This window comes from Trachurus trachurus (genome assembly GCF_905171665.1).
Source record: "Trachurus trachurus genome assembly, chromosome: 14".
Lineage (NCBI taxonomy): Eukaryota > Metazoa > Chordata > Actinopteri > Carangiformes > Carangidae > Trachurus > Trachurus trachurus.
In genome coordinates, this window is record NC_139903.1 from 23205000 (window position 1) to 23324729 (window position 119730).

The following is a 119730-nucleotide window of genomic DNA, read 5'->3' on the forward strand; positions in this document are numbered from 1 at the left end:
AGCAGTCAAGTTCAGGAGACAAGCAGAGTGAGAAAAAGTTGGAAACACCTCTGACATGTGAACACACTTGGGGGCGAGGTGAGTAACCACAGTTTTCTCTATCCACAGTGATTAGTGCCACAGCAACTTCCTCACCTCTCTTACACACACACACATGCACAGAAAACCACTGTTTAAATAACATGCATGTTCTACACACACACACACACACACACACTGACTGGGTTGTGCTGTTAATGTGCGACAGTGATGTGGAGCATCATTACAGAGAGACAAAGCAAACTATTTCTGTTCTGCAAAAACAAAACAGGATTCAACGCTTTGTAGCATTCTGTTCGGAGACAAAGTATAAACAAGCTGTATAATTATGGGCTCATTTTGAGACAAACAACCAACATCTGTATGTTTGTGTGTCTGTATGCAAGAGTGTGTGTGCGTGTGCATGTGTGTTTGCAAACACAATTACATTCTCCATCAGGAATGAGATGAGAGAAATAGAATGAAAGATACTATGTCTTACTTGGCAGATGACAAATAAATGACAGCACACACACACATTGATACACACACCTATACATATGTGTGTTTGTGTTTGTGTGCGTGTGTGTGAGTATGTGTAAAAAAAAAAAAAAATTCAGGCACAAAGACACACACTCCAAGCAAATTTGTTTGAAAAGTGACAGAAGTCTCACACTGTCATTACACAGCTCTCGGCTGTCATTTTAGTCTTTCTCATCAGTACATCACACAGACAAAAAATGTGTTCACACATACACACACGAAGACTTCTACCACACCAAGCTAACAAGTGCGTGAAATCACTGTAACACAAACAGCGAATGCAGTGAGTTGCAAACCCTCTTGTGTTTCTACAAAACAAACTGCCTTTTTTAGTTCTGATGAAGCTGCAACAGTGAGTGCTAATGAATACAAACACAGATATGATGGATACAAGGATGTATGTTCATATGGGGTAATATTAGCATCAAAAAGTGACAGTTCTACTCTCTCAAGGGAGCAAAACACCACCAGCATAAATAAGATGTGGTTTCACTGTAAATACCATATAGCGTTCAACACTCTGATATGTCAGAAGTGTTTACCTCCACAAAGAAATATTGATGATCATTTTCTGTTGAAAGTCCATCAACATTTCAAAACTAATAAGTGATTTCACTTTTTTTGTCAACAAATAGGCTATCTTAATTTGAATTTCAAGTTCAATTTACTGAGCTCACATTAAATAGACATGTGTTTATGGATTAATCAGAGCGTTTACTGTCGTCAGCCAGTGTCAACAGAGATGATTAAAACCATGGCAAGCTCAGCTCAAGTGTGCATTCTCTAAAACTATGATTTTAACATTTCTTTACCACATCTGCCCTCAGTGTTGCAACAAAATTAAATTTTCCCACTGAATCATAATAAAGATTGATCTTTTGTTGGCTCAAATGTTCCTTTTTTGTTATTCTGAAATAATTAGGCCCTCTTTCTGAATACAGAGTGGTGCTGAAAGAAAAGAGTCAGGAGATTGACTCATGTTTCTAATAAAAAAGCTCACTGCTGCTCTTTTTCCCTGACATGACAAAGATGATGTAAAACAGAGACCACTGTTGTTCCTGAACCCTGCTCCAATGGGTTTCAAATGTGAAGTTTCCACATGTATTTACAAATGTACCCCCCACCCCCTTTTAAGTCTATCTGTCTTTTATGAGGTTTTCAGCAACTGTAAAGATCATGTAGATTTGCCATAAACTACACACAAGTCATAGTGTTTAAATGCTGTCTTTACATCATTGGAGTATTTTTAGTTGTCTGAAGGAGGTGATGGACAGAGCCATACTGCCCCCTGTTGTGTCAGACAGATCATGGCATCGTGTATCTTTAATCACTGAGCAACGCTCAAGCGGCAAGATATTTGATCAGATCTTGTCTCAGATAAAGATGAAGTAAAAACATACCTTTGATGTCCCGGCCAGGTGAGATCAGCCCAGTATGTGAAGAAGACACATGACTTTGACTTCTGGGAGACCTGCTGAGATGCAGCAAGTATTCAGATCCTTATTATGTAAAAGAGCTGAAACATAATTAATATGAAGATTACAAATAAATAAAAATGATATATGAGTAAAAGTTCTTAAAGAACAAAAAGAAAAAACATGAATTCTGTAGTAAAGGTGGCTCCTGATGTGACCGATGCATTAGTATTTATTTGGTAGTTAGACAGGAAGAACCATTATGTAAACAGTATTGCTACAGTGGTTGGTTAGGGTGGAGCTATTTTCTTTTTAACTATTTCATAAACAACAGGCTTAGCTCCTGAGAGAACAAACAAATAAGAAGGAAAAACGACTTTTCTTAATTCTTTGAAATCAAATTTGGATAAAACTTTACTTTTTGGGCCTAAAACAGTGACTTCACTGAATTGATCTGAGAGGTTAAGATGAGATTTACTAACAACTTTTATACTGCTCATCTGAGCTGTGTTAAAATGTTCATGAGCCACATTTAGGAAGAGCATAAATATACACACACACATAGTTGCAGTTGTGTGTGCTTTCACTGGCCAGAGGTATTTTCCTTTAAGAGGTTAAGAAGTGAGTCTCCCACTTTTAAAAGCAGGATTGGACTGTGTGACCCCACATTTCTCAAGTTTTTCCTCCTCTCTCCCTCAGTCTGTTTCTGTTGCATGTATCCAAACTTGGCTGGCTGCAGTCACTTCCTTCTGTAGTGGTAGAGAGAGCTTCACAGACATGGGTAGAGTGAGAGGGAGGGAGAGATGGATGAACACATAGAGAAGAAGAAGACAAAGTAGAGATAAAAAATAGTAACATGTGACGGATGACCGACAAAAACATGGATTCAGACAAAGACGTTGATGGCTTGTGGAGAGAAAAATAGAGGGCAGAAGGAGAGAGATGGGTGAGAAGAGATGGAGCTGGCAGTGAAACTGAGTGAGAGGTTGAAAGAGGATATGAAAAAGTAGAGGAAAGGTTCATCTCTCTCTCTCTTTCCCTCTTCCTCTCAATCCCTTTTTCTCCGTCTTTCTCTCGTTGGCCGGTTGACAACTCAGTAGGAGTCAGACTACCATCTGTCTGACTGAGAGGAGTGAACGGCCCTCCACCTACTTCTCTTCGTCTTCTTCGCTCTCCTCCTTATCGCCCTCCATTTCTTCTCCTCTCCCTGCCCTGCCTCCTCCTCCTCCTCCTCATGAAACTCTCCCTCTCCTCTCTGACAGCATGAGAGAGAAAGAAAACCAGACAGAACCAATTGACAGACAGGATGCTAATACGCTAATATGCTAATCCTGCTTTACACTCGTATGTTGTTTGAAAGTGTATGTGTGCGTGCATGCATATGTGCGTGCATGTGTGTGTGTGTGTGTGTGTGTGTGTGTGTGTGTGTGTGTGTGTGTGTGTGTGTGTGTGTGTGTGTGTGTGTGTGTGTGTGTGTGTGTGTGTGGCAAGGCCTAGCCCCTGGGTAATAAAACAATACAAAGAGAGCTTTAGGCCTGCTGGGCCCGCAACAGCACTTGAATACCAAATCAGCCAGAAGAGATCACTGGGGGAAAGGTGTAGTGTGTGTGCGCACTAGTGCATGTGCATGCGTGCATGTGTGTATGTGTATGTGTGTGTGTGTGTGTGTGTCTGTGTGTGTCTATGTGTGTGTGTGTGTAGCCTTGTTTTTCCAGTGGTGACCGTTGTTCAGTAACTCCTGCTTCTAAAAGTAGGAGAGCAACTTCGCAACAGCTCTGGGCACAGATGGATGAACTTCTGAAAAAGAGAGGAAGAGTGATGATGGGGGTGCATGAAAAGCAAACAAGAACAGGAATTTATAAAAAGATACAGAGTATACAGGGCAATAGAGAGGATTGTACAGTTAAAATGCTATTTCTACTGGTTTCACTTCTCTGTTTGCACACACACACACGGATGCACATTCACATATAAACACACCCATCGCCGCCCATTCTCTCTCTCCCTCTCTCTTTCTCTCTCTCTCTCTATCTCACCCTTGTCTGTCAGCCAGCCCTTGCCTTAATGGACCATACACACAATTACTACTGATTAATCTACCACTTAACACTGTGACCCCACTCAGGCAACACACTCACACACCCATGCACACACACATAGCACGAACGCACACCACTTAACATTCTGGCCCTGCCCTGGTATCACTGGCTTCTCAGGTACCCAGCATGCTCCAGGGCAGCCCCGCTGAGACCACTGCTGCCTGAAGAGGAGCGTAAATGTGTGCATGTGTGTGCGTGTGTGTATGTGTGAAAGAAAGAAAGAGATGAGAGGACATGCCAGTGCCAGCCCCCCCACACCCCCCGCCCGCCCTCAGGGACTGCCACCCAGTCCACATCCTCAGGGAGCCTCGACACTTTAGGAGTGGCACTAGAGTGGGGCAGCACCGCAGCTGAGGGGCCCAGAGGGGGGGGGGGGGGGGGGGGGGGGGGGGGTTGATTGGGGAGCAGTGGGGGCAGATGGCAGATCATCATCAGAGGCTAAATGGGAGGATGGAAAGGTGGATAAAAGATTGAACGAATGGGTGGTTGGTAAAAGCTGTCAATCAAACTGAGCCTGCATGAAACCCAACACATCACTTCTTATGACACTTGTTTGTCGGTTGTTTCCTTTAAAGGGATAGTTCAACATTTTGGCAAATAGGTTTGTTACCTTTAATTGTCAGTGCAAGCTATTTTTAGAACGGCGGAGTAGAGCCGCGAGCTGCTCAGAGCTACACTACGGAGGCTAATGGGATTTCTTGGTTTCCCTCATCAAACTCAGCAAATACACAATCCAACAACTCCAAAATGCTCTCGTGGACAAATTGTGACCTGCACATTCACCACGCTATGAGATAATAACGGAACGTTACAGGATGGAGTTGTTTTAGAGGCAAATGCAGAGACTGCCTGCCGATGGAAACGTGCATCAGTGGTTTTGCATGAATTTACCTCTAAAACAACTCTCGTAACCGTTATTATCTCATAGCGTGGTGAATGTGCAGGTAACTTTTCCATGAGAGGGTTTTGTAGTTTGACACTCGAAAAACTTTACAGTAAAATGTCATTATAATTCTTCCTCTACAAAAACGTATTGCTGCAAATCCACAGTGAAGAAGGATCCATTTTGGCCTTAAACATCAGTAATTCTCAACCCAACTGAACAGAGCAACTCCTCCAGTAAACTCATATTATAACTTTTATAACATTGATGTGAAGGAGCACTAAACTGTTTTGGACACTGGTGGCTCAACACCTAAACATGCTGTCTGTTGGTTTTTCTAAATTACCAAACAAATCAGACATGCTATTATTTTGAATTAAATTTTTTTGGGCAGCTCATGCTTGAAAAAAAAACTCATTCAGGCATTTTGCTGAGCTTTTATTATAGAGATCGCTCATTTTTGTAGAGAGATGTGAGAGCAGTCAGTGTGTTTAGAATGAACTCAGAGCTGTGGGATGTGGGAGCAACTGAGGGAGATAAATGATCTAAAGGGAGAGAGGGATTTTTAGACATTTTATAGATAAAAGATTTGAATGTGGCACAAAGGTATTAGTGAGGGAATAAGAGAACAAGATCTGTAAGGACCACGAGGGAGAGTGAGGGATGGGGTGACAGCAAAAGATTGAGGGAGAGTTTGAAACAAAGAGACAAATGAGAGGGGAAACTTACTGCAAAGCTTACTAATTATTTCCAGGGCATTGATGTGAAAACACCACGGGCCTGATGTTCTCATGATGCAGACATGAACATGCATATCAAGCACCTTGATAGTGTGACAGTTCAAAAGAACGCACAAGGTTCATAGTGAACGCTTCAAAGTTCACAGAAACTGAGGAAATTGGGAGTTGATTCATCGTTATAGAAACAATGTACGAGCAGAGAATACACACTGCGTTTCCAGGCACTGACTAAAGAAAGAAATCAAGGTCTTAGTCCATGATGACAGAAAGATCAACACCTGAAAGGACACTGGTGAAAAGACTGACTTTACACTAGTTTATACTTTTGTGTCAAACTCCATTTTACTCCATTTTCATTCATTTCAAATCCACTGAATGTCATTTGTATAGAGTTATTTTATACATATCTCACGGCACTTTACGTCTGCGTCGGGCAGACCTTTCCTGCATGTCATTCCCCCTCTCTCTGCCTCCCCCTTTCCTGTCTATCTCACTGTGCTATCAAATAAAGGCAAAAAAAGCCAAAAAAAAAAAAAAAAAAAAAGGGCTACAGCTGGGGCCAACAATAATGTAACCTTGTCCAGCAGAAACACCATCCAGAGCCTACTGCTATTTTACAGCAACTAAGGAGACATTTGCAAAGAACATGCAGATAATTGCAAGATGCTAATACAAAACATATTTTACAAAATGTTGACTGACAGCATATTTCATTTGTTTTCTTACAATATTCACTCAAATGAATCATTTTCATGATTATATATATGGGCAGCAACAGTGCTAATTTAAGCTGACTTTGGGCCTAGAAATATAGAAGTGATTTGTTTACTTTGCTAAGATTTAACTCAAAGCACCAATGTGGCCCATCTTACACAAGTGCAGTGTTTTACATCGCTAAATGAAGTTCCTGCTCCCAACAAGTATCGCAATAATCCATTGAGCAATTACATTAACATAACTGTGAGATGTAACTTACAGATAAACATGTAAACATAAGACACGTGCAGTTTAATAAGGGCCTCATTAAAATCTTAGCTTCTTACTTACACCATGGCACGTAGATAAAATATGAAGGCTGAGTAAAACTCATGAGGAGTTACAACATTTTACATTAAATTATGTGTGCATTTGCCTGCCTGTGTGCAGTCCACTAATGAGATATTGACTCCATGGTGACTGACTGTGGTACATTGTTTATCCCGCTTATTTATTTATGAACATTTGATGTGCGCGTTCAGCTGAGTTTCCTACAAACACACACGGTGAATGAGTGCGAGAGACAGAGAGATCAATATGCGACATTAACACAGGACCGTCTTTAATGTTATTTTCATTTGGAAAACACAGATCCACTGTTTATTTCCATTTCCACAACCCCTCATTCTCTTATGATTGATGCCAGCAGTGCTCCTTACCTCTATAGCTGCCCCCCTCCTTCCCCATCCACACACACACACACATACACACACATCACACCCCACCCGGCCCTCTCTTTTCTCTTTTCTCTGTCTCTCTCTCTCTCTCTGGCTGTGTCAGCAGCAGCACCAGCAGTACTTGGGTCTTTGTGTCTCCTTCATATCATCTTGTTAAAAATTAAAGTGATTCTACTTCCCTCCATCGTTCTCTCTCTCTCTCTAATGCTAATCTGTTCCCTGTTGGACCAGTATGCAGATGAGACGCAAATACAGCGGAGCCTGATGAATAGTGATGAGGCTACAACGCATACATACTCATGTACACACACACACACACACACACCTGAGCAGCCTTGGTATGCCCTGTGGTTTACCTGCCTGTCTGTCAATCAAACCAGTGACCGAGTGAAGGAAGGTTTGAGTTTGTCTGTGAACGTATCTTTAGTATCATTCCTAAAACTGTGAAATGAAAGTAAAATTATGAGCCAAAAAAAGTGAAATGTTTAATCTTATTTTTAAAAACTGTGTTATTTGGTTTATAATAGTGTGTATAATATTATCCAAAAAAGGTGTTGCTAGTGTTGTTTAACTCTTAAATTTAGTCTGAATGTCTTTATTTGTCTTTAAATGGTGTTGTTGTTGCATATAAATGGTTACAATGTGCCTAATAGTCAGTTTTTAATAAAATCTGTGGAACCTTATTATTGTGTTTTCCCTCTAAACATTTCCTCTCTCTCTCAATATCTTCAACAGAGGAGGAGGGAATTCCCCTTTGCCACTGTTAGATGTATGGTTTCCTGGTGAATGACCCGGGTCGGCATCTATTACACTGAAAGACTGAGAAATGCATACAGGAGCCAACATGTGACGGGATCTGGACCAATGGTAGTAGTAATATAATGTTTATTCAAAACCAGCATTATCTGCTGAAGTGGGGCTCCCACAGTACAGTGAGGCAGAATATACACTGTGACAGTCAGCCAAACATAAACATATTAGATGTATACATGTGCAGGCCAGAGAGTTGATGAAGTGAAGCAGCAGCAAGTTGGTGGTAACAGTCACGTCTTCCTTTTGAGTGAATTATTGAGTGTCCGCCAGTGACCTAATGTGCTACAGCATGTCAGCTATGTGCTGTTGAACAAATGAACATACTTGAAACACATGGATCATGTTGGTGCACACAAAGTTACGGCTAATATTTTAACTATTTATAACTTAATAACAAATATGATCTACGGAAGCTCAGAAAGGTCACACTCATTTTTTATTCCGTTCACCCCTGGGAAAATTGTCTTCTTATCTCTTATTATACTTGTGTGGAGTTAGAATGATATTCACAGATGTGACCTTCCTGGTTCAATACCTCATAACCAAAGCGTATTAACATAAATGACACCTCTCTCAGCTAAAGGAGCCGTGCTCTGAGTTGAAGGAATAACACTGATCTTTATGTGCTTGAGTCGAGTGCTCAGGGACCGTCTAAAAAGTGCAATACCACTAGTTAAAGCAGAAGTAAGCGATCCGGTCGTTTTGGCTAATGCTGCGTTCCAGGCAGGCTTTTGAAATTGTAAATTACAGCTTCAAGTCACGACTTACGACTTTGTAGCGTTCCAGGCAACCCACTCGTGTTTTTCCGACCTGTTTTACCTGTGAAAGTCACTATAACGGCCACTCGTAACTTCCGACCCATGAACTCGTGAAATCGAACTGGTACGACTTCACAGGTCGGAAATACACGAGTTACGGGTTGCCTTGAACGCACCATAACGTCTTGTCAGTTAGCAGCCCCCGCCCTCGTCGTGGATCTATTGGTCCTCGTCCCCACGTCACCACATTCACGCGCATCCCTTGGCTGCACACACAGCCCTTCATGCAGTTCTCTCTCCTCATTGGATAAAACTTGTAGGATACAAGAAAAGTTTTCTCCTCGGCAGAGACCCGTGTTTCGGTCCAAACACTCTATGTAAGTGATTGCTGTCGGAAGATATAACTATTTAAAGCAGATATCAGTGGAATGTTTTTGTTAATATAAGTCCTAAATAGTCCTATTTTCCGTCAGCAATCACTTACATGAAGTATTTCAGCCTAAACACGAGTCTCTCCGTCACTCTGCTCTGCTGTAACCCGAGGAGAAAATTTTCCTTGTGGGATACAAGTGTTATCCAATGAGGAGAGAGAACGGCATGAAGGGCTGTGTGTGCAGCCAAGGGATGCGCGTGAATGTGGTGACGTAGCACGAGGACCAATTGATGCCTGACAAGGGCGGGGGCTGCTAACTCATGGTGCGTTCAAAGAAACTCGTACTTTGTGTTTTTCCTTCCTGTGAAGTCATACCAGTTCGATCTGGTACGAGTTCACGGGTCGGAAGTTACGAGTGGCCGTTATAGGGAACTTTCACAGACAACAGGATGGTAAAAACACGAGCTACGGGTTACCTGGAACGCTACCAAGTCGTAGTTGTGACTTGAAGCTGTAACTTACGGTTTCAAAAGCCTGCCTTGAACGCAGCATTAGCCGAAACGGCCGTGAAGCTGATATCTGCTTTAAGACTTATAATAACACAAAAATATCGCTTACTTCTGCTTTAATATCCATCACTTTACCCTCATGCGCTGCAGTGTCACAAATATCATGTTACATATTAATTGTCTGGTGCTACATGTCTTGATTTGGAAAAATTTAGTTATACATAATTTTGGAAAATTCTTATTAAGAATATTATTCGAAAACTTCACTTTAATTCACTGGAGATTTACCGTAATCTCACATATCAGTGAGTTCCTGCTCTGTATACTATCTTTACTTTTATATTGTATGTTCCACTATGGTTCCCCTTGGTGGAAGTTTTCTATCACTGCTAAAATGTACCAAAATTCATTCAATCTAATTTGTGCATTTATATTTTATTGATGATAATGTAGTGGGTTTCATATTCAAATGGTGGAAAACAAGATGAATGTGGTAAGAGCTGCAGCCTCTTCTCCAGCTATACATTAAAAAAAAGAGTGAGACAGTGAGACAATGAGGATGAGAGTTGACTAACAGCGGTATGTATGCCACCTATAGTTCTCTTGACTGTTACGGCATTCCTCTAATTCTTTCCGTATATAAGCGCAAACTGAGAGCACATATAAATACACACACACACACAGCTGCAGAGTGGGCTGTTTCCTGTATACCGTTCTCAGTGTGTCCACATTACTGTTCCATCTGCACAGGCATTTCCTGTCCGACCTTGAAATCAGGCCTTCTCCCACCAGCAGCTTCACACACATGTACACTTTTCTCTATTTCCCCATATGCTCTGTGCATTTTTTAAGAAAATATGTCCTCTCTACATAACATGCACACATGTAATCACCGACTCACCCACAGTCCAAACACACAACGCCCCCATAGTTCACTTTAATACTGACAAATGTCCAAATTAAAAAACGGACTTGGCAAAAACAATCACCAGTGAAAGATAAACACGTAAATGCCTCAAACCTTTAATTACAGTTATGAAAAATTAACTCCTATGGGAGAAAAGCATGGCATTGTTTTCATGACCAGAAGCTAAAATACAGCACAACACAAACTTTACAAGCACCTCGAGTTACTTTAATCTGCCACTTTCACACTGGGGAGCCGTGATGTCATCAATCAGTAACCCAGCGTTCGAGCGGCGTCCAGCCCTCCCCAAAACCCACCACATGTGTTTCTATTCAGGAGGAAAGTTATGGCAGAAAAGGTTAGGTCACAGATAGTTTACAATAATATTATTCATGTAAAGGAAAGTGGAAACGATCCCTGCATGTGACTTCACTCTATTTACACAAGCATGCCCTCAATACATTGATATCGCCAGCCAGTAAAACTCACCATGAACTGGATTTCATGAGCTGATGGAGAGGAACCAAGCCAAAGTCTGACAATTAGCAAAGATTTAAAATAACAACCGAGGGCCCGAGGCGTAGTGTTAAAGCAGAGGAGACATAATGAGAGTCAGAGTTATGATTCCAACTCACAGGAGAAACAGAGACACTGTTGTAGTGCTCAGATATCCAGCGCCAAGTGGTTACAGCTCTTGGATTAGCTCTCTGCTTGTATTTAATACTGACTTGATGAGGAAAATATTAATTAAAATATGGCCCATTAAATCTGTGGACTCGGCATTTTGTAAATGAATGCTGTTGGCCACGTTTTAAGACTAGGGGCAAGAAAAACTAATGAACTGGCCCAAAGGTGAACTAGAAAGACCATTTTCACATTACTAAAACTTGTTGTGTCCAAGTGACTGTGGATGTATTATACATGTGCAGATTATGTGACTTGTATTAATCACATTATAGGGACAAATCCGCATGATATAGAGTTAAAATTTGTTTTTTGTTTTTCTGGGTTCAGGTTAAGTTCTCCAAGGGATTCGTGCAACGCTACGTCCTCCGGAGTGACAACAGACAGTTTTTGTGTTGTGCTGGTTCTGTGTAAAAAGCATACAAAGGCATACATCCGACAAACAGGATACAGCAGCAGTCTTCCCATGGGAGACTGCAGCACACAGCAAGAGAGAAAGAGAGAAGCGGTCATGACTCTAAACAACATTCACATGGCTGAAATAAACGGTCGACACCATGCGCACATCCAAAAAGAGTTGACATTTCCTCACTTCTTAATTGTGCCGACATAGTTCATCCCCATGTAGAGATACTTTTATAAGGTTTATCTGGTCTTATAATGAGAAGAACTTTGTACCTGTCCTTAGACCTCATGATCAATATTAAACGTATTAAGACTGAATCACATGACTACTTATATGAAAAGCTAAGAGTAATCACCCAATGCTGCACAGCTAATTTGCAAAAGCTGGATACGAACTCTGGACAATATGTCAGTGTTTTGTTTAATGAGGTTCTACTTAAATGTGTATGTTTGCATTGGAAACAAAGCGCTCAATCAATACCACGCTCTGCAGTGATGTTGGAATAAGTTATAGCTTTGAAAACCAAGTAGAGAATGAGAGCACGCTCCCCTCCAGGAGAGCACCCCAAGAGACCAAAAGCAACAATGAGAATGACGAAACTAAAGCTGCCTCGCTCATGTAGCTGAGGATGGCACCGGGAGCATTAGGCCTCATCGCTCATCCCATCTTTGTGCAACTCCCAAAGACTCAGCTCTGTCACTGTGAAGCTACCGTTGGCCTCTCCAGCTGGCTAGAGCTCGGTTTAAACATGGAAGACACCAGTAAACCCATAAACACACTCCTGTTTCCATAAAGGATCAATCTTATGTCATTTTCCCAGGAGACTGCAGCATCTGCAGCAAATCAGCCTGGCTTCGCCCTCACCTCTCCCACTCACTTCCCCTGCTCTTCCTCCAATTTTCCCTCTATGCATTTTTCTGTTATTAGGGAGACAGAGTGAAAGTGGCCAAAACTTCCTTTCTGTGTATCCCTGGAACGCACACACACGCCCTGGCTTCTAGTGCATATCTGCTGTCATGTGCAGGTGCTGTTCTTCAGCCTGTCCTGCCTCATCAGTCACGGCTGCAACAAGGATCCAAACGGAAAGGAAAATGAATCGCTACGTACATTTCCCATGCTCCCTTCTCATTCAGTTGCATCACAAGGTGGTCTTATTGTAGTCTATATACGGGACCTGCTGTTTACAGATGTGTGTCCTTGAGATGTCTTTGTCCGCACTGATGCCAAATACACAGGTGTTGCGTTGCCTGCTCATAAACGGTTAATTGAATCTGCCCATTAAAAAAAACAGATGCTTTTGTGTTTGTTGCAGAGAAACAGTAAAAGTGTGTTATTTATGTGTGCGTGGGAAAGACAGAGCTGCGGATGAGTAACTTGACTGGTCAGCAGTCGTAGGCTACTGGCAGAACCACCATTTACATTATATGTGCTGACTTTTCGGTCACCCCCACTGTTCAAGTTCCTAGTTCACACACAGTGGAAGTCCCCCCCGCCTCCTCCCTTCATCCCACTCTCACAGCCTCACCCCTTGCTTTGTGCATGCTGTTAATGGACCGGACCTGTCTATGCAGGGACACGTCTACTCGCTGGAATTTCCCATGGCTGATCATCATCTATCGTCACGGACACCTTCCACCCCCGACATCTCGCCCACTCTCCATCCCAGCGCAACAAAGAGGGAAAACAAATCAAACATTTCACAGTTTCCCATTATTCTCTCCGTTTGTCAACATGTGGTTCCAATCAGCAGAGTGTGTGTGTGTGAGGGAGAGAGGGAGAGAGGGAGAGAGAGAGAGAGGGAGAGACACCATGTGAATGTCTTTATTTTCCATACATTTTCTACTTGGATACAAAGCTCTTTGTCCACACTCTTTCTCCATCTCTTTGGCTCCTCCTTCCTCTCACGCCCTCTCCATCTTCCATCTCTCTCTTTCTTTCTCCCTCTCTCTTTCTCTCTCCTTCCCCCTCTATTTTAGTCTTGCTTTTCTTGGCTGCTAGTCAGACCTCAGACAGACCTAGAGGTCTTTTTCCCAAGCGATCTCCAGGGTGGACTCCAGGGAACAGAGAGTGCATACACACACACACACACACACACACACACACACACACACACACACACACACACACACACACACACACACACACACACACACACACACACACACACACACACACACACACACAGACCCTCCCCTCACATGCTCTGTCCATTTCCTTCTCTGTTTCTGCTCTTATCCCATATCTTTCTCTGTCTGCACCTCCTTGTTGACTCATACAATATTGCTGCATTACTTCTAAACTATGTTGCAGTCACAGTTTATTGGAAAACTGAGAACACAGTGTTCAAAATCAAGTATTGTGTTCTTGGCTCAGCTGAACTGCCTGTACCACATACACCCATTTACACATTGCATGCTTTGTGGGTGTTTTAAGACTTTATTTATCCAGGTTAGTACCACTGGGATTAGGGGTCTCATTTACAAGGAAGAGCTGGTCAAGACTGCAGCACATTCAGCTACAACCAGAGCCACTGCAAATATAAACACACCCAGGAGGTTGATTGCGCACTACATCTTCTGATTGAGTGAAATACTGAATATTGGTTAACACAATCTGCAAGGCCTGTAGAAAGGGTTGTTTCTAATCTGTGTTTTTGCATTTGCTTTGCATCAAAATTGTCTTAAATTGATTTGAAAAGGCAGTAATCTGGGAGAAGCTCTCTATTCATTCAATTCAAGCAGCAACACCTCAACAGATGAGAGAAATCCCTGCATTCCTATTTTACTGAAACATAGGCTATATATACATATCATTAATAATTAATTTACCATAATCACATTAAAATTTGGACTACAATTTTCATAAAATACACATTTATATGTAGGTTCATAGACAGGGCTGATTTCAACTACTTAGTATACAGGCTAGTTTGATGTAGGATTATTCTCATCTTTTTTAATTATACTTAAATAATAATTCAATATTGTGAAGAAGAAGAATAAAATAGCATAAAATATCACTATTTAAATAGGTACCTCAAGATTGTACTTAAGAGTGCAGTTCTTTAGTAAATGTACAGTTACTTTGTAAGTAATATTCAGGAAGTGTATCTCTAAAACAAGTAATGGTGAATTTACTGTTCAAACGACCAAAACAGCAGAAAAGGGCAACACAACATGTTTATATTTTGGTTTCAAAAAGGCTTCAGCCCTCTGGTCCTAATGTGACATAACTATGAGATCTACTGGATGTGAGAGTACGATTCACCAACCGATAATGGGAACAGCAGGATTACAGTGCTATCTAGTGGTGATAACACACTCTACATGGGTTTTATGAGCAGGTCACTAGCTGGGAGTTGTTGGTGTTTGTGTAAAAGACAAACAGTGTGTGTGTGTGTTTGTATGTGATAAGAAAACTGCTGTCATTACGAAATGTTTGTATTGTCTGTTTTGACGTGATGTTTTGAAAATGACACAGTGGTGGAAGAAGCAGTGAACGCCTTTCTGTAGATCAATGTGAAACCTCCACAATAATTTAATGTATAATAAGGAAAACAACAATCTAACCAGGATTAAAACGCGCACAAATACTGAGGCTGTTATTTGAAATATTTGCACATGGATGTATTAGAGCATTTTTCATATATTTTACTGTGCTTTATTGATGTATTTATATTAAAGTATTATCATACTTCTTTGTTTTTTATCTTTGATCTATGTTTCCTTTTATGGTGTCATGGGGTGAGGGTTAGGGATAGGGTCAACTGTTTTTGCATAAAAACAAACTTGTGTATTGAAAAACTTACTTGATTCTGATTCAACCACACAATAAGTGTGCACTAAAAAAAAAAAGCAGCAGGATTCATGAAAATGGTAGAAATAAATCTACTGACTGGATTTAGTACTTAACAACTTTGTACTGTATGTGGGCAACAGAGCAACACTTCCTGCAGCAAAAAGGTTCTGGGTTCAGTTCTCAGACCTGGGACCTTTCTAGGTGTCATCATGTTCTCCTTGGTTCTCTCCAAGTTCTCCAGCCTCCTTCCACTGACTCCCTCAATGTGGTGGGTTTCGGGCGGCACGGTGGCACAGTGGTTAGCACTGTTGCCTCACAGCAAGAAGGTCCTGGGTTCGAATCCCGGGCCGCCCAGGGCCTTTCTGTGTGGAGTTTGCATGTTCTCCCCGTGTCTGCGTGGGTTTCCTCCGGGTGCTCCGGTTTCCCCCACCACTAAAAAAACATGTCGGCTAGGTTAATCCTCCAGTCAGTGCCCCTGACCAAAAGGCACTGGCTCATAATCTGGAGTTGGTCCCCGGGCGCTGCACCGCGGCTGCCCACTGCTCCTCAGGGATGGGTTAAATGCAGAGAAAGAATTTCACTGTACTAGCTGTATATGTGACTAATAAAGTACCTTTACCTTACCTTCCTCACGATTCAGGATCACATCTTTCAACCATTGTTTGGGAGGTGCAGTTAAAGGTTGAATGAAATCTTCACTCGGGACCTCAGACCAATACACATTCATTCAAACACTTGCAGTGCTGCTGATGTATTACCACTGGAGGGAGGTATTTCTCAAATGTATGAGCTTTATCAGCTGCAGTGATATTTAAACTCTTTGTTGTCAGTTAGTATAGCCTATTTTCAAGATACAGGTCGATATGAAATTATTATTTTTATTTCACTTTACTTCTCATTATTATGATTGTAAATTGAGCCCTAAATGTTTCCTTTCAATGTAAAGATTTTCAGTAATTTTAAACACTTCATCAAAATCCCATATGTGATTTAAATGTTTCCTGAATGTTTTCATATTCTGGACAATCAACACCAGATTTCTTCCTCCAGCTCATTATGTCTCTATGTCATATCCCTCTGAATTAAACCATACATGTAACTATTCCTCTCAATACAGCCTTCATCATTCAGGTGCATGTAAACTGTTTTCTTAAACTTTGACACTCTGGAAACATTTTTTATTGTGTTAGGGTGAAAGTGAAGAAACATCTTCAGTTAACACAAAATAAATATCTGAAAACTTTGCTGTGACTTGTATGTATTTTTGCTATTTCAAAATAAGTGACAATTTTTTAAATATTCATTTATATTTGTATTATTATATTGTTATATATAATATGTATAGTTATATTTATATATCTTAATATTTTATTATATTATTTATATTAGATAGTGGAAGGTGGGAGTTGAGGGGGGGCTTCTTATTCCTCTATTCTTCCATTCTCCTTCTTTGTCTTCATCTTCTTCTCCCTTTCTTTTCTCTTATTCTTTTCTTTCAGCCCTCTCCCTCCTCCAAACATCAACATGTCAAAAGTTCCTAACATGTGATACTGGTCAACCCTAAAGAAATCTGCATACTGGACACTTGGTGTTGAAGATTTCTTTTTTAATCATGTGTAAAATGTAGTAAAATATATAATAATTATGCATTTAACAAGAGAAAGGGAATCTTTTGTCTCAATAATGGGATTATTTATTATTCTTTTAGATAGTTGATCAACAATCTGACCGAAATGAGCACTGAAATGGTGGTTGGCATGTTTTTAAAGTAATTTTGGATTTTGATTACATGTATATTTTATATGGGTGTTCTTGATGTGTTTGTACCAACAGTTGGGCAAATTTTACCATGAGCAGTTCTCCATTTTCTTGTGAATTGATCACCTTCTGTGAACCTTTGTTTCAGGAGCTTCCTGTTATCTGTTCAGAAATATGAAAAGTGAAAAAACTTCAAAAGCCTGATTGCAAAAAAAAAAAAAAAAAAAAAGTTTAGACAATAACAATATGACTTCAACATTAGAGAGAAAGCAAAAATCAGAGTGAATTATTGTTATTTAAAATAAATGTAATAAGAACAGACGCTGAAAATTTTCAACAATTCAATTCCAACACAGACTTGGTGTCAATTATGTTTCTCAGTTCAATTATATTTGATACAATACAGAAATAAACTGATGCGCTGAAATAAAGGGAAACCTCTGTATTTAAGGAACAGCCATATTGTGAAGTGCAGGGCGAATCCCGATGTACACCAAAATGATGAAAATAGAACAGACAAAAATCTGATTTTCTTTTTTTTTTTTCTATTTTTCTACAGTACAAAACAGCTCAAGTTCCTCCATCCCTCATCAACACAGACTTGCTGCAGTTCACCTTCAAGCACGATTGTCCTGATTGGTTGCCATGGAGACCAAAAGACGTGCATGCCAGTGTCTACGCTGCTGCCTCCTCCTCCTCCTCATCGTCACTTCCTGCCAGGCTGCTGTCTGTAGAGTCCACATCCTGCTCCTGTGGCTGGTGCTGTGAGGACTGTGGTTCTGTTTCCGGCTGCTGTTTGGCCTCCGTGGCGTTGGAGGTCTCTGTGGGTGCTGCGGCGGCGCCCGTCTCTGCCGGTTTGGCCGCGCTGTCGTTCTGCTGAGTTTTTTCGCCTGTGTCCAGGAAAGTCGACCAACCCTTGAGTCGCTCCTCTCGCTCTCGCGCAGTCTCCTCCACCTGTGCAGAAAGAAATCACATGACTCCTGAAAAATCTAGCCGCTTAAATATCGAACAAACTATACATCTGTTTCCACAGACTGAGTATTACTCCTAGAGATCGACGGTGCACTGATGTTCATTAGTAGGATCCACTGAGAGTTTTCAAATCTCCAAATATCTATGACACTTGCAGTTGGTTTACCTGGTAGTCTGTTGTTCCATCCCAAAGCTGAGCGGCGAGCTGCCTTCCTCCGAACCAGCGACCGTTAAATGACGAGATACATGCGTCGGCCTGCTCGGGCTCCTTGAATGCGATGGACGCCACACCGTCTGGATGTCTCTGCAGCACAAACATCAGCACATACCAACTCTTTATAAATGTCACAGATGGATAGAAAAGTACAGATTGGTTCTATTTGGACTTTGAAACACAACTACTGACATTAAACTCACATCAAAGAGGATGACCTTCTTGACCTCTCCGAACTTCTCACACTCTGTCCGCAGATCTTCACGATACTCATTCAACACCAGCGGGTCCTCCTGGGAAAAGCAAAATAGATCAATACTCACAATGGACAAATGTGTGTGTGTCTGTGTGTGTTCATGTATGTGGATGTGTGTTGCTCTCTGCACCTCAAAATCACTGGGATGGAACATGTTTCTAATGATGACAACTTTCTCATGCCTCTTCCTCACTTCTCCTTTCTTCTCCGGTCTCCAGTCCAACTGCCTACAGACACAAAGACACAGAGAGACAAGACAGAAATGATCCACCGTGTGTTTCTCTTAATCAAGTTCAGCATTGTTGGAAGAAGGAGGTTAAGTAAAAAATAAAAAATAAAAAGTAAGAAGCAGAAGTTTTACTTCTGTTGCTGCTGCAGTTTCTTCCTGTAGTCTTTGTTCTTCTTCTTTTTCTTACTGGCGTCATACTGGCCCTTTAGTTCAAACCGTGCTGCTTCCACATGGAGTCTGTAACCTCTGACCTCTGACTCGTCAATCAGGCGCATAGCCAATGCCACCGACTCCTTCTGCAGAAAATAATATGATAACGAAAGTAACGTTTTAGCTGTGTGTCTGTTCTCGACAACGTTTCCACAAATATTTTATATATTATATGTTACATAAACTTCATATCAAACCAGAGGGTAAAGTGACCTTGAGGTAGCAGCAGAGGCCATCCCCCTTCAGGTTCCCTTCTTTGTCCTTGTACAGTTTCACCTTGTACTCTTCTGTGATGGGGTCACGCATCACGATGCCACACTTGGACATCAGTTCGGCAAACTCTTCACTACTGATGTCAGGGGGCAGACCTGGGGAGAGACCAGAAGAGAAAAAGTTAGCAACTCTTTGAACAGCTGTCTCATTGAGAATTAAAAGAATGTAAGCGATACCAACCTGACACATATACGTTTGTGTTTTTGGTGTCATCAATATCAAACCATCCTACATGCACAGAAAAGAAGGAAAATACTTTTATCAAAGGATGCATTTCACAATATGTTAAATATACACGTATACATCTGATGTGTAAACAGAAACAGACACTGTTTTTAGAGCTTTAGCGTTATGGATGTCATGCTACCTGGATCTGCTTTCCTCTTCTCTCCTTTCTGCTTTGCGTCTTTAACCAGAGCCTCTTGGGAGGCATCTGCTGCTTTTTGACTTTCTGAAGGCTTGCTGTCTGGTTTGGGTGCTGCAGGGCTGGCGCTGCTCTCCGCTGCATTGTTTGCATCTGGCTTCCCTTCCTGAGTGAAACCATAGTTGGCCTGGTATGCTGCGATGAAGTCCTCTGTTATCTAAGAAAATAATACAAGTCAACTTAACATTAACACTATAGAATAGTAATAGAAATTGTAACTTTTTAGAATAAATTAATTCCACAAAAACTTCACTAATTAGTATAAACATTGTCCATACAATTAACAGAACCAGGTGTTGTTGTTTTCTAACTGTGCTGTTGTTGTATTGGTATGTTGGTGTCTGTAGTTTGTTCTGTTTGGTTGCTGTGGTCTGGTGTGAAATAAACAGTGAAAAAAAAAAAAAAAATGACATTCTCTTTCATTTAGTGTATTTGCATCGCCCATGATGCAGCTGGTATAATGGAGACATCTTCAACAATTTTGAATTTATTGTTGCTTTGGCTATATGCTCTGGTCATTACACAGTGAACCTCACTGGCTTCTGAGCAAAATGTAAACTCAACATGAAAGAGAAGGGCTGTAGAACACCACCATTACCACTGGACAATAAGGACTTTGAGAAAATTATAACTGTCTAATGATGTATTTAAGTTGCACTTTGACACTGTAATTGTTGCTTTATGATAACAACAGACATGACGACAGACAGTCTTTACTTGCTGTAGTGCACTGCAGTGACAAGGTCAAATCAAATATATGAATATTCATGTCACTATGCTGAAAAGCAATTTCCCTTTACTCTTAGGGTCTAAATCTCTTGCATGGTACTGTTGTGCTAAAGACAGAATAACAAAAGAAGAAGGATCAAAATCCCAGAGATTTAGGAATTCAAATAACATATGTGATGTAATTAAAGAAATCCGAGTGGTAAAGAGAGGAGGTCATACTTTAGGGAACCAGGCCTTCTTTTCAGGGTCCCAGTCGTAAACAGTCCCGTCCTCTGGGTCAGTGTAGGTGAAGGGGTCAGAGCCATCCTCCTTTCTCTGGCCGTAGAGCTCCTGCATACGCAGCTGCTCCGTGAACTCCCTGTTAGCTTTAGTGTCATCACTCATCTGCAACGAGAATGTGACATTATTATTTAATTACCCAGGTCGGCTAACCTCACTTTTCAGCATGCACAGAACAGTTATACCTTCAATAAATGTTGTATATTTCTTTAGTGTAACACAAGAAGTGTTTATTTCAAATCCTGAGCTAACATTTCCTACCTAATATTTCAGAAATTGTTGCAGTGTAAAGCTTTATAATATGTGTGCACTGACTTGTTTCCTATGATCATAAATTAGAATAAAGAGCTGTAGTCTCTCTTTTCTCTGCATTTCTAGACAAGGTGAACATCTCTAATGAACAAATTGAACTGAAAAAACTGAGTGTAATTCAACAATGTGGCCTGTGGCCAAAGCAATAGTAAACACACATGCTACATAGCTTGTTAGCATTACCTTGTAGAAGAATCGTGTTGGCAAACAGAGGTCAGCGAGGGCTAAAGAGACAGATTAGCTCCGTCTGAAGCGCTAAACACGGAACACAAAGCTCTGTTTTAGAGTTTTAAAAACATATACACACTTCACAGTTAGCGTTGTTTCACAGCCTGCCTCTGTTTCACCACCAGTCCGCTACGACACTTGAATGAAGTACTTCCGGTGACACATTCAGAGCGCGCATGCGTGATGAGAACATGTGCACTCGATTTGTAGTACAGCTTCTACCGTTTCACCCGGGCCGGGGCCGGAGAGCCAAAACGACCACTCCGCCCGCCGTTTGTCAGGCGGAGGCCGAATCGACCGCACCCCGAGGCAGCGCAAAGTAAACGTCCTAGCCGAGCCGAGCTAGCTCTCATGTAGCCCGCAGCGTCCAGCCGCAGATCTCCGGGCTGCCATGGCGGAGGGAACCGGGAGTGTTAACGCGGGCGCCGCCAACCTTCCTCCGGGCGACCCGCAGCTGATCGGTATGATCGTGGAGCATCTGAAGAACCGGGGGCTTTTTGACGAGTTCCGGCGGGACTGTCTAGCCGACGTTGATACGAAGGTGGGCAGCTAACTTTAGCTAGACTCCGAGCTAATGCTAGCCAATGTTGACATGTTGTTTACCGTTACCTGTTGTAATGAATTGGGAAGCATGTATACATTTAGTTGTGCTCCTTTCTCTTGCTATGCACTTCAGGTAACGAAAAATGCAAACATGCAGTTAGCTAATGCGCGCTATTACAGTGTTATTACTGTAGGACAGGTTGTGTTGATGCAGTTTCCCTTGCTGTCCCTGTCCCTGCTGCAGCCTGCCTACCAGAACCTGCGACAGAAAGTGGACAACTTTGTCACGTCGCAGCTGAGCACACAAGACTGGAACCCGTCCATCAACAAGAACCAGATGAGGAACGGACTCAGGCAAAGTGTTGTTCAGTGAGTGCTGCATTTAGACTTTGACTTGATTACATTTCACTGTATAGTGGGAACAGTTTCTGATCAGTAGTTAAAGTTAAAGTTATACAATGTTACATTGTCATAGGGTTCATGACTGTCAAGCCAAATAACTACTTTGTTGTTGTTGTTAAGTGTAACTCCTGTTTGTCTTGTATTTTTTAGATCAGGCATGTTGGAGTCTGGTGTGGACAGGATCATCACACAGGTCGTGGACCCAAAAATGAACCACACTTTCCGGCCGCACATAGAGACTGCTATCCATGACTTCCTGTCAGGCGACAGGAGAGAGGAGAGCGTCTTATGCTCTAACTCTGCACCACCTGAGCAGATAGACGCTCAGGAGGCCCCGTGTCCCTCTGGACCCAAAACCCCCTGATGTCTGTTTTTAAAAGTCAACAACAAGGATGATTAGAAATACAGCAAAGAAATCTGTATTTTCTCTTTTGCTGCAGGCACACAGGCTCATCAGCTCAATGTTGTTTGGCTATGTTAGCCTTTGGAAAGGTGCAGCATCACACAAGAAGAGGAGGTTGTTATTGCAAGGCCTAGAGTGAGGAGTTGTACACCATTCAAGCATCAGGTGTTGTCTGTGCTGCTCGAGGATACAGCCGAGGAGATGCACGGCCACTGCACTGCATGGCACAAATCTGGATTAATACTTTTGAATCTTTTGATCACTGGCTTTTTTTTTATATGGGATACATTGGATTTTCATTTTGGAGCTTTGTATATCATGTAATGCTGATTTTCCCCTCAGGGCGCTCATGTACATGAAGACATTTGCCGACATTTCCCACTAACAACGTGTGGAATACCTACATTTTAACCTCTGCCTACTCGGATTCAGACTGATGAAATTAGTGCACTGTTTGATTTACAATCAGGAGAACTGGACAAACAAGATCCTGCAATATATTTTGTTGAGCATCATTTTTCATCTTGTTGTGATTGTATCAGTATGTAGTATTGTTATTCATCACATCTTCTTGACTAAAAACGATTGACAATATGTTTCACTCCTGTCTTACTTTTGCTTATTCCACCGTTTGCATTTAGGATTGCAGTAATCTTGTGTGTTGTGAAAGAAAGCATGGCCCGTCGTCACTACACAGCACCACTAGGTGGGGCAGTTGTTCTCACATGTGGGCCTTTTTTAAGCAGAATCCGAAAGAGACCAAACTCTTAGCTCCAGCACTTGCAGTGGTTTTGTTGTCACTGCCTCTTGCGTACAGTACATGACATATGTGTATATACGAAACAGGCCTACAGTAACACTATACAGCGATGTAAACGACCTGAAATAAATGAACAAACTCAAGGATGGCTGTTATGTCAGAAGGCTGGAAGTACACTCAACCATCAGCTCTACAGAGATGTGCATAATGATGTTTTAAATATATTCCAGGAGCGTCGTATAGCTCACTGGGTTGAGTGGCCAGTGAGTGGCAAAAGTATATAGGCTATATATATTTGTACTATTTCAAATATGTGCATCATATGCTTCAAGGGTGTTGTGTGTAGAAAGTAATAGACTTTTAGCAGCCATATGTAAATCCCCCGTGTCTGAGTGTCTGAGATGTTTAGAACTGTTTATAAATTCCTTAAGGACCAGTTTGTAGAGACGCCGTGTCCAAGTCTGACTGTCTGTGTGTGCGTCATCACACATTGCGTAACTTTATCGATTCACTACTTGTTTTGGCAGAAGACTGATCCATAGTATGTGTTTTGTGTGTGTGTGTCTGGAAGTCTAATGCTCTTTGTTTTTGTGTACTTGTGTGTCAGAAGTCATAGTCATCCATGAAGTCACAGTAGTGAGTGTTGCATCAGACGATTAGAACAAATTGAACTGATGGATAGATATATTCATTTATAATTATTTCCAGGTTTGTCTATTTTCAGAATTAAAAATGTAATAGTTTAATTCATTATTTTGTAAATTATAATTTTAAGATTTGTTTAAGTTGACCAGGAAGATTTTTTTTTAAAAGCAGCAGCACCATGCTTAATAACCGTGTACATGACACTTGCTAACTTTCTATTTCACACCTGTGTTTGTGTAGCAGACGTCACTCTGACTGACTCACTGGTTAAAAAGCAGATTTTCATACGTATTAAATTACACTGTCTATCATTGCACTGGAGGTAAAAACCTTAGCCTTTACTAACGTCGCAAATCTGCAACATTTTAAACCAGCAACATTGTCCTTGAGATTGTTCCAAGTTTTACATCTTGCCGTACGGCGGACTGAGCACGTAGGAGCAAAACAGTGAAAGAGATCACATGTAAGAGTTTATCAACCCAAATGTGACAACAATACTTCCTCCTCGATCAATTCTCACAGAGCAGATACTTGTGAATCTGATCTATATTCACACGCACGTAGAGAGACAGACATGCAGAATGTTGTTTACAACCAGATCACGTAAGAGTGCAGGGGGTCCTGCATGTGTGCTGTTTGCACAGTCGTGTCTATGTGCATTAGTGTGCCATTTTGGGCATGTGAGTCTTGTGTTTGAGTGTTTGTGTGTATGTTCTGTGTCGGGGTGAAGGGTCAATGTGTGGGTGGTCATCAGGGGTTGTGTTAGGGAAGCTATGGGATGTTGTTTTGAAGCGGGATGAAACAGAACGGAGCGGGAAAGGTTGCGAAAAGAAAAAAAGTCCTCGAACCAACGTCCAAACATTCAAACATTAGCCCTTGTAAGAGTGTGTCATCCCCGACTGGGCCCCTGTACTGACACACACACACACACACCCTGTCTTTCTACCTTGACCTCCCTCTGCAACATACACACACTTCTCAACCATGTCCACCACAGGCCTCGTGGATGCAGGGTAGATAAACTACAAGGAGGCAGAGTGACAGAGTGAGAGGAATGAGGTGGTTGTTTGGCTCACATGGAGATGCCAATGTCCTGGTGTCACATCACATGACTGTGACCTGTCCCTTTCTGCGTGTCAAGGGCCAGAGGTCATGGTTGTTATGAATCAAAACATACAACCAACAACTAGACTGCAACATCTGAACGCACTGTGATGAAGAAAACAGACTTCAAACTCACTTTCAAGCTGAATCTATAACCAGTGGGTGCCATAGTGATGCAAAACTGACACAGGCTCATGTAATACATCTCAGAGTTCAAATTACACCCAATTGGAAACAAATATCAAGCATTAAAACTGTAGAAATTATGAAAAAATAACCAATAAAAGAGACATATCATAAGGAATTGGGAATCAATAGTATTCCCATTGCCTGTACTTAAAATTCAAATTAAACCATCACAATCGGGACCTTTCAACCAGGCTTCACCATTTCAATTGGTGAGGTCAGATTAAAGTTCATGTCAGGGTTAGAGTAGGGGTTGGATTTATACAGCTAACTGTGATAGTTAGGAGTAGATTCTGTAAGTGAACCATCATGTTGGTGACGGTCCTCACAACGAGTAAATAAAGACGATGCTTTTTATAAAACGAAAAGAGTAAAATTTGAAGTAGCCATGTGTTGTGGATTTTTAGGTTATTTACAGGCCAATAGGTGTTTCAAGTGTTTGTGTCAGGTAGCCTAATCATTGATTTATTAACACATGCTCATGTTTGCTCACTTTTGCTGTTACTGATCTTGATAGGTTATAAGTTTATAAGTCATGGTCAGACGAGTGAGGACTAGTCAGACGGATGCCTTGTAAAAGGATGAAGCCCCTTGGATAAGAGGCGAAACGTCTTCCTAGACAAATACAAGTTCAGTTGCCTTCAATTCAATTTGTTGCCCAGAGATAAGTTTATAAGTCATAAATACAGGATCAAATCTGCAGCTATATAGGCTTTAAACAGGCTGGTAAACGGATTTTGGTCCAGATTTGTCTCAGTCTCACTCTCTCTATAGGCCCAGCAGATGGTTGCATGGTCTTCAGAGGATGAATCCTAATGCCTTCCTGTCTTGTTCCTCTATGCGCCACCATGAGGTTAATGTGTTCAACAATCTTATATGAAGATTGTTAAGACATTTTCATACAAAAACGTCTTAACAATCTTCATATATTAACATTAAATTTAGCCCACACATTCATATTGCCCAGAGGATGAACTGTGGTAACATTTTGGTGTAAAGTCTAATTTAAGCAGCATAATTGGGTTTCAAAAATACATTCATCTCTAGCCTACTATGATGCTCCAATAGCCGGCTGGAAAAAACAACAACATAGCCTACCGCCAAAAGTGTCAGCTCATATGAGTGGTCAAAGCAGTTTTTTTTTTTTTCTGGCAACCCATTTTTTTCTCCTGTCAGGAACTTTTATCTAATTAATAAAACATTAATAAGTGGTTTCCTAATTAGCTTTAGCTATGTTAGAAAGTGGTGGCACCACCGGATATTTTGTATAAGCACCACATGCTATTTATATAGAAAGTACATTAGACGGACACGATGTGAAAAAAGTAGCTAGGTTTAGAGGAATGCAGCGCTCGAACAATTCAGCAAACCTGAGCCTCTTCACATATACTGCCGCTCTCTCTTTCAGTCCCGGTGCTTCTGATACGTTCCTCGCTGCACGTCTCCCTGCCAAGAAGGCAGCTGCTAACCCTCAAAGACACACACACACACACACACACACACACGGCTGGCTGGCTGGCGAGTTAATTGAGTGTGGATGTCTTGAGTGGTTGACCTTCACGTACCCCCGCAGGCTCCGGAGGAACAGGAAGACCTTATAAGAACATTTTATTTAACTTTTTTTGGGACACTTAATAAATATATCGGATTTATTTTCTTGGCTACTTCTCTCCTCGCGCCTCTGTCCTCCATTGCTGGATAAATATAACCCATCTAACACAGGAGGACGAGTATGAAGCTGGACATCAGTCGGTGGGTTTCTCTCAGCCGTGGTCGCTTCTCGTTTTCTCTCATCAATGATAAACTTTTAGCTCCGGTCTGCCGCGCGCTCGCGAGGCTGCGCCGTGATTGGTGGAGACACGAGCTCCCTTCACTCACCTCGTCGTGAACGCGCGCCTCCCGTCCAGCTTTATATCAGAGCCCTTCATGCCGCGGTCATGCTGTGTACTGCGACCCTCTCTCTCTGCAAGGCCACACTCCCACCACCACCACCGCCGCCGCCGCCGCCGCCGCTGCAGCCTGCAAGCCGAACAGAGAAGCACCGAGCCCCGGGTAGCGTCGTCAGACATGCCGGTGAACTTGTCCGCGCTGGTCTTTGTGCTCTTCCTGCTGCTGGCCTGTCAACAGGTGCTGACCGTGGATCCGCATGATGTCCAGGAGAAGCAGGCGAGCCAGGCCAAGAGACGGCTCTCTCCGCAGAGCACAGGTGAGCTGGAGGGGACAACACTGTCCAGATGTTTCACTCTTTATTGATGAGCGGGTCGCTGTGCTGTGATATAGAGCTGCAATTGGTTACTTTTCTTCTATAAGAAATTACAGAAAAGGCATATGTGCAAAGAGCTGATGCATACCAGGATCTCTCACAGTGAGTCTGAAAGTGTTGCTCCACACTGAAAAGTCTAAAGACTGGTTTGTTTTGTGTAGGAACTGGATTATCCTTAATGAGAAACACGTTGTCTCTTGTTTATGATGCTGGATCTGACAGAAGAGAAGCTGCATTATAGCTCAATGTCAAAACACATAGCCTATGTCAATCGGCTGGATTATTGATAGGCTATTAATAGTTATAAATATCAGTGTTGACAGTTGCATAGGTTTGCAGTAAAGACAGGTGACCCATTTGTGTCCTGCACATGGGGACTCCTTCATTGCCTTATATTGTGTGCAGCCAGTCAGTCAGTCAGTTTAAACTGTGCGTCGGGCTGTGCCGTTCCGGGTCGTGCCGGGCAGCAGAGCGCGCCTCTCTTGTTTGCTCTCCTGCTCGGTTGGTGGCTTGTAATTCAATGCGCAGCTCCGGCGGCGCGATCCTGTCCAAGCACATTCCCTCCGTACCAGCAGGGCGGTGCATGACGGCAACCTCCGGCCTGGAGCTGACCTGCAGCAGGCTGCAACCACATCAAGAGGCGACAAAACCCACAACAAGGCGAACAGCAGCACAATAACAGTGTGCTGGTTAAACATTAGCCTAACCTAAAAAAAAAGAAAAAAGAAAAAGAAGAAAGAAAAAAAAGCTCCCAACAAGTGAACAGAATGTCCTCAGACGGAGAGGGAGGAAATATTTTTCATGTAACATTTGTGAAGATTATTGATTATTATATGAACTTTAACTGTGACCAGGAGCAGAATAAACTGTCCATCACTGATGCTGGACAGTCTCAGAGTCTCAGCTCATCCACCACAGTGCAGACTGTGTGTGAACTACTTGACCTGCTGCTACCACAGAAAAAAAAGAATGTACCCAAAATAAAAAGGTTACTGTTCTCCAACCCTTTGATTACAGCCATAACCCTGCTGCTTTCTTTTATGGGGAACACACTCTGGAGACAATTCTGTGTCAACAACTTTCATCTGATATGTGTGTGTAATATCCTGGAAAGCTTGGCACAGATTTAAAGTGTATTCTGTCACAGTGGTGTGAAGGCTGAGTCAGGTACAGACAGTGTGTAAGGTTAAACCTCTCTGAAAGCAAAACTGAAATCAACAGGACGCCCTGTACAAGAACATCAAACTCACAGCTACTTAAATAACCAAAAAAAAAAAAAAAATCCAAAATAAACACTGACTGGCTTCTCCCTGTTACACTGTGGCTCATCCTGATGTGTGCTGCAGTTCACAGCTCTCTTGTCTCTCTCTACCTCCGTCCCTCTCAGTGGAGATCCAGAGCTGCCTGGTGAGTTCAGGGGACGTCGGCTGTGGGATGTTTCAGTGTTTCAACAACAACTCCTGTGACATCCAAGGGTTGCACCACATCTGTCTCACCCTGCTGCACAACGCCGGACGCTTCGACTCGCAGGTATGGATGGACCAGCATGAGAGTATGACCTCATTTCACACACTTAAAACACATTTCATTTAATCCCTTCAGTCATTAGAGTCATTTGCGAGGAATGTTTGTCATATAAGGAGCAGTGTATAGTTATGCATGGCACTAGTTGCAGAACAATCTGAGAGGGGAGCTGAAATGAGAGAGGGAACAGCTTGTCTACTTTACTAGAATAGAAGTGCAGGAGGGAGAGATGCAGGTCGAGCGTCTCCAGCACCAACAGGCACAGTGTGATGTTCAGTACATATATACCATACACTTCTATACACTAATAAACAATAGTGCAATGCAGTGACATCTATTAATGAAATGCAATAGGAGGCACAAGTCACCATGGCAACATTACTGATGCTCGAAGTTACAGCGCGCTAATGCCCATCCCAGCTCGTTTATTCTCTAGTAATACAAACTGTACATATGACCTGTTGGTGTGTAATGGGGATTGTGACAAACCCATAGAGAATTATCATCCGTCTCCGCTGCTCCGCTCAGCTTTTTATTCTCTTTTTAGCTTAACTCCTCCCTCATCAGCCTCATTAAGGACTAGTTAACACAGGGGGGTCATCTCACAAGTAGGCCACTGGAGCAGATGCTGTCATGCTGTTACAGCTTGAACCAGGTCAGAGCTCCTGAAACACAAGAACTTTATTGGACCGGCAAGTTTTCGACTTGTGCTCATCCGGTCAGGGTAATGATAAAACACATCTCAGGTGGTATTTAAATAAGAGAGGTGTAACAAAAAAAAAAAAGAAAAAGGGCCATGTTACTGTAAATGGCTATGGCCTTAATTCAAAGGTGTGTTGGGGCGTTGGTCATGTGGCTTCAAGGCAATCGTTGTCACAGGCTGGTGGGGAATGTCCAGTAGGGGACATGTCATGGACTCCACCATGTTTTGTACAAAGTGCAGCTAAAGAGTTGTTCAAAACAAGATTTAAACTTAAAAAAGCTTGCAGATTTAACAGTTCCCTAAATTAGTACCCTGTAAACACAAATATATTATGAGACTATAGGCCTCTGCCTCCGCCTCCTACACAGGAGCACGGAGCCACACAGAGACATCTAATTGGTTGTTTTCTGTATCGCTTTGTAGTTGTTTTTCTCTCTTTTTAGTGGTTTTGTGCGTCTCTTCCTACACTGTAGACAGAGACATAATAGTGGGCAGAGTTACACTCAAGGCCAAATTTGACATTTTGAATGCTGCTTTGCTAAATGCCGACTATAAACTGCTGTTCTTCTCCTCCTCTTCCTCCCAGGGCAAGTCATTTGTGAAGGATGCGTTGCGGTGCATGGCGCTGGGCCTTCGACAGCGCTTCAGCTGCGTGAGCCGCCGGTGCTCAGCGGTCAAAGAGATGGTGTTCTCGCTCCAGAGAGAGTGCTACTCCAAACACCAGCTGTGCCTGGCTCTACGGGACCACATGGACACCATGGGCAATCTGGTCCAGTTCCACCTGATGTTTCCCCCGGGGTGAGAGAGACACACTGATGCAGCACTGACCTATAGTTCAGCAGTGGTAAACACTTTAACCAGTCTTATGGGGGCTAATGTTAGCAGTGGTGTTACTGCTGTAACAACTGTTCATTCAGTTTTCTTACCAGGAGACATGTTTATTATGGTGGTGCCATGAACATTTTTCAAAGATATTTTGACATGTGACTGTTCATAATGGTTGATTTACATGTAGTTGCTTCAGTTTCAGGCCCATAATAATTACTGTAAGCTCCACTTGCAAATATAATGAAGAGGTTTAATTAATAGCAAAGTCCTTCTAGGCAATATAGAACGTTTCTGTTAATAGTCAAAAATAGCCAGGCACTATTAAAACTATTGTAGTAGAAAGGGTGACAACATTAATGAAAGCTGGGTTAATATCAAAAAAATTAAATATAGCAGTTCAGCATTTGGAAATATGTGGTTTGAATTGAATTGAATTTTATTTTCGAGCAAATGTGTCTAAAATGAAAAAATAAAAATAATATATATAAGCAAATCATAATGTGCGCATGTTTAAAAAAGGAGTAGGAAGAAGTATGCAAAATTCCCACCCCTTTCTACTCATCATGTTTACTACATAAATAGCCATATCAATATGGCTATTTATGTATCTATGAATCTATGAAAGTGTGGCCCTTCACAGCCGAGTTAGACCGCTAACCAACAGACGGTTTACACTGTGTCACCTACTGTTGTAGTGATATGGCCCCGGTCACCTAGCAATCATGACAACATATAGCTAAGTGTGTGTGTGTGTGTGTGTGTCCCGTACCAGACCGTATGTGGAGCTGGTGAACTTCCTGTTGAAGTGTGGAGACGAGGTCAGGTCGTGGGTGGGCCGGCGGTTGCGCGGGCAGTGCGAGCAGCACTGGGGGGCGCTGTGCAGGAGCTTCACCAGCAGCTGTCCTCTCAACCAGTCGGACGCTCCGCAGCAGACCACCACTCCAACTCCGCCCACCGTGCCCTGGCCTTTCACCGTGCAGCAACCCACCAGGGCGGCCGAGGCAGGCGGCAGGAGCGGGCCCAACCTGATCGACAATGCAACTGAATCTGGTCTCTCAGTGTCTGAGAAAACCAATCTTACCGCGTCATAGAGCCACGGGCGAGTGACGCAGCTGTGCAGGCAAAGGTGCAGGCAGGGTACACAAAGATACAAAGATGGTGCACTTATTACTATAATACTAGCAGTAGAATGAGTAGAAGTAGTGGTAGTAGTAGTCCTAATAGTTTTTCTAGAGTATCCAGTGTAGAGTTGCTGGTTAAAGCGATGCAACATAACTTATTTAATCTGTTGGGTATTTTGTGCTATTAATATTTTTCTTTACATTTGACTTTGTACACGGATGAAAAACCAATTATCTACCTCACTTCAACATCACAGTAAACACCACAGTGGCTGTATCCTGCAGCGACGGGCATGGACACACACAAGTAAACACTACAGGGAATTTGTTTCTAGCTCAAGTGCAGCTGATGGCTGAAAGTCAGTATTCTACCTATTTAAGTCTGTTTTTGTATTTATGAGCATTGTTATTTTATGCAGCACGTGGTTGGCACACTATCAGACAGTCAGGGTGCGGTCTGCAGGAAGGGAAGCACTCTCCGGTTGTGACGTGTGATGAATATGTATTTTTGATGTTCTACTTGAACGATCACATTTCATACAGACCCCAGGCTTCAAGCTATATTTTGTAAGTTTTTATTTAAATGAATGGAAAAATACATTTGTAAGCAATTTTTGATTGAAATTAAATAAACTACAATGATGTCACTGAACAGAGACATGTGTGTTAATTAAGTCAGTCCTGACCTGTTAAACCGTTTCTCAGACAAATTCTCTACTGGTGACATAATGTGAGATATTCTGCCATCTACTGGCAGGTCTGTGCTAATGCTGCACGTCGACATATAGCATGTTAGAAATATATTCAGCTTTGCTTAAACAAACAAGACTTTTTGTTTAACATTCACACAGTCACTGAGTCAAGTTGTAGCAGACGTGATTCACTTAAAGAGCAAGAGTTCAGAGTGAGTGACCTGGACGTCTGACTGGAGGGAAGAATCACATCGAGGCACAGGGTAAACGCATCGACAACTGTAACAACAGTGAAACAGCCACCCAAAGCAGACACACACACACACACACAGAGACTGTAGTTTGACAAAAAAGTAAACAAGGTTATTGCATACAACAGCTTTGACCCTGGTTAGTCCTGGATGCCAGTTGAAGGGCCGGTCAGAGGCCCATGAGTGTGAAAATAGGCAGGATGTTAATTTCTCTCGAGGCTCATTTTTTTTTCTTATGTCACTGTGAGTAGAGACCGTCTCAAAGTGTGAGCCTCGTCCCAAACTGTGCAGACTGTGAGACATACATTCATAGTGAGTATCGAAATTCTTGCTTAAAGGGATAGTATAATATTTTGGCAAACTCGCCTATTGCCATAATCCCTATAGTCATAGCAGTAGATTGATTACCTTTAATTATCGGCGCATGTTGTTTTGAGATCCGCGGGGCAGAGACGCCAGCTGCTCAATACTCCAAAGCTCAAACTCCTGTCCTTAAAAACTTATCGAATACACGATCCAACAACTCCCAACAAAACGCTCTCGCAGAGAAGTTGTGACCTGCACATTCACCACACTATGAAATAATCATGTATCATCAATCATGTAACATTACAACGCACAAAGCAAATACTCTGAACTACTTCTACTCCGCCCAGCAGCCATATCTGGAATGTAGTTCCGGCTTTGCATTCGCCTCGAAATCAACTCTGTCTCGAAATGTTACATCATTATTTTATAGCGTGGTGAATGTGCAGGTCACAACTTCTCCACAAGATCGTTCTGGAGTTGTTGGATCGTGTATTTGATGAGGAACAGGGGACCAGTACCGTTCACCTCCATTGTGTTCACTGAGCAGCTCACGTCTCTGCCCCGCTGATCTCAAAACAACATGCACCAATAATTTAACTCCTATGACTATAGGGATTATGGCAATAGGCGAATTTGCCAAAATGTTGAACTATCCCTTTAATGTAAACAAACACCAAACCGAGCTTGTTTGAAGTGTGCTAAGGCTTTAATCCCACTGCTGTTGTTGCGTGAAAACCTCTTAATGCCAGTTTTAGCCCTTATGCTCATTCTATTCAAGTTGATCTTATAGAAGTTACTCACTATAATTTGCTCAATCTAAAAAAATGAGGCTTCTAAAATAAGGTAAACGCTGTTTCTCTATGTGCAGCAGTCCAGTCTCCATGTAGTCCATATGTAAAGATGTTACCTGCTGAAACATCTTGTGGTAACAGATGGAATACATTCTCCAGGTCATCGGGTGTGCGACTGAGCCGGTTGTCTAGATGAAGGGGAAGAGACGTTTCTTCAGGATGTAGAGGACGGTGGCGAGGAAAAGGGCCAGAGCCAGGAAGATGAGCAGCTTGTCCGTCAGCTCCCGCCGGTTGTACTTCAGGATCAGTTTCCTGCCCAGGTGGATGGTTCCTGTCATGTTCTTAAACTCCTCGTTGGTTTCCTGCACCGTCCTGGAGGAAGTGGCTGTGGTGAAGGAGAGGGGGAGGAGGGGGAGGAGGGGGAGAAAGTGGGGAAAGATCGGAGATTGCGGCATAAAAGAACAAGAGAAACTTGAATTTCTAAGGAAAAAGGTTCAATTTAACTTCTGCGCACTCAAATACAGCGCTGCTTGAAAGTTTGTGAATCCTCCAAACATGGTGCCTGTGATTGTGGCCAAATTATTCAATTTTGGACTCATCTGTCCAGAGAATGGACGTCCAGAAGGTTTGTCCAAGTGCTCTCTGGCAAAGTTTAAACGGATAACTTTGTTCTTTCTTGAGAACAGAGTCTTCCCTCTAGCAACTCTCCCATGAATAATACCATGTCTATTCATTTCTCATCTGATTGTAGACACATGTACAAGTATCCCAGATGCTGCTTAGAGAGGTCTGCTACTCTCTGGAGGCGATGGGTGGGTTGGCCTTTACCGAATTATTACTTCTTTCTTCTGCTTCTTGGTGAAAGTTTTGATGGCCGTCCACCTCTGTGCAGAATTGCGGTGATTGTGGTGACTGGTACGACAGCTGTTTGGTTGGTTTCCTCTCTCTTTTAATCAGTGCTGCTCAAAACCTTTCCAAAGGATGTCTTATTTGATTCGTCTGCTTAACCGATTACTTAAGCAACCACATGTGTTTCACCCGAATCTATTACCTACTTGATTTTACCACTGAAGCTGGGGCTCACTAACTTTTGCACATAACATTAACCTGACATTTCATATATAAAAACTGGTGATGATAAAATAACAAAATCATGGTAAAACAATAGAATAATCTAAACTGCTCAAGGGGTTCACAAACTTTCAAGCAGCACTCACTGTATACAACCACATGGATAGAAAGTAAAGTATTGTGTTTTTTACCCAGTGTGCCGATGGTGTCCTCGCTCTGCATCACCTGCTCAGACATCATCCTGCTGATGGACATCAGACTCTCTGTGATGTTGCTGCTGGTTTCCACTAGACTTTCTTTAGTTGCCTTCCTGAGATAAACACACACACACACACACACAAAGCAGGGCTGCTGTTTGTCTGTTTGTTTTACAATCCGGCAGACCAGCAGTAATACGACATGACAGTGGGGCTCTGGTTGTAAGCCAGCCCAAAGCCGACTGCCTCCGTGACAGGCTTATACTCCCTGTTTACACCCAAAATGTGGGAACTGCTGTTCAAATATTGCACTTTACAATGGCATGAAGCTGATTGAATCAATATTTCATCACGACAACAGAGTCTCGGCGGAGCTGCACTTGCCTCTGTCTGGTGCTCTGGTTTTCTCCTCCACACAGCAGCATGTCCTTCTCCATGTCGTCTATGGCCAGTTTACAAGCCAGGTTCGCTTTCCTCCACGCAGTCTGGTTACTGCAATCAACAGAAACCAACTTTGAAAACTTTCTTCATCTCGTGTTGGTCGGTTGTCTGGTGACTTTCTAACAATCCCAGGCCAACAACTGTTTCTTTGCTTTACCACTTGTATTTATCTGCCTCTCAAAGTCTCATCAGCTCCACATTTGGATGTACAGTAGATTTGTTGTTTCATTATAAGATGAGGAAACCTTTCGTGTAAAGAGTTGATGTCGATGAGGAACTGGAATTTCAGTTTGCCAAGAAAAATCTATTTACAAAGTGAAATAATGTTAGTAACATCAAAGGGGAAATGAAGATGGCTGCTGTGTGGTTTTAAACACCTTAACATTTGCCTTCGCTGGCTCTCTGTCTCAGCCTGAATGTCCTGTCTGTCCGTCTCTCTGTCCTGCTCTCTGGCCATCTGCTCCATATCCTGACAAAAACAACAACAACACCACGCCACATCAGGTAAAACTGTTTGGATTTTAAACAATAGATGTGACAGAGCATACATATGTGATGAGGCTGACCTGTATTCGGAGTCTGAGCTTGATGAACTTCTCTTTGACCTTTGAGTTGAGCTCCCTGAGAGAAGACTGAGGGCCAGGGCAATCCATGATGTCCTGCAGGACACGCATACAGGCAGCACACAAACACACACAATGTGAAATGTTGCATGACAAAATAAGGTTGGGAATACACATTACATATATATTGAACAAGGGGCTGTTTAACCATTATCCAAATGAAAAATCAAAATACTGTAAATTTTAGACAAACATATTTGGAAATCTCATTCGAGTTTTTTTTATAACGTTACATCATTTCTGTTAAAAATTGAACACCCAAATACTCGTCAATTCAAATAGTAAACGTAATGTTTTTTTTTACGGTAATTTTCCTCACTTATCATCATCGCAGTGCCACTGAAGTAAGTTGTGTAGATCATATCCGATGATCCCATTTTATATTAAACCTTAGAGCTGAAACTCTTCCTGTCTGACCAGTGTGTTTTCTGTTCCTTGTTCTGCTCATTAAGGCGCAGCTAAAAACAAACAAAAAACCGCCCAAGACACCGAGAGGTCAAACTGTACGGTGTGTTTCCCCACACACAGAGACGGAGACTATTAACTGTTAGCAGTAACTGGACGAAACAGTCAAAGATGGTTTTAACCAGCACGTCGCTGAAGGCCATTTTCCTGTTCACAAGCCCAGTTAGGTTCAGTTAGCGTTAGCTTGACGAACAGCTCTTCACGATCAAACCGATACCAACAAGAACAAAACATAAAACATCCCTCACAGACGACACGTTTCCAACTCTTACCTGAATGAGGGCCTTGATTTCTAGGTCATATTTAATAATTTCTTGTCCACAAATTCGGACGTGGACGTCCATAGAAGACGCCATGTTTGTTTTTGTACGGCAGCCTAGACGCCCAAAAGACGAGCTGCGGAAGGCGAAGCAACAAAGCTATTGAAATTCCCTCTTGGACGTACGTACGACAGGAAAATACTGAACATGTGACTTAAAATTATTTCATTTCAACATAGCTTTACACATTTTCTGATCACACTGTTTAAATATTGTTTTTACCCCAGAGTTTATTGGGGAAAATGGGAACAATTTAGTGTAATGCCTAAGAATGGGAATAATAAGAATACTTGTTTGTTGTCTTGTGGAACTGAAGGTTGCCTTCAATTTGTGGTAAATTTGACATTTAGTACTTTAGTACCAAACCCCGTTTCAATAATTTATTATGGAATTCAAAATACAATGTGGCCGTAACAGAAGATCACATAATACCTTAAAACTACAACTTTGACTGGCAGACATGATCTTTTCCAATGGTGGTAAATTTGGTAGTTCATGTCTCTCCCACATACATCAACCTGGTGCTGTAAATGCTCGATACTATGGCACCAGATTACACTGTATTGAATCATATTTCTTTCTGTTTGAGTAACAGCTAAAAACTCAAGTGCCCAGATGCTACAGGAAATTACAAATTTGTTTTAAAAAATTAAATTACTAAATAGAGTTGGAGTTCATTCTTAATCCTAAAGCGAAATTCTGATTTATGACATACTATGAAAATTAAATGAAACCATTGGTACAACTCAGTATACACTTGAATCTTCATTTCAGTAATGTAGAACCCACCTGCGCACAGTTAATCACACAAGGACACACAAGGGTCAGGATGGGGTGCTAATGGTTTTATTATTTTGATATTAAAATCAATAAACATAATCAGACTATTGTGGTTACAAGCAAAGCTGCGGTACCAACTCCTGGCTGATACAACAGAGAAAGAATTAAAAAAAAAAAAAAAGAAAGAAACAGAGAAAGAAAGAAAAAAGAAAGAGAGGCACAAAAACACAACAGAGATTCAGGGCAGGTGTCCGCAGGATGTGGATGAGCCAGAGACAAAAACTGTCAGAAGCTCTCAGAGAATGAGCCGTTACAGTACAAACCAAAACAAAAAACAAACATTTTTTTTTTACATTTTCATGCCTGTGCATAAAACCACCCAATGTGCCTCAAAGAAAAAAAATACAATGTAAAAGAAAAAAAAAAGAAAAAGTTAGTTAAACAAAAGTATAAACCCAGCACGACATTTATTACACAACATAAATATAACAACTGTCAAGATATTGTATTTGAACAGGCATATATGTGAACTACAAATATAGACGTCATTGCTAAAGAGAGGATCAAGTTAGTTTCAGCAGGATACACTTTTCTGCAGGTTTTGCTTCTTTATGAAATTATAATCACCAAGAGATCTATTATAGAGCACTTAGCAATGGAGTACAGCCTTCCTACTGAGACTGGTGAGAGGAACACACACAGAACTAAGTACAGAAAGATCCCATGCTGTTGATCTAGTCAAATAAGTTACCATACAAGACCAGAAGCATCATCATAACAATGGCATGTAGCTGTGGAGCTCAGGATGACAGATACCTCGCACATCCTCTACATGTTGGACTTGTATGGATTCCTATAAAATCTTCTTACTGTCTGTCGTTATTATCAAAAGTGAAAAAAAGAAAAAGAAACTGATGTTTTTAGGATAAACATTATATTTTTGATAAACGTCCCTCGCCTCATGCATTTTGGCAAGTCTGGAAGATGTAAATCATTGCAGTGTTGGATGATGAATTGGATGTGTGTGTAAATATAGAAAGAGGGGTTTTGTTTTTATTATCGAGGGTGGGTTGCTGTCGTTTGCTTTAATCAGATCAGTCTGCAGAAGAGGAAAAGAAACCCCTCCACATTATTCATTGCAGAGGAGGGTAAGGGGTCTCTGCCCACCAGCCTTAAGAGACCCTAATCTCAGAGAGCTCCCTGACGAGACAACTGCAAACCAAAGCCCTTCTGAAAAACAAAACCAAAAGTAAAAACTTTTTTTAAAAAAGCACCCAGAAGGGGTGAAAACATCTCTGGTGCAGTGGTGAAGTTTTTTTCCCCAGAAAACTTGATCAAATTATCATGATCAGATTTTCAAATTTCCCCGCCAGAGTTAGAGAGAGCGAGGAGAGCCAACTCCTCACCAGAGCTCTGAGGCTGTGGAGCAGCTGAACCTCGGCCGAGTCCAGACGACACAAGAGCTTCTGTTGCTCGACTCCTTGAGCCGGGTTCTTAGGGTTCTACTGGGATCAAACCTCTGGCCACAGAACACTTAATGAGGTTCACAGACTACAAGCACTCAGTCACAGTGAAGCCAGAATAAATCTGTTATTATAATGACTTTTACATTACTCTGATGGTTACTATTAAATGTTGTTTATGTTAAACTTTCAGCGTATTGATCTTAGATCAGTTTGCACTAAACCAACACTGTGTTGTCTCTGCACTTTTATTTTTGTATTGATTAAACCAGATAAAACATTTTAATTGCCCGGCTTTAGATTTCCTGTTATTATGTTTGTACAAAGACAGGCTTGCTGTTTCAGCTTGTTTCCAGTGTTTATGCTAAGCTAAGCTAAATGGCTGTTGACGGGAGCTTCAGATGTACTGAACACAACAAAAGTTAAACAATCTTGTCATAATTCTGGCAAGAATATACAGCAATCTAAAATGCAAACATCTTTTAAGTCCATATTAAAAGCTACATTATTTAACATGCAAGTCTTTCATTTTAATTTTGTGTTACATAATTTCACTAATTAAAATGAAAATTTATCAGAATTTTTGTATGTCTTGAAAATTTCAGTATTTATAAATAAAGACATATTTTAACTAATTTAGGGCTGCAGTTTTTTCATTCTTGATACATTTTCAGATCAACTGCCCAATTATTTTGTCAAAGTCAATAACGGTAACACTGCACAAATAGTGAAAGGTGTCCAATTCCTCAAAGCCTAGGTTGACGTCTTCACACTAGTTGAGCTAGATATGGCTGACCAATGGCCCCAAACCTGACACTAAAGGGTTTAGTATTATTTTTTGGATGATTAAAGTATTTCATTAATTTTCTGTTGACTGACAGAAAATTAAAAGACTTATAAATTCTTAAATACTTTCAGACTTTTTTGATATTTCTCAATCTTTTTAGTGTCAATATGTCAAATAATTGTTTTACAATCAAATTTACTTATTGAAAAAAACTCTAACATCTAATTTAATATTATTAATTGTGTGTTACCATTTGCCATATGCGGTGGCAGAATTGAACAAATTCAAAGTACATAATTAAGTAATATTACAGATGTGCTCTGAGCAAATCAAACAATATTTTCTATGTGAAAAAACAAGACAATGAATTCTGTTTTACAGACTTGCTATCAAAGTTGTATAATAACACAGGCAACTGTGTTTCACTGTGCCTGTAGTCTGTGTCTGTGAACCTCATGTGAAGTCTCTGACTCATGGCAAAGCCCACTTCAGTGGAAAAGCTATAAAGTCTAGTTGAAATAAATTTTCTTCGAACATGTTAATTTACAGGACTCAACAAATAAATATCAAACAAATGGCATGAACACTGGGATCAGGGAAAAAAGGCAATAAAATATAATTTAGGGAAAAAAAATTCAAACGTGCAACATTTGACAGAGTCAGAGCATAAATATCAAACCATAATATTAATAAAAAAGGTTTAAACATACAAGCAGGACAGCGGCCGTATAAAGATACAACATTCATGATCTTTCTGGATCCTGACAAGGAGACTAATCTACATTTATCAGCAAAGCAGCAGCAGCAGAGTTATACCTCGCTATGTCAGCATACAGCAGTGCAGCAGTCAGAAACACAAGACTGACCAGAGTCATCAACAGAAGGAATAATATGGCTAATACAGCTTTTTAACACAGCCATGTTAGCACCCAGCCACTGACAGATTAGCACCACAGTTTACCCCCATGCTCAGTTTGTCGCTTCATTCGCAACCTGCGACTCAGTGCCAACACTGACTTCAAGGAGGGTCTGGCACTTCATAATAGCAAAGTTAAGAAACGGAAAGTTCTGTTGTGTGTGTGTGTGTTTTTTGATTTTTTTTTGTTTTTTAATCCTTTCTCGAAAAGGTCTCGAGAGGCAGCAGCACAGTGCTCCATGTCGAAACCAAAGAAGAAGAAGAAGAAGAATGCATTGTAATTGACTAGGTATAAAGCAGGCCCGAGTCTCCCTCTGCCTCAGACACAGTGGAAGTTTGCTCTTCTCTACATGGACACACCAGCGGTGATAGCAGCAGCAGCCAATACAGAAAACACAATAACGTGGCGTAGTGGGCAGAGAAAGAGTTTAAACCAGAACCAGGTTTCCCAAAACATCGATCAATTTAGTTCAAGTGTTGTGGTATATGCTGTCTTCTTCAGTAATACCTTAAAAAGGGAACTCCCATGCAGAGTTAATTTTCTTACCCTGACATGGAAAACAGCTTTTATCAGCTGTTAAAGGCTGTTTATGATACACACTGTGTTGATCTGGGGGTTAAAGTGAGGTTTTCATTTTCATTGTATTACTTCAAGTTTAGGTTTTGGGAAACCCAGCCCATTTGTTTCTGCAGGGAAACCCCCTCCCGACTGAAAGAAGGTGCAGATTTGTGTTCTCATATATTTGATTAAGGCACCTGGTTCAGCAGGCATCATATTCAAAATATCTTTTTTCCTTGTATATGTAAAAACCAAGTGCAAGGTGAGTAACGCTGTTGGTCTTTGAAAAAAAAGAAAAGAAAAAAAAGAAAAAGGGTGTGGGAAGAGAATCAGGGGTGTGTGGTGGTAATAACATACTGAAACTGTGTCATGGACACCCTAAACCAAAATCTAAAGTCTCTTTGTGCTCATTCAATAGCAGCAAGTATGAAATCATTCGACTTGAGAGTACAGTGAGCCCAAGAAGTCGTGCAAAACCTTGTGACAATGAATACACTTTCTGACAATCGGCCAAATTATTTCTCAAATCTGCAAAGAACTCCAGACGTCACTTGATTCTCTCAATTCTATGCAGGGAATCGGCATGCAAAAACATCAATTCCCAATGCATCTTTTGTCACAGAGTACATTTCTGAATGTATCTAACTTACACAAGAGAAATATGTGCGAGGGAGTAAGCGTACAGCCTCTGGAGGCGAGCAACGAGGGTTCGAACAAGACAGGAAAACCTCGGAAGAAGCTCAAACCAGACTCTGGGGATCTGACGCCACAGCCAGCAGGAGGTGAGATTATCTCTGGCTTTTTTTGTTGTTGTTTTTATTTTATTTTTTATATTGAATCCAATTAATAGGAAATATTTGGTAACACTTATTTTACAGGTGCAGAATTTCTTAAAGAGAACTCTATGTATGTTGGTCGTGGTAATAGGGAAAGAAAGGAAACTCCTCCGTTTAGCCTCAACACTGTAAACACAACACTGGCATATTATCAGCTCATTAAGTTATAAAGAGAACATCTTAACAAACATTATTACTCATTTTATATCTATTTTCATTGGCCATCTGATGGATACAAATCAAATATTTGCTCTCTTTTAGCTCTGGTGTTGATCACTGAGAAGTGATAGTGAACCAAAACAGTAAGGCCACTGCCATAAAACCAAAACAATAGGCTGAAAGGTGCTAAAATGCTCTGTAGAGCACCTTACAAGTCGTCGTGTTCAATTTTCAAAATACAGAAACATCAACTAGTGCAACTTTAAGCCATGTAAACATGCATCCCTTACTTTTTTGTTACTTGAAAGGTTCAAATAAATTCTCTCGACCAATTCAGTATGTTTAACACCCTCTTGATTTTCTTCAGTACCAAATGGAAATTACCTTTTTGAAAATCGTTCTAAAATGTAAAACAAAGTGTGACCAAATATTTCCTCTGGAGATCATTCAAATTCAATATGTATCACCATGTTGCATTTGAAGTGAATCTATCATGGTAATAAAGTGGCATAAGGAAACCCATAATGCACCTGAATATGTGCATTTATTTAATGCATCTATGGTGAATATTTTTGCACCTGTACGACAGAATAAATATCCGTCGTATTTGTTTGTGCAGTGGTGTCGAATCCAGGAGTCTGGCTTTTACAAAGGGAATAATGGTACGCTTAACAATGACGATCATACAAGCCAATAAATACAGAAATCACCCGTCTGTAGCTAAAACAGAGCAAGAATCAGAATGGATCTTCTTCTGATTGGTCCAACAAGGAAACCATGCTGTTTACTGACAGATCCCTGGGGGGTTAATCTGTGTGGTAAGTTATTGATCAATAATCAGATGGACAACGTTGTTTGTGAGTGAGTCTCATTCTTGGATTATTTCTCAGGTATAGAAAAGAAATCAGCACCACATTACAAACCCCGGTTTGGACTATGGCTGGAAATCAAGAGTGAAATCCCTCATGTTTGTGTTTGTTTGAATACCGATTTGGAGAAAACAGAGAATCTGTGTGAATTCTTGTGACAAGTCTGTTGGCCTTTTTTTTTTTTATATTCTTTTTTTTATGTTTGTGTAGAGATCATTGCACCATATTGATTGACATTGATAACTCTTTACACACACACACACACGCACACACAATATTTTTGTACAGAGTAAAGAATGGCGACAATAATTGGAATACATAAATATATTTTCTTTTGATTTTATATGTCATCACATATGTCAGATAGAAGAACGATATTACCCTGATTTGCTGAAGAAGAGCTTTATGGATCCACTTAGCTTTTATTGGACAAGAGTAGCACAAAGTTACACACTCTATTAGCTTAATAGTTGACTGAATAGGATTTATCAGAATCATCAGAAATAAAAAGAATAAGGAATAGTTTTACTGGCGTGGATTTTTCACTCATTTCCTTGACTGTTAAAATGCCACAGAGTCTCCTGGTTTGAATGTAAAGTTGCACAGCTTGCACCTATCATGTTAAATGTAAAAACCTGTGAGGACTCTCGCGTGAACCAGCCTCGTGATCGACAGCAAAACACACGTTCTTCTCTTGTCACCAGGCCGTCAACCAGCGGCCCTTTCACCACTGTTGACCCCCTCCCAGACCTGGGCAAAATGATAGCTGAGAAAAATGCATCAAACAAACATCGTCCCGGAGGGATACGAGGGAGCAGTCTGAGTTTTTGAGGACATTTTTCCAGATATATTTCACCCCACGTCTGCTACTTCAATCAAGGTTGTTTTGAGCCTGTCAGGCTGAATGGTTTTGTTGTTGTTGTTGTTGTTGTTGTTGACTGAATAGTGGCAGAACAATGTCATAAGCTTCGGGCGCAGACCCTCAGCAAACGACTCGTCCCGCCATATTATTGTTTTTATTTGTGTGTATGTTATTTCAGAAGGCAATAAGTGTCCGGATTGAGTCTTCATTTGTAATTGGCTTGCCATACAGTACAGTGATATAGTAACTTCCCCCAAGGCGGCCGGGAACAACGCCTTTCAAATGAGCTCTTCCCGGCCGCCCCGGGCTAAACCCCCTCCTCATTAAGTCACAAGTAGAAATCAGTTTACAAATGATAACAATATAGCTCTCTGGAGAAATGTGTCCACACTGTACATCACCCTGAAGAGGAAGCCAAAGCAGAATCAGTTTTTCCATAGGAAACCTCTACTGAAGGCAAATGAATCATGACGCCAAGGGGGTCAGCATCAGGATCAATGTAGGGGCCCTGGAATCAAAACCCTCTTTTTTTTTGTTTTGTTTTTTTGTGTTTTTTAAGACCACAAACACACTAACCCACTCAGTCCCTGACCAGGAAATAGACTCAAACCTGTCAAGACACTGGGCTTCTCAAAGCCTAGCAATGATACGCTCTCATACCACAACTCATATCATCACACGGCTCTGGAAACGTGTAGATCAAACCCTCGTCAGGCCACACACCTATACACCTTTCTCTTGCTAGTTCATAGACCCAGCCAAGTCAGGTGATAGACCGATCCTAGCAAGTAGTCATCAAGTACACTTGCAGCATTCACACCAGGCCTTTTAGCAGCAAATGGAAGAAAAAAATGCTTTTCTTTTTGTTGTTTTTTTTTTTTTTTTCCTTTTTTGGACAAAGTGCTTTTGTTTTCAAACATATAAGATATAGTATTCTATACATATATCTAACATTTAGAAGATACATATTAACTTATAGTTTATATACAAAAATTAATCACTACTAAGAAAATAGCTATGGACGGTCGGGGAGAGCAAGTCATTTCGGCTACACCTGGACTACGAAGTGAAATAAGAATCATGGGTACTTGTCGTTCTAGTTTCATAAAAAGCACCAATTCTCCCTTTTTAGACGAAACTGAAAACAGTAAAAATATATATGTAGCACTAGCTGTTATTATTCAATCACACAACACAGAAAGACCACAGCTCTGCACCACCATCACCAGACATCACTCTGTGAAGGAGTACGCTCGTCACCTCAAACATGAGCTCAGTCTCGTCAATTTTTCTGGTCGTTTTTCCGTCAACCCGAGTGAACTCTGGCTGAAATTTTGTGCTTCCCTGGGACGAGGCAGAGCTTCCTCTGAGCAGGCAGCAGGGAGGGAAGCATACAGGCATCATGCATTGTTAAAGGTTGGACACGCTGCATGTGTTTTGGTGAACAAACATAAGCTGAGGATAAAATTCAGCAGTTTGAACCTCGGAGGAAGCAGCGTCGGTCCCCGGGAACGCAAAACGTCAACCAGTCCCACTGTTCAAGTGTGGAAAATCCCAACGACAATGCACAGTGCTGATTCAAGATCAGTCTGGGACAGAATCGAATGGCTTTGGCTTTCTTAGGGCGTTTACTGCTCCTCGTCTGCCCTCCCACCTCCCCACTGTTGTCCTCTGAGTTTCTCGCTTTCCCAGTCCGCACTTGAGACGGCCTGTCCCCGTTCTCTTAATAGACTACTCTTCCAACTAGACCATGGCTTTGCTGCATTGTGTTTTAAATAAATCCAATCCTGATTCTCCGTGTTTCGCTCAGCCAGCAGAGGAGACCGGAGGGGTCAAGTGTCGCTTTACACCATCGGATTAACTGCCTCCATTTTAAGACCTCTCTCCTTTTTTTCCCCTCCGCATCTCCTTCTCTCTGACCGATGAATACTTCCAAACCAACAGGAAAGCTAGCAGGCAGCTAAAATACAAAAATATAACAAACTTTTTTTTTTTTTTTGGTTTTTCTGATTTTCCTCTACTGCTCTCGATGCAAGGATAAGCTTTTAGAAATGTGTCATGCTTAAAAATTAATCAATTGTCATGAAAAGTGGCATTTCACCATTGATAGATATATCATTAATGTTTCTATATACAGTACTTTAAAACACAATTCAGTTAATATTTTGATGATGGACTAGACCTTGTCTACATACAGAAATCATACAAAGTGACACAGGAACATAACATTTTGGTTATTGTTGGTGACATTTTGACAAACAAGCAATAATGTAACATAGCTTATCTACTAGTGCTCTTGGTTTTTGTCCTAGATAGAGCCAATAACACAACTAGCATGTGGAGAGAAGAATCAGTTCAGGAATGAAGTGCTTCCTCGAGCAACAAATTTACTGGAGAAACCCATGGATGGGATTAAATTTTAGGAAAAAAAAGAAAAAAAGAATGAATAAATGAATGAATGTTCCTTTTCTGTACAGAATTGGACCCAAACTAATTTCACAGTTCTATGAAGTTCCCTGACCCTCCCACATTTCTTACATTCAATACGGCGTCAGGTAAGCTGTGCAAAACCTTACTTTAACTGGCTGGTCGCCGTTTCGTTGCATGTGTCTTTGGTACAAAAAACAATCAAAATATAGTGTGCAAATATCTTTTGTAACTCTAAACGAAAAACATCAGGTAACCCTCCCCCTGATCCCCAAAGACAGAGTACCAAAAACCATAAGTAATCTATTGCAGAGCCCTCCTATATACACAGACTCTGTGGCATCACGCAACGAGAGCTTCCATTTGTTTTATGTACATTCAGAATATCTTTAAACGACTGAAATACACAACAAACCCACAAACGTCTCACTCTCCCTCCTCCTCCGCCTTAACAAACAACCTCCCTCAGTGTAAAGTAGTCCTCCTCTCCTCGGCTGGACCTCAGGGAGCTCTGACCAATCGCCTCGTCTCGTTCAGTCCCTCTCACTCACACACTCACTCAGACTTACAGAAACACACACATACATAAACAAGGCACAATGAATAGAACTCTGATCAAACACTAGTATGAACACACCAAACTGGTCGTCTCTACTGTACAAAAAAGGGGAGCCGGTGCCGTTTTGTCACTGGGAGACACGTCTATGTACAGATTCCTAGAGGAGATGGATCACTGTTCATGTCTTCTTCATCACCATCATAATCTTCCTCAGTCTGCTCCCATACTGGCAAAATGCCTGGTTCAGCCAGTCCAGTTATATCCAGCACAAGGCCAAAAAAAAAGCACCAAACTACATGTGCTTCCTCTCCACATGGTCAAAGCTACCTCCTGTCCTTTAAGTCCACATTGTCAAAATCAGACATGAAGCTTTGTCCTGCCTGCGATAAGATACACTTCAACCCCAGCAGGATGTTTGAAATCTGAACTCTCAGCGTCTACTTTTGTTTTCTTTAGAGCATTAATTTGCTTTCTCTTTACTCCTACACTTTTACGATAGCAGAGCTGATTGGCAATCAAAGGATGGCATGAACATATTTAGGCCTTCAATACAAAATATTTCCTGCCACCCCATCAGCTCTCTTGGCAACCAAAGGCATTTTTTTTGTTGTTGTTGGTGTTTTAAATCGAAGTGCTTTTTTTTGTTGGGTCAATTTAACATCCTGGAGTTAATTGTGTTTGTTGCCATGTGAGGTGAATCTCGTCTAGGAAATCATGTGTAACAGTTCATCCTTTGTCGTCACAACCTCAAACAAATCGTGTGAAAAGTTTTCCAGTGGTTGCACTCTTTGTGTGACTGTCTCTGTCTCAGCCCAGGAAGCAGACCTCCAACCAGTCTGACCCAACACCATACTATGTTAAACATTTCTAATAATCACCAGTGGATTTAGGAACGTTCTACTAGCTATACACCGAACCATCACTTGCTTTTTCAGAGGCGCGTTTCCCAACAGATGCTCACGATGGGTTGGGAGACAGTGACGCACTGAATCTGCACACAGCGTGCAGAGACAGGAAAGCTAGGGTGTATGCCCTACAGGTGCATGGCTATTAACAAGCACACATACATACACACAGGGAGTGGTATGTGTGTTTGTGTGACTAACGATGTGCATGTGCTCGGGGGGGTTGGAGGGGCATGCAGACGGGAGCATAGTTACAATGGGACAGCACGTTGGTAATGTCTAGTCCACTCCTCTCAGTGGACCGGCGGCTCCGTCTACATTTTGGAGGTGGGGACTCGCAGGCCGACCAGTCCCCCGGTGGGATCCCCTCGGCCCGTGTTCTCCAAGATCTTGTTGACGAAGTCGGAAGTCTGCCCAGCAACTGGTGATGCAACTGCGCACAAAGACACATAAAGACGCACGCAGATGTTTGAAATGACTGCAGCAGGGCGAGTAGATTGTGCTGCTTTTTAACAACAGCCTATCACAATGCAGCGCCGTTCACTTTTTATCACTTTAGTCCCTTCTCATACCATCACCACTGTCTTTACATAGCTCTGCAATGTTATTATCACCTGCTTCCCACATTGTATTTCATTCACGAGTACTTGTCATATCCAAGTTGTCACATTCTTTTTTTCAGCTGTGAAATAATGTAGAGTCTGTGTGAGCTGCTGATTCGTGTACATTTCCTTGTCTTATCTAATTTTAATCTCAAGGAAAATTATCTATTTTGACATCATGTTATCTACTTTTCAGTATGTTTCAGTGGGTTGCAACGATTTGATTTCTGCAGCACGTCATTTTAAAGTTCTCCTTTTATTTCTTGCACACAACTGATTTGTCTCATTATTTTGGTGCTCTGATGAGCAGGAGCTGGAGTGGTTGTTTAATCTCAGTGTGTTTAAGACGGTTAGTTTTATTTCTAAAGTGTTTTATAAGCCCATGCGGGCTGGGCATACAGAAGACACAATAATAAAAGTCATTCATTCATTAACTGTAGTCTAAGACATGTTCTAAAAAACCTGGCAAAGAAACACCTAGGTCTGGATATAAAGTGTTTTGCAATACAGAGCTGTGAACCTTCAACAGTTTGGGCTCTGTCGTGTGTGTGTGTGTGTGTGTGTGTGTGTGTGTGTGTGTGTGTGTGTGTGTGTGTGTGTGTGTGTGTGTGTGTGTATATTGATTCAAGGTTCAACTCTTCATTTCTCACCAAGTGTCTCCTGGATGAGCTGCTCCAAAGTGTCAGTCATGTTGGTCGGACGGGGAGAAGAGTCCTCGACTCGCGCCACGATCTCCTCCTTGATGGCGTTGATCACAAACAGCAGCCGATCTACAGGAGGACACATGAGTCAGAGCAGAGACACTTTCACACGAAACACACTCAAACACATCTCCGCCTAGGTCAGGGATTCTATCTGTGATTGACAACAAACCCTTTTTTTAATGATCGGAAGGTATGTTTTAAAAGTGATAAACTGATCGATTAACAGGTGTGTATAGGTGCATGTAGCGCCGTACCGTACTCTGTGCTGAGTCCCCACAGCTTCACCTTGTTTGCTTCATACTGCGCCTTCTTTTTTAAACGACAAGCTCTATACAACACAACACAACGCAACAGATGGTTAGAAACTGAGAAACAACAGGTGCTGCTCTCAGATCAGCGTCTTAACTGTGGGCAGCTGCTGTGTGCGCGCATTTTACCTGGATGCCAGCTTGTTCTTCTCCTTGCGGGACCGGGGTCGTGCGGTCAGCGGCAGCTCGCTGACCGGCGTCAAGTCGCTGATCACCTTGTTCAGCTTGCGGAGTTCGGTGCCGATCTGCAGCAACTTGCGCGGATTGGGAGTCAGGTCCTCCACATCCGTGCGGCGTGACTTCTTCAACATGTACTTTCCTTTACGACAAGTGATGAAGAGAAGGTTTCAGAGATCAGAGTCACATCTAATTTAATGTCTGAATTGGTTTCTTTTTGTTTGTCAAGCTCATATCAGTGGATTTCTGTTAAATAACCTGCGATCTGAGTAATAAATGAATTATGAAACGTGGGAGAATTTATTTAAATTTTCCACACCATGAAAATATCTCACCGTTCACTGAATATTTCTCTGAGGATTTATATGTTTTCTCACAGCTGTCAGCAGGAAACACGTTATAAAATGTCATTTGCCGTTTAGTCATGGTTGGCGACACCTGTCCTGTGGTGGCTCTATGTGGTTCTATACCAGGTCTGGGTTCGGTAATACAGTAAATCATTACTGGTGGCTTGTTTGAAACACGGCTGCCTGGTTGTTGTTGAATTTTTCTTTTCTTTTTTTAAAAACACCACAAGCTGTGAAGTGCTTTTTCTTTTTCAAAACTGTTAATAAAAAAAAAAAAGCGAAGACACAAACATGACTCATCCTCTACATCCTCAAACAAAATACATTTTCGAACAAAAAGGATTAAATAAACACTGATGTGAGTGCAGGAGAAACGCTTTGACGCCTGTGGTAATGGTTCATGTGCTTTTGACTTTCACTGTTTTTTAAAAAAGAAACGGTGCAGCCTGTTGTGTGAAGGATGAGATATGCTCTTTTTATTCACGTCACATTTCCACCGTGTTCACTGAAATTGAAATTGTGGAAAATCCAAACCAGGGCTGTCCTGCTGAAAGACTGTCTCACTGCACTGTCCTCTAATACGACTGAAGTGATGAAGCTTCTTTTCCATTGGAGATTCTCACAACGCTTTTGACCGTCTGTCTTAAGTCTTAAAGATGGAAATATTTTGCTCTGAAGTATAATTTATATGTATATGTGTGTGTTCTTGTGTATACCATGGAGAGGCCCGTTCTTCTGGTACAGGTTGCTAGGCAGCGTGTGTCTGTCCCACTCAGACGGCTTCAGCATCCGCTCCTGTTTAGAGGGGGTGAGCTGCTCGCTGTACTCCCAGAAGTAGCGACGCTTGCCTCTCTTCCGGCTGGAGACTCCTGCTGTCAGGCCTTTAATATCCTCCATCAGCTCCACGTCGCAGCCTGGAGGAGGTGGGAGGGAGACGGGGACAAAATTACAGCAACAAAAAGACAGCAAAGAGGAAAATGGAGGTGGGACACTGAGACAGAAGAGAGGGTGATAATTAATCTACTACCTGGCTCAGAGAAGGCGTCGCTCATGTCGTCGTCCTTGTCCGCTTCGTAGTCTTCGTCCTCCTCCTCTTCCTCCTCCTCATCGTTCTCAGAAAGCTCGTGCTCGCTGCCGAAGCCCTCGTCGTGGTCTTCGTCGTCCAGCTCCAGCCCGTCGCCTTCCTCCTCCTCCTCCTCCTCCGCCTCCGCCTCGTCCTCCTCTTCATCCTCCTCTTCCTCGTCCTCCTCCAGCTGGGGGTGAGCTCTGCCGGCCAGTTTGCTGCGGGTCAGGAACAGAGAGTAGTTGTGCTCCTCCTCCTTGCTCTTCTCTGTGCCTTCGACCACGAGGACGCCGCCGCTAGCCCCCGCCACGCTGTCGCCGCTGTCGGCCAGCCCCGAGGTGCTGCCCTCCAGGGCCTGGCTGGCCTCCACCAGCTGAGGCACGGAAGCGGAGGGCCAGCCTACGGGCGTCTCTCTCCTCGCCGCCCCCTCCGCCCTCCTCTCGAAGCTCGTCAGAGCCCCGGAGCCGCCGGCGGGAAACGCCACCAAGGTGGCGCTGGCCGAAGTGGAAGCCTTCTCATCCTGGGGCTGGGAGAGAGGCAGAGGAGGATCTGACCTCTCGAAATCTGTTGGGGAGGGCAAGTCAGGCTGAACGATAGCGCTCACACGGACTTTAGCCTTCCTCACAAAGTCAGAGCCGTGGGAAGTCGGGGCGACCATCTTGGTTCCTCGCCCCTGGGACTTGCTTTGAGCCTGCCCGTAGTCCTGGATGAGGCTGAGGTGGGTCTGGGTCTGGGTCTTCGCCATCGTCTCGGTGCTGGAGGGGACGGGCCTGGTGGCTTTTTGGGAGCTTTCAGGGAAGTCTGGGAGAAGGCTGCGGGATGGACGAGATGAGGACATGCTCGGGGAGGGCCGCACGGAGCCGGGGCCAAATCCTTGGCCGGGGATCAGGGGTCTCTTACTGTGACAGGGAAACTGGGAGGACTGGGGCTGAGGTTGGGGGGTGGGCAGGGTCAGGTCGGCGGGGGGGTAGAGCGCCTCGCACACAGGCTGCGAGTCCTCACTGTTGAGCTGAGCCAGTGTCGGGGTTCGACTGATCACTTCCTCGTCCTGGTAGGGACTGGAGAAGTCGTCCAGTCCGAGGAAATCCACCTCTTTGGTGCCCCAGATGTCACAGCTGGCCAGCCGTGTGTATCTGTAAGCACAGAGCCAGATCTGTCAGCAGGGAAACTCTCATTATCTACACAGTGTTCAAAGGAAAAAACTGTTTCCTCTTTTTGGTCCAAATCTGAATTTGTAGGAGAAAAAAAAAATCAATACTGCAAAACAAGTTCTGCAAACGAGAAGTTGTGATGTGTGGCTGAGATCTCAGACAGGCTAACTATCTTCTTTTTTATCACATGGCCTTTTCCTTTCAGTTTGGATTTTATTATCTACATTTCAGTTTTCGCTAAAGAACTTTGTTCAAAAGGTGCCACAAATGTCAGAGCTTGTTACACCTTATGAATATTTGCACTCACTGAAGCCAGTGAATGTTCTTCTGACTATTCATAAAATGAAAACTGTGATAACGGAATTTGTCTTAAAGAAAATGTTTCTCTGTTTTATATCAATGTTAAATGAACATATTTAGATTTCATCTTGGACTGGGATACTTTGGCAGCTTGAACCAAACAGACTTAAAGTTAAGCCTGGAAAGCTTTTGTGTGAAGGTACCTGTCATCACAAACAGCAAAGGCAACAGGTTTTCCGGTCTGAATGACGCATCTGATCCTCAGTTCACTTTCCAGATCAAATTTGCACCTGTAATTCTTGTGTTCAGTTTATGGCTTTACACTTTTGTAACAAGTGAAAGCAGTCAAACCTCTTTGTACCACCAGTTATAAATATACCCCATGGACAAACAGAGAGCTTAGCGCCTGTCTTCACTCTACATCTGGTAGTTACAGTTTTGACACCCACACAGACACTGTCTGACTCCATCTCTTTATGGAGATCCACAAACACTTTCCATAACACATGAGAGCACCCAAGCTGCAGCGTGGGACCAGTCTGGACAGTCCAGGTTGTAAAAGAATGACTCACTCATTAGTTGAAAGACGTGGCACTTTCCTCCGTTCCACTCAAACATGACCTCAATCAACCCTGTCAGCAGCAGACACCCCCTCACCCCCCCTCCCCAACTCACCTCCACCTGCATTGTTCCTCCTCAGTTGTAATAGCTGTCAGATTTCAGACACTGGTGTCTGTCCTCAGAGAAGATAATACACACAGCTATTCTGGCAGCAAAGCGTTAGGATAGCTGCAGGACAGGCAGAGAATCACCTGAGATCCAGGGAATCTGCAGCAGACAGCTGCTGAGTTGTTCCTCTGAACCCCTCCCTCTCTACCTGCTCCAAATCATCCAGTGTCACACAGGATGACCAGCTGTGGCCAATAACTGTACATTCAAGTGCTATAAAAACCCTGAGGCGCCCAGCCAATCTCACAACATCATCTCATTTTCCCAGCAAAACAAATGATTTTATATTTATTTCATACAACTAAAATCAACTGCTGGGGTCACCTTATTAAGAATGTAAAATAATACATGAATTAGTTGTTAAACAGTGACTTCAGGATGAGGCATGAAAAGCTCAAATATTCATATCTTTTTGTTCTTTTTTTAAAGTATATTTTATGGGCTTCTTTTGCTTTTAACTGATTGGATGGATGGATGGATGGATGGATGGATGGATGGATGGATGGATGGATGGATGGATGGATGGATGGATGGAAGAGTGGATGGAAGAATGGATGGGTGGATGGATGTGTGGATGGATGGATGGATGAATAGATAGATAGATGGATGGATGTGTGGATGGATAGATGGATGGATGGATGGATGGATGGATGGATGGATGGATGGATGGATGGATGGATGGATGGATGGAAGAATGGATAGATAGATAGATAGATAGATAGATAGATAGATAGATAGATAGATAGATAGATAGATAGATAGATAGATAGATAGATAGATAGATAGATAGATAGATAGATAGATAGATAGATAGATAGATAGATAGATAGATAGATAGATGGATGGACTTTTATTGTCATTGTGCAGTCACCTGGACAACGAAAGGTGCTATATGACATAACATATAAAGTGCTACACATAATAAAAAACACATGCTACACATAATATGGAGAAATGGGGAGGCAAAGAGAGGGGAAATGACATGCAGCAAAGGGCCACCAGATTCAGGATTCAAACCGGCCTCAACCGACTGAGCTATACGCCGCCCCAAAACCTCCAATATTTCTGCATCTTGGGGCTCCTTCCTGACGCTTTGGATACACAGACAATACTCTTCATTCTGTTTGCAAAAAATTAATTACAGCGCATAAATAAATGATCCAGTACCTGGTGAGGTCCTCCCAGTAGGAGTCCCACTGTTCGAACGCTGAGCTGCTGTAGACTGTCTCGCACTCGCCGAGACCCATGAGCTGATCCACGCAGCCCTCCACCTCCTTTCCTCCGTCCCCGACCCCCACCATGCTGTCCCCGCATGGGCTCTGCCGGTGGGTCATGTCTCTGTCCTGCTGGCAGGAAGAAAAGACAGAGGTGAGTCACGCAGTTGACATGTTGAAAGTGTGAAGCGCTTTTTATCAGGAGGTTTTGGCAACTTCAGTGTGACCTGGTCCAGTGTCCATGGTAAATCAAACAAAAACGAAGCTGCTTACAACTTCACTTGACACTGAATTTTCTTCAGTTTGAGAGTTATCCAATGATAGCTGCCTGTACGTCCATGGGTACAGCGTAAACAGGAGCATCAGACGCGGAGCCAACTCCCAGAAACACGTCAAACAGTTCACTGTTGTTTTCAATCTCCTGTTTTTACCATGGCTGATAACAAAAACCAAAGCCCTTCTTGTTCCAAATATACAGTTTGTGACCAAGACTCAAAGAAAATCTCCAGTTTTAACATCAACTGTATGGACAAGATCATTTTTATCTGATGATTACAGTATGATACAATATGCATATAATTCTTATATATAGTTTATATGATACACCATTGACAGTATTCGATAAAAAAAAAAAAAGAATTTAAATAAATTCAGCTGAGCATGAAAGGAAAGTGGCAATTACAGTTGGAAATATAATAATGTAGATACAGTACACTATCAGAGGGCACTGGGTTATTACTGGAAAATTGAATTTTTATATGATTTATGCATCATTTTGATGAGGTATAACGAGGTAATTTGACAGGTTTTCAATTTGCTGCCTGAACCAAAAATGTCATTCCCATCTGGTTATTGTGGCCATAAATAGTTTCCCAGGTAATTCCAGAAACTGTACTGCATCACAACAGCAGGTTGAAGGAGGACTGTATTCACGTAGCTCGCTCCTCGCTGCAGCCAAAGATAACTGCACAACAAATTCAACAACAACACTTCTCTGGGCGGCCTCAGCGGTTCACCTGCTCATCACAATCTGTTTGAATAACGCTGAAGGCTCCAATTGCATAATTTTATTTTCACTTTCCATCAAAACACAGTCACAAGGGCAATGTGGCTGAGATAACCACACCATAAATACATATCGACAGTGGGTGAAGCTGACATCCGACACCGTTTCTGGCTTGTTTTTCTGTCAGAAAGGTTTTAATTTGCACAACATGAGACCAAAGCGCATTAGTGGTAAGGGTCTGCTGTTAATCAATATCAGTTGTTGCTCAATTGGAACTTTATTGAGCCACCAGAGGAAAATCTTTCTGCAGAAAGGAAGCTAAAAAAATAAATAAAAAAAACACAACTGGAGACACTGACAGTGCTGGGATTATGTTAGCAGTTTAGAGTGTATGAAAGACACAATAGCAGCAGCAACACAAAACAAAATGCTGAGCCTGTGTGGAGAATCAAGAGGCGTCACAAGGCTGCACATAAGCATGTCAAATAAATGAAAACTTGAACCTGTTGAATCCAATTTTTCAGAAGCCTCCAACTCTGACCAAAGGGGAGCATATCAAATTCCTGAAGGAGAAGCTGGTCTGGATTTGATCAAATGGATTTAGCTTGTCTGTGTGATTTGTCTTTTATAGAAAGCTCCAGTGTTTACTCGCCGTCTTGACAGATTCCTCCTCCACACATTTAAACTCCCATAACAACAAAATTTGTTTGATCTGCAAAATCACTCCATCAGGCATCTGTAAAGCCTTTGTTGACACATCGTGCATATTTCCCTGTGTGAGTAGATCATAACAAAATATTGCAGAAACAGAAGACAAGTTAACCAATATCTGTCCATGGATGATGATTCATCCTACACATTCATCTCTGCTTTGTTACTATGGTGCACACGTGAATCTGTGCTTAGCGGGCAGTAGATGGAGGTGGACACCTGCGGCTGACAGCCTCGGTGGTGACAGGTGAGCTGTCTGTCTGTTTAAAGCTGCCTCACATTGTCTGCCTGTGAGCCTGACAAATGTCACATGGCTGCTCAACAATTAGACACAGATCTCTGTTTTAAATGTCACGCAGGCAGCTGGGCTGACCTCGCGCAAGCGTAATCTGAATTCTGACATTTCTCACTATTAGTCCAACTATGACTGACAACCACTGTGCAAAAGATAAAAGGAAACAAAAGTACCTATTAATATGGATATTTACACTATAATCATTGACAATTAGCACTGTTACTATTATCTCTCTCTCTCTCTCTCAAACCCAACTGGACAGACAGTTTTCACCCAACTCTATAAAGTGAATTGAAATAATGTGTATTATAATTAGGCGCTATAGAAATAAAACTGAGCTGACTTGAAAAAGCATCTTCACCAAACACCCAATTATAATGTAGGGTTGTTAATAATTAACTCTAAACCATTAACCGACATTTGAACAATCAATATTATCACTTAAACAATGAAACATATTTAGGTTTGCTGCATGGTGTTAGAGATGATCGTCAGACACTGATTAATGCACGTTGGCGGTTTTTGATCATTAATTAACAGAGAGCAAGGGGGTGGTTTCCTTTCATTTTGTTAGACTTGTTAAAGTATAAACAGTTTATTTGCTATTTATTACATTATAGTCTACTTGCCAGCCCATAGGGCCCCACTGTGAACCCGGAAATGTTGAGTACCCCAAAGTTTTATGTTAGAAATATATAGTATGGGTCCCCAGTATTCAGAAACTGCTGGATGCTAACTTATATATATTGGGCAATTAGCACAATTTACATAATTAGCATAAATTAGCATAATTTCATATATGGGCAATATTTCAACAAAATTGACTTGGCTGATCTGGGCAATATTGGAGTGGTTTTAGGGGTTATTGATGATGCTGAATCCATTTCTGACATTTTCAAAATTCAAAATGGCTGTCTAAACCGGAAATGACCAGATTTTAACTGCCAGTGGGCCGATTTTGATGGATTTCAAAATCTGGTCACCGGTTTAGACGGCCATTTTGAATTTTGAAAATGTCAGAAATGGATTCAGCATCATCAATAACCCCTAAAACCACTCCAATATTGCCCCGATCAGCCAAGTCAATTTTGTTGAAATATTGCCCATATAGGAAATTATGCTAATTTATGCTAATTATGTAAATTGTGCTAATTGCCCAATATATATAAGTTAGCATCCGGCAGTTTCTGAATACTGGGGACCCATACTATCTATTTCTAACATAAAACTTTGGGGTACTCAACATTTCCGGGTACTCATTGTTGGCAAGTAGACTATTATAAAATATGTACCTACCAAGGAGGAGTACTCTTGTAGGCTCTTGTGCTGGCTCTGCACATGTGTTACATGATTTGCGTCTTGACTTTGAACAGGAGCAAAACTTTACATTTAGCTCTAACCTAAATATTTCACATGCTGTGAGCCTGTGAGGAATGTCTATTTTCATCCACTGAAAACACCTGGATGTGTCATGGCAGAATCAGTAAAGGTGTTGCTGACAACATTAAAATGGTTTCATTCTGCGTAAAAAAAAATGTCTCCGGCTTTAAATTCAATCCAAACTTTTTTCCTGTTTAGTCTATTTAATTTTAAATGCAAAGTTACGTAAAACTTGTTTTGTGTCTGAAGCCCCCTGTTCATCTGAATTTCAGTAAGTTAATTAAAAAAAAAGAAAAGAAAATCTCTCTCCAATTTCAAATAAGTGCCTCTGCTCTTTTGAATTAGCATCGTCTCTGGTGCTTGTTGGAGCTTGTGTGCTGTGCACCAAGTAACCTTTTTTTCTTCTTTCTTTTTTAGCTCAAGCTGAGCCGAGCCATAAACCACTGTGATTTTCCACTGCACATCAAGAGCAGGTCAGACTCGTTGTCTACCTTGATGACACAGTGGAGGCGCTGATTTAAGAGCCTGTCAAAGCTGCCGCTCTTGATTCATTGATCATCTCACTGTGACCGTATCTGTTTGTCCTGCTCCTCCCACCAATCTTTAAAACTGACGCTTCACAATAAAAGACTCTTGCGGGTTGGCCAGTGATGACCTTTTAATGTGAAGTGGCATCAGCGGGAAATGTGCCGTCAGCATCGGCTAAAACTTCACACAGGTCTGACGGCAGTGACAGCGATCGGTGAACAAGAAAAATAGGGCCGATATCAGACGGTTAACAGGAAGTGAAACTCCAAACTACAGAGATTATGTTTGATGCCTTTTTGGAGATCGTACAGAGATTTGTTCTTCTGTGACTCTGCACTCAAATGAAAACAAACACTGAGCTGAAATCACCTGCAGTTGAGCTTGGAAAACAGACAGATGCTACTAAAGTGGATAAAATGTGCTTAGATAATTCTTTTATGCCAGTCAGTCAACATAAAACCGCCTAAGTGGGGAATATTTGCAATTCACAAAAAAAGGAAAATATGAAATGAATGGAGTATTTTTTGTTGTTGTTGTTTTTCAATTGTGTCTATGGACCTAAAGACACAGATCGTTCCTCATGTGACTCATTGACAGCACAGCATGAGCAGCTGGGACTGATATGTAGAAGAAATTAGACTCAAAGGATGTTTAACAAGGCCTGATGCCTGCCTGTGAGATGAGCATGTGTGTGTGTGTGTGTGTGTGTGTGTGTGTGTGTGTGTGTGTGTGTGTGTGTAGCCACTCACCAGTTCGTACATGAAATCTGGGTCAGAGCTGGTGGCGAGCAGCTCAGTGCTGGTCAGGGCCTGGTCAGCAAATGAGTAGTTCTGAAAGGCGTCCCCAAAGGGAGGCTCCATCCCACTGACGCTGGGCTGCAGCACAACAAGAAGAAAAGACAGTTCAAAAATGTATATATAATAAACATGAATAAACACGACTACCACCAAAACCAATATCTGATAAAGCTGTGGTCCTGTGGTTGTATTCATTACTCTTGTATGTAATGTAGCCTGACTGATACTGGGATCAAATGTTGTGGGTTTAAAATATCTGATTAAATGACGCAATAGATGGTTAAATGGATAGACTATACAGTAACTATACTATACAAACTTACAATATTATTAACACATGGCTAAAGGTTCAGTACAAAAAGCTGCCATCACAACAAACAGTGTTTCTTCTTGTAGGATACCACATGTTGCTGAGGGACAGTCCTTCATGTCACTGTAGTGTCTGGTATGAATGATAATGCGATAAAGGCTGAGAAAGAAGAGCAGCATCATTTGAAAAAGAAAAACACTTGGGGGGAAAGATCATCTCCCACTGAGGCCGATTGCGTAACGCTTTAATTAATTCAGCACCACAGACAATAACAAAAAAAAAAAAAAAAAAACTGAATACAAAATCACGTCTAAACTTCCCATTGTATCATTTAATACATATTTTTTATAAAGATCCGGTTCATATTTTCATTCACGAGCTCACTCGTTTGCTCATCTGCCCCCAGCAGCTGTTTGGATGTAGCATCCACTGAACCAGGATCAGTCTGTTCAACACGACTGAACTGTTTTTCTATGATACAGCCTGTCTGCGTCTGCTTACTGAGAAGCTCCTTTGTTCCCATTTGTTCAGTGGATTCACCAGATTTTGGTGGATAAAATGTACACTGTATGGGCTTAGCAGTATTATGGTATTTCCTATCATTTTGACACCTGTTTTGGCAGTGATGGTTCAGCTTCCCTCCATGTTGTCCATCTTACCTGAGGCATTGCCAGGCACAGCTTAAAGCTCCAGCGGGGGGGAACCTCTGGGTCTCCTGTCCAGTCCCAGTGGTTTGAGGTTGTCCGATCAGCACGATAAATTACTGCTGAGGGAGACGATAGCAGAGTGCTGGTGGATGCAGCCTGCTAGGCTGGGTGGGTGGGGGGAGAGGGAGGGAGTCAGTAACTGGCCTCAACCTGGTCTCGTCTGGTCTGGTCTCTGTATGGGTAAGGCCTGTGGCACAAACACAGAGAGAGAGCACACGGCAGAAGAATTAGAAAACGAAAGGGAAGGAAATGAAGAAACAACCCACCATGAGCATGCAGATAGATTTTAACCACAGCTGCAGAGGTTGTTTGTTATGAGCCGTGTGATGATAACGGATTTGCAAACAAAGCAAAAATGAAATATTCAATTAAAAAAAGAAACATGCAAACAATAAAACGCCACATTAAATGACTGTAAATAAACGGCTGAATCCATCAGCTGATAAACATGAAATGATTCTGTTAAATGTTCATTACTGAAGTCTGAGGTTCCTAATCTTTTCCAACCACTTAGAAATCTGTAAAATATTCCCAACGACATCAATGTGAAGGCTAAATAATAACTTCTTGAGGCACTTTCTTCTCTCATGATATTGACTGAAGATTCAGGATGAGAATTACTATACGGTTGGATGCTTCTGTTTTTACCAAGGATGTGATTTTTTTATTGCAAAATCAGACCAGAGAGAGAAAAAACAAGAAGTAACGACATAAAAGTTGCTATCACAGATTTCTCCTGGTAATTGGCCTTATTAAGGAAAAAAGTAAAGCTTCATTTTTAAAAAATAAATAATTCATTTGAAAACATTAAATGTATTTATTTATTCATATCATTATGTTTGTCTGAAAAAATCTTTCTCATGACTACATGGATTCCAGCTTTTATTAAATATTCTATGAATGTAAAATGAATATTTACACTTTCTCCGCTTTCTGACATCTGATAGACCAAACTGAAACTTGTTTTTATTATTTCAATATTTGAAAATACCACATATTTCCTGTAACATTCTCAACATTCAACAGTATCGTGCATCAGCAAAATCTAGTGCACACGCAAAAGTACTGTGCATGTTCCTCAACCTCCAAATACCCAACAATCATACAATACTGACCCATCAGAGGCAGAAGAGTTAACAAAGTTGGTCCTAGTTTATTAGTACACATTGCATTTAATTTGGCTCTAAAATTAGCTTTTGGAAGCCGGGGGTTAAAGGTTTGCTCAGTAACTATGCACGTATGTCAACAAGACCTTTTTTTCCTCTGAGCATTTGCGGCTATTAATATGCCTGTGTTGTTTTCTCTTTCTGAGATTCCTTTCATGCTTGTGAGCAGCCTCGTGCTATTTCATAATGTGTTTTGTTGTGGTGAATCTCAGCCAAAAACCAGCCATGTGGGGGCAATAAGCATCTACATAGTTCAACTAGAAGAGTCAATGTATTGATTACTGAACCCAGGCACATTTACAAAGTAACTGATATGAGTTGGTTTCCTCTCTGAGCTGTGCTGTGAGAGCTACTGTGACAAAGGTGAGAGCATCATGTGGTTAGAAAACCAGTCTGTTTCTATGATGCTGCTATGACAGGAGGACATAATGACCTGTCCTCATGACCTGTCGACCGACCCGGACCTGGGCAGGTGAAATTTACAGACTGAAGTGGAAGTGATTGTTGGCGTGGTTGCAAGGGATGAACTGCAGAAGCTAGAAGGGAACATTTTATAAGTTCCAAATGATAAGCATTTCAGTGTCATCGTTTATTATCAGTGTCCATTCACTGCCAGCGATGCAGCATCTCTCCTTCTCCGCCGCTCATATTATCTCTCCATGCAGCTGCACAAACAAGCTTATGAATGACCATTAGTTCCTACAGGAGGTGTGTGTGTGTGTGTGCCGCCTTCTGTTAAACAGACACTGGGGAGGTTGGCAGGTTCACAGGGAAGCTAATTCATGGCCGCATTCATTTCAATACTGGGTAAACTAGAAGGGCACTCGAAGGTAGACTGCATACCTCCACCAAGGCCAAACCAAACTGTTTCTTTTTACATAAATACCTAGACCTGAACCAAACAGAACAAGCTCACACAGATCTCTGTATCATGTCTGATTACATGAAAATCCACATTCTTGAGAAATTGATTTTAAAAAATGTCAAGGAGAGTGGTTTAAAAACTGGCCCAGGTCCTGTCCATCCGTCAAATTTGGTGCAAACTAGTTTTGGTGCAAACTTTTTTGTGTTATTTCTGTTAATAAACAAGTAAACAAAGCAATTAGGGGCAGCGGTCAGACGCAGACCTCCACCGTCAACCATCACATCAATTCAGATAATTAAAGCAGAAGTAAGCGATCCGTTTTGGCTAATGCTGCGTTCCAGGCAGGCTTTTGAAACCGTAAATTACAGCTTCAAGTCACAACTTACGACTTTGTAGCGTTCCAGACAACCCACTCGTGTTTTTCCGACCTGTTTTACCTGTGAAAAGTCACTATAACGGCCACTCGTAACTTCCGACCCGTGAACTCGTACCAGATCGAACTGGTACGACTTCACAGGTCGGAAAAACACGAGTTACGGGCTGCCTTGAACGCACCATAACAGTCCTCGTCCCTACGTCACCACATTCACGCGCATCCCTTGGCTGCACACACAGCCCTGCATGCCGTTCTCTCTCCTCATTGGATAAAAATTGTAGGATACGAGAAAAGTTTTCTCCTCGGCTCAGAGCAGAGCAGAGTGACTGACAGACCCATGTTTCGGTCCAAACACTCCATGTAAGTGATTGCTGTCGGAAGATATAACTATTTAAGACTTATATACACAAAAATATCGCTTATTTCTGCTTTAAGAGCAAATGATCCGGATGTCCTTTAACATTTAAACCAACACTAAGTAACTTTTCAACCTTCATAAAACATTTTCATAACTTTTGTGATGATATATCGACTTACAACAAGTTGAATGACACCTCTGTCGTGGTCTGAGGGGGTCTGTATCTCTTTCTCTGGCACTAAGCAGCTTTGAGGAGCATGGTAGGAACCCGGCTCTCACTTTACTTTCACTTTCACTTTTGCGAGTCACAACAAGGAGGGAACAGGCAAAACAGCACTTTAGCAATGGATTATGTTTGTGTTTTCACTTTGAAATGATCCACTGGAAACAGAAACTTAGTTTTGATGTCTTCTGTTAATTTTAATGCAGGATATTTACAGGGCTTCACGCTAGTGTTCATGGGAAATGGAGTCTTCCTTCAGGCAAAACACTACCGCTTTGGTCCACAGGCGCCGCCAAACTCAACCAAAACTGAAAGTTCTTTAGTACTGCTTTAATGACTGTAATGGCCCATGCTCCATACCTCCACCGAGCTTGGTGTGACTCAGTTTTGTGGACATAATGAAACTGAGATGAAGTAAAAAAAGTTCCCTTGTTTTTCCTCCATGTACTGATCCGACTCGACTGTAACAACAGCCAGGCCTTTGTTAGTCACATAAATAGCTTCTGTATCTCTGAAGGAACACATCATGGGAAACGCTGTCCTCAAACACTAAGTCTGTCCAGCTTCTAAAAATGCTGAAGTGTTGCCTCCGGGCCTTCCTCTGTTTACTGATAACTGCTGGATGGAAAGCTGGACCCTCTGTCTACCTCTCAGTCGACGCAGCACCGACCGGACCGACCCGGTCTGAACCTCCTTCATCTGTCCGGCTTTCTCACCTCTTTAGGTCTAAATATAATTTGATGTTGTGAGACCTATCATGACGAGGCAAGATTAGAAGACTGACCAAGCTAGTGTGGTAGATCATTGGCGTAGATAACGTAGGCCATCTGTATACTCCACCACGCTGAGGCTTTAACTTCTCTCTCGAGCACTGTACTGGTTGCAGCACTATGAATATCTCCCAGGATCCAGATTTGGGCTGTCCCCAAATTCTGACTGATGAGATCTTTGGGGAAAGAAACATCATAAAGGATCCCGACCGGGTTTGTATTATGAGAGCTGGTGCTGCCACTGATGGTGCTGCAACAAAATCCCCCATAGACCTCCATCGTGTTCACAGGACATCTCTACAAACAATGCAAATTAGTATTGCTTTTTGATGGGTTAGGGAGTTTTGTGGATTTCCCTAGTGCATGTGTTTCTGGCTGGTGTGATAGGCAAGAGTCTTACTTTTAGTATTTTAATATTATTTATACTGATGTTATATCATGCCACTGACTTGCTAGATAGTAACAGTTTCATAACACCAATTAAATGGGGTCAGTTATTTGTTTATTTGCTTGATGGTCTTGGTAATGCTGCTCTTGTTGCACAGGCAGAGGTGGGGCCGCTGGTAATCTCTGTCTGAATGTGTAAATGTTTGTCTGTATTTAAATGATCCGCACAATACTCTTCATTGTGCTTTTGTCCAATCTCTAACAATAACATACCACCCTAGAAAGTCCATTAACAAAAGAGCCCAGAGCCTACAGCAGCTCTCCGCTGTAGCTGCCGGAAGTTTCTGTGAGAATAAACTACTGGGGAATTTGCGATGAACATCGATCCCTGCATTACACGCTGGGAAATCACCGAATTCTCCCTAACTCCGCTGCCCCCCCCCCCCAATTCGTCCATGTGATGTGCTCCTAAGTTGAACATGCACAAGATGTAAACTTAATTTCATTTTGAATTAATATCACTTTCATTCTCTGCTTGTTTTTTTCACTCTCTTGCTTTCCTGCCCCACCCACCAGCTGCAGCACATGGACTGATCTTTGGCTGCTTTTTGCATCGCAAATAAATGGGTTTCTGCATGGAGACATGACCCATGGAGCGAACAGCTGACATCACAACCGTACACCAATCCCACCCCTCTCTGATGCCGAGCGCTGGGCGCCGCTGACTGACTCGAATGCACTTCTCACCCCTGAGATCCGTCCCCGTATATAGGCTCACTTTGCATAGAGGCAGGAAGTGGCAGAGCGCAGTGCTAGCACAGCTGAATTTGTAAAAGCAACACCTTTTACCAACACCAAAGCGACATGCAAACACACACAGTCAATGCGCTTAACGTGCATGTACCTACGGTCATGGTGACCAGCAATGTTATCTGGAGCTTAGCCTCACAAAATTAGAAATTGTGCTCATCGTCCTATCTCAACGTGTACTTCCTTCCTGGGCAGCTGTGTGTGTGGCTTCTCTTGTAACAGCCGCAGAATGAGGAAACATATGGCCTGAACACAACAATAACAGCAGCATTAATCCAGACCCGCTCTGCTATCACAGAAGGAAACAGAAAGCCTCCGTTCACGACCAGGGATCTTACAAACATGCAGAAAACCAGCCGCAGCACTTCTCACCTCTCCAGTCAAAGCTGCACTGAATATTTTCCAGTAGCACAGTTTAATATAATCCAACCCGCCGCTCAGTAGCTGACACAGGCTGTGATGTAGAGCTGGATATTTATGACCGAGCCTGACAGGCCCCAAAAGATTCGAGCTGAATTTCTCTCCCAGGGTTTGGTCAGACTTAGTGCAAAGATGAAAACTGCCAGCATTAGATCTTCACTCTGAGCTCCTACACTCTGGGATTTAGCTTGTTTTACAGCGACAACAGTGTTAACTGTAGTCTTAGGTTTAGGGTTATGGTACAGGGTTGAATATCCATCCATCCATCCATCCATTCATTTATCCATCCATCCATCCATCGGGCTTATCCGTGCAGGGGCGCAGGGTGTTGGAGCCAATCCCAGCTGACATAGGGCGAGGGCGGGTTACACCCTGGCCTGGTTGCCAGTTTATCGGAGTGGAGGCTGAATATCAAGTTTTCTGTTTTACTCTCCCTAAGGCTGCGACAAACAAAAACATACAACTAATACATAAAGCAATGGTCACAAAAGAAAGATCAGGTGTACATCTCTGAGGTGCATGGGGGATTTTAGCTGAGACCAGCCCAGGTAATAAAACACTCTTCCTCGCTCACGGTAATTTGATTGACTTGTGACCATGTTGTGGATACATCCCTGTCTATTGCTACAGCTCGCATGTTGGACATATAATCCGTCTTCTTACACAGTTTACAAAATGTGACTGTGTTCTTTTATGGCGACCGCTTGACAGCACCTTGAACATGTGGGGTCACAGTGCTACCTCCCCTACAACTGTGTGGTTTCCTGTGTCAGAGACAGATTCAGACCAGCGACTGCGTCCAAAATGGACTCAGCGGCTCATCTGTGTACGTCAGAGACACGAGCATCAGCTGGGGACGCAGCAGCACCGTCTGATAGACCGAGATGCGTTTTTTCGGCACAACTGTATAATTAGATCAATTGGTTAAGAGGCAGAAAGAAAAACTGAATGGAAGTGATAATCACACATTTGTGCACACATTTAGATCTGGGGGAGAAAATAACCATGCATATTTAAATTTTCAACAACCAACTCCCACTGCTACTTTGCTCCTCTCCTCTGTCTGCACAAAAAGAGATGAGTCTAGTTGTGACTGTGCTGTGCTCGTCTCATAGCCCCCTCCACTATCATGCAAACAGCTCACATTCTCCGCCTCACAACATTGGACTTGATCCAAGTAGGCCAATCAGCAGTGTCTTATTTGGAATGAGTTACCTACTGATACCAGTCAGCTCTTGATCCTGAGATAATAAGCAGAAGATGCCAAACTGACTAAAAAAGAACATGTGAGTGAATCTATGCAAATATCAGGAAAGGTCATTAGCCCACAAACCCTAAGTGTGTGTGTGTGTGTGTGTGTGTGTGTGTGTGTGTGTGTGTGTGTGTGTGTGTGTGTGTGTGTGTGTGTGTGTGTGTGTGTGTGTGTGTGTGTGTGTGTGTGTGTGTGTGTGTGTGTCCAGTGTGGTACCACACAAACAGAATGTGGACGCTCACTCTCTGCCAACTTTGTGTAAAGGTTGAGGCTTTTAATGATTTGTTTACATGGCTATTTTTGTGCTTACGTGATATAAACAGGCAGGTGATCATAAGAAAGAAAATACAATAATACAATACATTATTGTATGGTAATGTATTGATTATGTGTTTTTTTTTTTTTTACATTATAAGGAAAAATGTTAAAATTTTAAACTTCAAGTCAATAATTTAAGTATAAAACATACAAACATTTACGCGTTTTGCCTCTTGAATATTATTTGCTCATATTCATTTCAGAGTAAATGTCAGTATACTCGACATAAAAAAAATTAATTAGGAATCTGAGAAAAGGTTTGTATAGACAGGGGTCACGGTTAGAGAGGCCAGGATGCTCTAAAAGTGCACAATCCTTTTTTTTCTGCTCACTGAGCAGCCCTTGCACAAGACTACAGCATAAACAGCTCTCAAGACAGCAAAGTCATGGCTGTTATGTGGTCAATGGGATAACATTCAGAACCCCTCTGGTTTCAGTTTATAAAATACAGGATAAACAAAATGTTCAGTGTTTATTATTGTAGTCTTACTTTGTTTTGGCTCATCCGTTTCCTCACTCTCACTAAACCCTACAGCGCAGGCTCATGACGAGCATCCCTGCCTTCAGCACTCGAGACACAACTATAAAGTCACAACAGAGAGGTTTCTTCCCTTCAGATGTCTAGTTCCAGTCCACGGCAGCTGTGTAACACCTGCGCATCACCTACTGTAGAGGAGGATTACTGTAGGCCAGTGGGTCGCAAACTGGGGGGGGGGGGGGGGGGGGGTGTCGCCCTTTGGTGGGACATGAAGCCCCTGCAGTGGGTGCACACATGATCACAAGACGTGAAGAGAAACTAAGACCTTTGTACCATCGGACGTTTTGACTTTGCAAACGCAGCTGTAACTAATGTAGCTAACGGATGCACTGCATTGCAATCATTTCTGAAATGAGCATTTGTTATTAATGTTATTAGCTCCACCTGTGCTTTTCCTGCTAACACGTCAGGAGGCAGGTGGACTTAATTACTAATAATGAGGCATGACATGGCAGTTCAGACAACGTCCTCCTGTCCTCACGTCCTTGTGTGAGACACTGAACCCCTAATGGTTCCCACGTGTGAGGCCAGCACCTTGCATGGGAGCTCACGGCCAGTGGTAATCATGCCAAACTGTGAGTGGCAAAGAGAAGAGACACCCATTGGATAAAGTGGAATACAAATGCAGCCATTTATCTTTTCATATCTGCCATGAAAAAGATAAATTAATCTGACCGATCTGAGGACAAGACAGGAACAAGAATTATTCACGCGCTAATGATGAGTATCATTATCAATCAATCTGATGATCCCTTTCCTTGCTATGGCTTCTGATCTATAAATCATTGGAGAACAGTGAAAAATTCCCACAACAATCTCCCAGAGGACAAGGTGAGATGTTAGATGAGACCGACTAAGGCAGAGAACCGGCAATTATTAAACGTTTGCCATTTATGCTTCAAAAAGTACTTAAATGACAGACTCATTAATAAAAAAGTGTTACCAATTAGGCTAATTGTGTTTTGATCGACTCGTCATTGCAGCTCTATCAAGCTTCAGATGCAGAAGGTAAACAACATGATAACAGACAAATACATCGGTCAAAACTGAAATACCTAATAATAAAAAGGTCCGGGTAGAGAATAACATTTATGAGGAGAAGCGGAGCTCGGGTTCTTAATCAGGTCATTTCAGTGAGATACACATGGCAGCTCAGTTTCAACATGACAGAAAAACATCTGCTGTGAGCACACAAGGACACGACTGCTAATGTATTATGATGACAACAACAAAGAATAATCGAATAAAAGAAAACATATTCAATTGGATGCATGTGATGAACTGATGAGCACATGTTTTTAATGGTATGAACATGTTGTTGTTTTTTTGTCCCTCACTGTTGATACAATAGTGATAGTAATGAATGACCCAGCTGTGGTAAAGATGCTGCATTTAGCTGTTGTTTCCCCAAAACCGTATATAAACAGCTACAATGCCATATAGATAACACACCAACATTACACAGAAAGGTATGAGGCAGAAGCAGAAATTGAAAATATCAAAAAGGTAGTAAAACAAAATATTCTAGAAAAAACAAAGACATCAATCACATCCCTGCCTCTCTTTGTGATGCATGCTCTTATTTTGAAGAGCAAAGCACGCGAGCACAGACGTGTCTACATCACAACAATGATCGCCATCTAACAAGTAGTCGTGAATCACAAACAACCAATTAGAAACACCAATAAAGCCATAAATGTCACCAGTATCTCCCCAGTCTCTGCACACAGCACAGATCCTCAGCAAAGCATAACAAAACCTCAATCTAACCCATTGTGCCAACACCCACGTAATCTCTCCTTCCTATTGGTCGAGCGCGGACGACAGCCCGCCCCCGGCCGCGTCTGATTGGCTGCCGCGACGTCACTCACGGAGGCTGCTTTATAATAAACAGTCCGTTTCAATCTAGGTTGAGGCAGAAGATAAACAAGTTGGAGGCCTACATGCCCGTGGCCTAGATAGCTATATTTAAAAGATATTTAAAGTCAAATCTCCAACCTAGCACAAAACCCGAATTCAACACAACACTAAACACTAATCCACGACTTTTATTAGCGTCTGTTTTTCAAAAGGAACACCAATTCTGACGTTTATCTAGTCAAGTTTTTTTTAAGGTGGAAATCCAAAGTAATCTATTATCCCAAATAAATCCTTAGCAATGACAGCCTCTGTGTAGAAACATAACTCTAGTTCTGTGTGTATTTTTTTTAAACCTTAGATCACATGGAAATTTCTGGCTGTGTCTTGTTTTTTTCCAGAAGCAGTGGATGTGTTTGGTATTGGGGGGCGTGTACCTGCCGAGAGCTCGGGCTGCTCTGCCTGCAAAAAAAGTCACCGTTTGGCATTTCACTGGCTCACTGACGTCTCTCCGACCACTAATTCACTTTCACATTATTTTCACTTGACCTGTAAATGGTCAGTTTAACGCTGAAAAGGCTGTAATAAGAGGTGTCGGGTATAGTAGTTTAAAAGTAGAGTGCAAGGCAATCTTCTTACATAAGTGCAGCTTTTAATCAACTATAGCCCCGAGTTAGACGTGTAACCACACTTCAGATGAGTCTCGTTTCACGGGAATTCATCAACAGAAATCAGTGGGATGTTATTTTTGACAGGTTTGTCAGGGAGATGGGTCTCAGCTCAGCCCGGGTCGTTTTAGCAGCTGCTCTAATTTCTGCACGTTAACTCTCGCCGTTGAGGTCCCGACGACGACGGACGACATGTTCACGGTATTTTTTCACGGGGGCTAAACCCGTGTTTTTAACGCGGAACTGGCCGAGCTGTGCTTCCTTTTTACCCGCAGCTCACAGTCAGTATGGCCTCCGTCCGCCCCCTTCCTCATCCCAGCTGAAGCCCGATACACAACAACAACCGACGTGCTGTTAGCTCCGAGGCTAATCCCCCTCAAACACCGAGCACCAAACACCAACGGCGCCGCGGCGAAACTCGCCAGACACGGTCCCACTTACTTTAAGGACGCCCCACACACGTCCCTCTTCACGCTGGACCTCGTGTAGTCTCCCGTATTGGAGATAATAAGGCCCACTTTTCAATGGAGTCCACACGCTGCTGCAGCTCTATCGGGTTTGTTTTGTTTTTCTTCTTCCTGACGGGTTCCTGGAAAGCGCGTGACTGCCCGACCACGTGGTGCGCCCCTGGGCCAATGGGAGGAGAGCTGGAGGCTGGGCGAAAACACTCCTGCAACATTTCACCAGACAACGATAAAACTGTAGTTTTATAACATCTGTAACCTCGGTTTTTATTCACTTTATTCAATTTATGGTGGTTACTAGGTGCCAAGGCCGAATAAAACATGTAGGGGGTACAGTTTACAATTTGTTCTTGGGCCCCCCAGTAGTTTCATTATTTACTCATGCACCCAGAAACTATCCTCACAGTTTGTGTCATAAATAATTCAAGATAACATAAGGTTAAAATGATCCGGTTAACACTTAACTTGATTCATGAAACATGGTTTGGAGATTGGTTTGTTGATCATTGAGGATGTTAACTTTCCTGCAGGTGCATGGCCTCTGGATTCTTTTTTTGGACACTTTTTTGTTGCTGCTGGTATTTTGCCTATTTGCCTATTTTACCTGCAATGGTAAAGTAGATATCATCAGTAAATGTGGTTAGACGTGCATGAGACTTAACTGATTATCATAAACCTGCCAGGAAACTGAAAAATCTCACAAATCGCAGCTTCAGTCATGGAATAATACAAGCTCATACCAGATTATTGTGTTAATCAGTCAGTCAGAAATATGCCAATAACTTTCATGTACCAGCTTGTCAAGAATGAATATTTGCCACTTTTCTATGATAGTGAAGTCAGTATCTTTGAGTTACAGCTACAAGTCAGACAAAGCAATCCATTTGAATGCATTTACATCAGCTCCAGAGAATAATGGGTATTTTTCAAGATATTTTGGCATGTATTGAGGACAAAACATTGAGGTCATTGAGGTCATACGTCCCCTCACCTTTTTCAGAAAATACAGTCCAAAAACAAAGTCTTGGAAAGTTTTTAATTTGAGTTAGCTATCCAGTTGATTTTTGTAATAGTCCCAGTAGTGGAAAACTGTGAAAAGATAAGTTAAACAAGATCATCTTGGATCCCAAAAAACTGAAAAGCTTCACCGAGCTCAGTCCAGAAAGGGGGCTGGAAGATCAGCTGTTCCGGGCACCTCCCACCCCCATTTCACTGGAAACAGAAACTGTTACTCTATTCATGGTAACCATGTGACAAAGACAGACATGAAATGAACTAGACAAATCATACTTATTGTATAAATATATTCACAAATATAGCTGAAGTCTGAGTCGCAGCTTTCAGGCAAAGAAAAGCCACAGAGAAAGTAAAAGAAAAGAGATCCTCAAACGTCATTATTCTTTCAGTTTCAATATTATTCAGGAGGAAAAAAAGAAAGTTAAATGAGTATGAAAGCTCAAAGTGAATACAATAATAATACAACCTGCTGAGCTCTGCCAGAATGTGAAATAACACTTCCATTGAATTCAGTGGATTCCCTGAGGACATTGAGTTTGTCTGATCGTCAGTATTGTTATTATTACTACAGTAAAACACTTTTTTGTGAGTTTGGTCATGTTGTGATGTGTGTTAAATCCCTGATTCCTCAGCTTTTCATTTAGCTCATTTTAAACTATCTTCACCCAACATGCATGGTTCTTTATCAGTTCTTTATCAGCAGAAACTCAGCTCTAAGCATGACTCGTCGTTTTGTCAGGTTAAGAGAGTGTAAATCTACCAGAAGCCAAATAATATATGATCAAGAACATAGCCTACCGTGCATTTTGTTGATAGCTAGTGGATTTTCTCTGGCCAAAAGATTCAGTATATGGGCAAATTGGGCATGCACACACGTATTATGGCTAGCTGTAACTAGACAGATAAAATTGAACGTATGAGTTTTTGGTCTGTGAGGGAAGATTATCATTTCAAATCTGCGACCCTGTTTTCTGGGTACTTTCCTGTTTTTGAGCTGTCTCAGCAAGGAAATGTCCCCATTTCTAACTGCAATAAAAACTATCTGTGTGCTGGTTTTGACCAATAAGGCAGAAATGAAGCTAAACCCATCAAAATACAGTAAAGTTATCCGATCGTTTCTTTTGAGACAATGGTTATTGGGCTCGCTCATTGGTTAGGATTTTACCAGGAAGACGGATACAAAAACAAACAGCCAAGGTCGCCAAGCAAGATCTTTAAAAATAGTTTTCATGTTGGAAGAAGTTAAAAGGAAAAAGTTGGCTGGTCAGCAGGGGCCATGACACGACAATACTAACAAGCTGGTATACATGAAAACCCCTTTGATTCTTTTGATCTGTAGACTATTATAAACTAAATTAATATAAATAATTGAGACAGACAATCAGACAGTAGCCTTCATGGTCCAATTACATAAAACCAGGATAATCCCCTTTCTTATTTTGTAAGTTTAAAATGTAAGTAAAACATTTGATATTTTAATAAAAATAATAAAATAATAATAAAAAAAAACTGTTCAGAAGTCAGTTGAAGACTCTCTGGAAAAAGAAATAAAAGAACTCGAAGAGCAACTTCTAACATTACGTAACACAGAAACCAAACAAAAACTCAGGTCAAAACAATTAGAATACAACACTATAACTACTCGGAAAATAGAGAATGCAATGAGAAGGACAAAGCAAAGATTCTATGAGCAAGGGGATAAAGCCGGCAAACTCCTTGCCTGGCAGATTCGTCGGGAGGAAGCCCAAAAAGAAATACATATTTTGAAATCAGGTTCTAATACAATTACCAACCCCAAAGAGATAAACAATATGTTTAAAAATTTTTATGAAGCTCTCTACTCTACTCAAGGTAACTTTCCTGAAAAAACAAAAAACTTTCTAGATAAATATGACCTCAAAAAGCTTAATGAGGGAGCTAGGGAGAGCATGGAAGGAGTTATCACAGAAAAAGAAATATCAGAAGCCATCTCCAAAATTAAGTCAGGGAAATCCCCTGGTTTGGACGGCTTTCCCATTGAATTCTTCAAGACTTTTCTCCCTAAACTGCTTAAACCTTTGCTATTGATGTATAATCATGCTATTGAAAATGGAAGACTGCCAGAATCTTTAGAATTGGCGCTAATTACGGTTCTACCTAAACCTGGGAAGGCTCCGAAACTATGCAGTTCATACCGACCGATTTCACTTCTATCCAATATTCTCTAAAATACTATCACTGCGATTAGAAAAACATATCCCGGACTTTATACACTTGGACCAAACTGGATTTATCCAGAATCGCTCCCCATTTGATAATGTCAGAAGGCTTTTCAACATCATCCACGCCTCTGAGACAGATAACTCTCCTACAATTGCTGTGTCGTTAGATGCGGAGAAAGCTTTCGACCGTGTAGAATGGCCCTATCTTTTTGATGTAATGAATAGAATGAATTTTGGCCCTACTTTTATTAAATTGGTTAAGATGTTATACAGATGCCCAATGGCTCAAATTAAAACAAATAATGATATTTCTTCTAAAATTACCCTCTCACGCTCCACAAGACAAGGCTGCGGTCTCTCGCCTTTGCTATTCGCGCTGGCAATAGAACCATTAGCGACAGCAATAAGATCCCATCCATTAATTAAAGGGAAACAGATGGGGGGCACCACCCACAAAATTTCGTTATATGCGGACGATATCCTAATTTATTTAACAGAACCGGAATTGTCAATACCCACATTATTAGAAACATTAACCGGATTCGGTGTTATCTCTGGATATAAGATAAATCTCAGTAAGAGCGTTGTTATGCCACTTAACACAGCGGGGTCTCAAATATCGAGACATAACATACCCTTTCAATGGTGCTCTGAGAAATTAACATACCTGGGCCTTCAGATCCCCAATGTATGCTCAAAGGCTTTCTCTCTAAACTAGTATTTACCTTTATTTTTAAAAAAAAAAGAAGCGGAGCTTAACAGGTGGATGAACCTTCCTCTGTCTTTGATGGGTCGAATCAGTTGTATCAAAATGACTGTCCTGCCGGAATGTCTCTTTCTGTTTCAGATGCTACCCACTGCGATACCTAAATACTTCTTTAAACAACTACACTCAGCTATATCTAGATTTATATGGAAGGGCAAAATTCCCAGAATAAAGTTAAAAATCCTTCAGGGAACATCTCAGGACGGTGGAATGAAACTCCCTAACTTTGAAACTTATTATTGGGCAGCACAATGTCGGGCAATCTGGGTATGGAAAGCAAATTTACAGCAACCCCCCTCTTGGGTACAGATGGAACAGCATGATATTAATTATTTTTGTCTTGCATCGATCCCATATGTTCCTTCACTCAAACAACTTTGTACGCTGACAACAAACCCATTCATAAAACACACCTACAAAATGTGGTCTGATTTACGTAAAAAGACCCAAAGTAGTCAACCCTTATGACCTTACTCCCTTCCATGCAAATCCGTTTCTACCAAAGGTCCTAAGAGATGGCATCACCCAAGCGTGGTTTACAAAGGGAATTAGGACATTTGGAGACTTGTACAAAAATGGGGTCCTAGAGTCATTTGAAAATCTTACAGCCAGGTACAGCCTTGATAAAAAGCACTTCTTCAAATTTTTGCAACTCAAGCATTATATTCGAACAGAACGGGGGCAGACTTCTACCAGTTAAAAAACAACCCTTAGATGATATATTGAGCAGCAAAAAGGAGCTCAAGGGGTTTATATCTCACATGTATGCTGGTATTAACAGTCTGTTCGAAAAAGAGGGACTTAAGGTTAGGGAAAAATGGGAGGCTGACTTGTCTCATAACTTTGAAGATGCTGATTGGACTGAGCTATGTGAAAAGGCCCAGCGCTTTTCCTATAATAGTAAACATATATTAACCCAATATAATCTAACACATAGAGTTTATTACACCCCCGAAAGACTACACAAGATAAATCAGACAATCTCTCAATACTGTCCAAGATGCAAATCCGAAGTTGGCTCTCTTCTTCATTGTGTTCTGGTCTTGTTCACAATTATTCAACTACTGGGAAACAATACTTAGAACCATATCCAAGACAACTAAAATAAATATTCCATCTGAACCAAGGTTAATTTTATTAGGGGACACATCGATGCTGCCTGTAAGGGGCAACAAAATCAGATTCATAAGAATAGCTTTGACAACAGCTAATAAATGCATAGCTCTTAAATGGAAGGATGAGCACCCGCCCCCACCCTCACTCTGGCTTAGTGAACCTCTTGTATCCCCAACGAAAAAATAATGTACAATCTAAAACAAAGACCAGATCAATTTGAAGGAGTATGGGGTGGTCTAATGGAGCATCTGAACACAGCAGACATAGCTGATTGAAGAGTCACGCCAAGGATAGACGTAGTTGCCGACTAGAGACATCTAACTATCTATATTTTGTTTAACTTCTCCTTTTACTAATCAATGTATTTTCACTATGTACTTTTCTCCATTTGTTCTATCTCATTATTAATCTATTTATTACTACTTGTTGTCATTATTACTATTTTTATTTTATTTTATTTATTTATTATTTATTCTATATATTTATACAGTATATATATATATTTTTTGTTTTGTTTTGTTTGTTTTTGTTCCTATTCTATGTCTTGATCCTATTGTATTATAATTTGTATTTACTGTAAGTACATTTTTGATATACAGTATACCAGTAATGGGAAACGGGGGGAGGGAACAGGAGGGGGGTTCGGGTTGAAAAAAATATGTCCACAATAAGTCACTGTAACACTTGTCTTGAATATGGAAAAATTAAATAAACAGAATGTAAAAAAAAAAAAAGTCAGTTGAAGAAGAAGTCAGTCTTCTGTTCAATTATTAGAGGAAAAGAAGAAAAGCTCTAACATCAGGGGTAAATCAGAGGCTGACAAAGGACTTTAAAAATCCTGGCAGATCATTCAGTCGTTTTATTTGCAGAGTAATGCATCAGTCAATATTAACAGCTGCGTTCATACATTCTTCAGGCAGATGAAATATTTTACTACATGCAGCGTAATCCACCTACACAGTTGTTTGTACAGTCAAACTGGTTCTGTTTAACTACAGAGATGCAGCTAAAGAGAAAGCTACAGAGTGGACATTGAATTAGGATGATTTGTCAAACTACTATTTTTAAAGGTCATGAATGAATATGCACACTCGGATCACAGTTCATTCTGACCTTGGAAACAGTTTGACAGTTTGTACATGGGTTGGGATTGTTTTGTCCACACATAAAATGGTCTCATCATGCTCACTGTGTATACCTGTATTGTGTATTTCTTCTACCACGTATCATATTTGCTACTATTGCTACTTATATTTGACGGTTCTACCTACAGAAGCTGCTGCTGCTGAGTGAAAACCTTGAATTTCAGAGGAGTCAGCTTTTCAGGACCAAAGATAAACGGCCTTCATTTCAGCTCGACCACCATTATTTCCAACACCACCGTAGGGTTTGAAAACAATTTAATCAGATTAAAGGGTTGCGGCGTTTCCACATCTCACGCTACAATCACATCCATCAACTGAAGCCCTTTGGAGTCACAAGCTTTTTGATTTTACAGCAGTTAGGTAAACAGTCCAATAATCCACTTCAGTCCAAATCCACTGTTATATATTAAAAATTAATAAAGGAAGGCATTTCTCAAAGTCTTTTGAAGATAAACAGTCAGTGGTTTCTTATCGTAACAACATCTTCGTCAGAACTTTCCATTGTTGGAAGTTGAAACTTCATGTGTTTTTCTAAGTTTACAGTAATTATTGAAAAAGCTCAATATCAATGAGCCATTGAGGCTTGAGAATAAGTGTCAGCATGACCACAAGCAGCTCCACATATCTGTCCTCTGGTTTTATTTGTTCCAGTTTGAGAGCTTGTTGGCTCCACTCCCCAGAATAGAAAAAAATGGTTTCCACTGGATTACGCAACACAAAAGCAGCAGGAAGAGGGGATAATGAAATAGTCTGATGAAAGAGGCAATAGAGCAGCACCAGTGACCACTACCATGAGTCATTGAATGATGATTTTTATTGATTTACAAAGATCCTGCTGAAATTACATTAATTAATGAGACCTCTTTAGTGCCAACGGCAAGTCCATTGACAGTCCTTTAATTTGTAGACTATGATGGTGCTGCAGTGCTTTTTGATTGGACACCAGACTGCTGGTTTATGTGCCTCATGGTAAAGTTATATCAGTGATTGTGCTGATGTGTCTCATGCCTCAAGGCTGCCACAGCGCAGACAAAAAGCAACCATTTCATTGGGTTTTATTCATACCCTTGGTCTTGAACCTATGAGTGTCAAACAGTTTTGGCCACAGGAATATTTATTTACACAGAGCATTAACAACTAAAGAAAACCATCTCCCCGTAGTTTGTGAACGTCCTACTGAGATGAGTATCAGCTGGTTGCTTGGTTTCCCAGTATTTTGGCAAAATATAGCTTCATGCAGTTGAATTTTTGGATGAGATCAACAATTAGTATCAGCAATCAATCCCTGACCAATACTGCAACATGTCTCAAATATCTGCTGTGTCACTGCCACAGAGGACGAAGCCATCAGCAAATTCAAACTGGCCACTGGACAGTTACAGCACCACAGCTGTTGCTCCATGTAAGAACATATCTTTGATTAATTTAGTATATGAGATGAATTATAGCTACATCTTTGACACATCTTTAAATACATTTTGCCACAGGAAACCTTAAATTAGTTAGTGCTCTAATATGGACATCCTGGCTTGAGATAAAGGCCATACTTGTTTTTGTTATCAGCTTTGAAACAGACGTTTTCACAGGTCCAAGATTTTGGGACTGATCCAAACGTATGGAAGACCTATTCAACATGCATAACTGAATTGCTTAAACCTCAATACTGGCAGCAATTATCAATTAATTCAATCAATTAACAGCCATGTTACAACATTAGCAGCTGTGGTGGAAAAGAGCAGCTGTATAACAATAATAATAGATTATAGGAATTGAAATAATTTCTTTCATATGTTTCACAGACAAATTTGTATAAATACTTTCAAGTCCTTTATCCACAAAAAAATGAAACGTTCTGTACATTTAGTAGAGAGAAAAGAGACAATGTTCTAAGCTGTTTAATGACTGTGAACCAAACACCAAAACCCTGTCATTCTTCATCATTAATCCAACGTACCAGTGGTTTTCCTACTTTAAGCTTGGCTTCAGTTCTCTCCTCAGAACAAAGCTGCTGGATGGCATCCTCGCCTGATTTGGTTTATTTCCATTTCAAAGAAAAAGTATGAACGAACTGTCTTTGAATAATATATGACACGAGTTCAGTATGATGATGGTCACCAGTAAAAGAACTCAAGTTCACACTTCTCATTCTCCTTCTTGCCTCAAAACGTGTGTGTGTCTGTGTCTGTGTGTGTGCGTGTTGGAGTGTCCAACTGGATCCTCTTGGGCACTTGGACATACTGACACAAAGTAAAACGAGACCCTACCTGACCTGATACGACAGAGTTTCAGGGTCTCAGCTCCTCTGTGATTCTATTAAAGCAACAATTACCCAGAAACCATCTCTCCCGCTCCTTCCACAAACCCTTTGACTCGCGTCTTTGCCGAGTTGTGTCGTGGCTCTCGGTTGATGAGGTCATCATAACTCAGTCTTGATCCTGTGCATCAGATCCCTCTGGTCCACCATGTCCGTTTGCCTGTTCCAGCGGTGGTAAGCCAGCAGGGCGATGTTCTTCGCGGCCACTGAGCTCATCTCCATGGCGCTGCCGGCCCACTCAATGCCATTGAGGTAGTAGAGATTGGGGTGGAGCTCCACAGGCGGCAGGCCCTGGCTGCTGCCGTAATGAGAGTAGGGCTGCCATTCTGTCACCTGGACAGAGTAGTACGACCTAGAATTGAGAGCGACAGCAAAAACGTAAACATGTTAACATGGTTTTTAAGAATCAAATCTACTGTGTTGAACTACTGTGCGGTTTTTCCATTAAATTTAGCCTGAACATTGCATTTTGTCGCTTTGCTGTGTTATCTTGCATATTTGGAGGAACTGCTTTAGCTCATCAACACTACAACCGAAACAAATACTTGATTTATTGATCATATGATTAAAGGAAAGGTAATCAAAAGGTCACTGGTTCCTAGCTTTTCAAAGATGAATGTTTGCTGGTTTCATATGATGGTACATAGATCATAGATCATAGGTCATTTTTGGACAAAATAGAAAAGAAGAGAAAATGATGATCAAGTTATGCAGCAATGAAAATCAGAGTTGTGTGCAGTCACAGGAAGGTATCTGACCTGAAGAGTGTTTTGAGCTGAGACTTTTCCAGAGACTGTGGTGAGAACACTTTATAGACTCCAGCCTCTTGTGGCTGTTTACGCCGAAAACCTGCAGAGATGTTGACGGGACAAACGCTGGCCACGCTGTTGAAGAACAGATCCGGAGCCTCAGTTGTCAAGACGCTGGCGAAGGGAAACAGGCGGGGGTCCGGGAAGCCAAAAAAAGAGGTGTTGAGGTAACCATGGACAATGGTTGCTACGGTGCTGTGATAGTTGCCGGGGAGCTGGTCGAAGGGAGGTGTGAAACCTTGAAACTGGACTCCAGATCCAACATTGGCCTGAAGCGGCGTCGCCAGCACCACAATGTCATACAGCTCCGACCCGGTCCCCTCTGCTGTGGTGAAGCTCAGCTGGTACTGGAGCATCTCCCCTGTAGGACAGAGAGCGACACACTGGATCACTGCATGACCTACAATCATCTGCATCACTGCGCTGGTATCTAGGATCTGATGATGTTGAAGCATTCAGTGCATTTCTCATGTCTCAACGCATTTCCATGACAGAAATGTAAAAAAATTACAAAAGGTAAAAAAAGAATTTTAAAATCCATTTTATACACATGTAAAGGAGGCAGTTTGTCAACAATAACATTACACGTATCCATTTTTGATTTCTCATATATAAATATCAATGCAATTCACACCAGTGTTGAGTTTAAGAAAATATTACATTTACATATTCTGATATGTTCGATTTCCAAGAGCTATTTTCAACAACTCCCAGACCTGACCCTGTACCATTCAGATGAGGATTTTAACTAGGGCTGAACAATCGTGATGTTATATTGCGACAATATGGGAAGATATTGTGATTTCTGTGATTTATTTCAGAATGTCATTTTTCCTCTCTCATTTTTACCTAAAGAAATATAAAAATTGATTTTTGTTTGGCCGTACCAAACAAACATGTCCCTTTACGTCCTGAGAATACAATTTTATTCAGGGGCTTCATTGTAGTAACACAGCACTTATGGTGCTGATGGTGCACAACAATGTGCAGGAGCTGCAATTACATGAAAGCAAATGCAGTTTCTGCGATTTTGATACTGCAATTGGGCGTCTTGCAATTTTGATTACATTGCATTTTATTGTGCAGCCCTAATGTTAAAGATTTCACTTAGAAGCCCCCCCCCCCATCTTTGGCTTCCTCCCTCAGCCCAAAGACATGCACATTTAGGTTGACTGGCGATTCTACAGTGCCTATAGGTGCGAATGTGAATGTGCGTAATTGTTTCGTCTTTTTATGTCGGCCCTGTGATAGACCGGTCAGCCGTCCAGAGTGTACCCACTGGAAATGCCTCCTGCCCCCCCCTATGCCCCTACAAGGATAAGCAGTATGGCAGATGGATGGTTGGATGATGGTGGCTCGACATGATCCAGTTCGGCCAACGTCAGGGTGAGAGGTACCTGACTGGACGGGGGAGATGCTGTTGACCTCTGCTTGGCGCAGGTTAGCGTTGGCTATCTTCAGCAGACCAGAACACACCAGCTTGTTGCCTCCTTCCACCGCCCACAGGTTGTTCTGGGCGCCCGCTAAAGACACAGCGCCTGAAACACACATACACACACATTCACTCACTCACAACAGACAGCGCCAAGTTCTATAAACCAATTATCAGCTGCCCACACACTTTCCTGTTCTCTCGCTCCCACAGGCCGCCCCGTCCTCTCACCTTGCTTTCCTCTCTTCTATTCTCGACTACCCACTCCTCCCTTCCTTGTCTCCTGTATCTTTCCTTTCCGCGTTCTTTCCTCTCTCCTGACCTACATCGGTGAGGACTTAGATGTTCATCCTAATTTCGGCACTGCGGCCTTCCTCTTCTCGCTCCCCCTGCTCTTCGCACCCTTACGCCACCGTTCCTCCTCTTAACTTATCTGACCTATGAAGGCGGGGATGCTGACGTTCTGTCCGTAGTTGACCCTCATGACGGGTGCGATGACCTCGTCTATGAAGCGCTGTGACACCCCCAGCTCCAGCAGCGAATCAGAGAGTGGCCTCCGGGTCATGTTGATGAAGCCGCTCCCCCCGAGGGAGTCCAGCAGCTCCTCCACTGAGCTGAAGGCGTAGCCGTGGGCCTGGTACTTGTATATCCTGTATTTTGAATATACACAGTGACAACAGAAAAATGCTTAAATGCTAGTTATAATAGTCAGATTTCTCCCTAATTGTTTCTCCATGTTGAAACAAATTAGAAAAGAAATTTTTTTGCAATGTCTTTTGTGTAACAAAAAAGACAGAGACACATTGAGAGGGATTTTTTTTTATCCTCACTGTTTCTGATTTAAAATGAGTGTCCTGCCAATGTCTGACATCTGAAACAAGACCAGCGGATTAACTTTTTATTTGTATAATACTGTTACTTAAATGCTGGAGGATGTAGAAAGCTGAATTTTAATTACAGCGGCCTTTGGCAATTTCCGGCAGATGTTTGTCGATATTTATACAGAGCTCATGCTCTGAAAGTCACACACTGAGTTGAGGTTTTGCAGTGATTATGGCTGCGGATGCCTACGGCACAGGAAACAGGGAATAAATAACTCAAATAGCTGAGCATAGGTTTTGCCCATTGACTGTCTCACTAGAGGAGAATGTTGTGCATTCATTTTTTACCCGTTGTACCGGAGAGTTTTAATCCAGCCTTTGCTAGATCAGAGATGCACATTTGTTCGGCATCATTAGGTGAAGAATATGTCGACCTTCTACTCTCAAGTTCTCCAAGTACCACAACTGACACCGGAGAAAAGATAAAGCATACCACTTCAACCAATTAATGGATAAATTTGAAGAGGTGCTGGTATATGTAAATTAAACTGGGGCTCCTCCAGGCACCTACAGAAAATGCTGGACATTTGTAACAAAGGTATTTGCATGCCAAGCAGCTTTCACAGGACTACATCACAAACAGAGCTTTCACATTTCGTACCTCATGAATTTCTCCATAATTTCCTCCACCCACATCTGCAGGCGTATGAAGCTGATGCCATAGCGCCACCACAGCCGGAACAGGTCCAGCAGGTACCAGTCAGTCTCCTCCAGAATCACCTCCTTGCCGTTAAACACCGCCGTCTTTCCAGCCACACTGCGACGATATTTCAGGCCTTGAGGAGTCAACATGAGACAGCACATAAAACATAACACACACACACTTGTCTGTGACAGTTGTCAGTATATTAACAGAATTAGTTTTGAATAAAAATGTAAAAATGTCCCTTTATATTTGACAAACTGTGATTTCATATTGATAACTTACATAACTATATATTATGTAATGTGTTGTGTTGTGTGAGCAAACCCACCGAGCTGTTTGACAAACTCCTGCATGTGGAGGTTGAGGGAGTGAATGATGGAGCCTCCAGACTCGTAGTCATTGTGATTGACAGTCACTGTGGCAAGACGACCTCCGACCTCACCCTTCTCGAAGACGTCCACCTGCACCTCGGGGCCAAAGTGCTGCCTCAGGAAGTGAGCTGTGGCACTGCCTCCTATCCCCGCCCCTACCACCGCTAGAGCACAGGGGGGGGGGGGGGTCACAGAAGAAGTCACCAGTCATTCAGATTTATATACAGCACTGTGAAAACATTGACATGCGACACCACGGTCCTGATCTCATTCTGCATTATGACAACATGCACAGGGCCCAGACCTCAAGATCACAGAGTCAGACTGACTCTGGGGAAAACATGAGGAGACAGAGGACAGTGTTCTCCAAGGCAGGGCTCCAGACTTTTTTTTTTACTAGGAGCCAGTGTACAGTGTACAAAGCAAATATTCATAATTCCTTTTCTTTCATGATACTCACATACATTGGCCTGCCACCTGTAATGACAGATACCAGATTCTTTGTAGCCCCCCAAAAAAGAAGCAAATTTACTGGTTGCACATTAGCAAGTAGATGAAAGATTTACTTGCACTGTCTCAAATATTAGGGGCAAAATGTCCCCATTTAGGGCCAGTATGGAGCCCTGCAAGATGTGCGTATACTGTAGTAAGAGTAGGTGCTATGCACGTAAGCACCTGCTATATTGCAACTTTTATAACTGTAAATATAATTGTAATACCCCCCCCCCCCCCCCCCAATAATTGGAGAACATTAGGATAACTTAAATGGGACAACATTTGATTCTTTGTAAATTATAACAGGATGACAGAAATAAACGTCATCATGTCCAACTTAGCTTTCAAAAACATTAGCTACCGGTACATTCAGATTTAGCCCCAGTAACTGTTAGTTCACATGACACATGATGCGGGCTAACGCTAGCTTCATCCAACGACACCGGTTTGATGCGTTTTTCTTACCTATTTTAGAGGGCGGGGTTCCGTCAACATGAGCGGGTCCCTCCGGTTCTCCGACAACCGACCAGGCCGACAGCAGGACGGTGAGCAGCGGGAGCAGAGAGCTGGTCATCGCGGCGGGAAGCAGGCAGAGCTGACCGGGAGGAGAGGAGAGCAGCGACCGTTAACCTACCGCATCAGGCGGGGTTAGCTCCTCCGTCTCGTCCCTTCACACGGCCGGTGGTGTGTTCAGACCGGCGCTGCTCACATCACATGTCACCGTGAGTTCAGTGAGATAAATGTCTCGGTGTGTTCAGGAGGATACTGCACAGACGGCGGCCTGGTGCAGGTGTCAATGATGCAGGTCAATTCACAGAGGAACGGCCGCTCTCATCCACGTCCGGCAACATCACGAAACCTGAGCCGTTGCAAGTGTTTCGGCCAATCACAGCCGTCCGAGCAGGTTGCGTCGGTCGGGTATTGATTGCGTTTACGTGCTTCACGTAACGCCGTAATTCTCGGTTTTATTAACGCAGCAAGGCAAGACCATGGGCAAGACGAGGTGGTGAAACAGTAGATAATTCAACCATGACACAGCGCAGTGCTGTTGTTCTCCTCAGATGAATCGTATCACCTTCAGGGTGGATGGGTCAGCAGCTGGATAAAGAGGGCAACTGTATGAAAACAAAAGATCCCGGGGTTCCCAAATGCACCACTCTTATTTCTGGCATATGAATAACAGAACATCTGGTAGTGGACTAAGTAAGGTGTAAACTGGGTGTAAACTAGGATTGGTGATAAATACTTGGGAGGAGGGGGTCATGTTTAATCGGGTAAATGCTTGTTTTACCCTTATATTTTACTAAGCATCTAGGTGGCCAAGGCCAATATGCTACACGTTTGTTTGCTTGCTTTTTTAAATGTATAATTTAAAATGGCAAATAACACATATTTATTCTAATTCTCTGAACTAGAGAGGTTTTCTGTGTGCATGCAAAGATATTCAATAAATGGTTTATAAACCGTCTTTGGTGCATGCAACGATGGAAACACAAAGAAGTGTTTCTGTGCCCAGGATGTGATCTAATAAGTGAGTGAGTCTTTTTCTTCTTCAATTTTTTTTTGAACAAACCCAATATAAACTCAAAAAGTCTATTGATAGTCTGGGGATTCATTTGCCCACCCCTAATAACAGTGATAAGTGTTCATCTAAGGTCTTGACAAGGGAACATGTCTCAAAATCCACTTTTAAGACCTGGCTTCTACAAATGTCTTGTTTACTTAATAAGATAAAAAAAAAACAAAGAGTTATTCACACCTGAGATGCTGCTAGTGCCATCCTTGAATTTTTGACATTTTTGCTTAAAATGATCAGTTCTCATATCAATACTCTGAACATCTACTAATATTCTAACCCATTTAGTTCATAAAGGAGGTTCATGTGGTCATACTCCCCAGTAAAAACAGGGAGAGGTTTGTGTATCAGAGCAGCTTTAGTACAGAAAGCCACAGGACGACATCTTGAAAAACAGTGGAAGTTGCCTTTATTTCATTCAACAGAGAAACTGCTGTGACATCGGAGTAAACCACTGAGCAGAAACTAACATTCACACTGAGCCGCTGAAACGATGACTGGCACAGTGGAGCAGTAAGGCTTAAGGACGCCTCAGACACATGCACACACACGCTCACAGACACACACACACACACACAGACACACGCTCCCACACACTCAACTTCATTTACATCAGCTATCTTACACCTCTGTGGCTGCTGGGGCAGCAGCCTCATCACTATCCCTCTCTCCCTCTAATGTGGTCAGTCAGAGGTGAGGGGGTCAATGGTCACCTTGAGATCAGGTGACCTCTGTTCCCTGCTGTTGCTTTAAATGCAGGGCTATTTCAGGGCTAAGAGGCGACGTAACACAGAGACCTTAACCGTTCATCTCTATGGTACATCTCTAAGCAACATCACCCCCAGTATTAACACTGCGAGGCCAGCCGTGGGCCTGGAGGGCGGGGTTCAGGGGGGTGTTGGGGAGGTCATGCTCTGGCCAAAAGGGAGGACGAGGAGGAGTAGGGCACCGGCCGAGAAGGTTGATGTGATTGGTCACTTGGTAGAGCGTCGTGTGGGCTCGGAGGCGGTGGGGGGAGGGGGCGGGCCGCGGCGGTCCAGGTCTTCGATGTAGAACATGATGAGCTTCCTTCGCTCCCCGGGGACGCACTCCAGAACGAGGTAGCGCTTGTCGTTCTGCAGGATCTTCTCCACGTCCTTCAGATGCTGCTCCGACTCCTGGATCAGCTTTCTCGACCTGGGAGAGAGAGAGGGAGGGTGTGAGACGGGCAGGGGGGTAATACTGTGAACCATGTCCACTCTGTGCGCCAAGCGTTCAGGAGATGCAAGAACAAGCTCTGGTTTATGTTTTCATCAGACAGCTCAGTGAGACAACATGTGTGTCAAAGGGGAGTTTGTCACCATCACATCCTGTTTCCTCTCCCTGTTTACAACCTGTGTAAACTCACATCCATCTGGGTAAAACATGTATAGAACAAGGACACATTTTACATATACATGTGAAATATTTGTTTCAGACTGTGCTTAACAGGATCAAATAATTAGGGGTGTAACGGTATTTGTATTCGTCCCGTGCCGTCACGGTACAGGGGTCACGGCTGGTGCACACAGTCATACGACGAATACGTCCGAGTGAATATTTTAAAAAAAAGTTGAGTCCTCACTCCAATCTAGGTGGGGGTAAGGAGCCTAAAAGCTGCCAGCAACTGTCATAACAGACGAAGAAGAGAAGTGATGAGAGTGTGAAGTAAGAGGAGCCGCCTGCTTCATTTATGTGTGTGTCGCTTCTCAATGAAACACAACAGAGATGGCTCGCGACTGGTCAAGTGGACAAAGGCTGTTTTTTTTCCTCTAGAATTAATGAATGGTACTATTAACACTCCTAATGCACTTCTTTTATTTTTTTCTATTATCTTTTTTTTACTTTTATAAGATGTTTTTTAGTTTTACATTCACTTAGTGTCTCTTGTACCAAACCCGTACCGAACTGTGACCCGCGAACCGAGACTTGTGTGTACTGTTACACCCCTACAAATAATACAAGAAACTGCAGCTATAGTAGATGGAAAATAATGAACTCTGACAAAAATAGAAGGGTAGAAACTGTAATATTTCTGTGCTGCAATCATATCAAATAATTTACATTAAATATACAGTGCTATGCATGAGAAAATCCTATTTTTAAAAGCTGTTAGAAACACCCTTTTGATTACGGTATGTCTCTGTAGTATTTATGTTAATGAGTGTACCAACCTGTAGGTGATGAACTTTGTCTCCTTTAGCAGAGTTCTGAAGTCAGCTTTGGCTGTGATGAACTTGTCTTTGATGTAGTCTTCAAACTCACGTTGTCTCTTCTACACAGAGAGATGAACACATCATGCATTAAAACCAGACACGTAAAGTAACTCAACTCTCACCATAACACCTTTAGGAAAGTCATAAAAGTATCTGAAGCCAGTAAATGTCACCTTTCAGTTATACAAGTTATATACCATACAGAGTGTTATTTAATATTCTTTTTGAGGCATATCGCTGAAACACTGGGAATTATAAGGCTTATCAAATCTATTTATTGAACCCGAATCCCTTCGAATTCCTCAATTCCTTACGTGTTATGAATGAAATAACTACAACTCAAAGATGCCAAGTCATTCACTGTTGGCTGAGAAGAGACAGTCACTGCAGTCTTTTGTAGGAGCCCGACTTATTTTCTCAACCTGCACCTAAAACCTGAAAATGAGCTCAGCAACATCATATATACGAGTCCAAAAGAGAGATAAAAGGTTTGATAAGAATTCCGTAAGTGCCAGAGCTTTAAGAGTATTTTACTGTACACCTGATCCAGAATGGAGCCACGACCTGAACCCTTTCCAAATATAAGCCATAGGAGTATTTATTAATGCATGTGATTATAGTCAGTAAATACATGTGACCTGGATGCAGATCAGTGGCAGATGACTGTTTGACAAAGAAATTACACAATTGACTCTGAATCAACAATCTTGTGACAGCGCTAACTGAAACCCAGCTCAATGCACTGGGCGGGTGGAAAACATCTGTGTGGAACAATGGTGTTATCTGTTTGATCCGCGCTGGATTTTCATATCCTCCAACGCTTAGTTGAACCCACCAATCAGCTCCTCGCACAAATGTAGAACAACATACAGATGAGGTCAAAGTAATATGCTTCAGTGAGTGGACTGAGCTGGAGCTTTATAACATTTATCTGTAATAAGGACAAAATGGAGACTGCTGTTCTTTTGACTTACCTGGTTCAGTTCAGAGGAGATTTTTTAAAGTGATTATGCATTTGTTGTTCTGTCTGAGCTAACAGGGGGAGGGATGTTTGGGTTTTAAGAAAAACCTTTTTCCCTAAAACTCTTACAACATAACTGCAGCATTTTAAAGTGACTAATCTTTTATCATTTTACAGATTATGAAGGTGCTCCATTAAAGGCCTTACTCTGTCACTGGAAGAGAACTTGATACAGCGAGGATCCTCCTTGATGACCTTCTTCACCTCCTTCCATGTGGTCGTCAGAGTCATCTGCAACATGGATGAACATTAGACACATCATTAAACTGCAGAGAATTATTTTAGAACAGCAAACGAGAGAATAGATCAATTCCTAATTACAGATGACCAGCAGCTTTCCCAGCTGTTGACACTGCTGCACTGCACCTTTCCATGTCTCACCATGCTGGTCTCGTCCAGCAGCTGCCTGAAATTCTCCTTCTTCTTCTTGGCCAGAGCTTCCACGTGATCGTTGAACAGCTTCTCCTTCTCCTCTCTCTCCAGCAGCGATGCCGACTCCCAGCGATGGTCCTTCCGCAGGTTGCGACGCGTGTCTGACCATGTTGCATCTGAAGAACGCACCTGGGGGCCGAAGAGAGGAAAAACTGTTGTGAATAAACCTAAATGAGAGGGGGGGGATCGATGTCTTCGGAACAAAGGACAATTATATTGGTTCAAGTTGAGATGCAATCGTTAAACCTGACCTCCTGCAAACATACTTTACTTTCTCAATTCTGAAGAGAGATCGAACCATTGTTTTAATGACAAAAACAGATTAGGATTCAATGAAAATTGAAATACCATATCATACCATTTGTTTTATCACATTACAGTGTGTTTCAGTGCAGTGTAAAACTCTGCAGAGCATCTCACCATGTCAGACATGAGAGCTTTGAAATGTTGAATGGCCTCCTCCCTCTTGTGCTGCTCCCTTTCACGGTCGATCTCTTTGGTCTGTTCTGATCGGGCCTTCTGCACCTCCCGCTCCCTCTCTCTGAGACTGGCCTCGATACGAGCCTGTCGCTCCAGCTCTCGCTCCTTCTCGATGTCCACGCTCTGCAGGGGGACGACACACAGTTTTATCGGTTACCTGACGGTAACAATCCGGGGGCTTTCCTTCCGATTGTAGCGTAAATCCAGAAAATTGGAGAACACTATTCGATGCATGTTTCCATCCACTGCTGTTACGCAGAGATAAACAGCTGGTGGCACCGATCCTCCAGTCGGGTGCCAATAAACTAATGCCATGGCAGAGAGCACAACAAAATGACACGATTAACGATTAACAGAACGATAACTGTGCAACTGCTCTAATACAGATCAGACATCACAAGCACATCAAATTAAAACCACACTCTTTATTATTCCAGTGTCTGTCTTTCTTACTTGCAGAACAAATCTCAAGAAGAAAAATAAAAGTAATGAATCTCCTGGAACACACTTGTTATTCAATGCTTTTAACTTCAAAAGTCACAGCTGGATGTTGAACATTAGTTCTCAGCCACTTTTTTAGTGTCCTCTTGAAACACTTAAATTGTGTTGTAAGACTGAGTTTGCATCACGTTTTGTTTATTTAGACCATCTGTGATGAAATTGACACAGATCATTTCTGAATTGCACTGTGTGAATTTTCCGTGTGTTTTCTTAAGTTTCAGTGAGTTGTCTTGGGGCCATTAGTGCATGTGACTCATGTCATGTTTCCCATCTGTCAAACACACATACAGTACATGCTCCTTCCTACCTTGGCTTGTTTTTCCATGTACTGTTTGAAGAGTTCTTCTCTGAGTGCAGAGCTTTCCACAGACTTGTACCGTGGGTCGGACTCCAGCCGCTCTTTCAGTTTGCTCCACCGCTGGCCTCCCTCTATGTGCTGCTCATTTAGTAGATCAAAGAAGTCTAGCTTCACCTGGAGCCGGACACAGACACATGAACGTCAGTCAGATATAAGTAGATGTCCAATAACCAAAGTCTGAAGGAGAGTGGACTTAATTGCCCCTTTACTTCTCTCCTCCATAAACTTTCCTCTTCAAACATCTTACATCAGTTCCTCCTATTCAACTGAAGCTGATGCTGTGCACTGATGATCGTGTCTGACTGATACCTTCTCTCCTCTGGACTTGGAGTCTTCTTTCTCTCTCTTCCTCATCGCTGTGATGAATTCTGTGAAGATGGCCTCTCTGTCCTTCATCTTCTCGATGGTCTTAAATCGCGGGTCTCGGCCGTGCTTCAGCGCAAATTCACTAAACGTTGTTCTGCAAAACAGATACAAACATCTTTAGTTACATCTTCTACACAATAGGACCAGTCTTTAAAATACAAATGACAGACTATCTGGTAGACAATCCGGTCGGTCTGTTTACCTGGGTGTGAACTTGGCCTCCTCCATCATCCTCCTGAACTCGTCTTTGGCCTGCATCAGCTTGTTCTTCTTCTCCTTCCTCTCCTCCTCCGCTCGCGTCTTCACATACTGATCAAACACCTGGAGTGGAAATAATCACAAAACAATAAAAGATTTTTAAATAATGCCATTTGCAAGGTAATTGTAATAGCATGAGAAAGTGAGAGAGTGTACTGAAGAGGGAGGAGAGAGAAACAGGTGAGACAGGAAGAGAAGCTGCACCTGTTTTCTCTCCTTTGGGTTGAGGAGCAGGTATCGAGGGTCAAACACAATCTTATGAAGCTCTTTGTCCCAAGTTGAGAACGCAGAAACCTGCATGGAAAAGACACAACACTTGCATTAGACAGACAGCGACAGTCAGCTGGAACCAAATAGCACACAGGCTAATATGAACTATGTACTTCCATTAACTCATTGAGTGCCAACCACGTAATTTCTCGTTTTTCGTTCCCATGCGTTGAGTGCCGAAAACGTAATTTTACGTTTTTTGCTTTTTTTTAAATTATGAAAATAGACACTTTAATACACATTATATGTAAATTTGGGGACTCTACGACGAGGAGAACTGAAATAGATGACGATCAAAGTCACATGACAGCTCATGATCTGGAAGTTTTTATCATAACTCGGCTTCTGCAAACGAGTTCTGCATGCAGATGCAGCGCAGATGCAGCGCAGCTGCTCTGCTCTCACCCGCGCTGCTGCTCCAGCTGCTCGAGCTGCTCGGAGCTGAACCAGGAAGCTCTCAGCCGACAGTCCGCCCGGTCTTCAGCTGGAGCAACACCGTGTCCTCCCCAAAGTCCTCCCGCGGTAAAATGTGATGGTCTCTGGACCAAAGCAGACCGGCATCACCGACCCGTACCACAGAAGGACCGCGACCACCGGCGGGACCGGTCTTCCCGAGCCGCGGTGGCCGACTGACCCTCACGCTCCGCGGGGAGAAGCTGTGACACGGCACGGTGCGTCTGTGTTATTGTTGTTTAGTGGCGCCCCCCCCGCCCCCGATGGTGGTTTTGTGAATAGAACAACAACTGTTGTATATATTTATCTTATACGAGCCCTTTGATCCAGAAATGCGAGTGTCAGAAGAGCGACAGACACAAACAGCGCACCTTTCATAAAAGACGCTCTATCTCCTTTTCTAGAAAAAAAGGAGGGATTTTCGTGAAACCCAGCCATGTTTAGCTTGACTTTTCTCAGGAACAGAGGCACGTAGAAACAAACGGTTTGTGGCCACTTGAAGCATTAAGGTAAACCTTTCAATTGAGCCACAGTATGTGTTGGTGGCAATAATATAGAATACACTGTGGCTCTACATAAAAAGTCAAAAATGGTCTAAATTGCCGGTACACTTGACTAAAACTTTGGAAAGGAGCGCGGCACTCAATGAGTTAAGAAACCATCGGCAAAACATACAAGATGGTTATCTAAAATGTCATTGTTTGCCCCCAAGAAGTGACAAGGCAACAGATAACAAGGTGGGTTCAAAAACAAAGCCTAGCAAGCTCTTTGTTCAAATATGCAGTTGCTTCAGTGTTACCCCTCTCTCCAGCAGCATTTCTCTGAACTGCGTCATCCTGGCCTCCAGCGGCACTATGGCTCGTTCTCTGGCAGCTCTGAGCTCTGCCTCCATGGCTGCCTCCTTCTCTGTGTCTGCCTCCTTGACCTCCTCCTTCCTGAAAAGGTAAAGAGGCCGATTAAAGATTAAGAAGACTGATATTTATGGTTTTATAGAACGTTGGTTTAAACTAATAAGATACTCACTTCCTCTTTTTGGCTTTGGTTGGCTCCTCATCCGGACTCTCTTCAGTAGCGATGGCTAATTCAGATTCCTCCTTATTGATTCCTGGGTGCAAAGACAAGGACAGAAAATAAATACTTGACACTGCAGTATAAAGTGTTTAGTTTAGTGTTTAGTGTTTGTCTCTCTACCAACCCAGCACAAATATCGTAAGTGCTGTGTACAACATCACAATGACTGACTCTGTGTGCGTGCCTTTATTCCCACCTGTCTTCTTGCTGTCCTCGAGCCCTCTCTTGTGTGGCGGCTCCTGGATGTGCTTGTCGACGTCGGATCGACCAACCAGCTCCTCTGGTCGGTCCCACATGGAGAGCCGTGTTGTCGGGTTGTAGAAAAACACACGATCGTCGCCTGTCCACACAACACACCTGAGGTGGAAAGAAAAGAGAATGCATTACATCTATTGCATGATAGTAGAGAGGAGACACTCAGTGGGCTGTGGTGTGGTGTGTGTACCATGGGGTGCCAGGGATGGGATTGGTAGCTACAGGTCTGGCTTTCTGAGCTGCTTTTTCCTCCTCGGTCATCTCCTCTTCTTTTTGCTCCTTGATAGAGACAGAACATCAAGGTGTTAAACCACAGTGTATCTTGTCATGTTTAATTCTTACAGATTCATTGACAATCATTGTCTTGTACTTTCTTAGTAATACACAGTCTGTGATATGTCCAAAAATATTCATAATGTAACAAAGAAAAAAAACATTAATGGCAGGCCGTAAGACATACACACATGGACAATTTAAATACATAGTTATGTATGTTATGAGAAATATACCTGCAAAATATAATGAATGGGGGAAGGATATTGATGTGTCATCTTCCCATGAGGGCTTGTTTTTCTTATGATGATATGGATTCAGTTAGTCATTCTGATTTTTATTGCTGAATTGCGCATTTCTGCTCTTCACATACCTCCTTCTCATTATTAGTGTTCTCTGCTTTGTTCTCCTCGTCCTCCATCTCCATTGCCTCAGCTTCCTCCTGGGCCAGGCGCTCCTTGGCCTTTTCTGCTTCCTTTTCTGATGACACAGAGGAGAAAAGCAGTGTGAGAGAGCAATTTAAAATCAAGTCCAGCCATAGAGCAAAACTGTGATGGAAAACCAGTGGGGATGATGCATCTAGAATTACAGGCTTACAAAACACTAACGCAATGAAGCACATTATCTGCAGCACATTAACGCCTGTGAGCGGGTCTTTGTGACTAAGGGGGTTTTCTTCTCACAGACTCAGGACCTACTTTTAACATAAAAAGGTTACGTCACATCTCAGACCAGTCGTTTAGGTCTGACAGGCCCTTACTTTTCTTTTAAGGAGTTTCTCCTAACTCGGCTTGTTAGGAGGCACTTTTGGTCTAAAGACATGGACATACTCTGTGTTTATGGACAGCTGCAGTCTTTTCCCCAGTTGTGTGGATGTGCATGCAATTCCACGCATAGCACAATTAGGGGTTTGTGGCGTTCCATTTCATTCTGGCAGTCCGCACAGACCGTCTTCTTCTTGAAGTACAAGAGAAAGGGAAAGTATAATGTGCATCCACTTAACGAGAGCAGGAGAACAGGGCCAGGAGTTCAATGCCAGTTGGCCGCCTTTGTATTGTTTGAAAGATGAATCATAAATATCAGTAACGCCGGATGTCCTTTCACAATCCCCTCTTCAAAACAAGAATCCATCTTCTTGTCTTGAGTGCAGTTGGTCCACTTGCTGTACATACAGCTTGTGTGGTGACATATTTTGGGTTCTCGTGGACCCTCGCAGACACACAGATGAACAGGCCTTTGTGATGTTTTTGTGAATACGGACACAGAGTCTGGCGAGTGGCAGCGGCCTACCTTTCTCCACCAGGGACTGTGGTTTCTCCCAGGTGGACTCCAGTGTTCGGTTGTTGTAGTAGTACGTTTTCCCGTCAGCAGTTTTGTACTCCGACCACTCGGGGAGCTGCAGGGATCCGGCCATGGAGGCAGGGGCTGCTGAGAGAGTCAGCTGGGGGTGCATCATGGAAACTAAAGGCGGGCCCATGCCAGGGAGCATACCTGAGAGGAACAAGACGAACAATGATTGGCTGACGGTCATCTTTCTGTCAGAGCCACTAAAAGCAGTTGCAGTGGACTAAACTCTAGAAAAAGCATTCGTTATTACATCATTTTGTGAAGTGTCATATTCTAGGTTGCCCATTTGCAATCAACATGTTATAGGAAAACCAGATGTAAGAGAGTGAGCTGCACAAAAAGACCTTTGCCTGCAAGAATCTGTCTCACTGTCTAAATAAATGGATTAATAGATGAGTATGTACATTTAAAAAAACAATATTATCATTTTGTGCAATAAACTGCTGCAGTCTTAACATAACTCATAGACAACAAATACAGGCCACATACACAAACAGACAAAGCAGTGACCACACACACAACCATGCCACAAAAGAGGACAACCACAAGATGTAGTCTAACTGTTGCACTACTGGAGCACTACTGGAGAGCAGCAGCTGGCATTAATGGGACTGTCCTTACAAACATGGCCTCTGTCTCAGCTTGTTTGCAGTCAACCACACAACTAAAATAAATGACTGATCCAAACAATCAGTGACTATACCCCATCTAACGATTAAGCTGCTAATTATCAATTTTCACAGTGACCACTGACTAGCAGTTCCTGGAGACAACACAGCGACAAGGGGCACTTATCAGTTAGTGAGTGCTGAATGCTCTTAATGTTTGAACCTGGGAATACTGTGGATATCAGGATGTGTAAACTAAAATGCTGTAAACTAGGCTTTGATATATTGTACACCTTAAAGGACAATTCCAGGCAAATTCAACCTAGAGCTATAGTTTTCTAATATTTTAGGTCTAAAAGAATGAATCTGAAGATTTTCCTTAGATTTGCTCCTGTTTTGCAGTAGTTCTGTCCCTGCATCGCCACAGCAGCATATAATGGGAGCGGACAGATCTTAGACTGTTTAGGCTATTTACATCCCACAAATATCGGTCTGCTCCCATTATACACTGCTGTAGTGATGCAGGGACAGACAGAGCTACTGCATAACAGGAGCAATTCAAAGGAAAATCTTCAGATTCATTCTTTCAGAACTAAAATAATAGGAAACTATAGCCCCAGGTTAAATTTTCCTGGAATTGTCCTTTAAGGTGGACAATATATCGAAGCCTAGTTTACAGTATTATAAAAAATATGCAGGTGATGAAATGTTTTGTGTGCCATATTTAATCCAGAGTGTGACGTCTTCTTTACGTATAATCACAATCAAGATGCATATTCTGCTTCTGTTTGTTGAAATGGAGGAAATCTCACCACTGTACACCGAATGGATCATGTTCACAGCATTCACCACCGGGCCACTGTTTGAGGGTTCCCATATATACATCATATGTTTCATGTAGACATCATTCACTACCATGCCATCTACTGTAGGTCTGAGAGGCGAGCGGCTGGGTGTTTACCGTTGGCGCCGGGGCCTGCCTTTACACAGGGTGCACCTACTATCTGCATCATTGCTACACCTGAAAGAACAATGGACAAGCAAGCATGTGGTTGAACACAGCAAGACACTAGACATCAGCTACCATGGTGTGTAAGTGTTTGTGTGTGTGGCCCCACTCAGACAATCACGCCCAAAGTTTGGAGTGTACATCACTAATAGTCACTATTAGTCTCTGCAGATGTTTATGTCAAAGTGCTTGTAATGTACTTTAAGAGCACGCTGTACATTGGGTTTGCAAGCTGCACTAAGATTTAGAGACCATTACGGTATATCTATGTTTAATATAAAGTAAAGAAAGGGAATTGTAAAAGAAATTAAAAAAAAAAAATTAAAAAAATCTAAATGAGCAAAGGCTTAATATTGAAATACCACAAATGTCAAAGTCAATCAGGAAGCTCTCAGACTGACTATTATCAGCTGGATAAACAACAGCCCTCATCAAACTACTCCATCTGATCATAATTCTGATTATGCCAGACAATTCGCCCACAATGAACGTAATAGAGAGGAAATTACCCGAATGAACTTTTCCCTCAAAACATCAAAATGAAGGACAGAGAGAATCAAAGAAGACATGTAAAGGAGGAGAGAAAAGCAACAGAAAAGACTCTGAAAGCAAACAAATAGGACTAACAAGAGCATCTACATTACCTACAATTTAATCTAAGGCACCAAGACCTAATCTGTGTACTGACATGCTAACCCTAACCCCTCTAGTCACATATACAAGTAAAAAGCAGCGCTGTAGGCTACATAGCACAAAGTCTGTGGTGTAGTAATGTACAGATTGCATTTTAGCCAATATCATTCCATAAAAAATACACCCCAATTTCCATGTTACTGGTTCTTATATTTGTTTCAGTCAATACAATATAATAATAATCAATATAAAATCAAAAATGTACCAGAGCCCGACCAATAAATCTGTAATATAGCTCATTGATATTTACTGATGGACCAAATTTAAAAATATCTGTTGGTGCTCAGATGTTTGTCAACTATATTTATACGTCGTCCTATATAAATATGAACTACTGGTTAGTAGCATATTCATAGCAGTAGCAGCTACATATTGTGCTTGCTCCTTGCTCTCTTGGTTTGCAGTTTTTACCTGGGAGAGGAATGTGCATTCCCGGCAAGGGCACCCTGAAAGGTGGCACCATGACAGGGGGGAAGGCAGGTATGGCTGCGGTGGGCTGGGCCACACTGTGAGGCAGGGCTGCAGGCAGCAGTGGCACAGTCTGCACTGCCGTAACAGGTGATGGCACCGTGGAAACAGTCACCACAGTGACTGGAGACACAGCGACGGCTGAGGTCACTGTGGCAACAGGGGGTAGGTCTGCTACAACAGTGGCTTTTGGAAAATAAAGAGACAAACAAACGTTGATTGTTAGACTTGTTTCTGTGAGTGTAATGCGAGTGTGTCTGCTTGATGCGACGGGGTTTATTTACCTGAAATGGACACAGATGGGGAGAGGGTGGTGGTTGAGTCTGGACTGGAGGTGAGTGTGCGGGAGGGGGTTGTGGACGGGGCCTGAGTGGGTGAGGCTCCTGCCGCCGTGCTGACTGTAGTGTTGACACTGCTTGAGCTGGCGGCCACCGTCACCCCTGCACTTGCGCCCGAGCCTGCAGGCCCGCCCCCCCCTACGAGAAGAGGGTTGAGCTCCGACTGCTGGATGATCTTCACACCGTCTGGTTTACTCCACGATGACTCTCTGGTCCTGGCATTGTAGTAATATGCCTTGAGAAAGGAAGAACAGACAAGAAAACACATTAAACTGGATGACGAAAGTAGAATATAGGAGAAAATATAAGAGAATAAAACTGCTATCTGTCATCGAGCTCGTTTTAAAACACCAGAAACAATTTACAGTGCAAAAGGTTAAGATATTCACTAGACAATTTACCAAGAGATTTTCCTTAATTAGGTCTGTGTGTGTGTGATAAGATGAGAACAGCCCTTTTTAGTGAGTCACTGGCTCCTTAGAGGAGTGAACAGCACTTTGAATTTCTAGTTTCGGAGACTTCTGCTTGTAAAAAGTGCAACCAAGCAATTAACTCCATTGGCTCTGCTTTGGAAGTCTAATATCAGCACCATATATTACTCTTGTACTGTAAACAGCATCAGACAACCAAGTATAGTATCAATATAGTCTAAACTAGAACTTCAGACCTCTACCTTTTAATAAACTTCTGAAAAAGCATTAATCAATTCTCCAGCCTTTTCCCCAAACACCATAAATCACTGTAGCAACCCTGCAATGTGCATACATATGACTTCCAGCTTACCTTTCCCTCTGGCGTTTTATTCTCTACCCAGATCTCTTCTGTGGGGTTCAAAGCGGGGTTTCCAGATGTGGGAACAGGGGGCATCCCAGGGGGAAACAGCATCCCTGGAGGAGGTGGCAGGTTACCGATGGGAGGGGGGAGGAACGGAGGTCTCTGCAGGGAAGGATAGAGAAACAGCATTTACTTTTCAGCGTTTAAGGAGGAGTAGGGCTAGGAATGAAAGTTAGCCCAAAAAAAGTCCCCCGCCCTCCAACAAAACGTGACTTAATTGGGTACAGAAAGGTGGCGAGTCAGATAAGCAGTTGACTATTTAGCCGGCAGCCTGCGTGTTACTCAACACCATGAATTCCAATTAGGAGCGTGTGCATCAACTGAATCGTTGAAAAGAGAAATCACAGACGACAGTGGAAGGCAAAGAGATAATAAAAACAGTGTTTGTCTCATCTCTTCCTGGTTCAGTTGGTGTGTCTTCCAAAGAGATAAAGCTGCTGTTATTCATGCAAGGACTGCAGCTGTCTTTGTGGTCAATTTCTTTGCAGACTCTGCTGCCAAATGGCTGCACCACTGATCAATGTGTATTCAAGAAAAACAAGCTGGGGATCGTATCCCTGCAGAAGGATTTACACTTCCCCTGGGACTTCATTCACACAGAGACGGACACTAAAGATAAGGGTGTGCTATTGTCCATCGCAATAAATGTCATTTTTAATCATGCTTATCAATAACATACATTTACCAAAAAGGCTGTTGAAAACAAAAACCTGATGCTACAATAACCATACAGGCTAACAATGCAGCAAATATACTTGCAAAACAATTACCATAAAGCAATCCTGCTGACTTGTATTCAGAACCGGCCTTAAAACCCAAGAGATATTAAAGATGTATTCGTTGCAGTAGAAAATGTATTGAAAGGTTTTCGTCTCATGGTGATAGTCATAATCTACACGTTCACAGTGAATCTCAAGACAGAGTTATGATGAATAAATTATGTTATCTTAACACCACTGTGAGTTCCTGTTCCTGTTGATGGAGAGAGAGCTCTCCTCCAACTCCAAGTTAGTCTCCATTCTATTCTATGACTTTCTTTTCACCTCAAGGATAAGCTTGCAGTCAGCATGCATTAGAGCATTATGTGAAGCCAGCCACTAATAGACTGCAACAATTTTCTGAGCTGGCCTAGTGATGTTTAAATATTGAACAAAAAGTTCATATTTCAAGAGCTCTTGTTTGTCTCCCTGTAAATGCTGAGTGGAACATCAGTGCCAAGAAATACACAGCACCTGTGTTGAGCCCTTGACTTCCATGGAGAAACATGTGTATTATAGAAGAATGGGAATTAGTCACCTGTAGGTGGGGAGGGCCCATGGGTGGTGGCATGCCTCCTGGTGGTGGCATGGGCGGCATGTTGGGATCAAAGGGTGGACGTGCAAACGGGGGTCGTGGTGGGGGTCCCCTCATCATCCCAAACGGAGGTGGCGGTGGCCGAAGGAGTGGCGGGGGGCCTCGTAACACTGGGGTCTGGGCAGCTGTAGGGGCAGGGCCGCGGAACCGCACTGCCTGCTGCACCATTCTGGCAAAACAAAGTAATACCGAGTTACAGTGTGACCAATAGCTGCGTGTTCGCTTTCTAGCAAACCAGTCATCAGGATTTCAGGTAATTCAAATGTTGTCAAAGTCAGCGTAACTACAGGTGATGCTGGGCAAGAAAAGAAAAGGATATACAGGCATCATATTAAACAATTATTAACCCAGGTGTCATTAAGGTGTGGCAAATTTATATTGCCATGTTGCTGGTTGTAACTAAAAGGTGTATGTGGCAGCCATTCTCAAGTAATACTAGAGGAAATCCAGCTTAGTAATTACTCTTTAGTGTTAGTTAAAGCATCAGAAATTTCCTTCATATTCAGTATTTTGCAGGTGATGCAAATTAAAATCATTTAGTTAGTAATAAGACCGACAGACGAAGATGTTTGTTAAGGCGTAAAAATAATGCATATCTTTGTTGATTATTACACAAACTTTCTAAATTTCTGTTGCCGCTGTGAAACTAATTGAAATATAGGCTATCGATTGTAAGGTTATGGCTCTACCATTGAATGTACAGTGCAGAGTAAAACATGAGGCATAACAAATAGGTGTGGATGCTTTTAAAAAAAAAAAATAACGCCACAAATTACTTACATATATCAACCCAATTAATACAAACTATAGTCAAATGAAATGACTTGATCTACTCTATATTTGTCGGAACACAAAACAGGGCAAGACCCTCTGTTTCTCCTGTGATTGTAGGGCTTTACCCATATTCAGTGTTTTTGGGTCGTTGTCCTACCACAGAATCGATCTCACGTCAACCTGATGGTACTGCGTGATGGATTGTAATGTTATCATCTTAATATTTGCACAGTGCTGTATATGAGCTGCAAAATGTGTTCCTAAAAGATGCAGTCACCCAACCCCGCGTTGTTAAGGATCTTGGTTTAATATCCCACATTTTAATGTTAAATTCTCAATAGTAGCGTCCTGTTGGCCGGTGGAAGCACATACTTGACCCGAAACAAAAACACAAACAGTACGTCGGTGGACCTAACTGGACTAACAGTGCGTCAGTTCATTCAAAACACTGGACGGGCGTGAAGTTATGCGCCCCTGCTTACTAATGAATGTAGCATAGCTTAGCCAGAGCCACTAACGTGTATGCAACGGACAAACAAGCCCTGTCTGATTGTAACCTCCAGGGCACGGCGAGTCGAGCAGCCCGGGGTAAGAGGAAAACATCTGTCGGTAAACACCTGGCTGCCGGTGTTTACCGCGTGCCACGAGAAGAGAGCAGAGCGAGCCGCTTGGCAACACAGGCTAGTTAGCTACAGGCTAGTTAGCTACACTGGTTCTACCTTCACGAGTTAAACCAGTTTTATCACAACCTCTGCTCCAAAAACAAGTTCATACAAAGTCTCAACTTGTGCTTAATATTCCGATGCGTTGATGCTTATTTTTTAGCAATTTGTGCGCTTTTCTCTGACCTGTTGTCGCTGAACCCGATAGTCTCGCTCTCTGCCTGGTCCGCCATTACAGGAAAATGTAAGCGTTCTCTTCCTGGAAACGCCCCCTTGGTGAATTCTCGGACTCGTATTGGTTAATTGTTGGTGTCAATCATGTCAGAGTCCGAGCTGTGCGAGTTCTGATTGGATGGTTATTTCTTTCACGGACGCTTAGCCGAATTGCCGTTTGTCCACCTGGGTCCTATGATGTCTTTTGTGTTCAGGCAGTGTGCAGGGTACGGAAGCCCTCAGAGGGGGAAAAGAAGAGTCAGGCAATCTTTTTTAATTTTTTATTTTTTCATATAAAAAAAAATATTTCCACTCTTATGTTTATGATCAGGTAAAATACAAATTCTGCCAGGATTCTCTGCCTAAAATTCCTTAATTTCTTTTTTTAACTTATTTTTTCTTAATTATCTGAGTAACTATTTTATCTTGGTGTTTTTCTGGGTGTTTGTTTTTGTGATAGGCTACATTTCTGCCACAACAGAGGGACATAGGCCTACTCCTTGCACAAGGTGTGCTGCCAAGTTGTGTTACATTACTGTTTTGTCTTTGTTATCTGACAAATCTGTCCTCATTGGCAAAGAGTTTACAATTGTTACAGTTTATCCACACATTTAATCATATTCAAGCTTATTTCATGTGAAATCTTTAAATCTCAAGGAATAATTCACATTGGAAATAACAACAATTTGACATACCTATAATGAATAAATAGTACATCAATAATGATGACATTTTAGAAAATCAGCTGAAATGGAAAAAAAATTCTGCACCAAATGTCTGTCACTGTTCCGGCCTTTATTTTTTCACTAGAGAGAATTCCTTATATAAAGTGTCTGTACATCAGAATTTTACCTTCGTTCGTGGATAAGGTCTGAATATTATTACACCTGACAATCATATAAAATAAAAAAAATTACAGTAGTATATTTACTGTGTGCGTAAAAAGTCTCCTAAAGCAGTCCGACAACATCAACATCATCCTCGTCCTTACACTCCTCTTTGATGTTACTAACACTGTCAGGCTGGGCCAGGGTCTCTGCTGTTGTGCTACATTCAATGAGGACTTCATGACTAACATCAGTTGGCTGATGCTTCGCAGCCAGAGCTGCGTCTTCCCTCGGCAGTTGAGTGTTGTGTTGGTGTTGCGTTGTGTTGTTCCTCACTTCCTCCAAGGAGCTGCTGGCATTTGGGTGACTGTGGGAAAACAGATGTTAGCTCAAAGCATGACAATTATGAAATAATTCACGGGACCCATCAAAGACAAGACAAACATTAGACAAGCTTAACCTTGAATTGGGGATCTGGACCATGGGGTACAGGCCCATTGCATGATATGGGCAAAAAGATGGGTATTGATGGTAGTTCATTGGGAGGGCCATCAGGGTGGGATATGGGTACATGGTAAGACCCAGTAGGTTGGACTCAGCTGGATGCATAGCTGGAGGGAAGGGTTGAAGTGCAGCTGAAGATAGGGCTGGAGGTACAACTAAAGGTGCGGCTGGACGTATGGATGAAGATACTGCTGGAGGTACGGCCTGTGAGACAAAAGAGGAAACGCTGGGGACCCTTCCTCCCTGTCCTGTTCCCCACCCTGAAGACAAACACTGCTTGCCTCTCTTCTTCTGGGGGCGAAACTCATAATCTGGCATGATAAAACAAAGCAGAGAGGCAGAGTAACAGAACAGACTGAAACCCAATTTGTGCAGCCACAGTAACTTTACAGTAAATGTTCATTATCTCTTAGTCACTAACAGCTGCTGCCTTTCATACCAGGGAATTGCTGTTTGTGCATGTCTTTCAGTTGGTCAGCCACTTCAAAATACGGCTTCTTCTGTTCTGCACTCAGCTTGGACCACTCAAAGCCCAGCTGAACACTGGAGTCTATCATACCGGCTCCAGGGTAGGTTTTGCGTAGGACACATCGATGGATTTGAGACCACACCATAAAGGCATTCATCGGGCGTTTGATATGTCCATCCTTCCCTTGGACAGACAGCATCTGCTTCAGATCTGAGGGAGATATTTGGGGGCCGATTGGTTAACTTGTAGAGAAAGGCAACATTTAGAATAAATTGTACTATACAAATGATCAGCTGTATGAAACAAATATGAAACCAGACCAAAAAACATAAGCTCTGTATTGAAGCTCATAAAAGAAATGCTATTTGTTTGACACTATCAAACATCAGTGAAAAACCATTTCCAGAATATCCAAAACTGCTTCTTTCTTTTTTTTAGTTTATTCGTATAACATGGACAATTTAACATTGTTCAAATACAGAGGTTGAAACCAGTACTTTACAGCTATTGCTACTTTTCAATTCTTGTCCCTTGTTGCCTTCTTTCATAACCCAAGTCAGTTTTCATTAACGTTACAATAAAATCCCAATGCACTGCAGATATGGAAGAAGAATAAAAATATATATATAATAGGCTACATATGGAATTGAATTGATTGTGATGTGCAGAAAAAAGTATTTCTAAAAATATAGATTGTATCTTTTCAGTTTATGACAGTGATGTCATTGTTTTCTGTCCTTAGTACTCTCAATAAGTAAATCAGGAATGTGTGCCATCTTTATGTGGCCTCGGATCTCTTGATGCCATTAATGTAATTTCTTCCGAGTAGGCTAATTTATGTAGGCTAACATTTGGAGTTCATTTCCCCACACAGGAAGGCCTACCTTCCACTTTTGGCGGGATGGTAAACATACTGGCTGCAGTCAGGCTGGGTGAGGTTGTGGTCAGGTGTACCGGATCTGGACCTGGCTTCAGGACTACTCCAGGCGCAGCTGCTGCCTGTTCCTGAGCCGGTCTCTTGGTGGCACCAACAACACCTTCACCGTGGCCTCCTGAAGGGGCCGTTTTTGACGTGACCTCGGCACTACCACAGCCGCTGTCCCCCGCTGACAGGCCCGGGTCAGGGTGCAGCCTGTTTAAAAAGGTGGATATGCCCGGTAGCTGCTGGCGTCCAAACTCATTACTATGGCCAAACGAGAGCGCAGAGAGAGTCCTGGTCCCGTCCAGCCGAGCCGGATCTCCGTCTCCGATGTGACGGACCTGAGGCCTCCCATCCCGGCCCGGTTCTCTGGTGGAAGGACTGAACTCGTCTTGTTGGGCCGTTTTTTCTGTTCCTGTTTGACTTTTTCCATTCATGGCTACGATCGTCGCTGTGGTAAATCAGGGTTGGGGTCTAATGTAAAAAGTCGTTTGATCTGGATTGTGGCTTAGCAACATTCTCCGTTGCCTAAGCAACACAGAACGTTTTTGAACGTTAACAATTAAGTTAGCTACAACACATGACGATTAACAAATTGTTAGCAAACAGAGGAGTTTACAGTCAAAATAATTCAGTTAACTGAAGTCATAGCTGATACCTGCAGTCAATGGAATTATGGTTGTCAAATCTAATTTTATCAAGTCAAAAACTACGGGCCATGACCCCATTCAAGGTCAAAGTAGACCTATCAACCATGCAATTAATCTAAACTGAACTAATCATAACTTATATAAAAAAAAAAACGAGACTGAATAATGTTATAATTTAATTTAATGTTGAATGAAGTACAGAAAATAGAGAGAACAATCAAATGAAACCAGCCGTACCAAGAAAAAAGAAAAGAAAACATGATTCCCATCAACTAAATGTTATTAGTAGCTCTCCCATATGAACATAACCTTACAAGTAAACTAATAAAATATTAAACTAATAGCTATGGAATCATCCTTCTGAGAGTAACAAAATAAAGATTTGGTCATTTGGAGTGCAGTACCTCAGAAAATGACAAGAGGCTCTGCTTAGCTGTGTTTGCACATCAAACAGAGAAAACTGAACCCATACACATCACACTCACTCACTCACTTCTCATATTTTCACATACACCTCACTCGAGATCCCCAAACCCTTTGGATTGGTCCTCAGCTAGCCATAGAAATAATTTATTAAATTCAGCTAATGGAGAAAAAAAATCCAATTCCTTGAGTTCATCTAAACCAAGTCAAATGTAGGAGTGATCGTTTTTCTAGTAGTACATCATTTGTGAAGCCCAAAAACGCAAGGGACTAAAAAGTTAGATGTGAGATGAAAAATGTTAATTGGAAAAAAATACTTTGTAATTAAAGGTACATTGCTGAGGTGTCAAAATGTATTCTGCTGCGTGGCACTGCCTTAAACATGAAAGAAATGTAGATTATTGTGATCTTCAGTCTTGTAGATGGTGACCCCCTTTTCACTTGGTAGACTAGAAAACACTCTTTCAAAGACGTTTCTCTTCCTTTGTCCATAAACAGTGTCTGTCTGCATGGCACAGAAAGTCAAGTGTCCTACAACAGCATGTCTGAAGGGACATGATGGCGGGGTGGGGACATAAAGAAAAATATATATCAGTTAGATAGTAGTAATTTGAGTAAAATACTGACTGGCCCCTTTGCAGGGCATTAATCTGACAGAGGTATCCAAAAATTAAAGTAGAGGACAAGTATCACTTTGAATAGTGATCTGTTAAAGAGCTCAACAGTATTTATGTTTAGGTGTCCTACTGTAAATCCATCTACTGTGGAACTGCTACAAGCCTGATAAAAAAGAGGAGGGGGGACAAAGAGAAGAAAATGTAATATGCAATTCATTTTCTCACTGCATACAAACCCACCCTGCCCTCTGCTACTATGACTAGAGTAGATCAGCAGGGGGAGCGACGGATTGGAACAGTCACCCCCTGGCAATAATGTAATGGATTAGATTTTGTGATTGAAATGATCTGAAATATGATCTCTCAGGCTAAAATGCAAAATTAAGGCAGCAATGCCATTTTCATCTGAGTCAACCACACTGATTGAATTCTCTGCACAGTTACAGAGAAGGTTTTGCAGTTTGCATGTTTTGTAATGAACGGGGATACACTGCAGTTCGTATATAAAAACGGGTAAAGATGAGATTCCTTCCCCATAGTATAGTAATTACTAGAGGCTGTGGTTTGACAACTTCCCTGCTCTTCGGGCGTCTTGTGTGTGACATAAATCCACACATCAAAAATACCAGAGGGTGCAGGGCATCAGTGGTGTACTCTCTCCCCCCCTGCTTCCAAGATCACATCATCAGACTGGGATGGTGGACGATCACTGGTGCCACCTCGCCAAAAAGAGCAGGAGCAGTGAGAAACATGCAAGGTTGTCTTCAAGTACACCAGTCCTTCTGTGGTTCGCACTCTCCTATTGCCAGACATGCACACTCACACTCACACACATTTGCACTCCTTCATTTCCCAAAATTGCCGAAGTTAGCGAAGGCATCTTGTTTGGGTGGGACCACAGCTGGGGTGATGGAGTGTGCTAGGCCCATCCCGACTCCTGGCACTCCCATGCCAGACATACCGCCCATCATCACTGGAGTGGTCATGCCCATATTCATGCTCATGTTCATTCCCATCATGCCTTGGTTTACAGGAATTCCCCCCATCCCCATGGTGCCCGTGGTCATTGAAGGTGGCATACCCGCTGCCATCGATGCAGGCATGCCCATCGTCATGGTACTGCCTGCCATCATGGGATTGGTTGGTGGTCTGATGGGTGTCACATGGGGCGGGGAGCTGAGGTTCAGTCCTCCGAAGTTCTGGGCCAACAGGTTGGCAGGAGGCACTGCTGCACAGACACAGACAAGGACAGTGGATTCACTCACTCTGGTTTATTCACTTGGGTTATGAAGCTAGATTTAATTATTACTAATTATTAATTATTATTATTAATTACTAATTATTCTGATCTAAACAACATGCATGCAAATGTTGCCGATCATTGACCATCCCTCAAAATAATTAAGTGACTTTATTTATATCATATCAAATAAAAACAGACCCTGTAGGTCATTTGACGCTATATCACACACTGGGTTTGTTTTGTCTGGGCATCCCAGCAGGATATGACACTAAATCCCTAATAATATCATTAATTTACCATCAAACATGACCAATCAGGACCTACGTAGGTATGAATTGATTAGCCTATTGAATTTTTACAGGAATTTCAGGGCTGGAATTTTCTGGGACAGTTTGTGATCAAATCATAAAGGAAAATATTTGATCACTGTTAAAATCTGAAATTCCAGACCTGCAAACAACTTACATAATAATGATTTACTTTTCTTTAGTACATCAGCACATAGACAATGTATTCCAGAGAAATGTGATACCTTGTTGCTGTATGATATTGTTGAGTGTGGGCGGTGTCTTGGAGGGGTTGAGACCTGCTGATAGGAAGTCCAGGCTGATGTTGACTGAGGGGTCCGACCATGTTGACCCTAACGACCCCACCCCGACCTTCTGCTGTCCAATGGGCTGCTGAGATGTCATGCCTCCCAAGCTCTAAGAGAAAGTACCAATATTTCACACACATGTAATCATCTAACATCAGAGTCCTGCATTCCTGTGTTTTGTACCGTTCCTACCTGTTGAGAACGAGAAAGGGGCACGGTTGGCATGGCAACAGATGCGCCAGGGGTCGCCCCTCCCAGAGAGAAAGTCATGCTCTGAGATGCACTCAGTGTTGTATGTTGATTGTTGACTCCGCCCATCAGCATCAGGTCAAACAGCTCGGCAGAAGGTGGGACAGAGGTGGGATTAGAGGCTGGGGCAGTGGGGGACTGGACGCTGCCAAACAGGTCAGTGACAGGCTGGGAGGGGGCGGAGCTGGACGCAGCCGGTGAATTGGAGGAGAAGGCGTTCCAGTCTCCAAATTCTCCGTTTCCATTGGATGATGCAGCAGCTGGACAGAAGACAATGGTGATATTATTATTACAACAAAAACATCATCATGAGTTTTTATAAGGATCGCCCACCACCTTCACTGTTCTAAATGTCCATACATTTTCCCAAAATCCACTAAAAGACACAATCTTGCACATTACAGCCTTTTCTACGTTATAGCTGAGAGATAGTTCATGGGAGGCTGCTCTAAACCTAAACTGTTTGCTTCATTTAGCACAGTTTGTTTTTGCTTTAAATTAATTAATAATAATAATTAATAAATATTGAAACCAAACCAAGTGAAAAGCTGGTTGAGATCCAAGTGGACTCAGTGTGGTTTATTTGTGGAGTGAAAACAAAGCCACAGAGCCACCACAGGATGTTTGTGACAGTGAATATTAAGCATTAACTTAAAAAACTTCACTAACCCCATCTATTGATCATGAACCGTTCAGGAAGCAAGCTGATCAATCTATATAAATGTTTTTTTCCCCCTGTAACCATAATAACACGTCATGCACATCAGCATGTGTGTGGGAATTTTCCCAGCTTGTACGGATCTATGTACTTTGGTCTTCGATAACAACTAAAATATTGCTGTTTAATTTCTTTCCAATACAGTCTCTACTGGTTTGTAAGAGAGTCTATTTGCAGCCTTACTACTAACAATACACATACAGTAGTCATTTAAAGGTGCAGTGTGTAATATGGGTTAGTCAGGGTATAAGATCTAAACCATTTTACTATGCCTGCTGTTTCCTACTCCTTCTTCTTCTTCGTTAGTTTATTTATGCACACGAAACATGCTCTCTGGCTGGCTGGATTTTCCGTTCGGGCTGCCGTACAAACACGGCGGCTCAAGATGGCGACACTCTCTAAAGCAAGACCCTTGCTATATGTATATATACAAGAAGAATTATAGGGCTACGAAAACCAAACATTTTTTTTAATAGTGATTATGCACAAATATATTCAGATTTTGCCAGTAAACATTGCCAATTATTACAAACTGAACATTTAATGCTTTGTGACACAGCACTGATGTGTATTTATATTACTAATCCATTCCTGGATGTGCTGTTCCTTCCAGTCTGTATAAATTCATTTTTATTCCTTTTGAATATACAATATGTATATTTTTCAGTCAGGATCAAATGAAGCAAATTGTAATGTAATTGCAAAGTGTATAGGCTAATTAAGATTACAGAGGGAGGAGGAAGTTTACCTGTGGAGGTTGGGAGGCTGGCAGACGCTGCAGGAGAGGAAAAATCAGCAAAGCCACCAATGAGGTCTGAGTTACCACCTGAATGTAAACACACACATATACACACACAAATTCATATAAAAAATCAAAAGATAAGGACTTTCTGACTACTGATCCACCAGACACCCAAATTTTAAAACCAATTGTTCACAACCGTCGTCTTTCACTTGTCTTCATGAGTGGGGCAGTTTGTCGTTACCTGTTGTAGCGCTCTGATTCGATGATGGGTCAATCACTAACAGGTCAGCGAGGCCGCTACTGGATGACTGCCTGACTGATGACTGATGGGAGAAACAGAGAGACACAGGAGTTAAACACAAGTAACTGAATATATCTGACATTAAAGAAGCCATGAGCGTTTGTGTGGGTACCTTCTCCTCCTCCTTGTCTCCGGTGTAGTGAGCTGCAGCCCCCAGGTCCAGAGTCTTGCTGCCCGACGCCCCGCTGCGTTTCCGTGTGGTGGTGGTTGTGGTTTCTGTTGCTTGTGTGATCTGGATGCTCTTCGTTGTGACAGTTTCCTCCTCATCTTTAAACTCCAAGGTTTCCTGCCGACCGTTTCTCGATGCTCTGTCCTCCTCGTTGTCACTATGGCAACCAGAGTATAGATGTATAAGATTTTCCCATTTACTTTTTTTTTTCTTTTTCCGATGATCTCTGTGCAGCATTGTTTGGTTATGTAACTGATAGTCTGAGACGCAGGGGTTTAAACAATTTACACACATAAGCAGGAGACCAAAAACCAACTGATGCACAGTGAAAGGGCGGATGTGGTGTTGTAGACTGTTGCTACAACACCACATTCATGCACAACCGAGGAAGCATGTAGTAACTTTGGCATACAGCCTCAGACCATTTCAACACACGTATGTTTACCTGATTCTGTCTGGCGAGTCGTCTCGTTCCTTCTTTCTGAACTTGTTGAGTGTGTCGTCGATGGTGCTGCCGATCTTGTCGCTGATCTCCCCAAGCTTCTCGCTGAAGGGGAACGCTCCTCTGCTCTTGTCCCAGTCTTCATCCCACTTACTCCGATCCAGCTCGGTAGCTGGAGGGAGGAAGAAAAGGACAGAGGGGCAGAGAGAAAGAGAGAGAGAGGAGGAGCTTTGTAAACAGTCTCTAATGCTGGTGGTGCAATCTCCCTAAATTTAAGTAAGTAGTGATCGTGTATGACATAGAAAATATATTTTGCTGCAAAGTAATTTTCTATATTTTTCGTAAGTCAATGAATCAATAATCAATAAAGGACAAGGTGAAAAGTAAATACACTAGACAAAAATGTCACTTAACAGTGTTTCCTATCATTCTGTGAATGGTCTGGCCTCTTATACCTTGTTAACTTTTAACACTAAATTAAAGATATGCTTACTTTACAGTATACCCTTTCTACAATGCATTTCAATTCCTTTTGGTTTGAACGGGGTCTGTTATATTATGACTCCACATTTGACTTGAGTGGTCACAGAAGATGCAATGAATCACTTACAGTTCTTAAAACTGCCTCCTCCTCCTCCCATACTGTCAGAGGACACTCCGATGTATTTATCTTTGTTCTTCTTGGCCTTCTTTCTCTCCTCTCTCAATCTGTCGTCATCCTGGATGAACTCCACCATCTCCTTCACCTTCTGACGCACATTGATGCCCTGATCTTTTCCATTCTCATCTGTAAACAGACACAAACAAATGAACTTAAAGAGAAAGAGAGGAAGGATCAACACTCGTGTTTTTGGTTACCTCTGACCTTTCCTTGTGAACTGCCACCAGGGCAAAAAGTTCTACATGGTGTAGTACATGTAAAACTTTGAGCGAAACGACAGAATGGCAAGAAATCTTACTGAACGTACTGTATTTATGCTCTGTAGAGTGTGAACCTTTTTTATTTTGGACATTCAAAACCAAGATTTATGGAAAAAGTGCTCTGTGTTCATCTAAATGTGCACCAGAGAACTAGCAGCTCTGAGGGTAAATGCCTTAAAAAAGCAGCACAGTTTACAGTTCAATGTTGGTCAAGGTCAAATTTGAGTGTAATTTAAAAAAAACAAACTGCTTACAAATTGTTTGTGTTGCAGTAACCCTCGAAAAGTAGAGATCACCTTGTATCTTTTCCTTGCCAAACTGACAATACATATGCAATTATCCTCTGTTAACAAGTCTCCTCTTATTTTCTGTGCAATACATATTTCTGTTTATATCTGTGCAATGTATAGCTCCGTTTATTTACATTTTTGTATTCTGCTTTGCTTATTTGTGTATTTATGTTGTGAAGCAACCCTCGTCTCTGACGAGTGCTATTTAGGATAAACTGTCTTCTTCTTCTTTTTCACTGCTTTACTTTAATTACTTAAAGAAAAGCCTTTTAACCTAATACGTTTTCATACCCTGTGCACAGGATGTGTAAGAAATATAAGAATAAGAAGATCAAATTTAAACAGTACAGAGGTGGCTAATTTTCATTTAAAAACTCACCGATCAAGTGGTAGTTTTCTAGAGATCGCAGGTCGTAGATGTGTTCTCTGGCACTGGTGACAACTCTTTCAGACCCGTTCCTGATCAGATAGGCCAGCAGCAGTAAAGCCTTCAAGAGTAAAGCAGAGATCAAGAGAGAAAACATAATAGGGGGTTACAGAAGTCACAAGAGGATGTCATCAGCTTTGTTCAAAGAGAATGATCGTATTTTGTATCTTGTATGACTTCTCTTTCCATTGATTATATGGGATAGGGTACACCTCTCTCAGGTGTGTTGCACTTGACCTGGTCTTTTTAGATGTGGAAACTGTGTTTTTGTATTGTCTATGTGTTGTCTACTGTCTATTTGTGTATCACTCTTGTATAGTAGTCTTGTGGTCTGTGTTTCCTGTGTATTTGTTATATGTTACATGTTGGGACTGCAGATGGAAATTAGCTGTGAGCTAAATCTGGTGTAACCATCTCTTCATTTTCTGTAAATGATTGCGCAATGTCCCCTTAAAGGGATAGTTCACCCAAAATTCAAATTTCACTCATTATCTACTCACCCTCATGTCAACTAAGGGTTGGGAGAATGGTAAATGGTAAATGGTCTTGTATTTATATAGCGCTTTTCCATCTCAACGATACCCAAAGCGCTTTACAGTACATCACATTCACCCATTCACACACACATTCACACACTGATGGCGGAAGCTGCCATGCAAGGCGCGAACCACGACCCATCAGGAGCAAGGTGGGTAAGGTGTCTTGCCCAAGGACACTACGGCAGCAACCGGGACAGAGCGGGATTCGAACCGCCAACCCTCTGATCATTGGACGAGCCGCTCTACCACCTGAGCCACTGCCGCCCAAGTGGCTCAGAGAGGTTTCAGAGTCCTCTGTGCCTTCTCTGAGTTACAGCGGGGCTCCGTGCAGCACTGCATGTCCATATGACGGTTGCGAAAACCATCCAAATACCTCCATAGTGCTCGTCTGTAATGTCCCTCTTGTATTTTATTGTATTTATTGTATTTTTTTCAGAACAATTTCTCATGTTCATCTTCAATACAAGAGGGACATTACAGACGAGCACTATGGAGGTATTTGGATGTTTTTTGGTGTGTCTTTTTGGACGAAGAAAATTGAGCCCCATTCGCAATCGCAACCGTCATATGGACATGCAGTGCTGCATGGAGCCCCGCTGTAACTCAGAGAAGGCACGGAGGACTCTGAAACTTCTCCCAGCCCTTAGTCGACATGAGGGTGAGTAGATAATGAGTGAAATTTGAATTTTGGGTGAACTATCACTTTAATAAACTAATAATAATCTAATCTATTTCTTCCTCCTACAGTTTCCCTGCCCTGAGTCATTTATCATCTCTTACACTCAGCCTAATTGCTCTCTAACAAAATCCAAACTCACTCCTGCATAATTTATATTCTTTGCTTATCAGTCATATGAATATGTGGGTAGGACACAAGGAAACAGCTGAGATACACTGCTCTGATCTTTGCACTGCATAAATGCATGAATCACAGATATCTATCAGATAACTGCTCTTGCACATGTATGATCAACAAAGGCAAAAACACAGAAAAACAATTTGACAACGATGAAGAAACAAAAAGAAAGAAGAGCTGGGAATCATCGTGTATTAATCTAGTCAGAGTAAACATAGGCAGCTCAGCTTTAATCAGATCTGAAAAATCAGCACAGCACCGAGCTGCAGGCTACGGCACAGTTGTGTCACCACAGACCTTGTAGACTCGTCTCCAGTTCTTCTTGTTGTCCTTCAGCATCCGGGTCCACAGCATGTTCATCACCTCTGGGAACTGCTCATACATAAACGTAGATCTACACACACACACACAAACACATACAATGTTATGCTGCGTAAACCCACCAAGGCTTCCAGGAGTACATACAGGAAGTGTGTGTCGTACATACTTTGCTATCTCTCCCATCAGTTGTCCAGAGGGTCCCCAGGGGTCATCATTGGTGGCCTCTCTCACCTTGGACTCGATCTCTGAGTAGTTCATCACCACATTGGTGCTATTGACAGAAACATATATTTTCATCATAAAACAGAGATCAGTCTTGTGGCTGCCTTGACCATAGATATATAAACGTAGATGCCGCGTTCTATATCTGGCGATACGTCAGCGGGGCCGCCATATTGTGCAGGACACAGAACGTCTAAAGCCTGTGAATATTCTCATTTGTCCAGGTCATTTGTCCAGGTACAAGAGGCTTCACCAGTTGCGTACATGAACTGATGAAGCCTCTTAGAGGTGAAACGTCTTCCTAGACAAAATAACTGAGTCCAGTTGCGTTTGATTTAAATTTCTTTGGGGATATCTGGTCTACTGCTCTAGGTCACTTAATTGTTAGACTAGTAGGTCATTTCAATTTGCGAGTCTGTGTGTTTTCCTTTTTATTTTTTATATAATATTCATATGCGGATCAAGAGTGAGCGAGTGAGCAAGCGCGAGAGAAACAGCAGATGCGCACCAGATGCAGGTTGACCGGGCAAAAACTCAAACGAGACGGTTAAAGAGAGGGAAAACACAGAATATAGCCTACAATAAGAGACTTTGTCCCGTCGTCACGACGTGAGTAGATCTGATGGCTCAGGTTTAGTGATGAGGAAACTGTCACTGTCAGCTGCTGCTCCAAACAGTCACTAACTTTAATTTGAAGGGACAGATTAGATGTTGATTTTGTTGCACCCATATCACCGTGGTGCGTCTTTTTTATACAGTCTATGGGTGCGTCTTGAAATCCCTCTTTGTGCAAAGCGGGAGATGACAGAAAGAGTCTGAGAACTACTTAATTGAAGTTACATTGTTGCGAGTTGGCTCCGGCGTACAGGAAGCTCTGCGCCGTGCACACTGTTTTGGCTGCTATGTAGTTAACGTCCCCAGCGTAAATGACGCCTGTGAATAGATTTAATCAAAATCTGGGGTTACAACCATGGTTACAGCGTTTAGAACGGCAGTCCTTTAGAACTTATGCCCTGCACAACATGGCGGCCAGCAGACGCATGGTGGCGCTGTTCGGCAGTATGGAACGCGGCATCTATGTTTATATATCTATGGCCTTGACCTCCAGATGTAAAGCAGACAGGTCAAAATAAACAGATATATTTATTTACACAGAAAAGAACACAAACATAGAAAAAAAGAAATAGAGAAATAATCTCACTCGCCAACACAAGATCATCATTACATCTCCTGTAACCTCTACACACAATAACAGAAAACAAATGTTTCTCTAATGACAAGGAACATTTCAGTTCACTGAATAATGAATGACAGCTTTCTAAAAGCCTGTGTACCTAACCACTGTACGTGCACACGCGGGCATCCTGCGTACGAAAATACTCAGCAGGTCGGGACACAAAGGAGGATGAGGCGGTTTATGCAGCAGCACGGGCTGAATTTGGTGTCTGTGTGTGTATAAGAGTGAGCCTGCTTCCTGTCCTCTTTGTTTTTGTGGGCTCACCTGCGCCATGTTTGCTTTTCCTGTGTGTATATAATGTGTGTGCATCGTTTGATGAGCATGACTCCTGGCAAAAACCACAGCACAACAACTTGAAACACACCCCTCCCAGGAACTCTTTTTTTCACATTTCTAACTCCATCGCTAAAGTTTTTTATTCTGCTTCATCTCCTGTTCCCCGGTCCCTCTCGTTACCTCTTCATTCTTACACAGATGCTTTGCTTTCCTACTTTTCCCGGCATCTCTTTTCTCTCTCAGGCTCTGTCACCCTCCAGTCTTGAGGATAAAAGATGCCTTTAGACTTATTGTCCATAGATAAGATGGACGGACAGACAGTGAAGGCTACATAATAGCATGACTCTTAATCTGCAGGAGAAGTAATGCTGCCACTGGCAGCCCTTTTGAGTCAGATCAATAATAGAGTATATTCATCCTGACCAGCCACGCACAACCAACAGCTGATAGGAGCTGGTGTCTGTTACTCCAGCTAATCCTCTGTCGCCACTGCTTCTTGTTGCTTCCTCCTTATCTCTTTCCTTTCTTTGGTCTCTTCACTCAACTTTCTTTCATCCAACTTTCTTGTTCCTACTCCCGCTTCTTTATCTTCTTATGTTTTTGATATAATTGTTCCTGAACCAGCGATCTTAAACTGTGACAGACAGCAGCATGAAAAATGACAGTGATTTTCAGGTGAACATTTTTGCTGTGACTTTTGTTCCATTATGCTTTTGCTTGTGTAGTTAAAAATACCAATGTAAACTCGAGTTCACATTGCTAAAACGAATGTAACCAAAACAACACATCTCAGAGGTTCAGACAAAATATGATGAAGGTGCTCTGAGGTAGGGAACACAAACTGTGAAATCAAAAGAAAGATCCAGGGCACCTCTCTGCTGGTTATTTATTCATTTGGTTATTTCATTGTGAATTTCTTAAAAAGCAGTGTTACTGCTGCTGTTGAAGAGGTTTGTCTGTGCTGCTGTGCTCGGCTTTGTTTGCTTTAAACGTGCATGATCTATGTTTTTAAAGAATTTCATTATGAAATTAACATTTAAGCAAAGACTTTGTTAGAAGAGGGTCTTGGATGTACAATAATTTCAACTGGGTGTACGAAATAAACAGGCAGTTACTGAGTGTGTGTGTGTTTTACATTTTTCATGAATATTCATATATATCCAAAATACAAAATAAATCCAAAAACAAAGATGTGTTTGGCATGGCACGAGCATACCAAACCATTTGCTACTGTGTAGTTATTTTTCTATAACGCTTTTCTGGCTTTTTTTCCATTGCACCTCCTTCAAGGTTTCAGTGTTGTTCAGATACAATATGTACACTGCAGCACTAATACAGCGCCCACACAGCATGTTATCTGTTTCTTTCCAGCATTTAACCTTTTCACAGGGTTGCCATCAAAAAGCGAGCGCATGTTATCAACCCCCAGGGTGCTGAAACATCCAGATTTTCAGTTAAAAAAACCTTGTGTACTTTGACTTTGTCAAAACAAAATGAGATGGTGATGTAATAAAGTAGTGAGGTATCTAACAGGAGGTTCTAAGATAGTTTGGGCTAGTCAATAAATGACTCTAATGTCAAGTCATACCTTTGAATGAGAACTGTGGGCTATGTGAGGCCAGTCTGAACAAAACAAACATTTCAAACTGACTCCATGGATCTCATATTCACGCCTCTCACACTTAGAATGCAACTGTGGCTCTATGAGACATAATGATGATGACTTATAATGACGCTTTGCAAAGCTGCTTCACATATCTTTTTTTTAGCTGGGAACATCAACAACTAGTTAACTAGTTGCTTATTAAACAAAAGGGCATGCTGCGTCAGGCTGGTTTACTTTCTTTGGAGGTGTTTGGGTTTTAGGCTGGTCTGGGAGCTGATGTAACATTCCTCCTGAAATTACTGTTGTTTATTTGGCACACGTGTCTTAACCTTGTATAACTCAATACAAGACCTTTAAAACAGATCCTACAGAGTGATGACTGGCATCCAGTTTTTTTGTTGAGTTTGTTTTAGCAAAGTGTTCAATCAGCCGTTTGATCATTTTAGAGGATGTAGTTTGTGATGCCATTGAAGTGTAGGCTACCCCAGAGTGTTATTTCTCCTATTACACCAACTGACTTGTATCGGGTGGACAAAATAATAGAAACATCTATTTATATGACACAATACAGCTTTTCAGTATCAGAAACGTCATCATCCAGTATAATCCCACAGTTGAAGTGACACCTCAAAAATAATTTCATCCAAACCAACCTTCATGGAGGCAGGATGTGCTGTAACTGCACTATAGAGCTCTAGTAACAATAGCCATCACAAAGACACCACAAAGAAGCATCTTTGCTCAGACAAACAACACAATGTAGTAGGCTACAGCACCGGGATTAGCTTCTACAGTATGATGTGTTCCGTGGCTAACAAGCTTTGTTGTCTATCTGCCTGGCTGGGACCAGGGGGGCATGGGCCTCGTTAGACCGGTGTAGCCACAGTGTGAGACATGGTTGGTGGCTAATTGGCAGGGCACATGCAAATATCACGCCTGTAAAGTCTGCAATCATGAACACTTCGCTCTCTGGTCAGAATGCAGTGCTAAGTGAAACGATAGCGGAGGAAGTGAGCATCACCAGGGTGCGATAACGGTCTATCGATCCTGCAGCAGCACTTGCAGGAGCACCAACACCGCCGACCTGGGCTGAGCAGTGCTAACGGAATTAGCTAACTGGATAGCTTTCGATGCGACTCGGGAACGTATTTATTTCCCGGTATAAACCGTGTTATCCTCGTCCTATGCGAGCTAGTGTTGAAGGAGCACCACGGAGGATGCTACTGCAAAACACACATTTCTGTTTATTTATACCACAAGGTTGAAGATTGGCAGCTAGCCAGCTAGGCGAAGCTAACAGCTGAGGGCTAGGGCCGTGACGTCACGGCCCGTATCCTCTCCGTCGGCGCTAAAAGCTGCTGATGCTGCTCGGTCACCGCCGCCGGTTAGCCGAGCAGCCGCCGCTACACCTGCTCCTCCGCGGTAGGGTAACGGAGCTACTCACGCTTTGTCCACCAGCTCTCTGACTTTCCACATGTTCAGCATCTGCGCACGGAACTGCGGGCTCGCCGCCTCGATACTGCGTCGCCCCCGTGTCTCTGCGACCCACAAGACAGAGGTGGTGTCCGGTTACCGACGACAATCTCCCCCCCCGCTGCTCCTCGGTGAGCTCCGGCAGTTCAGCGGCCGCTGCGGTTAACGGACCGGCCCCAGTTGCTACGGAAACGTGGGTTTCTGCCTACGTCACAGAAACGTAGATGCGTGCCCTCGCTCGCGGGACTAAATCATATGGGGTTTTTGGGTTTGTTTTTTTGTTTTTTTACCGAACAACAAAATGACGCAGAAGACAATGAAATAAATACTATAAACCGGAGTCTGTGTTGTTATCTGTTGTCTTGCTCAAGGACACTATAAGGTCATGAGCACGGAGCAGGACCATGGTTGGATTACCATGATCCTACTTTACATATGGCAGCAAACAAACAAGGGTGCCTCCTCCTTCTGTAAAGTTGTTTTGTTTACTGTCTAACGACATTGCCCCCTATAGCAATGTGCTGTGCATAGTAGCATTTTGCATACAATGGAAAAAGCTTTGACACAAATGACACAAATGAGCCAACAAATGAACTGACTAATTATGATTACTATAATAACGCAGAAAGGAACACTTTTTCATTTACAACGTGATTTGTCTATGTCCATCTATAGATCTATGTGTTTGTCTCGAACAGGAAGCTGTGGGGCAAATAAGAATCAAAACATCCTTTTAGTTCAATAAAGTAATTTAGATATTAGTCCTAATTAGATCATTCGTTTTTACAGTGTGTGCAGTATCTCAGGTGCACTTGGACAGACC

The 119730-nt window shown here is 42.2% G+C and overlaps 8 protein-coding genes across 15 annotated transcripts; 2 read left to right on the forward strand and 6 right to left on the reverse strand.

Moving 5' to 3' along the window:
- Positions 1-17113: 17113 nt before the first annotated feature.
- htatsf1 (HIV-1 Tat specific factor 1) lies at positions 17114-22056 on the reverse strand. 2 transcript variants are annotated; one of them, XM_083986323.1, is made up of 11 exons: positions 21985-22056; positions 21219-21290; positions 20664-20828; positions 19659-19872; positions 19472-19519; positions 19232-19386; positions 18941-19104; positions 18710-18806; positions 18527-18616; positions 18276-18413; positions 17114-18091 (listed from the first exon to the last, which is right to left on the reverse strand). In XM_083986323.1, exons 3-11 carry the CDS (start codon positions 20826-20828, stop codon positions 17813-17815), a joined length of 1350 nt encoding a protein of 449 aa, XP_083842449.1. In that variant the 5' UTR covers positions 21219-21290; positions 21985-22056; the 3' UTR covers positions 17114-17812. The 2 variants fall into 2 exon arrangements, with proteins under 2 accessions (XP_083842449.1, XP_083842448.1); XM_083986322.1 differs by lacking the exon at positions 21985-22056 and having other exon boundaries at positions 21219-21401.
- bod1 (biorientation of chromosomes in cell division 1) lies at positions 21603-23468 on the forward strand. Its single transcript, XM_083986324.1, has 4 exons — positions 21603-21804; positions 22051-22175; positions 22359-22573; positions 22649-23468. Exons 1-3 carry the CDS (start codon positions 21655-21657, stop codon positions 22570-22572), a joined length of 489 nt encoding a protein of 162 aa, XP_083842450.1. The 5' UTR covers positions 21603-21654; the 3' UTR covers position 22573; positions 22649-23468.
- Positions 23469-27261: 3793 nt separating this feature from the next.
- On the forward strand, positions 27262-31773 carry stc2b (stanniocalcin 2b). The gene is made up of 4 exons (XM_083986856.1): positions 27262-27512; positions 28957-29099; positions 30383-30594; positions 31397-31773. Exons 1-4 carry the CDS (start codon positions 27374-27376, stop codon positions 31713-31715), a joined length of 813 nt encoding a protein of 270 aa, XP_083842982.1. The 5' UTR covers positions 27262-27373; the 3' UTR covers positions 31716-31773.
- A 557-nt stretch (positions 31774-32330) lies between these two features.
- On the reverse strand, positions 32331-36954 carry bnip1b (BCL2 interacting protein 1b). 3 transcript variants are annotated; one of them, XR_014595929.1, is made up of 7 exons: positions 36858-36954; positions 36064-36156; positions 35875-35966; positions 35437-35548; positions 35051-35165; positions 33452-34173; positions 32331-33246 (listed from the first exon to the last, which is right to left on the reverse strand). XR_014595929.1 is itself a non-coding variant. In XM_083986858.1 (6 exons), the coding sequence occupies exons 1-6, from the start codon at positions 36939-36941 to the stop codon at positions 33977-33979; spliced, it is 693 nt and encodes a 230-aa protein (XP_083842984.1). In that variant the 5' UTR covers positions 36942-36954; the 3' UTR covers positions 33349-33976. The 3 variants fall into 3 exon arrangements, 2 of the variants coding, with proteins under 2 accessions (XP_083842984.1, XP_083842983.1); XM_083986858.1 differs by lacking the exon at positions 32331-33246 and having other exon boundaries at positions 33349-34173; positions 35051-35169; positions 35441-35548; XM_083986857.1 differs by lacking the exon at positions 32331-33246 and having other exon boundaries at positions 33349-34173.
- An 800-nt stretch (positions 36955-37754) lies between these two features.
- On the reverse strand, positions 37755-70918 carry crebrf (creb3 regulatory factor). Of its 2 annotated transcripts, none has more exons than XM_083986770.1 (10): positions 70806-70918; positions 60309-60543; positions 59292-59417; positions 54576-54751; positions 51193-52361; positions 50882-51079; positions 49771-49960; positions 49588-49661; positions 49280-49399; positions 37755-48448 (listed from the first exon to the last, which is right to left on the reverse strand). In XM_083986770.1, the coding sequence occupies exons 2-10, from the start codon at positions 60315-60317 to the stop codon at positions 48342-48344; spliced, it is 2169 nt and encodes a 722-aa protein (XP_083842896.1). In that variant the 5' UTR covers positions 60318-60543; positions 70806-70918; the 3' UTR covers positions 37755-48341. The 2 variants fall into 2 exon arrangements, with proteins under 2 accessions (XP_083842896.1, XP_083842895.1); XM_083986769.1 differs by having other exon boundaries at positions 37755-48460.
- Positions 70919-76772: 5854 nt separating this feature from the next.
- Positions 76773-84853, reverse strand: pcyox1l (prenylcysteine oxidase 1 like). The gene is made up of 7 exons (XM_083987400.1): positions 84487-84853; positions 83484-83690; positions 83111-83285; positions 82067-82278; positions 81594-81734; positions 80146-80557; positions 76773-79739 (listed from the first exon to the last, which is right to left on the reverse strand). Exons 1-7 carry the CDS (start codon positions 84593-84595, stop codon positions 79490-79492), a joined length of 1506 nt encoding a protein of 501 aa, XP_083843526.1. The 5' UTR covers positions 84596-84853; the 3' UTR covers positions 76773-79489.
- Positions 84854-86051: 1198 nt separating this feature from the next.
- Positions 86052-101895, reverse strand: tcerg1b (transcription elongation regulator 1b (CA150)). 4 transcript variants are annotated; one of them, XM_083986145.1, is made up of 21 exons: positions 101842-101895; positions 100163-100388; positions 98816-98968; positions 97979-98267; positions 97638-97880; positions 96486-96545; positions 94860-95060; positions 93943-94049; positions 93487-93575; positions 93238-93398; positions 92994-93075; positions 92770-92905; positions 91452-91541; positions 91192-91310; positions 90933-91083; positions 90573-90737; positions 89705-89887; positions 89234-89413; positions 89000-89083; positions 87790-87890; positions 86052-86773 (listed from the first exon to the last, which is right to left on the reverse strand). In XM_083986145.1, the coding sequence occupies exons 1-21, from the start codon at positions 101886-101888 to the stop codon at positions 86572-86574; spliced, it is 3069 nt and encodes a 1022-aa protein (XP_083842271.1). In that variant the 5' UTR covers positions 101889-101895; the 3' UTR covers positions 86052-86571. The 4 variants fall into 4 exon arrangements, with proteins under 4 accessions (XP_083842271.1, XP_083842270.1, XP_083842273.1 ...); XM_083986144.1 differs by having other exon boundaries at positions 89219-89413; XM_083986147.1 differs by lacking the exon at positions 96486-96545.
- A 3592-nt stretch (positions 101896-105487) lies between these two features.
- Positions 105488-119041, reverse strand: LOC310996505 (clathrin interactor 1-like). The gene is made up of 12 exons (XM_083985926.1): positions 118879-119041; positions 114260-114364; positions 114070-114166; positions 112330-112438; positions 111350-111526; positions 110743-110911; positions 110241-110454; positions 110069-110150; positions 109831-109908; positions 108308-108624; positions 108053-108224; positions 105488-107505 (listed from the first exon to the last, which is right to left on the reverse strand). Exons 1-12 carry the CDS (start codon positions 118917-118919, stop codon positions 107123-107125), a joined length of 1944 nt encoding a protein of 647 aa, XP_083842052.1. The 5' UTR covers positions 118920-119041; the 3' UTR covers positions 105488-107122.
- Positions 119042-119730: the final 689 nt, after the last annotated feature.

Excerpts from the sequence above, each read along its gene's own strand:
- htatsf1 (XM_083986323.1), bottom strand. The coding sequence starts at position 20,828 with ATGAGTGATGACACTAAAGCTAACAGGGAGTTCACGGAGCAGCTGCGT. Across the intron at positions 19,520-19,658 it reads GAAGAGGAAAGCAGATCCAG|GATGGTTTGATATTGATGAC; the intron begins GTAGCATGACAT and ends CTGTGCATGTAG. Across the intron at positions 18,414-18,526 it reads AGAAGGTCATCCTCTTTGAT|AGACATCCAGACGGTGTGGC; the intron begins GTGAGTTTAATG and ends TTTGTGCTGCAG.
- bod1 (XM_083986324.1), top strand. The coding sequence starts at position 21,655 with ATGGCGGAGGGAACCGGGAGTGTTAACGCGGGCGCCGCCAACCTTCCT. Across the intron at positions 21,805-22,050 it reads TAGCCGACGTTGATACGAAG|CCTGCCTACCAGAACCTGCG; the intron begins GTGGGCAGCTAA and ends TCCCTGCTGCAG. Across the intron at positions 22,176-22,358 it reads CTCAGGCAAAGTGTTGTTCA|ATCAGGCATGTTGGAGTCTG; the intron begins GTGAGTGCTGCA and ends TGTATTTTTTAG.
- tcerg1b (XM_083986144.1), bottom strand. The coding sequence starts at position 101,888 with ATGGCGGACCAGGCAGAGAGCGAGACTATCGGGTTCAGCGACAACAG. Across the intron at positions 98,268-98,815 it reads ATAAAACGCCAGAGGGAAAG|GCATATTACTACAATGCCAG; the intron begins GTAAGCTGGAAG and ends TCCTTTCTCAAG. Across the intron at positions 89,888-90,572 it reads ACATGGAAAAACAAGCCAAG|AGCGTGGACATCGAGAAGGA; the intron begins GTAGGAAGGAGC and ends GTCCCCCTGCAG.
- LOC310996505 (XM_083985926.1), bottom strand. The coding sequence starts at position 118,919 with ATGCTGAACATGTGGAAAGTCAGAGAGCTGGTGGACAAAGC. Across the intron at positions 110,151-110,240 it reads GAGACAAGGAGGAGGAGAAG|TCATCAGTCAGGCAGTCATC; the intron begins GTACCCACACAA and ends TTCTCCCATCAG. Across the intron at positions 108,625-109,830 it reads CAGCCTCCCAACCTCCACAG|CTGCTGCATCATCCAATGGA; the intron begins GTAAACTTCCTC and ends TCTTCTGTCCAG.
- stc2b (XM_083986856.1), top strand. The coding sequence starts at position 27,374 with ATGCCGGTGAACTTGTCCGCGCTGGTCTTTGTGCTCTTCCTGCTGCTG. Across the intron at positions 29,100-30,382 it reads CCGGACGCTTCGACTCGCAG|GGCAAGTCATTTGTGAAGGA; the intron begins GTATGGATGGAC and ends TCTTCCTCCCAG. Across the intron at positions 30,595-31,396 it reads CACCTGATGTTTCCCCCGGG|ACCGTATGTGGAGCTGGTGA; the intron begins GTGAGAGAGACA and ends GTCCCGTACCAG.
- pcyox1l (XM_083987400.1), bottom strand. The coding sequence starts at position 84,595 with ATGACCAGCTCTCTGCTCCCGCTGCTCACCGTCCTGCTGTCGGCCTGG. Across the intron at positions 81,735-82,066 it reads CAGCATCCCCGCCTTCATAG|GCGCTGTGTCTTTAGCGGGC; the intron begins GTCAGATAAGTT and ends TGTGTGTTTCAG. Across the intron at positions 79,740-80,145 it reads CAGCTCAAAACACTCTTCAG|GTCGTACTACTCTGTCCAGG; the intron begins GTCAGATACCTT and ends TCTCAATTCTAG.
- bnip1b (XM_083986858.1), bottom strand. The coding sequence starts at position 36,941 with ATGGCGTCTTCTATGGACGTCCACGTCCGAATTTGTGGACAAGAAATT. Across the intron at positions 36,157-36,857 it reads AAATCAAGGCCCTCATTCAG|GACATCATGGATTGCCCTGG; the intron begins GTAAGAGTTGGA and ends CGTGTCCTGCAG. Across the intron at positions 35,967-36,063 it reads AGCTCAGACTCCGAATACAG|GATATGGAGCAGATGGCCAG; the intron begins GTCAGCCTCATC and ends TGTTTTTGTCAG.
- crebrf (XM_083986769.1), bottom strand. Across the intron at positions 51,080-51,192 it reads CGACGCCTTCTCTGAGCCAG|GCTGCGACGTGGAGCTGATG; the intron begins GTAGTAGATTAA and ends CACCTCCTCCAG. Across the intron at positions 49,961-50,881 it reads GAAGAACGGGCCTCTCCATG|GAAAGTACATGTTGAAGAAG; the intron begins GTATACACAAGA and ends CTTGTCGTAAAG.